This window comes from Coturnix japonica, chromosome 8, assembly GCF_054131305.1.
Source record: "Coturnix japonica strain WE chromosome 8, WE-NBRP24, whole genome shotgun sequence".
In the NCBI taxonomy this organism is placed as follows: Eukaryota; Metazoa; Chordata; class Aves; order Galliformes; family Phasianidae; genus Coturnix; species Coturnix japonica.
Genome location: NC_140670.1, coordinates 18,803,040 through 18,911,305, shown reverse-complemented (window position 1 = coordinate 18,911,305; position 108,266 = coordinate 18,803,040). Strand labels below are relative to the sequence as shown.

General features: G+C 40.6%; 2 protein-coding genes across 12 annotated transcripts; one reads left to right on the top strand and one right to left on the bottom strand.

Annotated features, from left to right (window-relative positions):
* Positions 1 to 1,581: 1,581 nt before the first annotated feature.
* Positions 1,582 to 8,806, bottom strand: ANKRD1 (ankyrin repeat domain 1). 2 transcript variants are annotated; one of them, XM_015866888.2, is made up of 9 exons: positions 8,716 to 8,806; positions 7,136 to 7,312; positions 5,869 to 6,003; positions 5,674 to 5,781; positions 4,917 to 5,015; positions 4,048 to 4,146; positions 3,601 to 3,699; positions 3,368 to 3,466; positions 1,582 to 2,477 (listed from the first exon to the last, which is right to left on the bottom strand). In XM_015866888.2, exons 1-9 carry the CDS (start codon positions 8,740 to 8,742, stop codon positions 2,367 to 2,369), a joined length of 954 nt encoding a protein of 317 aa, XP_015722374.2. In that variant the 5' UTR covers positions 8,743 to 8,806; the 3' UTR covers positions 1,582 to 2,366. The 2 variants fall into 2 exon arrangements, with proteins under 2 accessions (XP_015722374.2, XP_085411230.1); XM_085555104.1 differs by lacking the exon at positions 3,368 to 3,466.
* Positions 8,807 to 50,691: 41,885 nt separating this feature from the next.
* PCGF5 (polycomb group ring finger 5) lies at positions 50,692 to 107,651 on the top strand. Of its 10 annotated transcripts, XM_015866874.2 has the most exons (11): positions 53,177 to 53,225; positions 57,364 to 57,457; positions 78,538 to 78,847; positions 86,635 to 86,731; positions 90,937 to 90,992; positions 91,105 to 91,164; positions 92,300 to 92,448; positions 93,053 to 93,151; positions 94,395 to 94,484; positions 96,202 to 96,261; positions 106,438 to 107,651. In XM_015866874.2, the coding sequence occupies exons 3-11, from the start codon at positions 78,736 to 78,738 to the stop codon at positions 106,591 to 106,593; spliced, it is 879 nt and encodes a 292-aa protein (XP_015722360.1). In that variant the 5' UTR covers positions 53,177 to 53,225; positions 57,364 to 57,457; positions 78,538 to 78,735; the 3' UTR covers positions 106,594 to 107,651. The 10 variants fall into 10 exon arrangements, 9 of the variants coding, with proteins under 9 accessions (XP_085411224.1, XP_015722359.1, XP_085411226.1 ...); XM_015866873.2 differs by lacking the exon at positions 57,364 to 57,457 and having other exon boundaries at positions 53,122 to 53,225; XM_085555100.1 differs by lacking the exons at positions 57,364 to 57,457; positions 106,438 to 107,651 and adding an exon at positions 98,520 to 104,693 and having other exon boundaries at positions 53,122 to 53,225.
* The last annotated feature ends 615 nt before the right edge of the window (positions 107,652 to 108,266 follow it).

Here is a 108,266-nt window from a genome sequence, read left to right as displayed (position 1 = left end):
TGTAGATGTGGCGTGGTTAGTGGGCTTGCTGTTGAGGGGTAGATGGTTGGACCAGATGATCTTAGTGGTCTTTTCCAACCTTAATGATTCTGTGATTCTCTATTCTTATCTGACAACAAGCTGAGGGGCACAAGTTGTGACATGTAAAGTACTGCAGAAACCTTGCAGTGAGTTATCTCTGAGCTCTTAGTAGCTAACGAAGCTCTCAGTAGGCTCATGGTTTTATGAAATGCTGGTGTAAGTCACAACAGCTTTTGCATCATTCTACTAGCAATAAAGTAGTTTTTCCTTTGTTTTTATTTTGCTTGTCAATGTCATGATAAGAGTCTATTTTATTACTGGTGTTGAGATACAACATCAATATTATTGATGTTATATATAGTGGCTTCTCATTTATGGACTTGCCTCCAAATTAAGGTTCTAACCAAATAAAGAAGCACTGGAAATGTGCCTGCTCAATGTAACTTTTATGAGTTATGTACTATACCATGCCTTGGTGTGAGCGTGAGAAGAGTTTTGTAACTAGCGTGCAGAAGGAAGCTTTTGAATGCAAGTTATTCTACTTTCACTTGTTTGACCTCAACTAGGGAAATGTAACATCTGCATCTTTGCTCTTTAAGTAGATACAGCGTTTCAGGAACTTTGTGGGAAGTTTCTTTTTCTCCCAATTTCCAGGAGCACTGAACTGCTGCTCAGTTAAGATAGTCAAGATGAGTTAGACAGCACTGATGTAATTTCTGTTTCCTGGAAGATATGTTCCCAATGTCCAGATGATTGTGCAGAAGCAAGTACAGAAAATAGTAGCTTGCAGAGGGAGACAGCAAGCAGAGACATACCATAGTTCTTATGGGGGAAAAGTGTGTTTTCAGGTGACACAAATTACGGTGCTTGCTGTGTGAAAAGTCTCATCTGTCTAAATCTGTTGCTTCAGTGCAGGGTAGCTGCAGACAAAATAGGCATTTGTTCTGCCTGCTTCTCTGTGGGGTTTTTGTAAATTCATTTTCAAAATTGGCATTCTAGTAATAAATACTCATCACTGGCCATTCCTGACCTTGTTTTGTTGCCCAGGACTTTGTTTTGGCCACACTGTGAAGTCTGTTGGCTAGAAGCCAGCTGTACTGGCTGGTGAATCTTTGTGGGAGCCTGTGGCATATTTCACTGTGAGGCTGCTCTGTGGAACGTTCAGATTTTAACTGAACATGGCGTGTGATGTCCCAGTGAAACTGCACATCAATGTCTCTGCTTGCTTAAGATTGTTCTGCCTCTACTTGAAGCTGTGTGTTCCACGCTGCAAGCACCAACCGCTGAGAAACAGGGATTTATAATCAAACTTGGTGATAAAACTGTAGCTTTGTATCTTACTAGACACTTAAGTACCAGCTTTCTGCTTCCATATGTGTGTTTGTGTGTAATGGAAAGGCAGTATTTATCCAGCAGTGGCAGGAAGGTAGCTCAAGAGCTGGCTACTTTGGGCAGCTGAGACCTTTTTCTTTGAGTATTTATGAATTTTAGAGGCTAAGGTATGAACTTTAAGAGAACTGTCTGGTGCATGCTTACTGCTCCATAATACACTCTAGCAAGTACAAAGAACCACTCCGTTTATTTAATCTGAGATAAGTCAGTACAAAATGTACAGAAAAAGCAGTACAAATTTACAAATATACATAATCTGTTTTTACATTCTTCAATCATCAGGCTTTGTAGTAGTCTAGCTTTAAGAAATCCACATTCTCAATACTGTCTCCTCTCACCTTCATCACGTTGCATCTGAATCCTGCAGTTCATATGGCTATATGATGGAGCTCTGTCCATGAGCTCTTTATGAGCCACAGTTAACTATAGCATGTGTAAACCCCTTTACTTAACTGTTCCTTTAAATCCACTTAGGGTCTTTCATTACTCCTTCTTCCATTACTCTTGTCTCTTCCACGTATCACCACTCATGTAATATAGTTTTCTGATAGTGAGAATTTTGCAGAGGCATGGCAGCAATTTCAAATATTAGCTATTGAGAGCTGTGGGAAGGAAGGCATGATGGAAGTTGCTAGGGTTGGTAATAGTGCCATCAAGACAAAATGGCTCATGTTGCTGACAAAGATTGCATTGCAATTTAAAACTATAAAAAAATAATACTGACAATCATTAAAAATTACCTTTAAAATAAATAGGAATAAATAAAGCTATTTTATAACCAGTGGAAACTTAACACTCAATCTGTCTGGTTTGTGGTTTTCAGTGAAGGTATTTCAAATAATCTAGTACAATAAATATCTTCAATAAATATAGTATGTTCAGAGCTATTTTCCTACAGGTTCATATGAAGCATTTAAAAGCAGCAAAAGGAGAGCAGTCTGGCATTTGTCTCTTCAAAACTTGTTTAGAGGGGTGTTCTTATAGGAGTTGTTCTTCAGATTGTTGAACAGCTCTTTGGTGCCATTCTGCCACTGAAGAACGAGGTCCATAGGGGTTTTCCCATCCTGATTAACAGAGAAAGCAAGATCTAATTTCAGTTGGTGAATTTATTCCTTTATACTTCCCTAAATATTTGCACAGTGCATCTATGTGAGACCCTTCTACATGCACAGGGTCAGGTACTCTCATTGCTGAGATGAGTTCTTGTACCCTCCTATCTATTCCAAGGCTATTCAGCCTCCTGGCAAAATTTCTCTGTGTGTGAGGGCCTCCACTGTGTTAGCAAAGTGGGACTAGCACAGCATGCCACTGTTTCTTTGGATCCAGTCTAAACTGATTACAGATACGTTTAGGTGAAACCTCAGTAAGTTCTTCTGTTTGAGAATTTGGATAAGAGTATGTGCAGGTTCAGTTAGATTATGAACAACATCTAAATTAAACAGGAAAAACTTCACTGCACAGACAACGCCTGAGTGGGCACACTTTGTGCCTTTTAGGTTGTGATCTTCCTCATTTTCATACCCAGGTGAGGGGTAATGCAGGGAGTGGCCTTGCAAGTTGGGGCAAGGACTGATTTCTCCCGTGTTTCTTCCAGATGTAGTTGATTGCTAATCAAAAGCATTGATTGGTACTGGCTAAAGGAGATCTCTTAGGTTATGGGCTCCTATTGTGTTCTCAGGGGTGGTTGAAGCCCTGTGTGCATAGGTCTTTTTAATAGGTAATATGTGTAAGTAAAATAGGGTGTGGTGGTGGTTTAGATTGCAGCTGATAGATCGTGCTAAGTATAGGTATTGCTTTTTTTTCTCTGCTCCCTGATCTCCCCCAAGATGCGCTTCCCTGTGTCAGCTGTGCTTTAATTAACTCTGCAGTGATTTAATTAAGTCTGTTCACAGTAGTCTCTTCTAGCCTTAAAACCCATGAAGCTGCTCTGAAGGAAAACTTCTGAGTTACTTACGCCATTCTTAATGGTTAGATTTGCCCCATGGAGAATCAGAAGCCGGACTATTTTGTAGCGGTTCAGCCTGACAGCATCATGCATCGGCGTGTCACCTTCCTAAGGGGCAAGACATGGGTCAGCCTGCACCACAGATCAGGCTGCGCTGTGTCAGCAGGGGGTTTCATGGGGAAGTGGAGCCATGAAGACAGGCAGCAGCCCAGAGCTGAAGGTAAGGATTGGGTGGAACTTACTCTGTCTTTGGCGTTGAGGTCTGCTTCACAGGCAATGAGGTGCTCAGCACAGTCGTACTTCCCGGTTCTCACAGCTACGTGCAGAGGGGTGCTAAGCAGCTGAGTGGGAGAAACAAGAAATTTAGACTGGATATAAGGGAAAAGGTTTTACAGTAAGAGTGGTAAGGCACTGGTGCAAGTTCTGAGAGAGGTAGATGTCCCACCCCTGGAGATATCCAAACTTAGGCTGGGTGGGGTTCTGAGTGGACTGATGGAGCTGTAGGTGTCCCTGTTCGCTACAGGGAGTTGGACTAGATGGCATTTGGGGCTCCTTTCCAACTCAAATAATTCTACAAAAGCCATCAGTGCTGTTGAGCAAGAAAAGATGGTATCAGAACAACCACCAAAAATGATCTTCTTGGGGAGCTTGCTGCCTCTAAAAAGTGGTTGAGCTCCAGAGGAACATACCTTGTCTCTTGCATTTCTATTCATTCCTTTGTCCAGTAAGAATTTCACAATATCTAGGTTTCCTCCCCGGCATGCCCAGTGCAGGGCAGTAGATCCAAGCTATGGCATAAAAACACAAGTAATTTAATTCTGCACAATGCACAAGAAGAAGAAATTTAGCTAATTTGATCTAACTTCTAAATGAATTCAAAATCATTTTTCATGCATTTTAAGTTAAAGCACTTTTCCATGATTGTTGAGCCATTTAAATTAGCAGCCCATCATCTTTGCCCTCCACCTCTCCAACACCTATTTCCCCACAGCCAAGCTCTGCTGGAAGGGCTGCCTCTTACCTGTGGGTGTTGCTCTGCTTGCCATTCCTCTGATTTGACAGTACTGTGGGCATGGCTGGTTGAATGAGGGGGAGTAAGGCTGGCCAATGCCACCTATTTAGCAAACAAACTAAGAACTGGGAGAGGAGGAGTGAAAAAACAACTGCTAGTGTTCAGCAGTGTGGCTGTCTCCTGCGCACAGGGATCTCCTGGTGGAGTTTGCATACTGTGCACTGGGCCCTCAATGGGACCCTGCTACCTCCAGCACCTGCTCACAGCCCGACATGGTAATTTGACTTCAGCTGTCCTACCCTTCTCAGGGCTTTATGGTTTGTGGTGATCTATTGGTGAACATGCTCCTCTAATTCCTGTATTTTCCTTCAACAATTTTGGCCAAGCAAGACAGACACCCCCTCCTGAAACCTCTTCTCAGCAGCATTATTCTAATTATAAACTTGGAAGATACTGTAAAGTCTTTCTAGTGCTTTTCTTGTGTGTTTATTTTAGTAGTTACAAAACAATGAGCAATTTTTTTGAAGCACATGTTGATGGACATACCATATCTTTCAGTTCAAGCAGGGCTCCGGCTTCCACCAACTTCTTGACCACCTCTAGATGTCCTTCAGAGCATGCCCTGTGCAGTGCGGTACGCTTGTACTGTCAATTAAAACAGTGCCAAGTCAGATATCAAATATGGCACAGAAAGATCTTTTTAGATCTTTTATCTCTGCTTCCCTGGGATGATGGCAAATCTACGTGATATGCTGATTCATTTTTAAGAGCTAATGCTTTCGAGACCTGAAATCTCCTAAATTTTAATAGTATCTTAATTGCAGTGAGCTGCCTATCCAGCATTTCAAAGGGTGTGAGGAATATCTGCAGTGTGGCATTCAAATTTAAAATGTGATGCCTGTTGAGTTCCTCCATCCAACACGCTGTGCAATATTTTGCAAATGCAGCTTATGCACTATGGAATACAAGCAGCATTGCTTTTTTGTGTGTATTTCTGCAGACAGATTTCTTGTCTGTTCATCTGTAGCATTAGAAGTTCAACTGCTACAGAAAATCAGGGTCTCCTGGTCACTAATTTGAAACTTAAGGATTCCTTTGAAGTAATATTGTTTAGGAGGATCCCAGCAGCCCCTTTCTCAATGGAATACATAATACGTTAAAATTCCCGAATTTATCTCACCCCACTCCCAATTCTTTCCTCCTCAAAACTGTGCATACCATAAAACCTACTGGTGGAAGTTATTTTTGTTCTGTAATAAACCTTCTTGTGCAGCAGGCTGCAAAGTAGGAAAGAAGAGCATACCTCATCACAGACATTGGGATCCCCTTTGTCCAACAAGTATTTTTCAATTACTGGCAACTTATTTTCCAGTGCAGCTCTGAAGAACATGGCTATATCCACTGGCCCTGTCTAATGGAGAAAAATATACAGGAGATGAATACAAGTGGCACAAAAGCCCGTTGGTCCTTTCCCAAAGGAGCTCACAGCAAAACTTACAATGACTTCTGGTTCGGGTTCCTTTAAAAGGGGAGCTTTCACTTTCCTGCATTTCTTCTTCTTCTTCAGCTGAATAATTTTCTCAAGGTCCTCCAAGCTTTCGAGTTTTGATTTCTCCTGTAGTTTTTTCTTCAACTGAAACAAATGAGGAGAGGCAGCAGTTTGAGCTGAGATCGAACACTTCTTCCCTCCAGAGTGGCAGGACGGGGGTACTACCATTCAGTTGAATCCAGTCCAGACTGGCTTAATTTTGAAATAAGTTGCTGTTTTGTTTTGATTTGTACTAGGTCTATGGCTAATGGACCATTAGAATACATTGCGAAGTATATGAGAAATTCTGCATAGTTTACAGCTTGTTCATATGCCATTGTACTTCTTCCTAAACACTTTCTTCAGCCATATGTTGTGGGATATCATGAGATTTTCTTGCTTGTTGAAGGCCAGGAGTCCAAGCAGCCCTGCATTCCCTTCTGGACCAATATTTTAAGATATCTGCAGCTTATAAGGACTGAGAGGCCCCTGCAGGTTTAACTGGCTTCCACTAATCATTTTGCCTTCAACCACTTTCATGTGGTAGCCACTGATTTATTGTTACTTAATTCTCTTTGATTTATAAAAAAAAAACAAAAAACAAAAAAAAACCCAACTCCCTTAAATGAAGTATGTGATATGTGATTTACAACAATTTTAGCACTTCAATCAGTAAGTGCTGTATTCTGGTAAACTAGAAAGAATGCCACCAATGTCCTTGAAGAGACAGTTCAGTAAGTGTTTAAGTCTTCTTCAAGCCTCCTTGTTCAAATCATCCCTGCATGAAGTGAGTACAGGGCGCTGCTGGCATCAGTGACAAGTGTGTTGTCTTTGAAACATAAGATTTCAGGTACCATGAGGTGACCTTGGCTTTGGAAGAATGATTCAAAACAAAGAGTTACCTCACGACAAATTCTATCCCTTGGCATCTTTAAGTAATATATTGGTAAATAGGTTGGTGAGGTCCTGCCACATGGTATGGGTTTTTTTTCCAGATGAATTCTTGTTCATGGGTTCTGCTTTAGAGTTACTGCCTGCATGAGTTGGCTGCAGGAGTCAGCATGTCTCTGCGTTCAGTGGGCGTTAGACCAACTTTGTTTGGCAGCAATTCCTAGGGGCTTGTTTATCTAGCCCACCATGCATGTATTTCTAATTTAAAAAGAGGAGAAACTTCACAGAGTACTGAAAAAGTGTATGAAATATGATAAAAACCCAAGTATGAAATCCAAGAGCCTACCTCTGCCTCATGCTGCTTCTTCGCGTGACCCATATCTGCTTGGGTTGGTAGGTGATCAGAAGCTGTCTTTAGGTCATCTTGCTTCTCTAATTTTACTGCAGCTTCATACTCTCCAGTTTTGAAGTCCTCAGGCAGGAAGCTGCTGGTATCTTTATCATCGGTTTTCTTCCCAGTCACCTGTAAAGAAAACATGTTATGAGCATTAGTCTGATGACCGCAGCAGGCACCCCCTGGGAACATGGGTAAGCATGTGGCAGACTGACTGCAGGCCTTGTTCAGCCTGTGCCTGGTTAGGTGTGCTTGTGGGTAGCTGGGGCAAGCATGTTTGCAGGCAGGTCTTCTACATCCCCAGAGCAATCCCCTGCTGGCATCCTCAGGGTTTGAGTCAAGTCCATGAGGCCACCTCACTGTAACTCCCTGTGTGACTGGCACTGAGCTGCTGCTATGCTGACAAAAGCCATTGAGTTGTGAACATCCTTTTTGTTCAGAATTTTCTTGCATTTCCATTCACCAGCATTTGTCAGACCTATCAGAAAGCTGTGAAAGGCTATGCTGGAAGGAGCCACTCTGAGCAGGCACCAGCACCCCATGAGCAGGGGAACTGAGCTGCCAGAGTGGGAGGATATGCTTTCCCCATTGGGACCTTACAGTCTGACTGGAACACAGTGCAGTTAAATCGGGTTGCTGAGTAATTTCAAGGCTGATCTTACCTATTGCTGTCAGTACCAAAGTTCCCATTTATAGCACTTGGCAAATGAATGCGAGGTAGCTGCTGTGCTGAAGCTGCATGATGCTGTGCTGCAGCACAGCTCTTCATAGCTTTTGGAAATGTTTTGGATGTCTTGTTAAGTATGTTCAAAGAGATAACTTGTTAAATTTAGTGGATGTTATGATTAAGTTTAACACTAGAGTAATTGTTAGGGCCTTGCCAAAAGTTTAGGATAGTGCTGACTATTCATGTATGGGAGTTTCATCTTACCTGTGCCATCTGGGGGAAAAAGAAAATAAAGAGTCCCCCTATAATGCTCCAGTGCTTTACTGGATTACTCCTCTTTTCCCAGACTGTTGGTCATTATTAGTCTGAACTCTATTGCTTGTGATCTGGTTTAGATAGAGGCTTTCAAAACTTGTTGTATCATAAATAGCAGTGAGCATGAGAACTGTTAATAATGCCAGGTGTTGAATTAAAAGTGGAAAGAGAATAATTTGGTTCCCTGCATTGCTGTCTTTTCCCCAGTCTCTTATTGGATTGGGATTGTAAAGTTAGTAGCTCTAGACATATAAGTGTGTCAATCAAGATCAAGGGAAAACACACAGCTAAATTTTGGTTGTTATGTATTTCTTGGTGAGTTATGTTCTGATGTAAAATTCAAAGGACTGTGTAGTTATACCAGTGGCTAGCCCTCTTCCCTAGCAAAGGTTAGTGGAAATACAGTAGGATAAAGAATTATAGCATATGCAGGTTCTGAGCGCTCTGTGCAGGTAACCCGCTCTTTTACCTCAGTGATCCACAAAGACTGGTACATTGACAGTCCAGAAAAGAAAGTAATTACAAATAAATGAAAGAAGGTTGTACCTACCAGCTCTTCTACTTTCATCATCATCATGTTTGCTAGTGTTTGAAGGCTCTGCTCCCCTGTGGATGAATCTCCCAATGCTCAAGCTAGCTCTGCTGGGACCACCACACTAGCTTTGCTTATATATCATTGGGAGTGCTATGCTTGAATGAGATAATCTTCCAACCTTGGAATCCGAGTACGCCTGAAGACTTGCCAGCTGGAAGGTAGGCTCACACTCATTCCAGACATGTTAACTAGCCAGATCTAGTGTCGAGACCAGGCGGGGGGCGTCAGGAGGGTGAGGGCAGCCGAGTCCTGCAGTCTGACCGCACCGCGTATGTGCATCGGAATGAAATGTGAGCTCATCATGCCTTTGGCCATGACTGCATGGCTCAGCAATGCAAGTCATCCTGTGTCCCCAGTGCCCACTGGGACAGCTGTCTGTTGATGCAGCGCTATAGCTTCATCTTTTTTTATTTTTATTTTTTTTTAACTGACATTCAGATGACTGCAGGGTGCTGGGAAGGGTAAGTGGCTTATGTACAGTACTTGGAGTCATACCTTCCTGATAAGAGGATCATGACCCCTTAAGTCTTGGAGAGCCATTCTTTTCACTGCTATTTATTCTGGGATGGTAAACAGTTTTGGGGGAAAGGACTTTTCTTATCATGATGACAGTCTTCTATATTTGTTGGGAGAAATTTTCTGAAGGGATTACTAAACCAAAATGATGTCTCTGGTGCTAAAAGGGCCCATGACGTGAGAAGTTACAGTCAGTGTAACATGTTGCAACAGCAAATTTTGCATTTTTCTATGATGCTGGCAATGATTGTAAGCAAAATAATGAATGATGTAATAGGCAAAAAGGTAAAACTAATGCTGTTTTCTCAGGCCAAATTTTTTATTTGAATGCAAGAGAAGCTCAAAAGGGACTTGTTCAGCTTTGGTGGTTAAGATGGGTTACAGGAATAACTGTTGGATGTGTTTGGGGTACAAGGAGTTATGGAGTACTTTGGAAAAAGTAAACGGGCAGGCTTTTCTTGTGTCATAAATCAGAATATCCTGGAAGGAGGAGAAAGAACACCAGCAGAAAGCAATGTTACAACAGGAATAGGCACTAATCTTAGTATTAAAAGAATGTGGATAAATGCCAAGGAAATCAGTTCTGCAGTGCTCAGAGTCTCTGCCCAGTGGGGCACGAGCAGGACAAGTCACCTGGCTGAAATGAGTCCAGCTCAGGTGCTTCCGGTACAACATGTGCATTAGAGCTCCATGACATTAGGACCTAGCTATATTGGGTGTTGTTTATCTCATTAGCATCATTAGCATGCTGTGTTCATGACACTGACCTTTCAAGGTGTCTCTCCTCTGAACTATCTACCAGTAATGTGAGTACATCCAAACTAGTCTTCTAGTGCCCATCATACCTATGCCCTCCCTTTCCCTGAAATGAAGCTGGACATCAGGTGGTTCCCTTACTACTCAGAATATATATGACATTAGAGGATGAGCCCCAGAACTAAAATAGAGTATGTGGCAGCTCGAGAGCCTTTCGGAACATTTTTTTCCAAACCGAAGTGGAGTCAGGATACCATTCCCAGAGAGTGGTATGTCCTGAATCACTGCAGGGCCTTTTCTTGCAGCAGTGTTGTACTCCTGCTAGATGTGTCTGTGATCAGAGGCAGCTCTGCTTAGCTTTTTCTTATCTGCAAATGTGCAGTAACAGATTATCTTGCTCCTCTGTATTGTTCTGTAAATCTTATATGGGAGATTGTCTCGAAATCCACAGCCCTAGTAGGATGGCTGAAAAGATCACTCCTTGTTTAGTGCTAACAGAACACAGTATAGAACTGACAGCCCAGTATATAAAACTAGACCACCAAAGCCTATCCAAGACAATGCAAGTGGATGTAGATCTTTCTCTGCAAATGGTCAGTGAATCCAGAGCCCACATGAGCTTTACACCTCAGTGTTACAAAGGGAAATACAGATCCACTTCTCACATCATGCTGCCAAAAACCCAGCCACAGGCAACAATTAGAACATTCAGTCTCTGCTGACTACAGGGAACCAGGAATAAAAGTGAATCTTCCTTGATAATCCTGAGTTGCTGTGTTTAAAAATAAATAAATAAATAAACCACCACAAAACTGCTGTAACCAAAGTTACAATCTAAATTGACCAAATGGAACTCTTGTAAGCTGAATGTCATGTAAACCAGCGTAATTATTCTGAGATAGCTGATATGAACTCATGCATTTTTACTGACTCTCTAGCCTCGCTGTTTATTGCTGTTGCTTAATGTTGGAGGGCAAAGTAGCATAATGAACTTGCAGCCTTGTGCTGGGCTGTAACCACTTTAATCCCCTTTCAACAAGTGACTTCTTGCATCTCTGTTAAGGTGCTAATAGCAGATGGTCAGTGGGAGATGTGTAACAGGAATCTGGAAAACACTTGCTGGTCTGCTAACGGATCTGCAATGAGCTGCAAGGTGAAAGCAATTGATATTGCCACAAGAACTTTGCAGAGGAAAACACAAAAAGGCAGCATGCCCGTTCCCAGATATCAGAGGAGAAGTTGTCAGAGCAGTGAAAAGAATGCTTGTAAGTAATTTTTAAAGTTGTTAATAGTAGAAGGAAAGCTTTGTGTGTGATACAAACAATATTGCCACTTCCTGTCAAGTGTACCACCTTCATATTTTTGGTGTTGCCACTGCTATCCCAGCCCTCTGCCCTTGGCTCTGCCCTTGTACCCAAGGTGTTGCCCTGCATGGTGCCTGGCTGTCTCTGGTATCTCCTGCTGCCAGATAATCAAGGCAAGAAGGCAGCAGCGGCTGGGACATGCTTGTCCCAGGGCATGAATCTAGCAACCCATGTTCTTTTGAGTGTGCAGGCATGGGTAACGCATACCTAAAGGTACTCCTAAGGAACAGTAACCCACAGCTTTCTCCTTCAGTGTGCAATGGCTTGTTTCTTTCTATGGAGCACACATCCATAGGTTAAGTATAGTCATATACAGTGGAGCACTAAATCATAGTATATTGCAGTAACTGTTTTTCTCTTTTAACTGTTTGCTTTCCATAAAAGGCAGAAATTTATTTGTTTAGTGAATAAACTCTTTGATACTTATCGTTACCATGCAGGTTGGGTATGTGATGAAGTGAAAGTGTGATGAAATGCCCGCACATTTTCATCACTCTGGTATGCATGTATGTTTTATTTATTTAAATGGTCACGGAATTATATCAGCTGTTTAAATCAATTTTGAGACTTATGTGTGTGTTTGCGAGTAAAATGTTGAAGAGGAATAAACTGTCTCCTTGGGGAAACAAATAAAACCGATTTCACCAAGACATGCAAGGTTTGTATTAACTACAAAATTAAAGTATAAGAAATTAATAAATTAACAGTGGGATGTGATTATAATTCAGTTTGTTCATATTAGCTATTAAAGAAGCAAAGCAGTTGCAGTCTGGGAGGTTGCTGCTCTGGGCTGCACAGTTCTCTGGTGAAACCCAAACCAGCAGTGAGTCACTGATTGCATCACTTACTGTAGTGCTTAAAAAAACCCTCCCCAGATGACATTAGGGCTGGGATTTCCACACAATCTGAAAAAAAAAAATCAGTGATTTATATTTAAAAACAAGCTTATTGGAAACTATCTGAGGCCTTGAGCTCTATCACAATTGCACTTGTGCAGTACGTATGAATCTGGCTAGTTCACCAGAATGGCTCTCAGTTAAGCAGCAAAGTGCAGCTTAAGGCACCAGAACAGTTATCTGTCAGAGGGGTTATCTGCTGGCTGTGCACTCAGCCTTCATTCAGCAATGTTGGTCAAGTTCTGTGTATCCAGAACCTGTGCCAACATTATGTTCATGTAACATCTTACTACATTTTTACGTGCTCAGCTGTGGCAACAGGGTTTGTTTGTGCCAATATGGAGTTGTAAAAAAGGTTTCTGCCATTCATAAATACTGCAGAACAACTTCAGTTGGTCAGAAAAGGGAAAGCTAGAGGGCTACAGAACAAGTTTTCATCTATACTAAGAGTGAGTGCTTTAAAATCCTGGTATGGTGATAATCCAGCAAGTACCCAGGCTGGCAACCGCTCTGCAGTGAAGCACGTCTAGTGCTTTTAACTAGCAATGGAGAATTCTGCTTCACTCTAAAGTGACATTTTCTGCTTTTCCCTCTGTGTTTTATTTAGAATTTCACACTGTCTAAATTAGAGCCTCCTGTACTGAATCTTACTCTACATTTGCCTGAGAGCTTTTAAGTACCTCTGTACCAAGTATGATGCCTTTTTTCTTTGTAAGCATAAGGGGGGTCTCTCCAGGCAGGATCAACTAGGCTATAGTCATAACACACTATGGCGGGAAGGACCTTGAGATATCATCTAGCTCAAACTTCTGCTCCAAACAGGGCCAAAACGTAGTGTGGATAAGGTTGCTCAGGGTTTCATCCAGTCGGCTCCTGAAAACTACCAAGGGCAGAGATTTCATAACCTCTCTGGTCATCCTGCTCCAATGCCTGGGTATCCCAATAGCAATTTCTTATATACAGTTGAACTTCCCCCATTTCAACTTATGACCGTGGTCTCTCTCCTCTTGTAGCCATCTATAACAAGCCTGGCCCTCCCTTCTTCATAGCCTCTTCTTACAGTGCTACAATGTATCCTTGGACTTTCTCTTCTTCAGGCTGTGCAAGCCCAGTTCCTGCAGCCGTTTCTTCCACTGTAAGTGCTCCAGCTCCCAACCATCTTGGGACTGATTTTACACCATTGTTTGGACACGTGGTGAAAATACTAAACAATGTTGGGCCAGGAACTGATCCTTGTGGGAATCTGCTGGAAATAGTTCCACTCGTTTGCTCTCTCTGCACTGAGACTGACACGCTGCAAACTGTCAGGGAGCCAGCTTTTAGTTCTTCCAAAGTGCATCCTTTTAATTCCATATAATGCATGCTTTTAAATCATACCAACGTGTGCTATGAGTGAAATGCTTTGGCAAGTCTCTAATAAATGGCTGTAACACACATGCTGCTCTCAACCATACCTGTCATGGTGTGGAAAGAGACTTGCTTAGCAAGACCTGCTTTAGCACCTGACAACATAGGCTGGCATTCACTGTATTTGAAGGGGTCCAATTCTTTCTTGATTACCTTTTGGTTAATCTTTTCCCTGTTTTCCTGTCACCATCTTCATTTATTATTTTCAGCTATTTGGAAGAACTCGGGAACTAACAAAAAAAAAAAAAAAGAAAAGAAAAGAAATTGTCAGATGGTGGACCTGAAAAAAACCTTCTGCCCTCTGTGCCACATCAAATCATTAAAGGTGTCTGCTACAGCACTTTGGGATGGACTTCTGTATTCTGTTCATTTCAAGAGGAAATGTAGGGCATATGTGAAAGAGGAAGAAAGAGGAGCAACTGATCTAAATTAGTTTCTCTGGGCCTGGAAACTGCAATGCATTAATCTGCAGGCACTGTTTTTCATTTGTTGATTTTTTGAAAGAGAAAATACCAAATATTTCCCCACAGCCATTTTTTGTCAGCAGAGGCATCTTCACACCAGAGGCAGGTGGATAATGTGAATGTGCTGTAGGCCTTTATTCCCCAAAATTCACTAAAGTCTGTGTTAAAGAATGCAAAAAGTCACTTGCTACTGCCTAGCAAGCTCTTGCTGAGCCTGAGGTAGGCCCACACTCTGCGTGTATCGATCACACACCCCACTTACAAAACTTCTATCAACTTGGTTTTCGTGTGTCCCTTCAGACTTACCCACCTTGTCAGTTAACCAAGGGTTCTCACAAGGTGATTGCCAGTGATGTTCCCATCAGAACAGAAAGGTCACTGCATTCTCTGATGCTCTGATCCAGATCACAGCACTATCTCTTTATAATATAATATGATATAAAAGCACAGGATTACTCAGCAGGATTGAGTGGCCATTCACTTAACAAAGAGAGGAAAGGCCATCACTTCCCCAGTCTACAGAAGGAGTGGGTGAGCAGGTCTGGAGGAAATAAGAAATAGCCTAGCCCACTACCAAGAAACTGCAGCTTGTGCGTGTAAGCTCGGTTTTGATGAATTATTTTGTGCTTGGATTTTGTTTTTCTAATATCTTTCTGCATTTCTTTGCAGAGGCAGGAAATGGAAGAGAATTAGTGAAGCATTTCATGTCCTCTGGACTCCTGGCTTTCCTGTGTCCAGGAAGCTTAGTAAATCTCTCACTGATGACCAGCTTTGCCTGATTTACAGCCCAAATGGATCTAGGAAATTCTTTTCTCTCATTTTCAGTGTTCCTAAGCCTTATTTTCAAAAGCTCAAACTCATGGTCGCAGCCAAACTCATACACTTGCACATGCTTTACTGGCATGCCTAACAACTGAGGTTGTACCCCTGTACAGATGAATTTGTGATTGTCCTTACAGCTTCCTGTTAGGCTTTTCCTCTTTTGTGTTTGATCATAGAAGGCAGAGGAATTTTTCTTACCCCTTTTTAGATTTGGGGATAAAAGATTTTGTTTTAAAAAATAATTGATATTTGTCACCTCCTCTCAGAAGTCATCACTGGGTGACCCAAAGACCTGCACATACAGTAAGAATAGTTTTCTTGATGAAAGTTAGGCAATCAATCAGCAACTAGAGGAAAATGTTGCTGATTCGTTCTGAAAAGAGGCAAAACAAAAAGAGTCATGTGCTTTTGAAGCTCTATCCAGCAGTTAGAATGCTTCTGGTGTATGCTCCGTGCATTTCATTGCAATGGTCATTTCATTTTAGAGGTTCACTGCTGTATGCAGTCTCTGTCCCTGAAGCGCAAGCAGTGAATTTCAGGCACTAGCTCTAGTAAATCTAAAGAAATGGATCCTGAGAACATGCCTCTGCTCCCTCAGCTTAATGCCTCAGATTTCATGGAAAATTTTATAGCTTGATGCTAATGATTTTGGAAATGGTTTCACTGTGGTATTTTTTCACTAGGAGGAAGAGCACAACTGCATCAACCATAAAATGCTGATAGCAAAATGAAAACATCTTCTCATTCAAAATGAATGTCTGGTAAAATGAGCTCTCAGAGTGTTGCAAGTATCACTTACAGGAATACATATAGCTGAGAGGCAGACCTCCAGCCTGTTGAACCAAGTGAATTTAATACAAGTAAAATTTTAGAACTGTCACTGCCAGTTGATTAAGAAAAAAAGTCAACTATTAAACACACTCTGCAAGTGCAGTTAACTTTCTACTTATGATTTGTACAGCCAGGAACTAGTGGGAGTAAATAGTAGGTTTTACCTTAAGATGAGAAATGTATAGATGAAGCAGATAAAGGATGTGAATTCATAAGGCTGTAATGCAAGATCTGAGTTTTACTACCTGAGTGTATTTTTTCAGAAATGTGGAATAGTCATGTGAAGACAAATTTACCAAAGATAGAATTACTAAATGATGGCAGCATTAAAATGCTCAGATTTGGAGCAGTCTTTTCCTTCTGCATGAAGCACCTGCAAAAATTGCAGCACAGGAATCGCTGAAGAATGTGTTGGATTGCCCACTTTTCTGATGCTGAAAGGGAACAGTCAGGTTGCATATTCCCACACAAGATAGAAGTTAACATTTCAGATAAGATGATGGAAGGATATTCACCTTTGGTAGCAACTTCTGACTTTACTGCTTAATTTTCCACTGACCTTTCAAAAAACTGTCTTTTTTCTCTTTTTCTTTTTTTCTTTTTTTACTGAGCTGTAAACTGTAGAGTGCAGTGCATGTGTTCATTATATCCTAGGGCAAGAAAAGACTGTGGAAAATAGATGAAACCAAATCCAATTTTGCTTTTCTTTATTACAGAACTATTGGCGTATGCATAGAAATAATGATTGTGTGTTTATCTGGTGGCTGGTTTCTGGTAACAGAAGTAAGACACTGAAAAAGTTGTTTTTATTCCTGAATGGCCAGAAGTAACTCACAAATAATACTAGAAGAAAAACTTAGTATCTCAAGTAAGGGGTTAAAATGTGTTGTTGTTGTTGTTTTTAATTACAGTTGTACATATGAGAATGGCACTTGTTAATCTCTTATCAAAGCATTCTATTTTGCTTTGATCTAACTATAATTTATTGAGAGCAGTTGCCACAGGCATCTGTAATCCAGTATTAATCCCTGTATGCATTCCATTCTGTTCTGTGCTGGCCTTTTTCCATCCACTGTGGTGAATGTATTCTCCCTTTTGTCTGTATGTGCATCTCCCATTTGTCTCCATTGGAGACTCATGTACTCACATACACTAGAACAGTCCCCTTGAGAGCATGTTTTCTTTGTATTTTATTTCACGTGTTCATTAATTAATGTGATTCATTGCTACAGAGGGAGTTGTCAGTTGTACATATTAATGGAGCCTTCTGAAGTGAGGAAAAACACATTTTCTTGCTCGTTATTGTCTAAGAACCATGTGTAGGGACACATGGTAGCAGCTTTCCCAGAGTGATAATGTTTCATTGACAGCTGCAGGAGATTTTTATAAGAAAAGAGTAAAAAAAGAAAGTTTTGAACCTCGGATAGAGCAGGAAAATGGTATAACTTCTGCCACTTGTAAATGCCAAGGCAAGTAGGATGGGCAGTTGTGAAAAACTCCCATACTTGTCCTGTACTTGCAGGGAGGTACTGATCATTTTACATAGAAGAAGTTTGCATGAGATACTGCTCCAAAGCCATTGAATTGGCACAGAATTACTCCAGTGGAATGTACACTTCTGAAGACCACTTTTGATGCAGAGAGTAATGTACCCATTTGTTACTAAAAATGAAACCAAGCAGCCTTCAGAAACTTCAAGGAACTCAGGTGTCAGCTTGGAATCGGTTAATTTCTAGGTTCTCAGCGTGAGTCCTGTAAATGGCCTCCATGTTCATAACACAGTTACAGTTGTGTGGAATCAGACCATGTGCTGTCTCCAGAGATTTTAAGTGTAAGCCTACAGATACATAACTGAACAAATAGTCAAGAAATTTTATTACTAAGCTAAATTACTGCGCCATGTTAATAGAGTCATGATAGGCATAGCCATTCACACAACCCCCATGTTAGGCATACTGACATGTTGATCTAGAATCTGACCACTCCTGGCTCCTCAGCTCCCCATGGTGACTCACCATATAAAGATCTGCATGTTGGCTTGGCTTAAAGAAACATCTGATGCAGGAGATTTTCCCTATTTCACTTTTTCTTTTCTGGATTTAGAGGCCAAGTAGCATCCCATGTATTATGGATTATCAACCACATCTTGTTCTTTCAGTGCAGACAGTTTTCCAAGGAAGAAACAGGCCAATGGTGAGCACGGTGAGCAATGATGATCTTCCTAGTTATAGAAAAGATAGCAGAGCTTGAGAAAATAGAATGGTGTAGTGGATGGAACCATAAGAAATAATCTTTCATTGGAAAAAAAAGAAGGCAGCAACAATGAAGAGCTTAATGAGTACTTTCTCTTAAGCATGCATTTTCTTTGAAGTAGTTATGTCAGTGGACACAGAATTTCTTGACACAAAACTGGGGACTAATGCAAGCATATGCTATGCTCCATTGACTTTTGCTCTGAGGAAAACAAACAAACAAACAAACAAAACTGTTCAAAATTAAATGATCTTGTATTTATTTACAGGCTGAACTCAAATCTGGACTCATGTTCCCCCCAAGTTGCTGAAGAATGAAATCTATTTAGAGAGGTACCTGAGAGGTAATAGAAAGCCCACTCTGAACACAGGAATTGTTTAGTTTCTGCATTTATCAGGAATTTTCTGTCACACATCACAAGGTACATCCTCGTGCAGGAGCAAGTAGCAGCCTGACCGGTTTCTTTATGAGCTGATGTTTTCCACTGCCTGCTGACGGGCTTTGAAATACAGAGTGCTAATCAGTGTGTAAGGACATGCCAATTTCATCTTGACATAAAGAATAAATTGCATAAATTCAGTCTATATAGAGAGTTGATACACATAAGTAAATTAGTGGAGTATGGATTATTGAAGCATAAGGAGACTAATGAACTATTAGCCACAGACAGAAATCTTATTCCAGACAAAAAATAAACATTAGTATGCAATCAGTACTGAATGACCAATAGCTGCTAGTAGGGCCTATAATTCTTACCTGTCAGAGAAGTCAAAAACAGTTTGATAAACCAAAATGTTCAAACCCAGAATTTTATATTTTATTTATATTCTTGTATTTCCAGCATTCCATTCAAGCAAATAAGTCATTTTTATTATTTTTTTTTTTAAATAATGAACTGATAGTTTTACCTGTGGATTGTCTGTACCTCAGGTTATTCTCTGTATTTCTCTTTTGGGGTAGTAAACTCTCCAGTACAGAACTTTCGTGAGTTGAAGGCTATAGCTTAAGGAGTTATCAGCCCCTTGAGATGCCATAAGTGAATGTGAAGCCTCCCCCATAATCAGCTCTTGCCTCAAACTGGCTAAAAACCAACTGGCTGAGTTAGTATACCCAAAACAGATGTAGTGCTAACAGAAAAAGCCCATGAGTTATTCTGTTACTATATAGGAGCACCATCATTTAAAAGCAAATCTCCAAATCATCTGTCAGTCTCCACTGGTTTTTGACAGCCCAGTAACCACAAAATAGGGGCCACCTTCCCAGTAGGTTGTGCTGTATCTTTACTGGATTTGGCACAGGTTGCCCCAGTTCACCTAAGATGACAAGCAACCATTTTACCCTCTCCTTGGCCAGCACATAGCAAATTCATCTCACTTAGGTCCTGATGGCTGTGAGCTGCTCACCAGTGAGGTGGCTAGTGAAGAGACATTATACAAAGGAGAACATCCTGTAGAAGGCACTGCTAGGTGCATTAATGACCACAAATATCACCATTTTGAAGTACGCAGCCCATCTCTGCATCAAAAGTAGGCCAGTATTTGTCCAAAGCCGACTGAATACAAAAACAGCCATGAAACTTTGCTGACAGGAGCAAGCTACTAATATCAGTTCTGCTCAGGGGAGAGAGATGAGAACATCTGATCTGAAAAGTCCACCATGCTGCTTGTTCTGTGCATGGGTGAACTTCCTCGATCATCTCTTCCTGTCTTGCAAGGACAGCTAGCTTCTAGATTTTTGTGAGGATGAATGACTGTAATCTCATTGATCTTAGAACGCTTCCTACCCCATTAGGATGGCTTGAGCATGAGGGATGAAAGGGAATAACTGCTGACTGTGTCTTTAAAAAGGACACAAGTTTTTTGTTAGTCATAATAATCCCAAGGGAGAAAGAGGAATCAAGTAACTGTGAGAAGTACCAGTCAGAAATGGACAAACTTAGCTGCTGTGAGGTGCTGAACATGGAGCTGGGAACACCCATCCCCATCACAGTAAGGCAACACCACCTCCACAGCTGTACTCTCATGGGGCCACTAGGACCAGTCAAAATACATGGGGTCAGAAGCATGCAGGGTTTGGGCTGAGGACTATAACCTCAGCATTTGCTGGATCTCCCTTCTCTCTGTACATACAAGGAATGCAAACCCTTCACACCACAAACTATTCACAGCTGCAGCTGCTAGGTATTCATAACAAATGTCTGATTGCTAAAATTGTGTGCTGTGAGCAGTGTCATCTTTCGTGTCGCGCAGGGACAACTGTGTATTCTCCTCTGTGGCTGGGATACTGAGCTGTCACTCTGGAGTCATCCAGGCTCCTGGGCTGGGAGCTGCCGTTACCAAGCAGGAAGGCTGGGCCCCTGCTGATGCCTCTTTTTACCAAGGGGCTGGCTTCTAATGTTAGAGGCATTACTAGACCTTATAGATTATGGATAGCTCCCAGAGCTAGGTATCTGCCGCTGGTGCCTCACTGCATCACAGCCATTTGCATCCAGAACTGCAAACCACCCAAAAAACCACCAGAGTGTACAGGGGTCAGAGTGCAGGGCAGTTAAAAAGCAATGCCTTCTTTGCTTCAGGCCTGGTACATTCACATGTGCTGCTCCCTGCACTGCATGGGTCCCAGAGCCCTTGGGACACTTCACTCCAGGCACAAGTGGGTGGTGGCACAGTTGTTCTGACCATGTGTCATGTTCAGGCACGTCCTGGATGTCCTGGACTTAATAAAACATTTGGAACCATGTTGCTGCATGTGACAACTTGGCTGTGATTTCCTGGTGCTCATCAGCCAAATAACTGGGAGGTTTCCTCCCAGATCAGTAATCCGGCACACACGGTAACCCAATTTGATTGCCTGTCTTTCATCTTTCTCAAGTTCCATACCAAGGTTTGATGGTATGTTTTGAACTCAGAACCAAAGGGCTCCCTCAGATGAGAAGGAAGCATCACTTGGGTTCTCTGCTTCGTGGCATAAAAAACACTGGAGCCCAACTCTACTTCTCTGAATGGATGGACACACTGCATTACACAGCATCTAACTTTAAAAATTTCTGGGATAACTTCTAATATGAAGAGAACTCCCACAAGATTTCCTTCTTGGTTACAGGACAAACACACTCACAAAACAAATCCAGCAGCAAAGGGGAATGGTGGGGGAAGTTGAGCAACACTCATCCTTGGTTTCACTAGCAGTGTCATTGGATGAAAATACCCCTAGTGTAACTGTATCTCACAGTGTGCTGTTGTTAAGCAGTACTCTGCACTGACTGTGGTCTATGTGTTGATGGCCAGATGGACCAGAGCAAGTTCATGCTGTAGGATCAGTGTTAAGTGCATTGCAAGGTCAGTTATGGGAGGGAATGCCCTCCTCCTGAAATGGAGTTTAAGTGAGACATGTAGAGGATTTGAGGTTTGGTTTTCATGCACATGGGAAGGATCCTTCCCCATTGATGATGGTACTGAATTTGCATTTATGAAAGTCCTGAACAGATTGTGTTAGGTTAGAATGAAATCCATTCACAATTACATTTCAGAAATTGACACTCACAACATGATTCAGCACTAACACTGTTATACTAAAAATAAAAGAAACTGTGGTTATGGAAACCATGCATTACTCTTAACTATTCCTCTACTATTCCTTTGCTATGTTTCTCTTACAGCCTTTCTAACAAGACAGTGAAAGGGAGCTTCTAATCCATACCCTCTAATCCATGATACCATGTTCTACATACTACACCCTTCTAACAGAGCCTTTTCATTCCATATGTCATTTATGTTCTCCATCTCCCACCCACACATTCAGAACCATTTGAGGCATAGTAAATGTGTTCATTCCACAACACAAAGGATATATATCCACAGGGCTGCAGCCTGTGGATAATTTTGATATTAATTTACCTAAGTATGTAAGTCACAGTGTTCTCCTTTATGACACTATGATTTAATGTAATCTATTAACATTCATACCATAGCTTCTTAAGTATTTGGAAACGCCTCTACTTCTGGATTGCTTTCACAGAATGATGTAGCAGTTTATTAGAATTCTGAGATGCTATTGACCATTGAAATACAGCATAAAAATGTTCATCACAGATATTTAGACTTGTAACAAACTTTACAAGGCACCACTAACTGTGTCCTTTGGCTTTAAATCCCTGGCACACCCACACACTGTTAGCTGTCTGTGCTGAACCCACAGGTGTTCCTGCTTAGGATGCTTACCTGCTGCTCTTCTGGCAGGCAGTGAAAAGTGGAGGGCAGGGGATAGGTGAGTTGTATGGGAAGTAGCTGTAGGTTACAGTAGTAACCATCTTACATCTGAGCTGAAGTAAGTGCTGTCTTTATTTTGGGTTCTGTTTGAGGGAGGTCTGCTTGGGTTGTTTACCATAATGTGCTGTAGGTTGTTTGATCTGTTCTGTGTCTAATGGTCATGTACAATGGTGCCTCAAAGGAGATGTGCTTTGAGGTTATTTCTTGTGTGAGCTGAGATGTTGAGTGTTTGGATTTTTGTTCTTCAACTTGTTGCCTTTCCTTAAGGTGATGGACAAAACAGTTACATAAAAACTTCACCAGATTTTGTGAGTCTATAACTTTAAACCACTTGCTGTGCTTTTCCCTGAAGTCTCTAATGAGATTAAATAATAAGAGAGGATGAGTGTGACACTTACTGCTCTGGTGGCAGGAGTGAGAAAAGGGGTGAGATGTGACTTTAGATTCTGGGACAGACCGCTTACTAATCCTCTGCAGGAGCAATTCTTTAAGTGGGATGGAAGAAAAGAATCCCACATACACTTTTTGATAGATCTGCCTTTCTCTGCTACAGCCTTCTGTAAAAGGTGTGCATAGAGTGTGCTGTCAGCTGTGGATGATTTGAGGACCACAAACCCTCAATCAGAGATGTACTTGAGTGGGGTGCAGAGGGGCTTTGCAGCTGGCTAGGTAGGCTGTTCTCTGTCTCTCCAGTTCTGCTGGAGGAAAGAGGTTACTGAGTGCTGGCAGCAGTAGGTTCCTCTGCTACATTATAGGAGGACAGAGGCTGTTACTGAAAAGCAGCTGCCAATGTTAAGCTGTGCTTTGGCTGGGAGTACTCTGGTGTTCACCCTGGTATTTAGCCTTAGGTCTCAAGGAATATGAAGCATGTGTACTTGAAACTGCTTCCAGGTGTGGTGGGTGTGAAGAAGCCTGACTTCTTCAGGTGTTTTCTCGTTTTGATCCTCTACTGGATTCAGAATTCTCTCCCAAAACCTCTGCTTCTCCTGTAGCTAACAGCAAGTCCAGATCAAAAGTTTAATTTTATTATTGAGATTTAAGTGGAAACAGATCTACAGACAGGGTAGGATACAGTCTGCCTTGAATCTGACATAGTAGTACTTTGTGACTTTCTCCTCCCTCTCAAATGTACGTCTCACAGCATTTCTAGCCTTAACATCTCCTGCGCCTGGATCCTGTCCTTTGTGTTACCTGCAGTAGGTGAGCTAGGACATCAAAACATGCTGGGCTAGAGTTTTCATCCAGTCTTCCTGTGGCTTTGTGGCCTTGTTTGTATCTTATGAGCAACCTCTTGTATGCCCTGCTCCTGGTGCAAGCACTTGTCCTTCTTCCCTTCTTCTCCCTCAGCAGTAGAGATGCTGCAGAAGAATAATACAAACAAATCACTTGACTCATGCACACCTTTATCCTCTGCATTCAGCAGTAAGACCTGCATTTGCACACTGGCTTAAAGAGAAATGATTTCCATAGCAACAGTGAGGATATGTGGGACTGTATGAATGCTGCCTCAGATAGCACATAAAGCACCTTCTTATGAAATAACTGCACATGCACTGGAAAAATACTCACAATTGGCTATGTGGAAGAAGTGTTGTGTAATGGTAATATTTGAAGCAGAAATATATGTATATATTTCTGTTTTGTTTCAGGGATTACTTAAAGAAAAAAATCTTTGCTATAGGGGATGAAGGAGTTCTGGTTTGTTTCTGTCAACTGTTAGTGGATGCAGCTGGTATAAGATCTGATGTAATCCCTTCAGCAGCACAGTGGTGCTCTTCATGAAGATCCAAAGGAATTACCTGAGGCGGGCATTGAGGGGAAGAAGTGACAGCTCTGTTAGAGAAGCAGGCTGGACTGGTAGCCTTTAAATGGGAGGCTGCATTGTTATAGCTGATGGGCAGATGGGGAAGCAATGTTCTAGTGCATGGGGGTGGAGAGAAACAAGATAGAAAGTACATAAAGGAAAACGTAATTGGGTTGTTGTTTACGTGCACGTGTCTTTTTCATTTGTTGGGGTTGTCCTCCTGATGTTTTCTGGGGTTTTTTTGGGGAGGGGTTTTGTTTGTTTTGCTCTATCACTGTTCTTTGCATAGCCCCGTGTTCACAAAGCAGCCTGGTGGCTGGAAACCTTTGTCATGCTTCTGAGGGGAAGAAGTGAGAAGAGCTCTGTGCTCTACAGATCCAAGGGTGGTAGAACCTCAGCAGGGTAGGTCCTGCCTGCTCCTCATGGAGCTCCAGCAGCTGTGTCCCTGGGCAGGCAGTGTGCCAGCAGTGGTTTCCTGGATACATGGCTGTGTCTTCTGGAGTGGGAGGAATTGCTGCAGCTTGTTATAGGGAGGATGAATAAGAGGAACTGTGCTGATTTCATTGTTTCCTTAGTGAGAAGGCACCTAATTAAGTCTGTTCTGTACTGCAGCACAAGTACCTTCAAAGTAAGCAATCTGGGATGGGAAAACTGCATGTTTCAGATACTTGGCTTAACATTTTGACTGTCCCAAATGCTAATAAATGTAACTGCTAGAAATCGTGAATCCTATGCTGGAGCCAGATGATACAGGAAGTCTTTCTGCATGGGCTGTGGAATTTCTGTACTTTCCACAAGCACATCTGGGTAGGCTTGGACAGCCCATCTTTCTAGATCTTCTTCTAATTTTATTAATCGATTGCTGTTCCTGACAGAACTTATTCACTTAAACACCTAACCAACATCCTCTCTTGATGCCTGCCCGAAGGCTGAGTTCTGTCACGTCCATGTGTGCATGCCAAGTTGACAGCAACAGTGAGATTTAGGACCATCTTGCTTGAGGAGGCAAGGGGTGACATGCTCATTTCTATCTGTTTTGTTCTTGAATAGTGAAGGCATGTATGGGGATAGCCATAGCTGGCTGTGGGCTCTGTTTGCAGAGGTCTGCCTGCAAAGCAGCAGCTGAAGAACAACCTGGGCACTCTGTTTGCAGCCCCACTTTGGGAATGTGTGTTTTCTAGCCCTGGCCCTCTTGCTGGAGAGAGATCCTAAAACTATGTCTTCACTTGGGAGCAAAAGCAGGTGTGGGATTTCTTGATGCAGTGTTACTGAGGAAGTCAAGCAGTGAGTACTGAGATCAGTGATGGTGGGCAATCCCACTTCAGCTGCTGCCATTGGGTTTATATCTTGGGAGCAAAGGAGCTTTTTTCTTTTAATGGATAAAATGTACTCCCAGCTTATGCTTTAATAAGATAAAGCAATCTCAGCATGACCTTGGCAGGTTTGCACATGCCCTTGGGCAGGAGAGTCTAGAGTTCATATCTGCCCTGAATATCTTCATACATATCTACATACCCTGAATGCTGGCATGTAAGCAGCACAGCTCTGGGGGCACCTTAGTAAGTGTGATATGGTTGAATCGCTTCTCAGTAATGCAGGGTGTCTTTGTCTGGAATCAGGTCATTGTCTTGTAAGCATGAGTTTGTGTGACTTGAAGTAAAAAGGCAAAAGATTACCCAGAATATTACATGTGCTTGTGCAAGCATTGCCCTTAGGAAGGCATCTCTCCAAGAAAGCTCCAGAGCTACTCCTGTTTTATCTGTAGGCCATACCTGGCAGTAGGTACAAACCCAGAGTCACCACAAACCTATGACCAGGAAGGCTAGAGACCAGTTGCCAAGACAAACAGACCATATGCCTCCACACTCTCTTCTGCTTATAGGTGTAGGGATGCACTCAGAAGAGTTTATCTGAAGTTGTGGATGGGGGTCTTCTCAAGCTGGTGCCTCTGAAATCAGTTCTGTCTGAGCTCCAACTGAAATCACTAACTTCAGAAAAACAGTTCTGGAAGCTGATTTGTTTTATTCCACGCATCCTCCTCTTCACGGAAATTCAATATGTCTGTATCCAGATCATAAAATAATTTTCCAGAAACAAAATAACTAATTGTGAATTTATAATGTCTGATGGCGTTGCCAGCATGTATGTTAAACAGAGGGTGGAGGAAAACAACAACAGATTGTGGTGAAATCTCTTCACTTGGGGCAGTAAACAGCCATGTGACATGTCACCTATACTTCAAGGTAGCAGTGAAGGTGATTCTGCTTGAAAGTACTGGTAACAGGTGGTAGATGCTTTGGAATTTATTTATTTTTTTTAAAGGGGGAACGATGTAAATTAAGTACAGTTTTGGACTGATTAGGTTTTGGCTCCCAAAATAAGTGTTGAAAGGCTCATGCTAAATATGCCCTAGGGGAGGTGGGGGGGAGCCATCCTATACAGCTATCAGCACCTCTCTGCCAACTTTCTGGGGAAGCAGGTAAATTGGAGGTGAATAAGTTAATTAGAAAGCTGTCTCTTAAGAGGCAACAGGGTGAGACTAATGGGGAGGGCTACATCTTCTGCAGAGGAGTTATGGGGAAGAAGTGGGTGTGATAAGCAACAGATGTACTGACTTGTCTAGTCAGAGTTCACTGTGAATAGTATCTTAAAAATCTGATGCTTGGTGGTTGCCTTCCCACGTTCCCCTAGGGGAAACTGGACTCTTCAGGAACATGATGAATCCATCCTCAGCTTTGAGGAACTTTAGCTTTCCTTTCCGATAGGGTTTATCCAACTTTGGCTGCAGGCCAGGGAACGTGCAGGCCAATACTTGAACCCAAGCAGTATTGCCTGGTTCTGCAGATAGCTGTTTGGATCCAGTCACATGCAGGAAAATGCCTTAAAGAGTATCTTTGAAGAGCTAAGCTGGTACCCTGTGGTGCTACTATGTGAAGTGAAAGAATTGCACCAATGGCTTTGGGGGGAAGTTCAACTTGAAAACACTTGGCAAGCAAGAACTGTATTATTAGCTCAGTGAGTGGAGCAGATGCCAAAGGCTGAGGAATTGAGGGAATTTCTAGCAGCATGCTTAGGTCTCCCAGCAGCGGGGAGCAGGCTGGGCTTGCTGGTGTTGACAACCTAGGAGCACAGCTTGAAGCCCTATTCCTGCTGGACTGAGGACACCATGTCTCAGCCAGCAGAGAAGAGGGAAAGGAGATCTTTAACAGCCTCTGGAGAACTGCTCAGGCTTTCCCAAGGCTCTGCTGCACTGCTTGGTTAGCAGCCTTGGGGATGAGAAGTAGTTCAGCCTTGCAACTTGTTAAAGCAACAGCCCTCTTGTGAACAGAGCCTCAAGTACATGCGTAGCAAGTGAGGCCTCTCCAACAGCAGTTCTGCAAGGATGGGAGTGATCTTCTCCCTGCACCACACTTAATGCTTCTGCAGCACCTCACTACTTAAAGGCACAAAACCCCATTTGTTTCAGGCGTTGGGGGGGTGTGGTATTACTTCCAATAAGAGTAGATGCTGAAACTATGTTTTGTTCTCAAGGAGTATGATTTTTTTTGTAACGGTGTGAAGTCCAACACCTCGTGTGCAGCTGGCACTGCCGTGCACTTTACAAGGGGCAGCTCTGTGCAGTACAGCCATTCCCCAGCTCCAAAATGTGCTGGGCTGTTATCAGGGCTGCAAGCAGCATGCTGGTCTGTTTGGGCACTGCCATGCATGGATGTGCTTCTGTTTTAGTGCACACCCATGCTCTGTTCTATGGTGCTGGAGATACCAGCACTGCCCTATCTTTGCCATAGAGCAGTTGTGTTTGTAGCCAGCACAGAACTGGGATTTGTCTGTTTCTTACTGTTAAACTATCTCTACAAGTCCCCCATGGTCAGTAGGTGCACTTCAATGAGCAGATTTGTGAAGGAGGTTAATTTTTCCTGGGACTATCTCCAAGGTGTTGAAACAATTCTTCCACAAGCTAGAGAACAATGCAACTTTTGTCAAAACAGATCTCAAGAATGAGGCATGGTAATATACGTGTTCTGAGGGTGGGAAAAATCTACCAAAACAAAGCATTCTCTTGAACAAGGAGATGAGAACACTTAGCATATGTCAAACCTTAAACGTGCTTTCTGATGCTGGACTGGAAGGCACTCAGCTGATAAGCTGAGTGTAGGAACCTAGTCAGAATAGAGCTGAAGGGATTTCCATGGATCAATGTGCTTTGGTTATCAGAGCATTAAGCAGTCTGTTTCAGTCCTCTTAGATATTCAGTAAAAAGAGAACATAACAGTTGGTCCAGCTCTGAAATTCTCAGCAGTTAAATGAGGTTCCTTAGGAGCGTCTTGATCTTCTTGGATGGATGTGGAGAGTTTCTTTATCAAGGGCATTAGCTGTAAAAAGCACAGCTCCAAACATTACATTGGGGTGAGCAGAATTTTTGAGTTTCTTGAAAGAAAGCACTTATTCATGTTTTTGTTTGTTTGTTTTAGTATGGTGAAACTGGAGAAGCTGAAAGTTTGTGGGAAAACTGTGGTGAATAAGTGTCTAAAAGGAGGGTGAGAAGAGACTCATGCTACTCATGATGCAAGGCAGGGAGGAATTTAGGTTCCCCCTAGTTTGTTTCAAGACCTGGTGGTTCATCATCTTGTTTATCAAACAGTGAAAAATTGGCTATAAAATGATAGAAAAACTGGAAAATACTTACTTTAGTCTTCATACTTGACCTGAAACAGTTGATCAAATTCTTGCTTCTGTTCTCTGATTTCATTATTTTACAGGGTTTTGGTAACCTAGAATAGTTCAAAGATAATGGGTAGAGGAAACACAGGTATGTCTTAGCTGTACTGCCTGAATGGGAAAGAAATGATAAAGACTTGAACTTGTGCAGTCCATCTCACAAAATATCAGTGGAGAAATGATGAATTTTTAGAGGGACTATTAAAATTAATTTGATAAAACCATAAGCAACGGCTTTCTGTGCTGATGTCTGTCCTGGAACAGACATTTTTCTAGATATGGGCTTTTAGGGCTTAGAGATTATTGTGATTTGTGGTGTGGAAGACATTGTTGACTTATTTCAAAGCACTTAGTCCAGAATTTCTTGCACCAGATGTCTCATAACAAAATAAACTTACACATTTATAGTGGACTCTTCCTAGGAATTCAGTGAAGCTTTGTTGCTAAATGTATAGCAGCCATCATCAGGCTTCAACTGTGAGACACTAGGGGGATTATCACCCCCTTCTGACTACAGCAGTAATTGTTGGTGGCTTTGTAATAAGGCTCCCTCACTAATATCATGTGAGTAAGGTATGGTATTAAAATTCTGTCAGTGATAATGAAAACAACTTGTAGCTCTTGTCCCCAGCTGCTGGCCACTGAGTAAGACAGGATAAAATTTCTTGCTGTTGACCTTTACAAGGTGCTTCAGGGTCAATCCCAGTATTGCCAACTGCAGTAAAAGCCATTACTGTTTGTTTTCAGGTCAGGCAGAAAGTCCATTTTATGGTAATGATATGAAGATACCAAAGTACCTAATTCAAGGTAGACAGGTACTTGGCAGCTGCTTTTAATCCTTGATGGAGTCCTATCAGGTCATGGAACTCACAGAAATACGGCTGTTGGTTGCTCTTATCCTGTTTTGATCATCTTTTTTGTTTTAAGATGATTTTGTCATTCACATAAACAACTAAGTCTTACTTCTTGGCTTTTCCTACTACTTCCTTTGCTTGTTTATTTCTTTCATATTAGAAAGAAGGTGCTGGAATTTCCCTTTTTCTATTCCAAATATTTTGTACTTTCTACTCTCATGTTGAAAGAATCTTGAGGCTAAGCCTTCCCTCAAGGCTCTAGTTCTTAAATTTCCAATAACTCTAAGGTCCCCCAGTGTAAGCTTATTCTCTTCTTTGTCTCCATTACTCACAATTTTGGGTCTGCTATTGCACAGGTGGCCATTTCCCTTTGTTCACTTTCCACCTTCCCCTTTGCCTACAGTGCAAATACTTTCATATAGCACCCAGCCAGTTCTTCATCCCTCTTTGATTACTGCTAAATCTCAGAGTCTTAATGTTACTATCTTTCCACCTCCATTTACCTCAGAAGCTTAAATCCAAATCACAACCTCACCTAACCTAACCTCTAATTGCCTAAAAAACAGAGAGCTGTATACTTTTCCCTTCCAGCAGCCCTTCAGACCTTAAATATTTACTTGAGTTGTACTTCTCTCCACGTTACTCTCTTGTTTTCATGCTGTTCTGAGTTTTTCCAAAATTGCTCCTGTTGCTGTGCAGGACCCCAAAGCCATTCAGGTGCACCCCTGCAGGAGCTGCTGCAAGATGCCTCCTGTATGCCTTGACCTGATTTCCCATGGAAAAAAATAGTGAAATAAATTTCATCTCTTTATGGACAATTGTTCTTCTGTTGCTTGCTTAAATACAGAAACAGAGCAGCAAGATTATAACATTTTTTTTCCTGTTCAAAAGAAACAAATTTATAGCTCTTGTATGAACAGGATGTGGTGAACATCTTATGTTATGTGGTGTCCCAATTGAGCTCTTGAGTCTCAGATTATTCTGGGATATAAATTTTATGTCCATATATCGAGAAGTTTCCTCTGTTCCTCCAGTCTTCAGAGCTTTATATAACAAAATACTTTTTCCTATAAAACTCTATTAACCTTATTCTGATTTTCTATTTCTGAATTGCATATCTGATTTGTCATGTGCGGAGGCTTGCTCAGGGAGCTCTTGGTTGGCACTTGTTAAATATGTTTGCAGATTAAATCCTAAATCCTGTTTTATAAGAGCATATTCATGTAGCCAGGGGCCATATGGATACCTAGATAAATGCTCATGAGGATAAATAACTTCTAATAGCTTTGTCTTTCTGTGCAAACAACAGTTGCCTTTCTGCCAAGGGAAAGTGTTGCAATAAACATAAAAAACTAAAATATCAACAATTGGAAGTACTTCTGTCACCTAAAATTAGCTCTGTAGATGTGAGACAAAAATGTGAAGCATTTTAATGTCATTTACATATGATGCTTGGCATCCGTTCTTTAGAAGTTGATATGAGAACCTGGCAAGTTCAGAAGTGCAGGAAGTAGTTTTATCCACTGAGCCATGCTTCCTTATCTGCTGTAGTGGTGCATTCAGTGATCTCTCCTTAGGGAAGGAACAGAGTTGATCCCAACTGAGGACATTATGTACTCAGCCCTGAATCTGAAAGGGGGCTCTGTTTTGTCCTGAGAATACAGGAAGAGGTCCATGGGCTCTGTGTGTTCTAAAGTGATTGGGAAATAAGACAATTTCAGCAGTGGTTTCTTTGGCTTTCTCTAAGATTTGCAAGCATTTTTCCCCATTTTTCCAAAACCAAATTTCTTCCATGCAGTCAAGTACTTGAAGCACAAGTAAATATGTTATGAGTGATACAAGTAGAAACAGAAGAGGTAGCCATTGAAAGGCTTTGGTTTCTTTGCCTGAAAGCTGTCATGTAGACACTGCACTTAGATGTTGGGCGAATAGCCAAAGGTATGCTTTTCTTCCATGCTAACCAGTACCTCTGTTTACTGCTTGCTCAAAGAACATGAAGCAAGAATACTTGAAAAATACAGAAGCAGCAATAAAACTACCAATCCAACAGGTGTCTCACCTATGTAGAATAATTGAGTTTTCTTCAAATCCTTGCTAGATCTGCAAATTGAGGTGAGAAAAGCATCTGAATTGCCAGTCAAAAGTCTCTTCATTGTTTTTCAAAGTCAATAATTCCCACAAATCCCTCTTTAATTTACTTTTAAATATCCTGAGTAATGTGTGATAGTAACACCACCACTTATTCTCAGTGACTGAGACTGTCTGGGTCTCCAACTTTGTTTTCAATGTCAGACAGCTTTTCCCTTTCCAAAATCCCATTTTAATAAAATTCTTGTCTTCACACTTGAACAAGTGCATGGCTTTTACAAACAGACTTCATTAAGTTGAGAAGGTAAAAATTCAGACAGAACAGCAACTTCAGGAAAAATTAATTTAGCATCTTAGTTCTGAAGGAATGGTCTTCTAATGAAATGGGATTTCATAAAATTCCTTGATGAGTTTTATTTCTGCCAGTAAAACTGGGTTGTGAAGAAAAGATATCCACCAATTACAGAGAAACTACGTGTTTGAGCAGTGTCAGCTCTACTTGGAAAGCTGTCCTGTTCTTGATAAACAATTAGCCAAACATATTTACTCTTTTATTCAGTTATACTTATGTTAATAGCAACAAGGGAATGCTTGGACTTGGGAAGATCCCTGTAGCTGATATGTTTTGCACCTTGGATAACTGAAATTTACATTCTTAAACTGCACATTGAGTATTTTCCCATGAGTTGGTGCTATTTCTCCTATAAACGAGCCTATGAGCTATTCTAGGAGTCTAGAAATAAGCCAATGGAGTAGGTTGCAATTAGAGCTGCCTAAATAAGTTTGGATTCTTAGCTTAAAAATAAATAAATAAAATTAAAAAATTGTGTTGACTCTAAGTGAAATTCTCTTGATTTTCAGATTCTCAGTTAAAAATAATAATAATGATTTACTTGTAACTTAGCAACTCCCAAAACAAATGGCAGCTAAATGTCAAAATATTTACTTTCCAATTTTTTTTTTTTTCCTTCTTAGCCACCGTTATACCCCATTACGGATCAAGAGATATTTTCATCCAGTGGCAAAGCCTCAGTCCCCAGTTTGCATCTTGTGACCCTGTAATGGTCTCAGCCTCCTCTGTAAAGCACTCTTCTCACAGGCATTTTAGGACAACAGAAATGTAAATGTAGATTTTTGTGGTGGAAATGGTTGTTTGCTTTAATCAGAGCTGTCTTTTATTTGAAAGAAAGGCTTTGTGTGTTCATTGGTGTTGCTGCCAAAGTTGTAAAATGAATGATTCAATAATTTTTCTTCTTGTATTCTGATAATGACTGTGAAACAAGATAATGTATGAAAACTACAGGCTTCTTTCCACACTTAATTGTGCATGTGGAGTATTTGACTTAATGAATTCATTAAAATATTTAATCTTTAGCTTTGCCCATTAGAAATAGAGTTAAAATTAGAGAACTTAGGTTAGGAATTCTACAAGTTATCACATCAGAATACTTTAGTACTTATGAAAATATTGCTAAAGCAGAAAGAGAACTCCTTGAATGGATTTTTTTGGTATGAATCCCCAATGGAGAAGAGCTTCTTGTTGGTTTCCTGTTTAGATTTTTCTCGAAGTCTTACTATGCATTTCATATTTCATGGAATCCCCTTCAGCAGCTTACCATTGGTGTTAGGGAGGATGAATTCTAGGTTCCCTAAAGAACAGCTGCAAAGAATCCCAGATATCTCAAAGTAATCCTTAACTTCATTGCTCTGGTAACTTAAACCCTGATGTGTCATCAGGTTGTAGCTTATTGCTATCAATACATCCAGTTGCACACTGAGATGCTATCTCCTATCCTCTTGCTTGCCAGCCAAGCTACTTTCCTTCCTGCTTAACGGTGGAAAACCAGGGAATTTCAAGGCTGAAGGTGGCACGAAATGCATTCCCTGCTCCAGGCAGCTGAAACAAAACCTGTTTTTAAACTACTAAGTTGACCTCAAATTAAAATGAGGCATCATGAAAGTATTATCTATAAGGGTAAGGGGAGGGTGGTTTTCTGTTTGTCTGTAATTACAGGGAAGAAAAACCTGGCAGTTAACTACTGTACTGAACTACTTCAGAAAAGGATGCAAGAGCTATAGTCGGAGGTTAGTGAGATACTATCAGCTTCTCCTTGTGATCCTAACAGGAGCATACACCCTTCACAGGCAGGGCACTGTCATGAAGATCAACCTGATGTATCACCATTCTTTATCACTAAGGAGTGACACAAGAAAGTTCTTTTGGATTTGTAATAACATCCTGCAAGGCATGAGGTCTGGACACTCACTGTCCTGCTCAGCAGACAGGTACTGTTCTCATGCCTCTGGCTGTGGAATAAAGAGCAGAAATCCCAAAGGGACCTGTAGAGCATGTCCTCCCCAACTTAACCATTAATGTACTAACACTAAACGGAGACAAATTAATGTTGCCAACCAACCACATCAGGATTTATTTAATTTGTGGCCTAGGTATGGTAACATAATTAAAATGCACTATCCTTGTTAGAAGAAAGGAAAGGTTTGATGTACAAAAGACTAATTAGATTATTTATACCTTCAATGTCAAGAGCTTTTGAAATCAAACCAATAACTATGTATAATTCATGAAAGCTTGTTTTCCTTCAACATGTAATTACTAATCCAGAAAACAGCCACAAAATGGGTTGCAATGTACCTTTGAGGAGCCTGTAGCTCCTCTTTTGTGGATTGAAGAAATTAAGTGGACCTCATTGACTAAAAAAGCAGAGAGAGAAAAAATCACAGGGAAGAATCTAAACTATTTTTTCCGCAAAATAGGAGAAATATATTCTTTCATTCCTATAAGCCTGATTGATGATATGCTTATTGGTACTTGTACCTTGCTGCTCTTCTTGAAAAACTGTGACTGCAAATCCCATGTGGTCTCTACAAATTCTGTTGCACATTTTTATTAAGGTGATCATTTCTGTACCCTTGTTCTGTCAATTGCCATTTCTTCTGGGATATGAGATGCACAAACCCTCTGCTATCTAGCATATTCCTACCACAGTGATCAAACACAGCCTTGATGTTTCTGCCAGCACTCTGAACAGTATGGACTTATTTAGCAAAGAATAATAAGAATTAAGAAAAACACATAGTCGATATATATCATAAGAAAAAAACACTGAAGCTATTGCCTTAGATGGTTTCATATTGAGAAAGTGCAAGATTTCTAACCTGATTTTAATTTAATAATTCAAATTTGACTCTGCTATTGAGTTTTATTGCAGCTCAAACTGACAAGGTAAACAGAGAGACAGTATTCAGTGATCAAAGACATAAATCAGATGGAAGATGCCTATTCGGTCATGTAACTCCATAGCAGTTCTGCCTTCTGGGACTGAAGCGAATGAGTCCAAGCGATGCCAAAAGTAACTAGTGATATATTATCTGATGACCAAAAGAAGACAGAAGCAGCTCTGGGCCAGATCTAGTGCTTTAAGGCAATTGATTTATGTCAGCCTATGTTAGGGTATTTAATCCTTTATATTTGGATGACATCACATTGTAAAAGCATTTCCAGATGAAAACTTTTCATTTCTTCCTCACCCTCCCTTAAACTGTCAAGAAAGAAGGGAACAGCAATGTTACATAGCGAGCTTTTTATGGTTCTATTTTTATTTTTTTTAATTTTTTTAGAACTCTTCAGAATTCAAGGTATGTACAAACTGTGTTTTCACTGGCCCCAAGATGTGCAGATCTGGCACGTGCCAAGTCTTTGGTTTGGCTGGAGAACATGCTTCTGCTGACATACCCCTGCTCGGCTCCTTCTGGCTAGTGGTGTAAAAATCACTGCTTGGGATTGTTCTGCTCTTTGGTTTTGGGGGCTTCTTAAATCAGAAGCAAAAACAAGACAATGAAACATTAACCTTATCAGATGCATGCAGTATGCTTTGTAGCTTCCCAAATCTGACCATCTCTGAACATCTGTGTGGAGTCCTATGGGTGCTGGGTTCAGGTCTGACCCATTGCACAGAGCAGCAGACCTAGGCTGTGCATCCTGTATGGTGACTGACAGGATTTTCTCAGGGGCAAGAAAAGAAAAACTACTGTGGAGAAGAGATGCCTGGGAATTATTAGAAATGCAGTTAGTGAATGGTTAAGTGCAAAGTGGCTCCCTTGTTGCCCTGAACTGTAAGGAGGAGAAGCTCTCCCTTGTTGATTTGCTCAGTGTATATCCTAGTTATGTATATAGTGTGCTAGGGTTGGGATTTGAGCCAGCATTTGGCAGCTCCAGAAATCGAGGACTTAACACTTTGACTCATTTGCAAGTACCTTATAATGAGCTTTGAGAATTTCTCTTTAGTCTGATATGCTCTCACGAGGAGTTCTGTAGACCACACATATAAGGGCAGCGTAAATGACAGATGAGCCAAAAGAAAAGCCTCATTCTTTTAAAAAGTCTATTCTTTTAAATCTGGAGTAGCACAGTCTGATTTGACTGCCTGTGCTCTCCCAAAATTAATTACAGCTTTACTTCCACTACAAGTCTGAGTGAAAGTTTGTTTTCTACTCAACACAGCAATGATGAAAATCTTTTTAAGCAATACTGTTCAGTGAGTTCAGCACTTTCTAGGTTCTATCAGAAAAGTCAGGGAAGAGAATGTGGTTTCTCCCTCTTCTGTTTACGTTTTTGAGGAAGGTAACTATGATCCTGAAGTTGGCAGAAAGTGTGGTCAAGCTGGTGTTTGGTCTAGTGAAGATGAGAGATGTGGTCTGAAAGCAACAGAAGCAAACAGATCACAGCTGGAGTGTGCTTCTGGTCACTCTGTGTGCCCCTTCAAACTGTGTGGACTAGACTGAGATATGGTATTTTCCACAATGTCCCTATTTTGAAGCCCTTTTTAAAATATTAATATACATTTCAGGCACTTTTTTTTTCGAAAAGCATTTGATACTGGCCTTACTCCTGATGTAGTCAGCAGGAGTTTCAAGTCACGGAGAGACCACCAACCAAACTCACCTCACTGTACCACCAGCTGCAGTGAGGAAGAGCAGTCATACTGGGGAGTGAGGTGGTGGTGCCAACACTGCATCTCTCCAGTGCTTCAGTTATCTCTGCTCAAGAGAGGGTATATCCTTCCAAGCAGAAAATGATCTGAGATACCCAGAAAGTAAATGGCCTTATGAAAACTGACTCTTGTGACTAATACCCTTCTCCTTGGTGCAGTGGTGCCTAAGACCTGTATCTTCTGGTATTACCTCAAAATCAGGGCCAAAAACAACAGACTTAAAACTATGGAAGCAATGGTGTGACTGTCAGACTTACTATCTTAGTCAGAAGCAATGTTGTGTCTGCGTGTGTACTTAGGGGGAAGTCTGGGCTCGGGAGCTTACTCACACCTTGATGTTCCTGTGGATGGCAGTGGTACATGTTCTGGACGTAGGGCACCTCCAAAAGCTCTTTTTGCCTTCCAATAAATTCTGGTTATAGCTTTTGCTGAAGTAAGAAGTATTTCCTTGAACTGTGCTTTAGGAATGGCAGCAGATGGTGTGAGTGTTTACCTCATGCCAGCCACCAGCCAAAAGTGGCCTTTCCTGAAGTTCCCTCTCAGAGGACAAGAGAGGACAAATGGAAACTCTGACATTGTCATAAAAGGTGGTGAGGACACAACCTTTATACAGTATTTATTTTTCAGTTGTTTTAGTGTTACATGTGTAATTGTGTATGTATAATTTCTGAGGCCACTTTTGGACATCAGTTTGGACAGAACTTACTTATGTTCCCTGCAGACCTTCCCAAGCAGAGCCAGCCACACTGTTAATTGAAGTTTGTCAGCCCTGCCTGACAGTCCCAGCCTTTTGTTGAGAGCAGCAGGAATTAACATGGCCATGTCACCTGCTGCAACTCAACAATTTAAAAGAAATTATTGTTTGAAACACTGTAGGTTTTGCCATCCCAAAATAGTTATATACCTGACAAGAAAATGACTTAGAATGAAAAACAAGGACCCACTGTTCAAACACATCAGAACACTGATTTTTGCAGCAATCTTTGTGCATGGTGGTAGTCTCTTGCCTTTCATCCTCCTAGCCCCGTTACAATAAGCAGTCTAAACCACCTCCACATACCCTTTGAAATGCCTTGTCATGAAGGCAGAATTGAGAAGAACACTTGATGTAGGTTATTTATACTGTGAGCTCTGATGCTGTATAATGAAAGAGAACACTGGGAAATGAAGGATTTGAATCCTGACTTCTTATAGTTAAATAGAAACAAGAACAGTGTGGGGGAAAACCGTTCCAGAGTGGGATGTTTAGCTAGAAGCAAGCTATTTGCACTAAGAAGTGTTCCAATTAATGGATAAATGAAAGAGATTTTTCTATTTTTAAAAGGTGTATGAACTTGTATCCTCTCATTTCAAAGGAGATCTAAATGTCAAATCCGAATGTTTCATTGTAGAATAATGATAGAAAACTATTTGTATTTGAACTTGAGATAAAATCATAAGGGAGTGGGCTGGGGAGATAGGGAATGAGGCAAACCTCTCTGAAGTATACTCTTCTCTAGCAAGAAATCAAGATGAATCCTGAGTAGAAAGATTAAATGCCTTGCATGTAGTAAGATGGCAAATTCCAATGAGTGCTCATCTGAATAACCAAAGCTGCACATAACAAAGATCTCTAGTCTATTAAGATTTCATCAAAATCTTTTAACTTCCCACCAGAAAAAATGTGATTCCAGTCATCAGCAGCCTCGATTAAATTCTGTTTTTGTGCTATCATATTTGTCATATTGTGAACTGCTGCTCTGTGCAAAAATAGAAATATTAATGCAAGCTGATGCTTGTATTGGAGCAAGCATACAAAGGAGCAGTTCAAGAGATAGAGGCGTCTGGCAGACTGCCATTTGGAGATGAGAGAATAATAATTCAAATGTGGTAAGAAAGTTACAGGCAGCCTGTGTGAGAGCAGCGGGATTCTTGTCTGCATTAATACCTGGCTTTTTCAGAGTTTCTGCAAGTCCAGCGTGTGTATCTTGAAAAATGTCTGTGCTCCATTGAATGAGAAAGTTTGTTTATAAGCCATCGTGTAATTGCCACTGACTCATAGAGCTCTTTGCTGTGGGGATGGACTGAAATATTTTCATCTGTTCTGCTCAGGTTTCAGCCTTGTCTGATTACTTTCTGGCTTCCATGTAACTGATGTCACAGTTCAAAACATAGAAAATAGATGGGATAGGGGCAAGGAGGGTAAAGGTTATTATTAGATAGTTCCTGGATGCACATTTTTTTCTGCTCTCAGCAATTATAGCAGTTGCTGCTCCTTGCTGGGGATTCAGTTTCCCCAGGAGAAGAGAGGCCATCAAAAAACAAACCCATGGCAGCTGGTACAGCCTGCCTGCTGGAAACACAAAGCAGAATTGTGGTCACAGTGCTGGTACCTTGACAGTGAGCATCCCCTTATGTCACTCCCAGAACTTGGAGCTTTGCTAACCCCACTCTGAATGCAAAAACTTCCCAGCTGGCTATTTCTGCATACCTGGGTGGTTCTTGGGAAGCTGTGACATCATCCTCAGGGAAAGAAAACAAAAGTATGTTTATTGGAGGAGGTCTGTATCACTTGTAAGGTGAAGTGCTCCATAAACAGGAAAACACTGAATTCTTGGCTCTAACTTAACCAGCGTGTATTGCAAATATTGAGAGAAATAAATATTAGCGCTAAGCAGCAAATTCAGAGGAAAGGAATAGAGAGAGAAGAATACAGAAATTCACTCCTTTGACTGGCATTGCATATTGCTTACCTTTGTTTAATAATCTCTTCTCCCAGTAGCAAATCTAATCTGCCTACCAGTGTAAGTATTCACCAGTGCACTGCTTCCTTTATGCAGCTGCAGAAGCACAGCTTCTCTGGCTGAGCCCCTCCAGCTGTGCTGCAACTCTCTGAGCTCAGACCCTGCTGCATAGTGCTGCAGTGTCCATGCAGGGTGAAGGACATCCCCCTCAGTGTTGGCTGGGAAGTAGGGGATAATAAGGTGGTATGAATTGGGTCATAAGAGCTGCAGCTAGGTGGAAAGGCAACATAAAGGATGGGGAGGGGAAAAGAAAACTGAGAAGGGGCTGCAAGTTCTGTTGTTATGTCATAATTAGCATTACCCATCTAATTTAGGGCAGACATGCCTTACTTGCGTCATACAACCCTGTCTTCTATTCGTTTGAGTATGAATGTTCCTAAAACTAAATTAAGTTTTCCTGTGGATGAGGTCTCTGTTTACAGTATTCAAGAACAATATGTATTTGCTTAGAAATATGAACAAGTTAATAAAAAAGCAAGCTGCATCAGCATACAGCTTACATCAGTACAGCCTGGATGCTGCTATTCTTACATCATTGGTATAGCAAAGCTACCAGAGAGAACATCATCTCTGACTTGCCTGGGCTTCATTGCTGAGCTCTCCAGGATCACCAACTCATTATGACCCTGAAACACTGCCAGCAGCTCATGGGGAGGGGAAAGAAAGGACAATGAAAGGAAAAAAAATCTTTCCAAAGCAGAACTCTTCCCTAAAGCAAAAAACGGAGTCTGAGAAAAAGCTGAAGCTAAGGTAGGATAGAAGTATGAGTAGCCTCTGGAAGGGAGAGGAAAAATGTTGAGTCTGAAGAAATACATTCATATAGAGATCTTTTAATAACAAGTACATCAGTAAGAGTATCATAAAGTCATAAGCCATCTGTGAGTCTTGACAGTTACTGGTGTTTGTCAACTGTGTTCAGAACAATGTGTGTCATGTTACATTATGCCTAAAATTCCAAGTTTGTGTAGTAAGCCAACTGGTTCATGTGTAAAACCAACTGGAAGAAGTTCTGGTTTGAAAAAACACAACAGTGATGATTAGATAAATCTCATATGTGCTGATACTCTTCACCTGAGCCATTAACATGGAAGACCTGCTCTAGCTGTTGTGTCTGGTGGGATTTCTTTACCAAAGGTCTGTTGTTAGCTCAGGTCCATTTGGTAAGTTTGCTCTTGGGCCAGAATTGCATTCTCATCACACGGCCTGCAGCTTTGTTGAAATAGGCAATCGCATCTGTGTGAACTGAAGGGAGTCTGTGTCCTACAGTCATGCATATTCAGATCAGAGCTTCAATAGAACCACAGGCATGCTTTTGGAAAGTCTGCCTTGGTCCTGTTTTTAATGAATAATACAGTGTAAAATCAAACCCAAGTCTCTGAAGAGACTGAATACTCATTCTATTATTTATCTCAATGGAAATACTTCTACCTGACTTCGTTTTGTTTTTGGTTTTTTTTTTTTTTGGTTTTTTTTTGCGAGAGAGAGAACTAAGATGGGCAACAACTGATGTCTTTCTGATTCTAGAGTGAGAAATGTCATCCACTGGATAACATCTTTTAATGTGTTCTGTTACCTTATTGATATGATGGTGATAAAGCATGTCCTCTGGAAGCTCATTCCGCTGGCAGTGTCTTATGAAAAAGTGAAACTGTTGTGGTAGATGAGTCATTAAGATGTTTTTAATCTGTGAACAATATTTGCCTTGAGAACTTAATGTGTGTGGATTTGCTTGCTGTGGATAGGGGTAGGCAGTGGGTTATAACTGTTGTCAGTACACTGCATAAACTGCTCTTTTCTTTCCCTGGAGTTTCCTTTAGTTGGTCTGGGAATTTTTGTTTTGGTTTTCTAAGAGAACAAGGCCTATGCAATCCTGTGGTCATGTACTCATCTGTCCTGCTGTGGCAGCTTATTAACTCAGTGCCAATGCTAACTGAGCTTGAGAGCAGCAGAAGTTTCCAAAAATATTTATATTCCTACGAATCCATGAAACTCAAGAGGCAGTTACAGGAGAGAGAGTGGCCCTAACTAGGGAAAGCCTCTTCTCAGCCTTCATCAGACACACCAGTTTCTACACAAGGAGCTATGCTACATGTAGTCTGTATCCAAGTACAACTTGTGGTTCATGCCCAGCCTGCTAGCAGTGAGCTCATCTCCCAGACAGCATCCAAACAAAACAGGCTCCCTTCTTCACAACTGTTTGTGTATGTGACCTTGGTCAAGGGGAAGCTAAATCCAAATGCTGTGTGAGCGGTGCTAATACGCTGTGTATTTTGAAATATCTGGATTAGATGCAAAGAAATAATCATAAAAATGCTGCATTTCATGATTCATTAAGCTTTCAGCTGACACTATGATATAACAAATACAAGTGCACAAAAAGCACTTCTGGAGACCTCACTAATTGCTCCATTTCTGGGAAATCTGTTTGGAAAGCAGCCTGCAAGCTCCTCTGTTCCTCTTTCCTTGTGGTGGCACACAGCTTTTTCACCTCTCCTGGAGTTCAATCAACAACAACGAAGTTGTGGGCGTTCTAGGTCATGGCCCAGTGGTGACTCAAACACTAAGCGAGGGTTTTTGACAGACCGCAATGCACTCAAAAACATCCCCCTGTGCTTCCTAGATGAACAAAGGTAAAAACACAGACTCCCTTCCTGCCCTCTGTGCATTGGCTCTCTCTTGACAGGGGTAATTTTCTGCTTTATTTTTGCATAAATGAAACTGAATGAAATCATCATCTTGGCACTTTGTTGTTGCTGGAATCATCATTCAGCTGGCCAGTGTTCTGATAGCTCTGAAGGAGGCTGACTGAGGGGACCCACTGTTTGTTTCATGTTGAGCTACCGAGCTTTATTTTCCTGAGATGACAAATGTAATTTCATGTCACAATCAAAGATGAAACAACAGTTCTTAAAACACTGTTTAATGACTGACAGCAGTATAGAGCTGATAATTGTGAAGAATAGCACTAACTGGCACTCAGCTGTCCTCACAGCTTACCTTCCCCTGACAGTGCTGCCAGGGTGCCACAGGTAAAGGGAAGAAATCTGCACCAGTGAGAAGCTTCTCAGCAGTGCACCATTAGCTTTTCTAGCAGCTGCAGGTGGCAGCCAGCACCCAGTAACAAGCTGCAGTATGACAGCTTCTTGCCTGTATTGCAGTAGGATTGCTTCACTGCTGTTGCATCACTTTCATTCTTCTCCAAGAGGACAGCTTTCTATTTTTTGGTAATAAGGAAATCATACTGCCTGAAAAGATATTTGCATCACAATGACATGTGTCATTGAGAATTAGTTTGCATCTTGTTGATTTATTCTTAGAAGACTGAGGCCTGACCAGATACACAAGTTGTCTTCAGATGTCGTTTATGTGCAATTGGAAAAGGAATATCCTACAAAGAGTTGTCTACAAAGCTGCTTAAAACCTTCCACAGATGTTAAATACAAGCAGAGAATGGTGCTGGACCCACCGGATGCTCATATTAAATTGAGGACTATGTGTAAGAGGATACTGGTGGTTCCTGCAGCCTGTTGCCTTCTGCTTTGTTAACAGAGTGTTTCTTGGCTGGCTTGGCAAGGAGCTGCCTCGCAATGTGAATATAATTGCAGTAGGAGAGGGAACAGTGGGAAGTCCTAGAGTGTTCTCCCTGGCCCTGGGATGCTCTCAGCAGGAGAGCCGTTTGGTTCTGCAGCCTTCCTGCAGCAGGCGAAAATCCATGAAGGCATTCTAAGTGCACGGAATAGGAACAGGTTTGCACTGCCATCTTCAGCCCCAAGAAAAAAATGGAACTCTCACACAGTGGGCAGAGTGTGTAGCTTCACAGGGTATCCCACAGGCAGGAATGGAGCTCCTGCTGCTCTTGGCATCGGTCATGCAGGAAGAGACAGATTTCCTGGAGGGTGAGTGTGTAAGGTCTCCAAGGTGCTGCAGGACAGAGACGTAGGCAGTAAATAACCAGTGGTAAAACAAGGGCCTGGGGGAGGGAAATCTGAAGAAAAAATGGAGCAACTGGGTGTCCTGGAAGAGAAAATAAACAGAGCAGTAGCACACTTCGGGAAATGGGTACAATGTATCACCAAGTCTGCATGAGTTTTGAAGGCTTCTCTCTTTCTAATACAAATAGCTCTTTCCTTAACACAGAAGCACAGCTTTGCTGGTAGTCAGCCATCTGGTAGTGAAGTGTCTAAACATCATTTAAGATTTGTTGTTGCACAGAAATACACGGTCACCGGAGAAATGTGTCACTGTCAATTTACATTGCTGTGGTTTTTCATCTTCGAAAATGCTTGACTTCTTGGAGAGGCCATGGTGTGCAAGGGGTTCTGCCAAAGTTAGTGGGGTACTTGTACTATTAACATCTCCTGTTGCAATACATGGAAGAAATTTCAGGAGCTTACAAAGGGCTCTGTACCGGAATTCCTGAAGTATCTGAACAGTGCAGTGATGCTGCTTTACACACAGAGCCACACGTCTCTGGAAATCAAGCTGCAGAATGAACCGTCTCATTACTGTAAAGCTGAATAACTTTAAATACAAAATGCTGAATTTTCAAAAGCTTCTATCAGTAGCCTTTTTGTTTTCTGGACTACTAAACTGGTGTGCAACAGGCTGGCACTGAGCATTTGTTCCATGTTCTGCTGAATGGAGAACAGAGTATGAGGCAGCTAAGGCACCTTCCTTGTAGACAGTAAAGATGACAAAACTGGGAGCTGCTGCAAGAAATGAAAAGGAGAAGTGTAGGCTACAGGTGGTGTGTGCTGCACTGAAGCTTATTTAGGAATTGAGGGATAAGGAAGTAAGATGCTGGAGCTTACTGAAAGAAACTGTCTAGAGCTAATATACTAAAAGTTTTCAAGCTTTTAGCTACATGGAGTGTACTGCTAACAGAAAAACAACAACAACAAACCATAACAACAAAACAAAGTATCAGAGAGAAAAAAAGATCCCCATTTGGTTTCTCTTTGGCAGCTGGGAAACGTTTAGTAGTGGACTGACAGTCTCAGAACAAACGTCCTTAGTTATCAGCAGCCGCCATCAGCTTGCAGACTGGCTAAGTGCTACACAGATATGAGCTGCATCACCCAGTCTCCTCTGGCCAAGAAGCTGCTCTTGTAGCTGGAGAGTGAGCGGGATCACTGTGGATCCTGCTGGGTATTGAGTCTGAGCCTATCATTTATTTATTTATTTATTTATTGTGGGAACAACAGGACCGTGAAAATTAGTATCCAGATAGGAAATAAAATGAGTAGGGAACCAGATATTTTTTTTTCAGTTCATATACATGAGGACTTTTAAAATGTTTCAGAGTTATGAAACTACTTCCCTTCTACTTTGGGAAAATAGATAGAATGATTTTAAAGGAAGAAACACTTCATAATGTGAGAACCTGTGGATTTGCACTTAAATGGTGCACTTTCTCCTTGTCTTTCCAAAATGTCTCTGATTTACAGCCTTGCAAGAGGGGTATGAGACTGATGTTGAGGTGAACAACTTCTCTGCTTCTCACTGTGCAATTCAGTGTATAATTTGTGTGCCCATGTTTATGTTTAGTCTCCCATTAATGTCTCTAAAAGATTATGAAATCTTCTCTTTTCCTCTGGTTGGTCTTCACAGTTCTTTGTAATGGTTCTCCATGATCTCTGTCTAAAGTAAATGACTCCAACCAGTAATTAAGTACATATGGAGCTGAAGTGACTGTAGCAAAAAAAAAAAAAAAAAAAGAAAATCCCCAACAAACTAAACGTAGAGGGAGGAAGAAGGAAGCGGCAATAATTGCACAATCATCCAGCCTGGAGAGACATTCAGCATTACTGGCAGCTTTCATTCACATGGTCTTGCAGGCAATCAGGTGGAAAAAGTGCCATTTGTGTATTCATTTACTTGACTTCCCTCTTCAGAGCTTGTGAATGAAATCCCCTAAGAGCATAGAAGACCCTCCCACTGCCCACAGCTACCAGGGCAGGCAGTGCTGCCAGTGCTGCTGTGACCTCTGCCTACACCAGCACCTGACATTCTTCTTTCTCCAGTTTTTCCTCAAGCTCTGCTGTTCTTTGTCATTTCATCTCTTCCTTATTTCATCTTTTCTCCAACTATGAATATCTTTATCAAACATGCTATAAGACAGTGAAAAAGTAACACGTTAAATTCAAAATTCAAATCAACATCAGAGCAGCGCATATGGATCCTGAATTTGGCAGGGGTTTACATGAGATCTTGAAATTTCCATTACATAAAATTTGGGGGTGTAAAGGTTTTCAGTTTCATCAGCTTATCTCCAGGATTCTGCCTATTTACAGTGTTGTCTGTGTGAAAATAGACTCAATGTTAAGTTTAGATGTCCACCTGCTTCCACTGATTTGTCACTAAAGACATCTGTAAATTTGATTGCTTACAGCTCACATTCAAAACTTCAAATTTAAATAGAAGACTCACTACAACTATGATAAGTGTACTGAAAATGTAGCTTGAGACTTAAACCTGGCATAATAGCAAACAGTTTGGTTATCTTTAGGAGACCTTCTGATGGCTGATTCTAACTGGAGTTCTGCTAGGTTTCTGGAGGAAACATCCATATTCTGGCTTCTCTCTCCTAACAACGTTTGAATTTGGTGACAATTCCAGCTAGATCTGATGTTGGAAGTTACCTGACGACAGGTTACCTAGCAGCCCTACTTAAGTGAGTTTTCTATATAGAAAGTTGAAAATTAATTAAAGGACAGCATATTTAATTTTGTGAAGAATTCAGTATAGCAGCCCAAGGTGTTGTCTTGCCTGCACTGAACAAATAAAAGCCACCTGTGATTACTCTCATTGCTTGCCATGGAGCTGGGGCCCAGCTGCTGAGATAGGGATCCTGAGCACAGTGAGCTCAGGAGAAATAATCACTGGTCATGTGGCATTTTCAGTTTGCTATAAATTCATCTGTAAATAGCAGAACCTGATAGTAATGAGACTAGGCATCTCATTAAATAAAATGAGATAACAATAAATAATGTTCAATGTACCATTATGGAACTGCAGCACCTGTTTTGAATATGACAGATCAAATTATGGAAACGCTATGGTTTTTCTGCATGGATTTGCAGCTATAGACTCGTCATGTCTTAATGTGTGAAAATTTTCACATAGTGGGAGAATTTTTATGCATCTCATAAAGCAAAATACCCTGGTAACCACCCTGATTAGAAGTATAAGGAGCAGTCTGTCAAGTCCTTCATCCTTATCTTGTGGGTGAAAGTCTTTTCTGTGTTTGCCATGAAAATACACCAGTACACTACTGCCTGATAAGCAAATCTTTCACTGACTCATTTTCAAAATACATAAATTGTCTAATAACAATCCAAGCTTTCAACAGTAACGGTTTGGAAAGCTCAGATATACTTTCATAACGGCTTTGAGAATCATTCAGGATTAAAACCATTGGTTTTATGCTGTCTGGATTGAAGCTTTTGAGGAATGTTCCTGCATCCAAGTGATGGTGCCATTGGATACGTGTAATATGTGCATGTAAAGTATGTTCACGACATGGGTCAGAACAAAATGCCGTTTTGTCACATTTTAATATGTGTTAAGAAATGGTTTTTTCCTGCAACATCATGTATGCTGTGTCATCCTAAGTATTTGCTAGGGAACATGTTGATCCTTAATGATTAGAAAAGCTGCTTCTCACAGAACTTTTCAATCCATCTGTGCTCTATCCTGTGGGAAGAATTCTTAGCAGTTGCTTCTTTTTAAAGAGATTCAAGGAGGAGATTTTATTTGTGGGCTTCAGTTGCCATACAATTCCTCCTTGTACTGCTGATCCTGTCATAAAGTAAACCCACAGTATACGCAGCTCTAGTCAGCCACATGGATACCTCCACTGTCCCATCCTAAATATATAACCCCCTTACAACATGTTTGTTTTCAGCAAGGTCCTTGGGCTAAATGGAATATAAATACTGCACAAGCACAATTGTTTTCTTTACCTTTTAAAAATCGTTATTCCTACATTCTAGGTGACATATAAATAAAACTTTTAAAGGCATTTGTCCTTTTATTACTGTGTGATCAGATGCCCCAGTGAGGGTCATGGCAAAACATAGCAGAGGAAACACTTGTGACTTTAAGGATTTTTGAATTCTAATTTAAAATTTGGTGTAATACAGGAACTTGAGTGGATGCAATTTATCTTATTGCTCATGTTGTCAGCAAGGGCCTCTGCAGCTGTTTTAGTAGAAACTCTAGAAATAAGACCAAACTGATTTCTAGGGATTGTAACAATAAAAAAATCCAACCTTCCTTTCCTCTGTTAAATCAATATAATAAAACAAACAAACAAACAAAGGGCTTGATTCAGGAAATACCCAACACATTTGGTATTATCCTACAGAACTGTATGTATGCAGTCCAAATCCAGCTTAGGTGTGTTAACAGCCACTACTAACTACTGCTTCTCTCAGTATACTTGGGAGTTGTTTTGTAAACAATGGACTACCAGGGGAGATTGGCTGTGTTCTCATTGGTAAACAAAAAGTATTCTTGGAGACCTTGCTCTGCCATCCTCCTTTCCTTTCAGCAACATAATAGTGTCTGCCTGGCCTGTTCTCTGCCCTGAATCTCTTCAGAACAGTAGCATCACTGACAGGGGAAAACAACTTGGAAATAGCTGCTGTGATTATTGAGCACAGGAATCAGTCTTGTCCAATCTGTTTCTCTGTTGAAGCCCTGCCAACCCTCTCAAAGAGAATGTTAACAGTTCCATCTATTAAAATCTGCTGTAGTAATTCTCTATGAGCTTTACTTCCCAGCATAAAACAAAATGCCTTGCTATTAGGACACAACCAGTCTGTACCTTTCTCAGTGCTGAAGGAAGATTGCCCACAGTCATTCACAGGTACTTTATTTCTTCTACAAAATGACATGCAGTAATAATCTCTTATGCAATTATACCTTGGTTCGTGCATAAAATGATGAAATTCAAATTACTGCCAGGAAACACCTTTCCCTGACTTTAATACCAAAATGTTTCACAATAATACTGAGCTGTGGAGCATGGTTCAGTAATTTAAAACAAAACAAAAAAGTGAAATGGAAGGACATGGAGAAAGCTTCTGGAAGAGGTGACTGGAGGTGGATTGTCTCAAGGAAGCACAGTAGGCCAGTGCAGGCGGCTGCCCTCCTGTGCTGGTTTGGGCTCTGGCCCTGGTGTTGCTGCAGCTGTGCTTACGCTGTGCTCCAGCACTGGAGATGTTTGTAGTGCCAGATGGTGACTGGCACCTAAAAGATGTTTGTCATTCATTTACACGTTTACAATGCACTGATAAATAGCATTAAACAGGCTGTTTATCCGCGGTTCTCTATGGCTCTGTCCTGAGGAGAAAGTAAGCTCCTACATTTTCCTGTGGTACGCTCTGTACCAACTTTGTAATTAGGCAGCTACCTCAGCTGACAGAGCAGAGAGATCATCTGGCAGCTCCTCCTGCCAGATGTTTGGAGTGGTGTTGATCTGGTTTTGAACAGAAGTGGTCACGAGTGCCCTGGTACTCAGCTGAACAAGTGGGCTCAGTAGTCACACACTCAGGGTAAAAGGAGAGAGGACTCATCAGTCACTCTGGCAAGGAGTCCTGGCTCATGAGAAGGCTGTGTAATTAATGCTAGGTATTTTAAAGCCATGAGTTGCAGATTCTGTATAAGCTTTGGAAATGGAAAAATGGGTCCTGGCATTGTTCCCGAGGAGGCAGGGAGGGCATTTGATGATATTTATGTAGATGAAGCCTGAAACTGACTGCCAGGGACCTGAAAGATAAACATATACCTAAAGGTTATGGCTTGACCTTCAGTCGAAATTATGTGCGCTCCTTGGGCAGGCAGAATCTGCCAGTGGCTTGTAAGTTATCACACAACTCTAAATGTAGCAGCAAGAGAACCAAGTTGAATGCTTTGATTTTTCCTTGGTTTGGTTTTAAAAGTAATTCTCATTCACAGTCTTGCAGGTGAAAACCACACTTGTAGTAGTTCTCCAAAGGTGTGTCAGAAGAGATGGGACTGAGTTCTGAACACACTCAAATGATAGCCCACAGAAGTCATTGCTTTGAGGAAGCACCTATGGATCACGCACAGAACCCCACAGGGTAGTTTAAGGCTCCACACTCTGCTAGAAAAAAAATCAGCAGAAGTGAAAGAAATATAATTAGAAAACTGAGTCTTGAACCAGATAAAACCTCTTCTGCCATATGCAAAGTTTACTGGGAAAGTTTATTACACTAAAACTTCAGTATCATCTAAAACATACAATAGAACTGGTACCTGTAGTTGAGGTTTTCACAGCTGCTTGGCCAGTTTAGACCCTGCATTACAACAAACAGAGTGAGAGGTGCCAGCTCATGAGTTTTGCCTATTGGTCTGCTGCCCTTTGGTGTTTCCAAGGAACAAGGCAAATATGTGAAAAAACAAGCATTCATATACATTTACAATTATATCATTTATGTGTACAAGAGCTGCTCCAAAAGTAAATCCTGCTGTTTTATTATATTATCCCATGATGTCAGAGGCAGATGTTGGTGGTATGGTAGCAGAGGTTGAACCTGCCCACCCTTATTCCATTACATTTTATTGTTGCGTGACTGATGGCAGCAGAGGGGCAGTCTGACACCAAAGTGCGTATGAAGTAAAGATGTGTCATTGAGTTCCTTCGTATGGAAAACAAAAAATGACACTGACATTCACTGATACTTTCTGAATACTTATGGAGCCCAAACAGTGGATGTGAGCACAGTGAAGCAGCGCATGGTAAGTTTCAGCAGTGGCAACAGTGGGTCACCTCTGCTGGTACAGATGTTCATGAGCAGGCTCTTGTTCATGGCTGGCAAAAATGCATAGCTAACGGTGGCGATCATTTTGACAAATACCTTTTTGTAGCTGAGAATTTGCTCCATGAAGTAGTGTTATTGTGTTCTTTGTATTAGTTATAGCTTCCATTGAAGTAAATAGGAGGTATTACTTCAGAGGTATTACATACATGTACTTATGTTTAAATCTGTGGTCCTCATGGTTGTGAAGAAGCTCATAACCATCATTTAGGTAGACAGAATATTCAGAGAGATGAACTTTAATTCTGAATTATTTTGTATTGATTTTATTGCATGCCCTCTTTGCTGTCTTATTACAGATATCAGATATTATCTGAGCTATGTCCTGCCATGTCCAGACCGACACCAGTAGGTACAACTTCAGCTCTGACAATAGCTTGGATGGCTGTATCTATTGGTAGGGTTTCTTCCAGGACTCCAGTATAGGCCTGTAGTTGTTACTGTTTGGTGCTGCCATAGAATCATAGAATATCCTGAGTTGGAAGGGACCTATAAGGATCTTTGAGTTTGACACTTGGCTTCACAAAGGATCACCTAAAAATCAGACCATATAACTGAGATCAGTTTTGGCCTACATCTTGAAGTCCAGCACCTTGGGGCTGTGACCTCTGCTCTGGAGTGGCTGACCAGTGAAGAACCTGTGAAGAACCTTTCCTTGTTATCCAATCAGAACCTCCCCTGGCACAGCTTCCAGAAACAGGGATCTCAGGTGTTTTAATGAAGTATTAATTTTCCAGTAAAATTACTGTGAGAGCTCGAGGGTCTTCAAATACAGGACTGGGAAGGCTTTTGTTCTTTGTCTTTTTTTTCACATAAACAGCTGCAGTGAGAAGTGCTGTATCTCTATGGAACTGTTCTTTCATACTTCAAGACTTAATTCTAGATGACCTTTAAAGGTCCCTTCCAATTCAAATGTTTCTGTGATTCTCTTTTGCAAGTTAAAGCTTATAGTTGGAAGAAACAAAACAACAACAACAAAATGAAAACTTTAAGGGTAAAGGTACCCAGGTAAAGCAACTCAGAGCTGTCTCCGTTTTCCGTGTACCTGATGTAATTGCTTAAAGTATGAACATCTCAGTTTATCTTCAGTGAAGTTTCTCTTCATTCTCTAAAAACCCTGTGCGCTGTGTGACACCGAGTACAGACTCAAAGGAACTGAATGCACAGTTCTGATAAAAATCTGGCTGATTATCACAAATCCAATTATAACCAACAGCTGACCTGACAGTCAAGATGAACACTGGTCTGGCCAACAAATCCTTAAAATACCCAGTTCCTGACAGTGCACATTGGTGTCTAAATAAATGTGTTGTTGTGACCCAGTCAGATGACACTAAAGCATCTTAAATGGAGACAACCTGGACAGTGCTTCCAGGCCTGAATCTTTGAGATGGAAGGGACCATAAAAGGCCATCTAGTCCAACTCCCCTGCAATGAATGGGGACACCTACAGCAAGATCGTGTTGCTTAGAGCCCCCTCCAGCCTGACCTTAGATGTCTCCAGGGATGGGGCATCCACCGCCTTTTTGAACAAACTGTTCCAGCAACTCACCACCCTTAGCGTAAACAAATCCTTCTGCGTATCTGACCTAAATCCCCCCTTTCAGTTTGAAACTATTTCCCCTTGTCCTGTCACAACAAACCCGCTAAATAATCTGTTCCTTCCCTTCTTACAGCCCCCTGTTAGATACTGAAAGTTTGCTCTCAGGTCGCCACGGATCCTTCTCTTTCCCAGGCTGCACAGCCCCAGCTCTCTCAGTACAAGGGAATCCTTGCAGGAGAGGTGTTCCATCATTTGGAAACACTAGTAAGCAGGCTGAAGAGAACAGCAGAGCCTTCAGAGCTGATTAGGAGCACAAGTCAGACCTGCAGGCAGGAGGTGCCTTGCAGACACTGACCATCCACAGTGCGACTGTTCCGTATCACTACATTTCATAGGAAGCTGACGGAGGTTACTCGCTTACGGATGAGTCAGGGGCACTCCTGCAGTGCATGGTGGGGATTCCTCTCTCACGGCAGATATTTGGTGTTTTGGTATTTTGTTGATTGTTACTGACGACTGCGGGATGTAACGGTGACGAGCTGCTGAATTAGAATCAATGAGCGCGAGTGATGTCACAGAGTTCTTACATACACTGCCTTAAAACAAGCATTTCACCGCAAATTACCGCGGATACAACGAGTTACAGCCCATCCAGCGGAAAGAACCAGCCGAGCAGATCACAGAGCAGCTCCCACCTCCACCCGCACACAGCCGGCCGCTCACACAGCGCCGGCAGCACGACCCGCCGCTCGCAGCCATGCGCGGCCGCAGGGGCGCATGCGCCGCCGGAGCCCCCTCCAGAGCGGCACGCGTGCGCAGAGCCGCGCCGGGCGGCGTTGGGGGCGGTGTTGGCGGCCCTGGCTGTGGTCGCCGTGCCCGTTCCCGTTCCCGTTCCCGTTCCCGTTCCCGTTCCCGTACCATGGCCCGGCGGGAGCTGCCCGCGCCGTGGCGCGCCCCAGTTAGTGTCCAATCAGAGAACGCTGTGCGTGCACCGAGCGGGGCGGCGATGCGTAAACAAGCCCGGGAAACTCCTCCGCCCCCCGCCTGCTCCCCGCGCCGCCCCGCAGCCTCCCCCGCCGCCCGGCAGCTCCGCCGAGCCGCGCGCTCCCGCCGCCCAACAGCCACGAGCGCCCTCCCCGCCCCCGCCCTCGCTCCCTCCCTCCCTCCCTCCGCCGTCGCCGCCCGCCCCGCTCCCCGCTCCCCGCTCCGCACGCACCCGCGGTGCCGCGCAGGGGAAGGTAAGGGCCCGGCGGGCGGGGCGGGTGCGGCGGGATCCCGCGTCGTAACTATAGTTGTGGGACGTGACGCCGAGTAACTTTGTCGGGGCTGCCGAGGGGACGGCGGTGCCGCCGGGCTGGTTGCGGAGCGCGGGGATCGGAGCGCACGGCGTGCGGGGCGCCGGGTGTCGTGCGGCTTTGGCGCGGCGCTCCGCGTTATGTAACATGTCAGCGCCGAGCGAGCGGAGCCGCCGTGACCCGCAGGTACCGGGCCCGGCCCGGCCCTCCAACCTCACCCCACGTGCGGCGGCGCCCGGCGGGCTCCGTGGTTCCTCCAGCTCCGGTGTAAAAGAAATAAACGTCGGAGCGTCGCAAAGTTTAAGAACTTGGTTTTTACCATCCGTGCTGTGAGCGTGCGGTGCGTTAGCGCGATCCGGAGCCGGCTGAATGAATCATCGCTTCCATGGAATAAACGCGGGTGAATCATGTCGTGCACACACACACACACACACACACGCGGTCGTTGCGGATGGGGGCGCGGAGTCCCCGGAGCCGGGCGGGAGCCGCGGGGCTGTGCCGCGATCCGGGGATGCTGAGCAACCCGCCTTCTGCACCGAGTCCGCCCAGGGGCTTTGAGCAACTGCTCTGATCGAAGCGGATGAAGTTCAGTTCGGGTTTAAACAAACACACCAATGCCCACCGCCACCAATACAAACACCTGGAAACACCTGCACCGTGTCCGTAGCCTAAAGCCAGAGACAGAAGCCAGATCCTTTCAGTCTGGGATTTGTTTCGTTTAGTTTTGTTAAGCAAAAGTACTTAGTCTGCATTAGTGTAAATACATAAATAGGTATTTGGAAAACAAATGAAAGCCGTTTGTTTAACAAATACGTTGGATTTGCACCTAGATGGAGTCCTGTTCCCTATCTTCCTGCCTGTTGCTGTTCAAATGGGATTAAGGCTGGCTCTATATAGTTTTTCTTTCAACCCTGACTTGATTCCGGAGTTGAATTTCCATTTCCCGCTTTCTTTGACACGTTTATCTCTCCGTGCACAGATGCAGTGCTTGGGTTTGCTGAGATTCACTCCTCTTTGCTCTCTTGGTATAACTGCCCAGGTGCAGAAGTGAAGACACTGGTTGCAGAGAGGAGGAGGAGCTTCACAGACAGGTGGTTTCAAAGTATAAAAGCATGTGAGGATCATTGAGCATCTTGCTGCTAGGCCTGTCTGTTGCCTTTACCTAGCTGTGTATTCTGTACCATCAGCCATAATCCGAACAGGGAAGTGAATCAGCCATGGATTGGGTTGGTATTTGTTGCTGTTGGGAGAAAGGGCATGTTGCTGGTTTGGTTTGATCTGGGTGCATTGGCCCTTGACAAACAGTGTTGTAGCATTTGTTCATTCCAGAGTTGGAGCAGCTGAGTGTAGCGGAACTGTTTCTTCAGCACTCGTGGTGTGGTTCACAGCTCCCTGCAGCCAGGAGGCTCTGTGCTCACCCACATTAAGGCTGTGTGCAGCCAGAATCACTGCTGGTCTGTGGGGTAGCCAAGCACTGAAAGGCTGATGCTGCAGCACTTTCATGGGCTCTCCTTCCAGCTCTCTTGGCTGGAGATGAATGATTAATGCCCCAGTGCAAAATAAATAAATAAAGTAATTTAAAAATAAAAATAAAATAATAATAAAAAATTTAAATGTATTGGGTGCTTTACTCTCAGCAGTTTTCTCTGGATAGATACAGCTTCTCACACAAAGTTTTGAACTACAGTGTAGGACATGATGGTGTATGATGGTGTATGGTGTAAGAAAAGGTTTTAAACTGCAAGAGGGTAGATTTAGATTGGATGTTAGAAAGAAATTCCTTACTGTGAGGATGGTGAGACACTGGAACAGGTTGCCCTGTGAATGGCCCTCACTGGAAGCATCCAAGGCCAGGCTGGATGGGGCTATGAGCAACCTGGCCTAGATGGAGGTGTCCCTGCCTACAGCAGCGGCTTGAAATGAGATGATTTGAAAGGTCCCCTCCAACCCAAACCATTCTATGAGACTGTGATTCTGTGACATACTGCTGGTGTTGAAAAATAGAATATTTTCTTCAACTTCCTAGTGCAAACCTAGTACACATCCGCCTGGGGGTGCTTTGCTATTCAAATCCTCAATTTGAAACGTTTGTTGCAGTTGAAGAGGTTTAATTTCTATTACTAAGTTCAAGTAGGGTTTTAAAATAACAAGAAAATTACTGAGTTGAGAAAAAGTTGACCCTCCAACAAGGCTGTATCTCTGTTTCACTTCGTTACTGGAGTTGTATCTTCTCTGTTCTTGCATGATGAATGATAGTGCCTTGGTTATTTCCTACAGTGGAGCTTATTTCTCTGATTACTGTGTTTTTCTCATGGTTTTTCTTTCCCAGTAAGTGTAGTGCCATGAGAAGTACAGCTTGACAGAAGCTGAGGCTGGCAGTGAGCAGAGCAGGTACGGCACAGGCAGTGACTGGGCTGCATGAAAGCCGCATCAGTGCGTGTGGGAAACAGCACTGATACCCACTCCATCTTAATTGTTGTTTATAAAATAAAAATTGTCCTCTGCCTAATGTGGGGCACTTCTGGAATGAAGGATACGTTCTGTTACTTGACCACTCTGGTCTCAACAGCTGCCACTGTTAGTTCTTGCATGTGAAATGCATAAATCTGGCTGGTTACCTAAAACTGAAACCATTTGTCCCATATTAATAGCTGAATTCATCTATGTCTCAGCAAATTTCCTAACATCTGGCCAAACTGGTCATTTGCTACTGCTCATCAGTCATTTATTTCCTGTTGGGGAAGAATTTTCTTCCTCTGTTTGTCATTATTTTGTATGTTTTTAGGTTTGGCTGAAATTAAAACCCAGCCTGCCAGTTTGCTGTTAGTGTTAGTAACTGTCTTATTTTCATAAAAGACCTAATGAAAATAAGCTTTTCTGTCTGAAAGCAATTTAAAGATGAGAGGAAAAGGTATTGGGAGGATCTTCTGTTGTAAAGGGTATGTTATGAGGGCACTGAGCAGGGCTACTGAAGGCCTCAGTTCTTCATGTGTGTGTTTCTACACTATCCAACGCTGCAAATGGGGTGTTCTTGGTGACCCTCAATGTGTCAGTGCTGGCTTTTCTAGGATGAGGAGAGCTACATCACTGTCATAGCATTTCTACTAAAAGCAAATTCTTATCAATAAGAACTCTTTCTGCGCAGTAAGTCACTATTGTAGATGCACAGAGAGACAGTGGTGGGACTTAAGTGGTGAAACTGTGTTTTTATCCTGATTCATTGGTATGATTCATTCTATGCATATTATTGATGGCAGCTTTACAAAATTATTTTCTGACAAAGATGCATTGTTTCTGGCAACTTTCTGGCAATTACCTACTTCTCGGAAAAATCTGTGGCTCAGTATGGATAGCAGACAGCTGAATCAGAGAGTAAAATCTGATACCAGCAGGGAGGGTCAGAGTATGTAATTGCCATAGAATTGCTTGCATCCTTTTTCTCACTCCCGTCTTCCCAACTCTGCCCTGCACATTTGTTTGGTTCACCTGTTGCAGCTCAGTTTTTGTGCTGTAACTTTGGGGAACGCTTTGTCATTCCTGCTGTGTTGGTAAAAATTTCAGCACTTTGGTGTCCTGGTTGATTTGGCTTCCAGTCTTGATGGAAATAACAAGAATACCGTCTGCTTTAGATGCTTTTGCCTGAATCTCTATTGCATTTCTTTCTCAGTGTGCAGGAAAAAATGAACAAACCAACGGTTTTTAAGAAGTTTTAAGTTTTCATAGATCATTTGTCCAATGACCACCACTGTGGGTAAAATAAGACTGAGTAGACAACAGTACAAATGAAAGAGAATAACAAATCTAAACTCACATTTTTGTGACTATTGTGAAGTTCATGTGAAGGAGCCCATGAATGCCACTAAAAGCAAAAACAAGTTCTAGGAGAAATAAATCTTTAGTATTGTTTTAACATAGTTCAGCAGGAAAAATCTCATAGGAATTCTTAAATGTGATGGGAATGAAAAGAGTCCTAATGATGACCTTCTGTAAGGCACAGATTGGTTGTAGTTTATTTACACAATCTTTTTATATTATCTTCCAGACCTTCCTTAAAAATAAAAAACGTGATTTTCCTTTGTAGCCAAAACACCCCACAATGCCACAAGTAGAAGCTGGTCCAGCTGTGGATTTGGAATCACACAGTTCTTTACACACCTGAGCTTCCCTTTGCAAAGGTGAGGAACTGGAGTTATTTGTGCTGAACATACAGATAGGTGAGTTTGCTACAGCTGACTTCTTCCATGATGTACCAAGTAATATGGTTATAAGTAGATGACAGAGGGCCAAATTACCTTCATCTTGTTATTACAAGGGTGATTTCACATTGGCACTGCATCAGGGTATAGGGAATATATGGGTTTACAGTGTAGGGTTAACTCATGCATTTACATTCATTTTTCTTAATGGTGATCTTCAGAAGCATGACTGTCCATTGAATACATTTTCTGAACTAGTGTCATTGCTCTGCAGCAGTCTCAGCCAGGACCGATGAATTCCATATTACCAAACTAAACAAAAAAAATACCCAGGTCCATTTGCAACAGCTATGACCTCATTGTTGTAGGATCACTGATGATTTTTTGACTTTTTATCAGACAGTGGCTGCAGCTGACAAACTGATTTGCGGAAGCAGAATATCCAAGATTTCTTTTTAGAATTATAAAGCAGAACATTTTCATATGCATTAAGATTTGCATTTTTTAAAGTTTTGCCATCATATAAGAAATCCATGCATTTCAGTATGTACTCATAGAGATAAGATAAATATAGGAAGGCATGGTTGCATTAATTTTTATGTTTCCGTCTGTCTACAGAGATTTCATTTTTGTTTTCAGTCACATAAAAGTGAGAATAAATCATGGAAGTAAAATAATTGCAAGTCAGGAACGTAGGCTGCAGTGTGTATTGTTCCCCAGTAGTTTTGCAGTTCCCATTGAGTGTCCTAACCCACGAAAAAGATGCTGTTATGCAGTAGTCTCAGTTTCCAGTTTTGGCTTTCTTCTAATCACTGCATTTTTTCACAGTTTCTGAATTTGTGATGCATAAAGGAGGTACCTGCAGATTGAAAGTGTTTGTAAGGTCATAATTTCTCTCGTAGCTTTGTTATTAAAATGATAGCACTTGCTGGCCTTGATCAATAGCAAGGCTTGAGTCATAAAAGAAGCTCTCCGAATGTTAACACTCAGTCTCCTTACCAGTTGCTGACATAATAATTACGTGACCTAAAACAAGGTGTTAATTTCCTGAATCTGAAGCTGTATGTAAAGCCGTGTGTAGAGACACTGGATTTCCTTTCAGTAGCAGAAGACTTCCCATTGTGCTTCCTAGTTCTGGTTCCTCTTTTTAACAGCACTGGTAAAATATCATTGCCTGATTAATTTGCTTTGGATTGGATGGCTTGTTTATTAGATTATTACAGTCCATGTTCAGAGAAACTATCACTTTCCCTTGGGAAGTGAAATGTGTTTGAATTATCTGTTTAAGTTTCTCATGTGCAATTTTCAGATGACTTTTTGCCTTGTGTTGTATCTGTTGGAATCTTTGTGCACTAACAAAGCACATTACAGTAACAGAATCCAAACATTAAATATTCTGAAGACAGATTTGAATACTAGTTGCTACTGATTAGATCTGACAGACAGATAAATCCTCTCTGCCATAAAAAAAAGCAGTTGATCTCAAGATAAGAGGAGAAAAGTCTTAATGACTTGAATCATTCTTAGAGAAATACCACCACTAATTAAAGGAAGTGTGACTATGTTTGTCTCCTCCCTCTAGAAGAAGAATGAAGCATGTAGGGAACCAGGCTTTTGATTATTTTCATAATAAAAACAGTTCCTTTTGTGGAAGATCAGCTCTTAATAGCCAATGTGTGGATTGAATGAATTTAAAGATTTTTCTTTCACAGTTTTATAAAATTGTTATTTACTTCTTTGAAGAATCATCAGTGGTTGCTGCAGAGACAAAAGAGCCTTTATGTGATATAAATGGTATTTTGACTAAGTACTCTTGGTTGATTCTGGCTGTAGAATTTCCCTGCTTACAAAGTGATTTTGAAGGGCTGCTTAATCAAACCAGTGTTTTTCAGCTTTCAATCAAAAGGCTTTTGATATATTACTGTACAGAAACTGTTGAGTCATGGCCTGAACCATTGATGGAACACCTGGGGAAAGGACCCGTCTGGGAGCACAGGTGAAAGGGGGAGGAAAGGACTCAAACCTGGGAGCACAGGTGAAGGCAATTCAGCTGTATGATCAGAAGGGCTGCACCTCATTTAGACCTCATTTAAGGGGTGACTGCCTGTGAAAATAGAGCAGTGTTTGATCAAAGTATGAGCCTTTGGAAAAAAAACCAAAAACTGAGTTTGTGTATGTTTTGGGAAAAGTTTGGCAGCTGTATGTTCCAAATGTGCCTACAGGCAAGCAGGAGTGGAGCTTTCCTCATCACTGTTCATCCTCAAATCTCAATGTGCGCTTTGATACAGATATTGAAAAGGAAGAAATCAGCTGTGTGCTGAGGTACAGCTATCGTGAAGGAGGAAGAGGTAACAGCTCTGCAGTGGGGTGAAAAATGCAAGTGGTATATGTTTGCAAATATCAGAGGGTAGAGGAAGGTGGTAACTACCAGGGGATCTGGGAACAGGGAAATGTGAAGATGGAGGTTGAGTAAATAGATGGGGTTGTAATTGGGGAGGGTTGGGATCTAAGGCAAAGAGGGAGCGAACTTCTTAAGCCTCATTTTATCCTTTGGTGTCAAATAGGCAAATAGGTGAAGAACATCTCTTCCCTTGAAGCCTTATTGTTTTGAGTTGGTCTTCTTTATTTGCACATGTGATGTGCGTTTGGTGGGTGTGGAAGTCAAGCTGCTGCTAACCAACAGTGAGGAGCTGTACTAACTGCAGTGGAATTTCTGTGTTTTGAGCATAGCAGGCTGCCAAATGTAAAAACTGGGCAGTTCTAATGTACCTATTTTAAGACTGAAGGACTAAAATTAGGATGCTTCATAGTTTAGGCTATTGACCGTAGTTTATCTGTTACAGTACTTGTAAATTCTGTTCTCTGCAAGTTATTTTCACAGCACCCTCTTGTTCGTGGTACCGGCATTAAGTGTTTATGAAATGAATTGGAGACTTATCAGTTGGATTTGTTTGCAGAAGAATACAGAACACGTTCAGACTAAGGCAGGAAGATGAAGAATTATATCCTGCTTAGGAAATCTAAATGCAACTTAGATCACTAGTTTCTGCCCATCTTGCATGCTCAACGACTATTTGTTGGAACAGATTTTACTTTGGAACTCTGGAGTCTGCATTTTTTTTGCTGAAGTTATATCAATCTCATAAGGCTCCACCTAGCCATGGGACTCAGCTTTCATGGAGACATGTAAGAAATTACTTTGCCCAAAGATTGTCAATTTAGACAAAGGCATGTCATAGACAAATAAGTTCATGGAGGGGTGCTAGTCATGCAGGTACTTTTTTTTTTTTTTTTTTTTTTTTTTCCCCCATAAAGTATTTGGGAATACTGTTTGGATGTACAAAGTTTCTGTATTATTCCTCAGAATAAATCTATGTTAAGGTACATCTGTGGGATTTTAGTGGCTGAGAGCTCCCGTTACCTGAGCTTTGAGGAGAAGGGAGATCCATCCCTGCCTGTGGCCAGGAGCATCAAGGTAGTGCTAGCTGTGGCTCAGTGCCATGGTAACACCATGGCAGTTTCCAGCCGGCTTACAAAACAGACAGATCTCACTATGCCGAGACTCAGCACTCAGCCTTTCTTGTCCCTCAAACAAACAAGAGTCAATAAAATACTTTATTAGAGAAACAAGCTGTAACTTGGAGAGTGATGACAGTGATCTCATGGATGAGGTCTGAACGTGGTATCTGTGGGAAGAAACGGGCAGAATGTAGGAAAGAACTAATGTAACTGTGTGCTGAAAACCCACAGTGCTTAAAGCTGGACACTGCAGAGCCTTTCCTCTATACCTTACTGAGTGGAATGGCACTGGTAGTGCTTATTGAAGGGAGTGAGATTTACTGCGTTCACAGAGATAATCCTAATCACTCCCCAGAAGTAGCAACTGACAGATAAATGTTGATTCCGATGCTTTCCTACCACTAAGAATAGCATAAGCATAGCTGAGCATCGTGCACTGGAAGATGTGTTGGGAGCCTGTACTGATGGAGCTTTCTGTAACTGGGGGAAGTCGGGCAGCTCAGTGCTGCACTGCTTTAGAAGTGAGTGGTAATATTTTGGCATCCGTGATTGTGACTATTCAGACTAGTATTTGAGAAGAGTGTAACAGAGTCTTCCTGTATGCTAATTTAGCTGCTAAACAGTAGCAACTTTTCTTTTAATTGATCACTTCTATCTATGTATTCTGCAGGCTGCACATTTTAAGCAGTGGCTAAAAAGTCTAGTACTCCATCAGTGCTCGTTTTACGGTGTTAATGTGGGCAGCACTCACTTGGAAGTCAACAGCTCTGCATGCATTAATCCCTGGTGCTATATGGATGCAGTGGTTCTGTGCAAGCTATAGAGCTAAACAGTGCAGAGATATCTAACTACTGTCTGCAAAGTTTCTGTTCTTTATCACCATGTACCAGGAGCAATCAGTCTAGTATACCCAGAACCAGTGCAGAGCCGAAGCCCCAAAACCCTTTCAAGTGCTGCTAAAAAGGAGTGAGATCTGTATTATGGAATAGTTGCTTTAGCACCTTGTACTCTTCTCTGGATCATGCACAGATGCAGGAGGAGATGGATAAACTGTTTTCCTTCTCTAGAGGAAAGGCAGTAGATCAGGTGTTTGCATGATACCAACCCAAAGGATTAGTATAGATAGAAGATTCTTGCAGAAGTGAACTGCATCGCAGTGTATGCTGCTTAATTGCCTGTCCCAGGGACTACTGGGCTTAATGACTTAAGTGTCTTCATCGACAGTGTTTTCCTCTAAGCAAGTAGGTGCTAAATATTTTCAGGAAGGGGGGAAGGGCAGGGGCTGAGATTGCTGTTAGTATAAACGTTTGCAATCTTTTGGATTTGATGGCTTAACCTGGTACTTTTCTCTGTAACACCTATGTTTCCGAGTTGGCAGGGTTTTGTATCCAGCATTTAGTCTGTTTGTTTGTTTGTTTTATTGTGCTTGTCCTTGCTCATCTCACAAGTACAAGGAACAAACCAGAACTCAAGGTAGAAGATAGACTTCAGAGTAAGAAGAAATTTGAGTAGACTAAAAAGAAGTCACAGGAGGACTGTGGAGCGGTGTATGGAGTACAAGTTCTGGTATGAAGTTCTAAATATTTTCCTTGGAATTCAGATCACTTCCCTGGAAGACAAACCTCACTTAATATGGAGCATGTAAAATAGTTCCACTGAGCTAGTGCTGGCCAGGCAAGAATTACTTCTTACTAGAAAAGCTAAGTTTAAATGGTTTCAGACTAGTATCGTTCTTACTCTGTTGTACAAGATATCCAGTGTGATATTTTTCATGCTAAATCTAAAAGTTGAAGTATCCTATAGGTAAGAAGAAAATATATCGATGAAAACTTAGTATTAGGTTGTTGTTTTCGGGCACTGAATCCTAGGGAAATGGCTTTGTTATTCTGTATCTTATGCAGGTGGGCTTAGTGCTACAGTTTCCAAAACTTTCTCTCTGCAACAGAGTTGACTGGAAGGTGGCAAAATATGCCTTCTAGCCCGTATCTTAGCTGCAGTTGCATAAAAACACCCATTTTTGAGCTGAAATTCAAGTTATGTTCTTAGTATTGCTCAGTTCTGATTTCAGCTGGTTTCAGATGCTGGAGCTAGAGGTTTGTTACTTCTGTGTGCAGGGTAACCGGAATGATGGACAGAGAGCAAAGAGAGGATAAACTCAGTGGTTTAACGAGTGACATAACGCATTCAATAAGACACATGCATCAGGATAAGTGGAAATATACCTTAAAAATATTGTCATGTTATAGTACTTGCGATTCCTCTACAATATTTTACTCAAATGCTAGAGTACAACTTAACTGTGAATCAAAGCTTCATAAAGGAGGTGGAAGCAAGAGAATGCATATAGGAGGTAGACCCTGATAACTTACCAAAATAGAAATAATTATGTGGTGTCTGGATGTCATGAGGGAGGCAACGGGGGGGGTGGGGGGGGGGGAAACACAATAAACTTGGAGATTATTTTAAAATCAATATAATCTATATAAATATAATTAAGTATTCTGTTAGAGGAATTTAAATAGAAGTCTAACAGATACCCATGTGTATGTTCAAGATCTCTTGAAAGTTCTAAAATAATAAAATAGAGGAATAGGAAAAGAGCAAAAGAGAAATCGTATATGAATAAAATATTTGTGGGTTCTACTTGCAGAGTGCCTTATTCTTTTTGCACAAAGCACAGACTTCTGAAAGAGTTTTGAAGAGTCACTATATGTTAATCCACCAATGTCAAGGAGTGACAAAAGAACAAAGGTAGTCATGGATTAATGGGCAGAGGGAATATCAAGGAGTTGCTCACTTACAGTGCTTCTGTGGTTCTAAGTGGTGTGATCATTGCTCAGATACTGAACTTGGTTCTGGCAATTCAGCTTTGAGGAAAATGCTGAAAACTTGAGAAGAATCTATGGAAGACTTAAAAGAATGATATGGGGCTCAGGACACATGTTTTATCACATAAGACTGTGCACACAATCAGTTCAGCTTAGCAAATCTAAGGTGGCACTTCTAAGCACTAAGCAAATTATCCTTTTGTATTTTTGTTTTGTTTACTAAATGAAAACATTTGAGAGAAAGTAGCTGATATTAAAAAACAGTTCAATCCTGAAGTATGAACAGTCAAATGACTGTATCCCAGTGAGTGAGGTAGTAAGAGACACAATTAAGGGCTGGTTTATTTCTACTATTTGAAACTAGTAATTATTGTGGTGGATTTCTCAGTGCTGATAATCATGGAAATGGAGAATGATGATATAACCCAAGGGGTCTGTTGAACTTCACATGGAGATGGGTACATCAAAGTCCAATGTTGATTTCTTTGTGCATTTGTTTGTTCGCATCTCAAATTAGATGCTCTTGGGGGTCTTTTTGACTCGGTATGTGTTACAGTAAAGGTTGCACAGTCAGTCTTTACTGCAGCATTTGGTTGTTAAACTGTACACAACCCTAACAGAGAACATTCTGAATATGGTTACTTGAACACTCCTTAGGATTCAAATTGCTATTTCAGTAAAAGCAGAATCCAGTAACAGGTACATTGAGAAGGTCGTAGGGTGTCATTAAACAGATGAGACATATTTCAGAAATAGCATATCTAGTTTAATTTGTCATCAATTTATAAGGGTGTGACATGGCCCTTTGAATTAATTGCTCATTGAAATTTTAAATGAGTTTTTGTATCCTTTTATGGTTGATAGTAATCAAAAAGTGTATGGAAAGTAAAGCAACAGATACTCCTGAAGCCCTATAAGATTTCCTTTGGATACATGGAGGAGCTATGCGTCGCATTTATATAACATATTTGTCTCAGTGTAGGTTAGATACGTGCTTGGCTGTCTGGTTTTGTGTAAAAATACTGTTCCCCATTTGTTCTATATTAAATCCTTCTCTGTTTATATTTTATACTCTTAGAAAATAAACATATAAAAAAACGTGTTGTTTTAACTGCTGATAAAAGCAAACTAGCTAGGGTGCAGAATGGGCCAAGATCAGCTTTCCATGAGTTTCTTTCTTAAAGAAGAAAGTCCGACTTAAGTGAGTGTCTTTTATTTATTTTGCATAGAATCATAGAATCATAGAATCACAGAATAGTTTGGATTGGAAGGGACTTAAAAACCATCTGGTTCCAACTCCTTCAGTGGGCAGGATCACCTCACCCTGTGTCAGGGCCCAGGACCCCATCCAACCTGGACTTGGATGCTTACAGGTATGTGCGCATTGCTCAATAACTGCGAAAGTATTTATGTTTATATTTATGTTCATATTTATGAGTATGCTCAACTTTTTCCAAACAGATTGAGTTTTTCTGTGCAGGAGTCTTGCAGATGTTCTGCTTCTACCTCCTGATGTCTAACATAATGTATTTCTTTCATTAAGAAATGGGATCTGAAAAATCATGTTTGGCAATTGTATCAAGTGAAACTGGGTTGGTTGTTTTTCTGGGGGGGCTGGAATCTCCTAAGAGTTGGGTAGGTTTACCAACAGTGCTCAGTTGGGAATAGAGCAAACAGGTGCCTGTTATTTTTGTTGACATGGAATCTGTAGGATTGTAAGCAATCCAGCATTCCTCATTTAAGCATTTTTCCTTCCAGAACAATGTCTGAATCTTGTGTGAAAACCTTATTCTTATACCTGCTCTCACATGTTGTAAGTGAAATGGGGCAATGTGAACTGGAGTTCACTTGGGTGCTTATGAAGTATTGAGGTATTGTAGAAGGCAAGGAAGGAGACACTTAGCATGTAAATATCCTGATATTGGAAGGTGTAGGGTAGAATCTAGAAAAAGGGATGGAAATGTGGTGTATTCAAATGGGCATTTTTCCATATGCAGTGTTCGTCACAACCTAACTATACGTGACAGCTGCAGGATTCAAATGCAATCTCTATGGCTTCCGAACTAATAGCTGTAATAGAGCAGAGGATCAACTCAGTTCTTAACTGTGCCACATGCTTCCAGAACAGTTTTTATTAGTTAATGTAGTGTAGGAAATCTTACAGGACTTAAAAGGAACAATCCTTGTCTGCTCATTTAGAAATGCACTGTGGATGGTGGTGTCTTGTGTGTCACATCTTCCCTCCTAGAAGTTGGTAGGTTGTGGTAGTTCTAGAATAAGATTAGGCATCTCCAGACTGTAAGTACACTTCTAGCAATGCTGCACAGAGTGCAGTGATGAAAATGTTATCTATAACCTAGCTGCAGAGTATAATATGTGTGTTTGCTTGAATCTGTAATAGCATTCTTTTATTTGGCACCAGAAGTATTTTCAGTTAATTACAAATATACAGCGAGGCAGTATTCCTTTTCCTGCTACTGTTTAACTGCTGCTTTGGAAATGAGCCTAACCGTGCATTTTTATTTCCTTTTTAATAATGAATTTGTAGCTGTAAAGCAGTCTATCAATACTAGATGTATATTGCCCAATGACTTCTTCATCACAACGCTGGTAGAAGTACATTTAATTACATCATAGAGACATAAAAATAACTTGTTCCAGGAAGTCGTTTCAGCACTGTGTGGGATTGGGCTGTGTAAATAGCAATATTCACATTCATTCATCGGTTGTTTGTTAATAAGAAAAAGAAAGATGAGTTGAAGGGACTGATGCTTTGTCATCTTAAGTGGTCATTAATTCTGCCTTAAACTGAAAGCAAAAATTTAATTAAAGCAATGTTCTGTTTCATTACCATTTTGCAGGTGTATAAAATTATATATATAATATATATATATAATTATAATAATATATATATATAATAATAATAATATATATATAAATTATATATATACACACAACCTGGATAAGGTATTGGATGACGCACGAAATTCTGCCCAATCCAGCTTTTATCTTTCAACTATTTTTTTTTTGTAAAATGTTTCACATGCCCTCCACATTTAGAAGATTGGGGACTTACCTTTCAATTCCTTACTGATCCTGTTTTTAAAAGTAACTGCTGATAACTTGATTAATCGTTTTCAGGATCTAGTAGCAACAGCAGTATGAGAAGATGTGTAGGTTTAGTGCTCAGTATAACTACTTTATGCAAAATAAAATCCCTCACCTCAGAGATTAGGTGCCTGGATTAAATCCACGTCATGAACTTTCAGATGAAGAATAATGTTGTGATTAACACAATGTATTGAAACTTGAAAGTTGGAAGTTTAATTCCTAGGCAGTCATATCTGTCTCTGTGCTTGGAGTCAGCAGTTTCTTAGGAAAGTGACAAGAATATTTTACTCTTTCTGTAAAGCAGGCTCAGTAATGTATTCTTTTCTTCATGCAGCTAGACTGCAGGCTCTTTAGAACAGGTGGACTCTCAAAGGGAATGTTTCCACTGCAGCTGAAGGTGTGCTTGCTGTATCTGCTGAATGGATATATTTGTACTGAGTGTATCAAGCCACGTTTGTTAAATAACAATAAAAACAGTATCAGGTATTACAGTAAATGGTACCCAGCTTGCTCTGAACCCTTGTGTGACTAGGTTGTGCTGATAGACGTTCTTTGTGTTTGCTTCCATAGTTGCTGAAGCTACAGAGATCAAAAAAGTAGATCTGCTCTTTCTCAGATTTGTTTTATTTTGATCAGCTTTCGGATCAGGACTGTGTACTTTTACACAGTAGTCTAGGAAGTTTACTCTAATGATAAATGTGTCCTTAAATTATTTAGCATATACAGCAGCTGCTTAATAATTTAAGTTTTTAGACATATTATGGAGCAAATGGAAACAGATTCAGAGCTGAGGAGTGATAGAATCCTACTGGTCTGTGATGATTTTTAGGAAAACCCGGTGGTGCTTTTCTATTTTACCTTGTGGTGCTAACCAGAACAGATCCCAGGGGTCCAGTAGTTGACACGAAGGTCAAGGTTACAGAGATAGTGCATGCTTGAGTGTATCCCCATAAAGCACTTTGGTACAACAGGGACACACACTCGTATTGTAGCTTGGCACAGGCCCAATTAGCCCTAGGCTGGAGGTAAAATTAAGTTGATAAGAAAAAACTCAAGTGCAGGGACACATAGAATCATAAACACAGGGCTTTTAGTCTTCCCTACATAATTTATTCTTATGCAACTTCACATGTAGTAAGCTCCCTGTATGAAATATGACTTCATATGATGAATCTGTGCTTTTTTAAAATTTTATTTTATTATTATTTTAAGAAATTTCTTTCACTTTGATAAACAGTATGCTTACAGATTATTTGATCACTATGGCTGTATTTTTCCCAGGTTGATATCAGTAATTCCAGATGAGACTGTGTTGTGTCAGAGGTATGTACCGTGATGAATGCTGAGCTCTTGTCTCATGGCCATGATATTAGTCCCTCATGAAAGTACAGCATGGGAGGATAGAAAGATACGTACTGAGAAGGGGTGGAGATATGGCAGGCATTTATACATCAGCCTTTTGAGATTGGCAGCTCTACCATGTTTCAGTCCACCTTTTTCTTTATCTAGTTCATACAGTTGGTGCTGAAAAGTCTATTAAAGCCAAGATGATGTCCCTTTATCCACCAAGCTAGTCATCTCCTCATAGAAGGCTCTTGGTCTGATCAAGTCATTTTACCATTAACAAACCTGTGCTGGCTAATCCGTTACTCTTTTTTCCTTCCTGTCTAGGACTATTTGCATTCTTATCTTACCCTGCGATTGAGGTGAGACTGACCAGTCTGTGTTCTCAGGATCTTCTTTCTTGCCCTTCAAGGATGGATGACATTTGCTTTCTTTGAGTCCCCAGGATCAGTTTCAGATACCTATTATCTTTAATAGATAATGTTGCCTTGAGCAGCATCACATCCCCTAGCTCCCTCAGTGCTTGTGAATGCGTCCTATCAGGACACATGGATTTGACTAGGATCATCTAACCTGTATAAATGCTTTGACTGTGCTTTTACTGCCTTACTCCCACCTCTCACAATCTCAGCTTCACCATTTAAGTATGGCTGCAGGTAAAGCTGTCCCGAACATTCACAGCCCCACACAGTTCTTCTCTGTAAGAATCAGGTCCAGCAAAGCATCTCTTCATTATTTTTGTCAGAAGGAATTGTTACTGCTCTGTGGAAGCCTTCTGCGCTGCTTGTGCCCCCAGCTGCAGTGCTCTCTGAGCAGATGCTGGTTTGGTCACAGTCCTGCATGAGGAGCAGTGCATGCAAACATGATTTCTTCCAGTTATCTGAAGAGGATCTCATCTACTCTTTTCTTTCTCATCAAGTAGTCTGTAGCATACATTCACCACCTACAAGCTTAGTGTCTTTGCTCTGCTTTAGTGTAGAAGGCAGGTACTGAGAGGTCGGGGGCTCTGAATTGTGCTGGGCCCACTAATGGTAACAGGGCTGCTCCTAGCTACTTGTTCTCAGTTATTACTTCACAGGGAGCAGCCAGTGTTTCTAAATGCTTTTTAAGTGTCTCTGGTCCTGGATTACAGTAAGTAGCCTATAATGAGTATATGACTATTGCTAAACTATTGCTAAACTCATGCCTCAGGTGATCTTGTTTACAGATATGCTGATAGAGCATTCCTGCCCTTAGTGAAGTTACTGTTTTCTTTAAATTTGGAGCTTAGAATAAACTACTGTGTTTAGAATGGTTGATTTATGATATAATTGCAACATCTATTATAGTGTGTTTTACTTTAAATGAATTGTTTGGGACTTTTAGCCTCAATTGTTTTAATTTTTATCTGCAAATTGTTTCAAATGTTTGTCAGGATGAGTAGGACACAGCTATGGTTTGTCTGTTGAATACTAATACCTTGGCTTTGCCCTTCATGAGTGTCATCAAGGTATAGGTGTATAAAATTCTCTTGTGCAATCTGCAAATGTCAGTTTATTATTGTGCATTTTCAGAATGGATTGTCTAGTGAAATGATATCCTCACAGCCCAATGTAAGACATCAGGAGGAGCATCTAGATGTAGATGTAGACATAATTTTTCTGTTAACTGTGGAAGCCAAGAATGCCTGCAGCTTTTGTTTGTGGGGAATCAAGGAAGTTTTATATTCAGAATTTTATATTCAGTATTTTGTCCTCAGAATATCTGAAAATTCTCCCAAAAATGTAAGTACAATTTTCAGAAGTGCAGAGAAGTAGAATAAGCTTCAAGATTTGTGGTGGATACTAAGAAACACATCTTTAAATGTAAGTTGTTCTAAAATCTCAAGGCCAGGATACCTCACAGAATCAGAGACAGGCTTGGAAGGGAAGTTGGGTGGCAGTTCAAGAGGCTGTCCATCCCAGCACCTCTGTTCATAGCACATCAGCTAGAGCTGACTGCTCAGGGCCTTGTCAGTAGTGTTTGAAACCTTCAAGGATGGAAATTCCAGAGCCTCACTGGGCAAACAATTCCAGTGTTTGTTCACCTTTACAGTAGAAAAAAGAACAAAACAGTTTTGTATAAATAGGATTTCCCTGTTTCAATTTGTGTCCGCTGCCTCTTGTCCTGTCATTGGTCAATATGAAGAAGTCTCTTATTTCATCTTATTTACTTCTCCCCTCAGGTATTTACACACATTAATAAGTTCAGCCCTGAGGTAAGGCTGAAGAATCTCAGGTTCCTCAGCCCCTCCTCATTTAACAGATGTTCCAATCCTTTAATCATCTTACTGGTTCTTCAAGCACTTTGTAGGATGAAAGCCATAAACAGGAGAAAATGATGTGGTAGAACAGCAAAATGAAGAAAACTGCAGAACAGATTTAAAATATGCTGGATACAAGTGTAAATTGGCAGTCTCTGTTTGAAGGTACCTCTTTGTGATGTCTTTTGTAACAATGGTTTCTCTTGTGATTTGGGTAAGTTGCTGCTTAGTAGAAGACGTAGCCTCAACATACATATTTTATTTCCTGACTGGCAGAGGGTTATGATGGCACAGGCATTTCTGACAAGTTTAAAAGACACAAGGGTAATGCGCTAGACAGCATTCCAGATTTCTCAGTGGGAAAATGTAAATCTCCTTAATTTTATTCCTACTGAGCAGTGGCAACTAAGGTCTTGTATTTAAATATGAATTATTAAATAGACAGCATGATGATGATAGGAGCAAGATGTGTTATATGTATCAACAAGTTCTCATAAGTCTGATACCTTGTCAAAAATTCATATTCCCATCTATGCATTTGTGATAAAGGCAAATCATTTTAAGAGTATTATGCCTTTTATTCTTAAAAGCCTACCAAGGATTTAAGATTAGGGAATGGAGTGAGATTTGCCATGTAAATTGATAGATGAAAACTCCTAGCTTTAGGCCTCTAGAAGCTTAACTTAACACAACACTGAACAATCACATCTGAAAAACTGAGCAAAGTGTTAACAGGTTGTAGTAATGTATTCAGATGTTATATGATATCTTCTGCATTAGAAAACTTTTATGAAATGCATTTAATAGGCAAGTCAAAACATTACTAATTGTGGAAAATCCTGAAAATAAGGATTTCACTTTTTTTTTTAATGAATGGGTACAGTTAAATAATACAAAAGCTGTTAGCAACCTGAAGATGAAGCATTATGTCTGAGATCAATCTCAGCTCTTAGAATCCAGAGTGTTTGTCAGTGACTACAGGAACTGTAGCAGTTCAGATTAGAAACAGCACTGAGGCAAAAAACATCAGTAAAGAATGGTGTGTGCTCTGTTCATTTTATACACCTTTGAAAAATATGAGAAGATGAGCACTGTGTATGTGTATGTACACTGCTGCATGGACTTTGGTGCTAAGGTCAATGCATATGAATAATCACCTGTTTGTGAATGAGCTGGATTGCAGTCTTGTGCGGACCACAGGCACACATGGTAAATCATGAGGTAGTGTTTGTAGAATCAGGGCCTGAATATGAAATATAGACATAATTGACTTTCTGTTCAAGTACAGTACTTCTGCAGCAGAAGGAGTGAGGCTTTTTGCACACACAATACTGAACAATAGCTTTTTGAAGAGGAGATGAAGGTCTCATATAATCTCCTGAAGTATTACCTACATTTCTTAGCATATTTTTTTTTTCCCTACAGAAGTAGTTCATGATCCTGCCTAGTTGATGAGATTGGGTGAGTTACCAGGTTTAGAATGAGCTCCTGAAGGCAATTCAGCTTTTTTTAAAGCAGAATTATATATATTTTTTGTATTCTGGGAGGGAATCAGTCCTCTTCTGTCCAGAGCCTAAAAAAAGTCTAAACTGTACTAACTTATGCAGCTAAAAGCCACTTAGTCTCACTAGCACCATGCTGAGCCCAGACTTCTAACCACCGCAGAGAGAAAGCTCAAAATACAGGGACGTAAACTGAAAGTTGGAAATGATGTTTATTTGATGCTCAGTCTGATCAAATGTACATCAACACGGAATATGCAGTTTGAATGCAAACTGAATCTGGAGGCTGTGATTTTGTAATCACACAAAAAACCCCACCACCCTAAACATTTTGCATATTTGAGAACTGTTTTATAAGTGATTTCTGTAGAAAATTCAAAAGATGATACTGTCAAACGATGGCACTGCTTATGCAAACTTTTCTGATTTATTGCAGTCATGGGAATAAAGTTGTGAAACCAGCACTGTCAACTTCCTAAGCTAATACGACTTCAGAACTGGCATATGGTGCCAAGTTATGGGCTAAGGAGTGATTGTTCACTTGAGAATAGCTTCTGGCTAGAATCCTCAGCTTATCTCACCCTAAAACTGGTACATACATGGTACATACAGAGGAATCAATTAAAACTATCAGTTTTGCTTAATCTTTTCCCATCAGCGTATTGATAATGGTTATTAACATTGAGACAGTACTTTCAGAAGAACGTTATCTGGAGCGACTCTTGCTTGTAAAAGTTAATGCTAACAAACATCCAAAGTACATGGAGATTTTATATTTTTGATTAAAGGCAGGAAAATATGGAACTAATGCCTTTTATTTAACTCAGTAGGCCAAGTTCATCTGTGTCCATAGCCATATGATTGGATAGACATGTGGAAAATGTTGCTGCACAGTGTATATCCAGTGTATATACTAAAGAGCTGTTAAAAAAATATAGTGTGAGGATATGAAGCTGAGGCTGAAGCCTCTTATTTTTACTTAATTTACTTGAATCATAGAATCACAAGGTTGGAAAGGACCTGTAAGATCATCTAGTCCAACCAACTAGTCCAACTTGGGGACAATCATTATTTATTTTAGTAAGTAACAATGAAATTCACAAGTATCTGTATTAGGTTTCCTTCAGTGAAGTCTATTGTTTTAATTGGTAACAAAATGATGATTCCCATGAATGCGAGAGTCTTCCCATGCAGTGCAAATGAAATGTAGTCCATCCAATAACACGTTATTGAGTTAAAGGTTTTATTCTTGTAAGGACTGGAAACAGAACTCCTGTCGAAATCAATTGAAATAGGATGCTTCACTTACTTAACGAACCCTGAGACATCTTGAATATCATTCATTTGTTTTGTAAATCATGAAGAAATTTGGTTGTTCCTTCTCTATTGCTTTTGGGTCTTTATTTGCTGGTTCTGCCATTATAACCAGCATGAGGAGCTTTCTCAAGGATTTCTTTTGCTGAGCTTATTGGAGTTTTAAATTTGTTTTGACTTAAGATCTAGTAGCAAGTCTTGTTTTTAATTTGCAGTGCAAGTTGATTGCATAATTGTGAAGCTGTTTGACATGTGTGATACAATTTGATTTGCATTCCTGCCAGCTTTCAACTGTAAGAAACAAAATCTGTTAGTAACAATTTTAGCGGGAGCCATTGGAGGGTTTTTACAGTTTGTTTGCCATCTCTCAGAGACTGAAAGATGAGACTCTTTTAAAGGCATTTGAACATTTTATGTGATTGCTTAGTTGAGCTGTGGAATATGATGGTGTGAGTGGCTTTGATAGATTCAGGGAACAAATACTGAAAACAGTATAATATATGTATGATAGCAAATGTACAATGCAGTATAGAGTGGAAGAAATGTAATGCTGGCTGAAAAATGGATTAATAGTCAAAATATAGCGAATAGCCATTAGGAAGCATTGTGGGAAAGAACTGATCAGAAAACTTAAAATGAACAATTATACTGAAAGAGAGCTACTTTGTGCCTCGAAGGATATGTATATGGAGAATGACCAACATATCCTGGACGTTTACAGAGGACACACAGTCCTGCTTGTGCAAACAGCAGCCATGTTCAGACTGCCCTATGCATGTTACATTGCTTCAGTTTTCCTGATAAAGTCACTGATTTTCATGGACCGATACTGTTGTCTCTTTTCACTGTTGTGCAGTAGTAGGGAGACTTGAGGTAGGATTAATTCCTGAGCTGCTTTTCTCTGGAAAAGATGCAGAATAAACATTTGATTCTCTTGTAGAGAGCAGAGTAGAAGGAAACTGAATGGGAAGAAGCATATAGTCAGACAGCAGTGTAGGCAAAGAAGTATTTGAGAGTATACAGTAGTAGTAGCAATGGCAATACATATAGTTAATGCCATGAGTTCAGAGGAAGATTAGCAAACAGTGGAAATGAAATAGCTGGCCATCAGAAACCAGAAGAGTAATTATTTGTCGTGCACGGAGAGCAACTGATTTACAGCTGATGTGGGTCATTTCAAATTATGTCTTGAAGCTGTTATCAAAATGGGTGACTTTTACTTGCTTCAACTTTACACAGAATGGCTGTGAGTTATATGAAACATAGGATTATAAAGGACTACTTTGGTCATTCTGTGGTTTCCCACAATCACAGACAACTGTGAAATAATGCCTCCTCCATTTCACTCTACAGAGCATACCACAAGCCACAAAACATTTTTTCAGTATCCTGTAGGAAACTAAAGATGATGTATAGGAGATCAAAGTCCACTGAAACTGTAGTCTGCCATAAGACAAAACCGGGAGAGATTAAGGATACTATCAGTATTTCAGTTGCTAACAGTTTCTAACCCCATCTCAGATCACTGCTTTGAAACGGGGTGCCTAAGCAAATGGATGCACATCTAGTGTCCTTTCTGCTGTTGCAGTCTCCAGTGGTTCAAAGCAAACTCCCCTCTGCCTTTTGTCACCAAAACTCAGTTATGTGTGGAAAAAATACTGTTTTGTATTATGGAAGACTCTAAACTAGATGGAAGAACTGCTTTGGAAATAATGCCAGTATGTTAGATCTCGTTTTCATACCTAAGTAAATATATGGTGATTTCACTTAAGCTGCCAGCAAGTCAAGAAAGGTGATCCTTTCTTCTCAGCATCTGTGAGAGCATATCTGGAGCAGTGTGTCCAGGCCCAGGCCCTTCAGTACAATGAAGATATGGGAAGAGTCCAGCACAAGGCCACAAAAACTTTTGTATGAAGAGAGGCTGAGAGCACTGGGCCTGCACCCCCTGGTGAAGGAAGAGAAGGTTCTGGGATACCTTAACAATGGTATAAACATTGGAGGGAATGAAGATGAGCAAGTCAAACTGTTCTTTGTTGCCTTCACTGATAGGGCACCTGAAATTCCATCTGAACACAATAGAATGCTTTTCTAAGAGAGTGGTCGGTTATCGGAGTAGGTCACCCCGAGTGACTGTGGAGTTTCTGCCTGTGGGGAAACTCTAAACCTGACTGGATGCAGCCCTGAACAGCTGTCTGTAGCTGGCCCTGCTTGCCCTACATCTCTTCCAAGCTGAGCAATTCTGTGATGCTTTCAAGTTTTGAAAGTCTTAAAACTCCCATCAACTGTGGAGATAATTCTCGAAAATGTCAGAGTTGCATTAATGAGTAGAAATAATGAAGTGCCCAGAGTTTTCAAGTTCTTGTGTGTTCTTTTAAATATGCACTTTATTCATATCAAATGTAAAGAATTACTTTGTTTTGCATTGGGATGATTCAGCAGTTGTTCGAGGCTTTCAATAAACCACTCTTCTTCAATAATGCTTAGACATAAACCTTGTGTGTGTGTGTAAAGAAGGGCTTAATAGATTTATGTATATAAATACTGTGTTAGAGGACAGTGAGTACAAGTCAGTCAACAGTGAAGTCAGGTTTAAGACGCACAGAGAAACGAGAGCTGTGTTTTCATCACTGTGTTGAGGGCTGTAGTGCGCTCTGTAGCATATTTGCTGCTGTAAATATACAATACATACTAACCAGAACTAGCTCCATTTATTTTGTTTCCCTCTTAACCTGAGACCACTTTGATTCAAACACTGCACCATTACCTTCTAACTGTGCTAAGTAAATCCAGGTGCTCACATCAGTTCCATGGCTCAGTGCTTTTACTGCACCTAGTAGATGCAATGCTGGGAGTTAACTACTTTTGAAATAACAATAAATTCATAAGCATTTATTAACGTGTTTTCTTTCCTCCCAATGTAAAGTAAGAACAAGTATCTAAAGATTTTTGTTGCACTACTTTCCTCACATAATGAAATAAGAGCTTCTTTCACAGTGCTTCTCATTTCTGCTTTATGCTGCGGTCTTGAAAGGTGCTAAGTGCCTCAGCCTTGTTTTCAGAGTTAAAAGCACTCAGCACCTCGTAAATACAGCCTGGTACCAGCAGGGCCGACCTCTTAAATTTTAGGGAGATGGAGCAAGAGTGTGTCATTTGCCCTCTGCCTGGGATGTGACTGGTGTGGTTTTGGAATGGTGTGTGGGAATCCATGCCAATGGGGCACATCTCCCAGCACCTCGACTGCTGCACAGTTATTGCTGTATAGGCTGCATGACAGATTAGAGACAGGACTGTGTTTTTAGTGTGCCTGGTTAGAACATTGTGTATCCGTTATTGTGTAAACATGAGCCTTGCTGATAAATTTGTTTAGAAAAGTCTTTTGTCTTTTTTTTTTTTTTTTTCCAATAGTGAGATTTGATAAAAACACGTTTTGAAATCTTTAACTTAGAATCCAGTTTATTTTTAAAGCAAGTCCTATCGGCCACAGTCATGTTGAAACAGTCAGGAGAACACTGGCAGATGTTTGTTATAAATGTGCATGTCGTCCAAGCTGGGTTGCTCGTGCTCATTCTGAAATTGTCAACTTCTGCTAAACTGCCAGAATGCAACTGCTGACTAAAATATTCCCTTTTGCTAAGTAAAATGTTTACATGAAGAAGAATTTATATTCTCTCCTAGTAACATGCTTCACAAGCTGTGCTTTCAAAGGAGCAGTGTTCCCTTAACAATGATCTTGCCACCTTTAGGACAGCGCTTTGCACAGTTTCGGCTTTCAAGCAGGAATACCCTCGATGTCCTCATTTCATGTCAGTGCCGCCCGCTTTGTCGCGCATTCACCGTGGCACTGAAACATTAATGACAACACCTCCCTGGCCTCAGCCCGGCCTGGCAGGTGGGCGCTGGAGGGCACGGCCCGGGGCAGGAACCGAGGGGAGGGGACCCGAACGGAGCATCCCGCTGCAGAATGGACCAAGCGCGGTGTCAGGCAGGGCGAGGGCGTCTGAGCTAACAGAGGCAATGCCTCCATGTATTGTTGTCTTTAGCGTTAGAACGAGCGTTAACATTTTCTAGAGCTACCGCAATAGAAAAAGACCTTTAAGGCCACTTTGGTTTTTGAAGAATTCCCTGGTGCCGGAGCGCTGCTAGGAGCAGGGGTCAGAAAGCGGACGGCTTTGAGCACGGACACAGCTCCCACGCGTGCTTAGCGTTTCCCCGGCTGGTTGGTGGCGGGGGCACACGTCTATCCGCTTTTGGGCGGCGGGCCTAACTTGGTCCGGCGCTTCACTGTTTTTCCGTGAAAGTTCGAGAGAAGGAAGGCGAGGGGCAGGGAAAGGGTCCGAAGCGTCACTTTCCCACGGGCAGAAGCTGAGGTTGCCTTTAAGGACCTTTAAGAACGCGATAGCCGGAGCAGGGCAGCCAGGTGCCGCCGAGTCGACAGCCCCGCTGCGGCTCTTACCTATGGAGCCCTATGGAGCCGCTGCCCGCGGGGCCGTTCGGGGCTGCAGGCGGCTCCCGGCGCGGCGCTGCGGGCGGTGGCGCAGCAGGGCTCGGCCGAGGAGCAGCGCCTGCGCGCCCGTCCCGCCCGCCCTGGGACCGGCCGCGGCAGCCGGCGGGGAGGGAAGGAGGGAGGGAGCGCTCGGAGGGGGCGGGTGGCGCACGCCGTTTCCCTTTCTCTTTCGCTGGGCGGCCGTCCGCCCGAGGCCGCGGGGCTCCGCCAGGTACGGCGGGGGTCGGGGGGGGGGACGCCGCGGGCGGGACGGGACGAGAGTTCGGGCTGAGCGAGGAGAGACCGCCCGCAGCCGGGGCGCCCCGTCCGGAGAGCGGCGGGGAGGAGGGGGGGTATTAAGGGGGGGGCAGGAAGGGCACGGCTCCTCCCCGCGGGGGCCCGGCGAGGCCTGCGGAGCGCGTCGTGCCTCCTCGGGGCCGGGCGGGCGGCGAGACGGCCGGGAGCTCCGGCGGGGCGGGAGGGAGCTGCACCTGTCACCCCGCGGCGGCCGGAGCCCCGGGAGGGCGGCGGGGCCGGGCCGGGACTCGGCTGGGAGAGCGACCGCCGCGGTTACATAAACGGCGACCCGCGCACCCGGCAGGCCGATGGCGACGCGTGTCAGCGGGCGTCGGCCCGCACTGCCGGCTCACGCGGCTCTGCCTCCACGTGTGCTGTAGGTCCCGACATGGCTCGCCTGACGCCGCGGCGGGAGGTACGAGCCACGGCCCCCTGAGAGCTCCCGCACCGCCAGCAAATGCCTGGAAAAGTCCCGCAGCGCAGAGCGGCACCGCAGCGCTCCTGAACGGCCGGCAACATCACCTCGCCGATCCGCTCCCTGAACCCCCGGCACTCCGACAGCCTGTCCTGCCCCACGAATGGCTGCTCAGAGGAAGCACTTGGTGAAAGATTTCAATCCTCATATCACCTGTTACATCTGCAAAGGTTATCTCATCAAGCCCACCACGGTCACGGAGTGCCTCCACACCTGTAAGTACCTTGCAATACATCCGTCCTTTGTAAGTGGCACCCCTGCAAGTTTCAGCTGATGTCTCCTTGGACCTCCATGCAGCGCTTTGTCTGCTGGTGGTGCACTGCATGGATTGCTCTGTTATTGCTGTTAGGTTGTACCTCTCTGCCACTTGGGTACCGCTGTGGATGCTCTCCTCAGCATCTCATAGGGTGAAGATGCCCCTTTCCTCCCCCCTGAGCAGGGCGGTGGTGCTGGGTACGGCACACACGTGTGTCACCGCAGCCTGCTCAGAACCAGACTACTGATGGGGTGTGGTACTCTGACGATGGAGCTGCACCGCTTTGAAACTGAAGCAGTGCAGCTGTTGGTGTACCACAGTGCACGCAGCAACTTGGGTTGGGCCTAACTCACCTAACTCTGTAGTGCTCTCCATGGCACAGTGAGTAGAAGTAGTTGCAAGTTGGCAGAATGCTTACTTAGGGAGTAGACCTCTCTGAAACTGACTCAGAAGAGATTGTTCAGGTTGTCTTCTGCTCCAAATGTTTCTAAAACATTTGTGTATGAATGATGCTGGATGTATCAGTGGTCCTTTCAGGCCCAGTGGAATTGCTTGCACACTTAAGTTTTTTAAATGTATTCTTGAATATAAAATAGCTTGCTTGGACCTCCTTGACAGTTTGGAGTATTTCCAAATAAAAATTGGAATTCTCCAGAAAAGAGTTAGAGGAACTGTGTGTTTTCTGGTAATCTTCCCCTTTTGAAACCTATAGTAAAGACCGGTTCAAAGCCATGCCCTAGCATTTCCCCATCTTTTACTTTTGATGCAGTGCTGTTTTTAAGCCAAAGCCCTGTATGTTCTGGTCACCAGGATATCAAAAACTTAAATAATTAAAACCTGTCATTCCTATGTGTTGTTCATAGTGCAGAGACATCATTGTTTACCACTACAGTGTTCTTATTATTAGCTTACTTTCTGAGGAAAACTGATTTTGAACAGATTTTTCCCAAGTGTAGTATCAGCTAAATGTTATACAGCTCTTCTGGTTTGGGTTGTTTGGTGAACAACTGAACTGCAGGAGGAAAAAAGTTAAGAAGAGCATCCTGATAGCATTTTGAAATGAAATTGGAGAGAGCTATATTAGCTGTTACTGTTAATCTTTCCCTTTAAAGAAAATGGAAAACTTCCAGCATTAGGTAATCTTTTATTGTTAGCATTTTTAATGGCTGAAGTTTAATGAACAGTTGTAACTTTTAAAAAGTTGGGATGAAGCAAAAGTGTTGTATCTGAAATCGTCTCAGACTCCAAACATAAAAAACAACAAAAAAACACCTTGTTATTATTACGGAATCTTTCTGTTCAGACAATATATTTGTTTATTTACTTTCATTCCCATTACAAAACAATAATGGCAGAAGGAGTGTTTTCTTCCAGCAGCATCTGCTGCTTTTATTCACTCTGTTCACTGAGACAGCTCTGTTAGTGCCTGCTCCCAGTTCTGCAGCCGGTTAGTGCGAGTGAAGCTCTCTGAGCTTCCAGGTAGATCCACAGGTCTCCTCTTTCAGAAGGTGTCCTGTGTTTGGATCACTAAGTAGACATGCAAGAAAGAAGGTGTTGAGTTTTGGTAATGGTTAGTTACCAATATATGATGCTTACAGTGTTGGGAAAGAATTAAAAAAGCTTCAAATGTTGATAGAAAAGCCTTATGCCTGTAGAGGAAGAGGTGATACGTATGTTGCAGAATCCCAGAGCGTACTGTGAGGAATTAATTCACACTTCAGTCTTTTAGAATCTTTATTTATTTATTTGACACATAGGTAGGATTTTTCAGCCACAGCCAAATAGTTACCACAGATTCTAATAGCTTTAACTCTCCTTTGGTGCTTGTCTTGTGCTGCTCGTTGCTGTAGTTTGAAACTGTACAAGTGATTCAAAACTGCAGATATGAACAGTTTAAGAAGCAAATTAAACTCCTGAGATGTTGGGAATGTGGTTTAAATAAACCCATTCCATATCCCATTCCACTATGGGAAAGATGGCAAGTGTATATTGACATAGATGTGCTCTAGCAATCATAGTAACTAATGTGATGAACAGTAATCAGATCAGTTAGTGGTTAATTAACATCTGTGTTTACTGAAAAATGTTAAGCAGTGAAGTTCTGTGTTGAGAAATGTGTGCCTTTTTAAAAGTAGTGTTTCTGATGAAATTTTTGTGGATGTTGGACAGGCAACTGAGCTCCACTGTTTCACTATTTACTGGAAAGATTAAATACAACATAGGCATCAGTGGTATGAATTTTCCTGCATTTGTTGGGAAGGAAATGCTTACAACACTGGAAGAATAAGGCATTATTCTACAAACTCACCTCTTCATTCCTTTTGATAAATCTGTGTTGACTACTCCTAGTTGCCTTTTTGTTCCTCTAATAGTAGGACATTGATTCCAAGGGACATGACATGTTCTGTTGTCTTTCCTGGGAGTTAGGGGAGGCTATTTAGCTGTAGTTGCCCCAGCCATCCTTCTTGTCCTTCTTAAAGCTGAGCATAACACACTGCCCTTTTCCAGTCAGGCAGACATCCGCTGTAACCACTGTAATTAGAAAGGTAGCTTTCAGCGTAATGAATCCTACCTACTCCATGGATTTGAATGCATCCAGTTTTTGTAAGTAGGCCCTGCCCTGCTGCTTCCTGGCTTTCGGTCATCCCTTTCCTTCCTAAATCATTCTGGTGCACTTGGACATCTGATTTCAGCCTCTGCCTCTGAAGGCAAAAAAGACATTGAGGACTTCAGACCTTTTGATGTTACCTATTCCTGAATTGTCTTCTTCATTCATTGGCTGGCCCATGTTTTCTATGAGCTTCATACAGCCACTGGCCTACTTGCAGAGTCCCCTCTAAGTCTCTCATTAGCTTTAGCTCTGGCCGTGCATTGGCCTTCCTGATTTGATCCCTAAGTGCCCAAGCAGTGATTTTATGTTCATTTGTTTCCCATCCCTAAGTCCATTTCTAATAAGTTCTCTTTTTGCATATTAATTATGAAGCTTATACACTAAGCAGTTCTTGTGTCCCAGGAAGTTCTGACAAAATTCCCTATACAGTAGGCTGCTTAGCTCTTGACATCTAAATTAATTTCATTTAAAAAACAGCCAGCCCTCCTGGGTACTTCTCTTTCTAATGATAGCCTCCTTGGGAATTCAGACTGGAAGGTGCTCAAACATTTCCTGAGGTTCATAATCCTAGCTGCTGTTTAACTTCGCAGCCTTCCTCAGAATCAGTTGTCTTGTCACTGCAAGGCAGGCTGCCACACATGGCTGCATTCCTCGCCAGGTTTTCATTGTTTATGAGGAGATGAAGTGATGCGTTACTCCTACCTGGCCTCTCTAGCATTTGAGTTGAGAAATTGTCAACCAGTACAATCTAGGAACTGTGGAAATGCTCTTCAATCTGGAAAACACCCAGAGATAAAAATTTCAGTATAAATTTTAGTGCTTTTCAAGTGTTGCTGTATGCTCCAAAAAACCTAGTGCTCTCACAAGGAGATCCCAAATGAACTTTACTGCAGCAAAGCTTCCCACCCTCAGACAAGCAAGCTGAGCTACTTCTGTGCTCCTTGTCCTGCAGCAGCTCCTGTAAATGGCATGGAGCAGCTTTGCAGGTCTGTCTTACCTTGAAAGAGATTTCAAATGTTCTCTGCTTTCTAGCAGAAGGAAACCCACCTGACTATGTTTGATAACTGTAATTAATAGCACAGTAGTCTCATGTGTCTTATTTTCTGAGAAGGGCAGTTAAGTATATTAAAGGATTTTGTCCCGGTTTTGTGCAGAGACTTTGCTCAAAGTAAGTGCTTTTAATGCATTTTTAAGGTAGCTAATTAAGTACTTGTTACGTGTCCGTGCCATCACTGGGATGAGTTTGATATTCCACTAGCTGTGTGTATACTGCATTCTTCCTTTCCTCCCTGGCTGAAGGAGTGCTTAAATTTGAGAAAGGACATTCTTGGAAGAACTCAAACAATTCTAACAAAGAATTTATCCCATATTTAACTAATAAAACTTTTTCTTGTGGGATATCTAGAAGAAAAATGCAGTATATAACTTTTATTTGGGTTCCTTGGTGATCAATATTTTAAAGATACCCTCTTCTCAGTAAACAGTATCCATGGGTGCACCAGGCGTTGCCCCTTTGTTGTGTAAGATGACATACAGTACAGTCCTGACACTTGTATGTGTATTTTACAGCTGGGTACAAAGATCTAAAAGAATGTGTAAACCAGATAGCTCTGTACTGGGAAATGCAGCATTGTGTAGTATGTTATAGTCGCCAGTCAATTAGCATATGTCACACAAATACTTTATATCAGATGTAATGAATAACCTTTTTTGAGTTTAGGTTTTATTATGGCTCATCTGAACTGTCATAGTATAGTCAGGAAATACAGGTCCTCGTTTCACTGCACGAACCTCAAAATTCTTCAGACTGTGCAGATGTTGGTTAAACTGCTTTCTTCTGCCTATTCACCATCACTGTAACCTACCAAAAAGCATGTGGAAACCACGTCATTGATTTACAGTTTCAGTGTCGTGGTTTTTTTGTGGTACAAAATGACCTCATGATTTGTGTTGACTGCGCAAATACTTGGTCCAGCTCTTTATCTTTGTTTGGGGTAGGGAATACATCCATGTAGGTTTGGCTTACAATTCATAGTTCTCTATGATGTTTCAGTGTGTGTTCTACTCCAAGACCTCTCACACTGAGCTTTTATTGTTTATTAGTGTCTTCCTTGGACCCATGTGGCTTTCAAGGCTGTTATATTCTCTCAGAAAGTGTTTGACGAGGAATAGCAGAACAGAAATTTTCTCACTTGCTGTTCTCCATTGAAACAGTTATCTCTAGCTCAGTTTCTGTGAAATCAAGTCAGAAAAGGTCTAGAATAAACCAAACCCTCATGTTGCTTACCACAGTGACTTTCGGTTGAATTTCCATGCGGCCATTATTTATGACTGTGTTAGGCTTAATGATTTCATCATCATACCAGCTTCTCAGCTTTTAAATAATGTTTAAATTGAAATTCACCAATTAATGGGATTTCTGGGATAGCAGAAGATTCTTAACCTTGTAGTTCTTATCAGAATTGTCATCTCCTGCCAATAGCTGGTACATCTGCTCCTGTCCAAGGCAGAATATAACCTCCATCTTCAACACAGTATAGGTGCCATGATTGAGATACCACGTGCTGCATTTGAAGAGCTCCGCTGACAATAGCATTCAGATTCCCTGTGAAAACTGGGCAAAGTAAGGGTATTTAGATTCTCATTCAAATCATCTGGGAAATGCTTATCCTGGGACTTTTGTTTCAGACTTTTTATTATCTTTGATTTGTGGCTTAATGGGCTCATCTTTTTTAGACCTTTGACTTACTTCATCCCTAGACCTGTTATCTACATGTATTTGCTTTGGTGTTGTTTGCTTCACTAATTATGTAAGAATTATGCACTCAAAATCTCCTGATTTTTGTATTATTATTATTAGGAAGAAGGCACCTCCTTTGTTAGCAAGCAGGAAAGTTCTAGTTTTCAGCAATGTTTATTATTGCAGTTCTGGCAATATTTCATTTTCTAGTCTATCTTCTCTAAAAACTCTTGCATAATATAAATGTCTCCACATGGTCCTGTGTTTGAAATATTTCTCACTTTTCTATAGGGAGTACAGCGCACATTACTATTAATTAATTAGCCTTCTCCATTAAGTTTTATGCCGCATTGTGTACTCTTTCTCTTTTCCCATCAGTTGTTCAGAACAGGCCTTTTTAGTGCTAGGCTTGTTTCTGCTTGCTGAAGACTAGCAAGATGAAATAATGACTTTGTGCTGGAAGTCCCTGTTTCAGAAAGACAAGCTCATTTCATCCTACCTTTCTCCTGAACAATATATCAGAATTTGTATTCTTCAACATTATTGGGTGTTGCTTATTTTTTGTTTCTTTTTCCAATTCAAATGACTTTCCATGTTCTGGAGCCGTTTCTGGGGGGACAATCTTTAGTACTACACAATGTATCAAAAAAGTAAAATTATAGTAACCCACATTTGAAGGTGGGCAAGAAGGTTTTTGGAGGGTATTGGGTTATGTTGTTTGGCCATGAAAATCTGTCTGTGTCCATTATACAGACTCAAATGGCGTCGGCTATTTGCAAGTAATTCAGGTCTGGACACTTGGGCTTCTATTTGCGCCCCAGTGTATGTTTTTGCAGTGCATTATGTCTTGTTCAAAAAGCGTGACTTAGGAAAAGTGATGCTGCTTCGTCAGTGCCTATGATTGCTACCTGTGTCACTTGGTTGACCTCAGGGGATCAAGCACCCTGCTATCCAGCTACAGGTGAGAGGCAATGTGGTGTGTTTTTTCAGGCTATTAGATACAAAAAGTATATAGAAAAAGTAAAGAAATCTTGTTGGTGCAGAACATCACACTCAGCGTTCTGTAATGGATTTCTTGCCCTTTGGAGGTGTTAGGCAACATATGTGCAAAAATCAATTAGGTGCAGTAATTTAACAAATTACAAAAATTCTGTGACATAAGGAGAGTTCTGTGGTTACAAGTTCCTTCATCTGTATGCCAGTGCTAAATACTTCACACTTTTGGTTTAAGAAGAAATGCACTCATGTCTTAAGGGCTGAACTGTGCTCTTGTACATCTCTGTTTGGAGGTCCCTATCTGCACAGGGCTGTGCAGTGCCTCAGTCACTAGACTTGGTTGGCAGCACATAGGAGCTTTCTAGACTCCTTTTAACCAGATCATCAGTGATCTACCCTGTATGCAGCTCTGCTGGAGATATTTCACTTGGGGAGAGTGCCAGGAGCCAGGCTGAGCTGTGCAACCAAGGCTATGAAGTTCATGCCTTTCAGTCAGTATTTGAAACCACTTTGGAAAAACCTGCGCCTACACAGACTCAGCTGACATGTAATATCATTGCATTATCAGGGTCAGCTGATGTATAATAACTCTTCTGGGCATTCTAAGGCAGATAAGTACAGACTGAGCACATTAGGTGACATTTGCTTTAAACAAACAAATACCAAAACCCAACAAGATTGTCCTTAAAGACTGTCATATAATTAGAGCTTACCAGTTTGCTTTAGTGGTGATGTTGGTTCTTTAGGTAACTGATTAAAGAAATCAGTGTTTCAGCAGAAAACATATTGCAGTTGCAGCAGTCCATTTATTTTTTTTAGTCCATTTGCTGATGAGTTCGGAGCTCTCATTTCACTTTAAGTGATAATAAACAGAATATAGAGATTATCTCCATCCTGAGTGTTATAACGCATTAATAATAGTAGATGCATTTGTTCTCATCAGCTCCAGTTACATTTTCTTAATAATGGCAGCAAAATCTACAGACTGCAATTAATCATATGAAAGCAGAAGTAGTGCAGCACCTTCTTTAGTTTGATTTCATTTTGTTGGATTTTAAATTAAGGTTGTTGCTCTGAGTTTTTCGTGGCTGTGACTTTTTTTTTTTTTTCATGATAACATTCAAGTATTAAGTATTTTCTGTAATTTCTGTCCAAAGGCAAACATTGCTGCTTTGAACTGGTGCAGAGTTTCTGTGAACTTTTCTCTTACAAAGAGCTTGCAGAGCTGGCTACGGCTTTGAGAAAAATAAGTGTAAAGCAATTAGTGCTTTAAAATAATACTCCTTCATCTGTGATACGTGAAGTGGTTAGCTTAGTTAGCTGGCATCGTTAGATTGTGTTCAAGGAATACAACTTAGATCTTGGCCTAAGTTCTTTTTCTTTCTTTTTTGTCCCTCAGTTTGTAAGACTTGCATTGTTCAGCACTTCGAAGACAGCAATGACTGTCCCAGGTGTGGCAACCAAGTGCATGAGACCAACCCACTAGAAATGTTAAGGTAAGATGACATTGCACAACAGTGCTGACGTGAAAGGGCACAAAAATTAAAACAACCAAACAAAAAACTCTAAATATCATTGTTTTGAAATGGAATTGATTTTTTTTGCCTGTTTGTAAAATGAGTCAACTGTGTTTGACCAGAGATTCTGTCAGTTTTTCATCTTGTAGCAGACTGGAATTTTATAAATATATAAATATAAGGAGGAAAGACAGAGAAAAATCGCAGCAAAACTCAGGTACAAATTAAAATATGTTAAAGCCTCTATTAAACAAAGAAATGAAGCAGAAACCTTTTATGCTCTACATGATTAGGAACTTTATAAATAGTCTTTTTTTCCTTTCTTCCCCTTCTCAACAATTTAGAGGATTTCAAACTGCATGCAACCTTTTTGTTCTGCCAGCATTGCATAAAAAGGGTCATGCAAACAACTGAATGTTTTCCAAGGGTTATACTTGCCAATCTTCATTGTGATCTGCTGGTCAGTCTGGGGAAGCATCCAAGATGGTTTTGACACTGAGAATGACCATTCTTGAAAGTTTGTTTCAATATAACATCACCAAAAGAGAATGCAGAATTTCAAGAAAAATAATTGTTAGGACAATTTGTGTAGGTTATTATGATATATAGAAATGCAAAGTGGTAGCAATCCTAGAGAAATCAAGAAACGTCATTACAAGTAAAATTTCATATTTTCCTAAAGTGATGAAGCCACCAGCCTTGTCTCACCTCATTCCAGCTCACTTCCTGCTTTTCCCAGGTTTACTTTCTTACCTGCTTTCCACAGTGTCTGTGCAGGAAGTCCACACATGTGAAGCTAGAGTTTAACATATGAGGAAGTCTTGCAAGAGCAATGATGGGATATCAGTACAGGGCTGTGAAGGCAGACTGACAGATTCTGAAGTAATAAAAGTAGTTTTTGGGTGTACATCAAAGCCACATTGGATGGGGCTATGGGCAGCCTCCATTAGATATGGAGGTTGGAGGCCCTGCCTGCTGCCGTGGGGCTGGAGCTTGATGATCTTTGGGTGCCTTCCAACCCAAGTCACTGCCTATTCATCAGGGAACATATTAAGTCAAACAACCCATGAATAAGTATTTACTAATTGTATAAAAGGAGCTGTTTTCACTCTCTTGATCTGTTTTGGACTCTAATTCTCGGAATACCTTTATAGGTTCAATTTTTGTACATGTTAATCTTTGTTTCTGTCATATACGTTAGTGTCACTCAATATGATCCAACAGGTTTTAGGAGAGATGTTCTTCAGTTGATCTTTCACATGATTTTTTTTGGAGGCCTGGAATTTGGATTATTCAAATAACAAACTTAACTGGCCAGACACTGGGAGAGTCAGAGAAAGTGACAGCATGATCATGCTTGTGAGATCTGATACTTTATTTATTTTTCATGGAATCTCTTGGAGATTTATTTTTTTTTAGCTGAAAAAAGAATTGAATGAGCTAGATCTTCAGAGGACCCCAGAGAAACCAAAGCAGTAAAAAGTAGACTGGCTGTTTCCTGGTCAATGAAATGACTGCAATGAAAACGAGTAAAATTAATCACTGTATGCTTGGTCAAGGCTATCTTGTGTGTCTCATTCCAGTGCTTAAAATAATAATTTGATATTACTGATTGGTCCTAAGGAAGCATTGCCTCCTTCTCACAGCTGCCTTTTGTACAATTTAAAAACAAACAAAAAAACCACCACCAACAACAAAACATTCAGAGGGCACAGTTTTTCTTTGAGATTTATGTAGTTTGTAACACTGTTGTGAACTCAGGAAGAAGTACTGTTGTGTCAGTGCTAAAATAAATATTTACACCTGGAGTTTGCTAGAGGTGGTATTATTTCCTAATTTACTGGTGTGAGCTAGAATTTTCTGTATTTTGCTTTGATTTTTATGACGGATGCCTGTGTACACATTCTCAAGAGATGTGTGTGTTTCAGATAGATACCAAGACAGTAGGTGAGAAAGAATAAATCCAAGAAACTCTAAGTGGTGCCATTAGCTGAAGTCTTTGTCAACCAAATGTTTTTGGAGAGGTAGGGCTAAAAGGGTTTCTGTAGATGTTTACCGTGAGTATTTTTCTAATTTTCAAATCTCCTATCAGCATCAGGAGCACTTTGCAGTAACAGGAGATGCTGTACAGAGTTTATAAGGCTGCTAATACACTGGAAACAGAAATGTTCTAGGAGTACATCTTTTATTCTGACAGGACTATTACAGGTGAGATGAAAAGATATTTTAGAAAATATCTAGTAGGTGTTTAGTCTCATGCTTTAAACAGGAAGGGCTAGAAGGGTAAGATAAGTTAAGCTCATAAGCCAGAAATGAGGGAAGACCTATTTTCTTTGCAATTATTTCCTGAAACTGCTAGAGTAACTGGATCCATTTGCCAGCAAACTGCATGTAACTCTTGTTTGCTGGTAGCCTTTTATGAAACAGGTCTAAGCATCTGATAAACTAGTAATTGGAAGAGCACATGAGTAGGGTGATGACGTTATCTTCTTCGGATGATGCCTGTGTAACTTTATACACACGTTATACTTTGACTTACAGACCAGCCCCATCATTGCTAAGGAATGCAGCAAGTTTCTGAGAAATGACTCTGAATACCCTAGTAGTATTTTTATCTGAGATCTCTGAGATATACTTTATAAACTCTTTTATAAACTCAATTTTGAATAACTTCATAGCTGTCTGAGTTATTTAGATGTATCTTTCAGTTGACAGTACTGAAACACTGTTGAAACTAAAAGGCTGAGTCTGAAATTCAACGTTGAACTCCAAACTGAAAATACAGGAAGAGTATTAATTTCTGGGATTCACCTTGCAAATTTAAAAGAATTCTGTGTTATTGATGTTCAGTAGTGTTTGGGCTGGTTGTACTATAAAGGCATGCTTTCTTAGCAAATTTTCCTGACTGATGCCTTCATTTGCTTCACTTCAGATAATTAACAGTTATCAGAGAGTAACTTTGTTCATAAAACTTATTCAGTATTATAGAAGGTGGGAGAGACGGGAACTATTCAAAGCTAGCATAAATGCTTGATTCTTCTTGCCAGACAGCCTGTTTTGATGGTTGGAAGTTGTGGGGGTGCGAAGAGGCGTCTAAAACATAAACAGTTCTCAGTTTGGCCTCAGCAGGAAGTATCATACTAAATGACTGAGCAACTTCTGAGTTAGGTCAAGTAATTTCATTTTGGAAATCTCTTTTTGACTCCTCATAGGCTTGGAAGATAGGAACACGGTTGGATGCTCCTGAAATTGAGAATATTTTTATAATTTCCTAGGTTTATTCCAATCATTTATGGTTAGTTTCAATTGCAAATGCAAATAATGCAAAGAAGAGAAGCTGGAACGCTAGTGTATTTATTCTAAGAAGTGAATTGCTATCTACTAAAATGCTTCTTAGTGATCCTCAGCTGTAAAACCTTCAGGTCATCTTCTTTCTTTGCCACTTTAGCAGACAGGAGGTGGAGAATTGTCATGTGCTTCACAGCAGATCTAGAGCGTATTATTAATGATATGTACACATACGTGTATGTACATACATGAATATAAGAATATAGAGAGAGAGGTACAGATATATATTGTTACTGAGAAGACAAATCAGGGCAATTAAAAATGTACCAAATGAAGTTACTGTACTGTGGTTTCTAGCCAGAACAGAGTGGATGCTGTGTGGGCTTCTTTATCCTGCTCAGATTGGTTTGTATGTGTTATCGTGAGTAGGGAATATGTTCAACTTTCATTAAATATATTACAAGGAATGTCTATTATTATTATTATTATCAATACGATAATGGGGCCTATAGTTTCCATGCTTGTTATGCATTACTCGGTCTTTAAGATTTGGTACTACTTTTCCAATTTTTTTCTCTTTGACAGCATAATTGGTTCAGTGTAACACAAAAACAACAAAAACTTGCTGGCATGTTTTTCCCCTTTCCTTTACTTTTATCTGTTAGAAAGTGAATTTCTTGGTAATTTCTAGAAGAAATCCATTTGAGCAGTAATTGAGTTAATCTTTAATGCATGTTTTCCTCTCAAGCTAAAATCAGCTGTTTTTCCATGATATATTATTTACCAGAAATATGCAATTCATTTTTCTGTTAAAAATGTATTTATTGTTTAAAGGCTAAAAATATTTTAAATGCAAGTTTCTACTTAAAGTGAAATATATTTTCTCCCCTTGAAAGGCTGGATAACACCTTAGAGGAAATTATATTTAAGCTGGTGCCTGGACTTCGAGAGCGTAAGTTTCTGATTCGGTTTTGGGTACTTGCTTGGGTTGGCGGAGGGAATCTGACTGTTTCTAATGCTGTGTCTGTAGTTCTGATTTACAAATTCATATTACTGTTTTCTAGAGGAGCTGCAGCGAGAGATTGAGTTTTGGAAGAAAAATAAACCTCAAGAAAATGGGCAAGGTGATGACTTATTTTGTATTTTTTTCCCTCCCTCACATGTATGTTTGGTGATGTCCCAGCTCCTCATTAAGCCCTGATTCAAATGTTTGTGCATGTGCTTAATTGTTATAAATTCAAAGATAACATGCAAATTCTTAAAAATCTTTCTAAGTGTCATCTGGACTTTCCTTTACTTCTGCTCACCTTTTAACCAGTTGATTTACAGCACTAGCTCTTCTACCATTATTTTTGTTTGATTTTTCCCTAAGCATTCACAGACATCATTCATGTAATTTTCCACTTGAATTCTTAATTTTCTTCATATTACAGAGAGTAAAACATAGAACTGCTTGAGCCTTTTTCACAGAATATTTTATGTTACTGAGTTTGACCAGCTGTTAAGTAGGAGGTTGTCAAGAATTAGTTACGACAAGTAGTAAAACAATTTTCTCACATTCTAAACAATGGTTTTATGTAGATTCCAAAATGCTTTTTCTTTTTTTGTTCTTTTTAATTTTTTTTTGGTAGTTCACCCGTGAACTTTGAGCACTTATTGAGCTGACAAGCAAGGAGGACATTTAACTGTTTTTGAAGCCCCTTTGATTTTACTTCAGGGTTTTGATACTGTAGCCTACATGATGTGGGCTGTTAAAATATCTTTTGAGAGGCTTCCTTGCTTTACTTCACAGTAACGTTTCAGGAACTTGTCTCTGCTGTTATTACAGCAGACAGTTAATATGTGTTAATTATGCACGTTGCAGGTGCTGAGATTAGTTGTTCCACGGTACATTTACAAGCAGTGTTTTCTAGGTGAACTGCCACACCATACAGTGGGTTTGCATTTGATACGTTCACGGTTGCAGCTTTTAAAAATCAGTGGACGCAAACAACAGTACACAGGTTTAACTTTTGGGGCGCAGCATTTCCTGTCACATAGGAATCTGTTGTGCATTTTACTTCAAAATATTAGTAGTTAAACTTCGTTTTCATAGGTTGTAATTGATCAACTTAAGAATACACAAAATTAAAACTGCAGAGTTAAATTGAAGGAAAGTATGCTCTTGAATATTAAGTATTACTTCAAATAAGTGTTTGTTGGTACTGTGACTTTTAATTGTTTAACACTTCATGTGAAACAATTCTTCATGTTCTACAGAAGAAAGCCCCCAAACTGACAAACCCAAAGTTGATGAGGAGTGCGATGAAAATGAAGAGGATAAAGACTATCACAGGAGTGACCCGCAGATTGCTATCTGCCTCGACTGTTTACGTAACAATGGGCAGTCAGGAGACAATGTAGTAAAAGTGAGTAGTAATGGTAATCTGTGGTGTTATTGTTGTTGGAGCTAAATCATTCTATAGCAATGCATTTTAGTGGGACAACACTGACCTGTTTTAATTCCATCCTTTAGTTAGTCTCTTTCGTTTGAGGCATTTCAGTGCATCTTGGAATTTTAAAAGGATTTCATAGCATTATCTATTGGCTATTGTGGATTTTATTTAATTCTATTTTATTTTTTTTTAGCTCTGATATCTTCCATCCTCAGTGGTATGTAACCACTTTATAGAGCACATTATGGCATAACAGGGAGTTGCTTTAAAAGTTAGTTGTGAGAGAGATGTTTCACACTTTCCGGATAGTTGTCTTAACATGTCATCATGAAACTACTTCTCATGTATGTTGTGTGCTGAATGGCTGGAATCCAAATCTTGTAAAGAAGTGAACAGGAATGAAGTTACAGTGCTAGTATGAGTTAGAAGAGAGAGTAGTAAAAATGGTTACTGATTGCAAAGAAGATTTCTTACAGCTGTCCTTGGACTGGAAAATGCTTACATGCTTTTTAATGAAAAATGAGAAGGCATGGTTCTGTAATTTCTAACATGTTTTTCTCTTCTGTTGTCACTTTAGGGTTTAATGAAGAAATTTATCCGCTGCTCTACTCGAGTGACCGTGGGAACTATCAAAAAGTTTCTCAGCTTAAAATTAAAGCTTCCAAGTTCTTATGAGGTACGTTTGGAAGAGCATTGCTTTTGCTTTTATCTCATTGCAAAGTGGTATTTTTTTGAAACTGAGCCATATGTACCCATGAGTTTACACTAAGTGTTCTTCAATATTCTAAGGTGTATTTTCTGCCATTAAGTGCGGAGTCCTTTTTTATCATAATGACTAGAAATTGCTAATGGTGCATCTCATACAGTTGTAATAAGAATTCAGTCCTTAGGAAGAAGTGACAAAATAGTATTTGAATTTTTTGAAAGGAAGATGCTTTTTTTATTTTTTATTAATATACCATTTCTAGAATTTAATAGAGGAAGAGATGTGTCTTTTCTCTGTGAGTGATTTGATTTTGGCCAGAACTGTTTTCTGGGGGGACTTCCTGATGTGGTAGAAGTTGTGATGTAGAGTTGAGACAGGGAGCCTGAAACTCCTGCAGCAGCTTTCCTTCTTCTCAGGGATACAGGAGTTTTGACTTCAGCCAATTCTCATACAGAACTCAGTGCTTCCACACATTAGGCTTCCTTTAATGAATAGCAGCATCCCAGCTTCGGTCAGGGGTAGGGATGAGTAAGATCAGGTGCACAGGTTATTGCAGAGGTGTATTATCGTGTTCCAGCCAGCCACTTTGTTTTACATTGATTTAATCAATCTCTGACATCTTAAGGTCATGCATTATGTGGTGCCTGCTTACTTACAAGTTTTTGATGTTTTTCTCTTCTTGGAAGTAGGAAAGCATTATGGCTATTGTAATGAAAGAATAGAAATAGATTTTCAGTGGATACTGTAATACCTTTCACAGTAAGAGAAGTACTTGTTTTTTCTTATGCCTCTAGTCCTTCCAGATAATAAAGAAACATGTCTGTATACGTGCATCTTCCTTGTAATTAGAGTTATTTTTCAACTAAATCATTTAAAGTTAATTCATAATTTATTTTTAAAGCTGAGAATTTCAACTTGTTTACAGAAACATCGTGTAGTGTTGGTAAATATGGACAAGTTTTGTCTACTGATAATTTCCTACTTAGTTTAGTACGTTTTCTTCCTGACCAAAACTTCACTGAAAAACAAAGAAGCAAAAAAATAAATTGACACACTACTATATGAAATAGCCCATTGTCAATATGTTCTATTTATTAAACTATTTATAATAAGAGAAGTTCCAGAGTTAGTTCTCAGAGATGCTCTTAAGAGTTCATTTAGTTATTAATTTTTACATCAGTCTGTCTTACCATTTGTTCTTTTGTATTTTAAGCTGGATGTACTATGCAACGGAGAAATCATGGGAAAGGATCACACTATGGAATTCATCTATATGACAAGATGGAGACTAAGAGGCGAAAATGTAAATGCTGTTCTATTATTACTGAGTGATGTTTGGGGATATTTATTATATGCTTTCACAGATTTGTACAAGATAGCTTTTGTGACCCTTCAAAAAGACGCGTCCTTAAAATGTGTTTTGCATGTTTTTTGGATTTCTTAAGTGAAAAAGAATCTAATGAGTGGAAACCCTGCAGCAAGTGTATTGTGTAGATTCTGAGGCTTAAAGCTGAAAGGCATACAAAGTTTGCATGAAAGGTCTGCTCAGAATTTTAAGTAAGCTGTCTGAAAACCTGCACACTTCACTCATTTGCTGCAAGTTTCCTTTTAGTGACATTTTACATCACAATATTTATGAACCTGCATCCAGCAGTTCTTTATTTAGAATCTGTTTCATTCAGTCAGTAATAAACTGTAACTCTGGCAAGTTATTGAAGCAATCTGATTGGCTTATGGTTGTTTCAGTGAGTACTACACCATGTTTTTTAGCTGTGCTATATAACAAGGACTAACAACCAGGTAATCCAGCTACATGGCTTTTCCTTATTGTGTGCAAACATTTTAGAACTGCAGTATTTCACTTACTTGAAGACTTTTCTTTCAGGTATGCTTTTGTTTAATTTCGTAGCCCTTATGTTGTCATGTATATCTAGTAGTTTTTGTTAGGACTCATATCTCTGTTTCTTCTCTTGTTTTCTAAATGTATCCATTTGTTTACATCTGCCTGTCGTTTGCTCTTTGCTTCTTATTGCTTGATGCTATGAGCAAGTTTGTTGCCTGCCACTACCAGTGAAGGTTATATTAGAGGAGTGATAAGTTTAAGCAGCTAACAGAATTTATTAATTCATTAATAAAATGCAGTGGGAAATGGACAGAGAAGACAGGATTAAGCACAGGATTAAGTTAAATTTGACAGTAGTATCACACTGGAATTTGATGGTTACTGAAACCTCGTGTTGCACCAGTGAGTACCTTGAAAGCAGCAGTGTCTGTTTGCCATGCCATTTTATCTTTATTAGCATTGGCTCTACTTGTAGGAAATTTTGAGGCAACAACTTGAGTGATAAAGGAATTCTTTTCATAAAATTTAATCCTGCAACCCCTGCCTACAAATGGACCTTTGGTCCTTACGGTGGTTTGTAAGCAGCAGTAACTGTCATCTTGACAAAAGGGACACTGGTTAAAAGTTTTTTAAAATCTCAGAGTTATCATTTTAACCTTGAATGAGTAGAAGAGTTGACAGCTCTTGCTTAGATTTGTAAGTTCTGTGTATACACATGGTACAGTCAGCTATGTGTTCATCTTTTCTTTTCTGTAGCTTTTGAGTAGTTCTCCTGAAGTCAGAGATGACAGACTAAAACTTGCAGAAATTGTATTGTGTTGGTGATAAATCCACTAACATCTGGGCTTCTCTAATTTTGTTTTCTGTCACTGTTTTGGATCTTTTAAAAAACATTAGTTGCAGTGCAAATTAATTCTCTTCCTTTGGATTAAGATCAAGTAAATCCTTTATTTTTGTCTTTGGTACTATTCGCCACCAGCCTTTACTGGCACATCTGTGGACCTTACAAGAGGTAGAGTAGTGAAGTGGAACATCCATTTATTCATTAGAGAAGTCTTTCTTGTTTTAAACAAGTAAATTTTAAACTTTACAACGGAGTTTTTAAAAAAGGAAAGATAAATGTCTATGTCCAGCTGTGGATGCCTCTTATCTGATCAGTAAATCGTCTCCTTCGCAGTTTCGGTGTCAGAACTGCTCATCTTCGCAAGTCTACTCACAGGATGGCACTTTTTATCAGGTAAGAGGCACTCACGACTGTACATATTGCAGTCGGTAAGGTCCTGTAAACACTGCAGTTATAATCCAAACTGGTATTTTTACCTCACTACAAAGTGCAAAAATACCACGAGCAAGACTTGAGTATTTTCATTCATTCAGAGAAAGCTTAAATAAATTAATAGAACCTTTTCAGATTACAGGTTTTGTAGGTGTAAAATATAAGACTTCTTTCATTTTCAGCTAGGCCAGTTATCTTGTTTCATTCTTTAGGCTGATATCTGCATCAGTCTGGAAAGGTTATCTACCTTCCTATCTCATCTTTCTAATAAGTAGTGTTGGGCAACCACTGACAAAAGACCAAAACTGAAGGGAGTGAAACAGAAGAGGCTGTATTGGTGGTTTTGTATATTTATTACAGTTTGTGTTTTATTTTTAAACAAGAAGAGAAATTGCAAATTGAAGCTGATTCCTAAATGTCATTCATCAGTTTGGGAATCTTTTTCAGTATATATCAAAAAATCATTAAGGTTGGAAAAGACCTCTAGTCCAACAAGCCCACTAAACCATGTCCCTCAGTACCACATCTGCGCATTTCTTTAGCACCTCTAGGGACAGTGAACAGTATTTTGGTTTGCTCATTGATAATTTTCAATTGAGCTTCCTTCTAAAAATTACTTTGAAAGTCTGAAGTAATATTTTTTCTTCAGCAAAAAAATTAATGATTGAGGGTTGCTCTCACTAGGGATGGGAGTGATCTGATTTACAGTCATTACTTGAGTAATTAGAATCACTCCAACCTATTTCATTTTTGTCTGTACAGTTGGTTTGTAGTTGTTCAAAGTAGCATTCAGTCTTGCAAAAACATGTAGCCATTCTGGTTTGTATGGTGCATTCTTCAGTGAGGCAACTGCTTTGTCTCTGCCTGTATGGACTTCCAGATAGAACTGAGTGCTTTTAGATAACAATTTATAGAATCAAAATATTTGTTCTGAAAAAGGAACAAGTGAAATAGTATTTAAATGATATAGTCTTGTCCTGTGTGGAAAAAATCAGGGACCAAGTCATGTGGTCTCCAAATACATTTGTTAATTGCTCAAGCAGACTACACATGGTGCTCCCTTTCTTCTCTTCCTAAATGCTCTTGCTGCTGTCAAATACCTCTGTTTTTATGTTTTGATTTGTCTGCACTCCAGTTTGTAAATCACCAGTAGCTATGGTCACTTTTAGTTCTGCTGATCATTTCTACCCTAACACAAAAATTCTGTTAAGCTGTGAAGGTCTCTGCAGTGATCTCTTTCTTTCTTGGCACCTGAAGTTCATCTGTCTAGCATTTGAAAGATGCACTTTTTTATTGATTTTTTTCCAAATTGGGAATAATCAAGGCTTAAATTAGCCATGCTCTGTGGTGGAGGCCCATCCAGTTTCCATGAGATGTTATTCAATGAGATGTTATCAGAACTTCTGGTAACAGGAGCTCAGATATTCCACAGTACGTTCTGGAAACCCTCTGTTACCTTCCATACCATAACAGCTGTGGCCAATTCAGGGATTCCATTAGATTATTTGCTTTTTTTTTTTTTTAATTTCCCACCCCCCCCCCCCCCCCCCCCCGACTCCCTCCCCCCCAAAATAACAAAAACAAAAACAAAAAAAAAACTATTGAATATTTATCAATAATTATGAAGTTGAGGAGTTTGGATTTTAGGGAGGGGAAAACATTAGCCTTCATTTTTCAGTACGTTAGTTGACAGCAGTTTTATCTGATTCTTTCTTTCTTTATTATTTAATACTGAAGGAACCTAACTCCCATTTAACTAGTTCTAACTACTGCCACACCTATGGGAATCTCTGCACGTTTAAAAATCAAACTACATCATCTGTAAATGGACCTTATTTTACATAGCATAAAAGTTAAAAATTGCTTATTCTCAGTCATAGCAACACCAATAAAAGTTGTTTGAGTAATCCAACATGTTTGTCATAAAACATAAAAGTCACTAAATATGTAAGTCAGATATAAGAATTTGATGTTCGTAACAAATAATTATAGCTGACTTAGAAATAAGATACAGCTTTGAAGTATAGCAGTGGAATTGTTGAACTGTGTGTTGCAATCATTTTATTTATATTTTAAATAGTTCTATGTATGTGTTTGAGGACTAAGCTCTTATTGCTCTTAAGGTAAACTTTAATAGCATTTCCTTTGTATTTTTAATGAATCATATCTTCATGTTATTCTTGTCTTTGTTGTTGTTTTTCTCTTGCTTTTGTTTATAGTCTTACCCTATGGTACTTCAGTATCGACCTAGAATTGACTTCGGTTAGACCAAAGGGCCAAATCCCATTGTGATGAACCCTGCACTATTTGTTTACCCATCGACAGATTGCACAATGAATGGATGTGCCTGGATTAGGGGGACACAACCAGATTTTCAGCATGCAAATAAGGACATTGTCTTTCTTAAAATTGTTGACTGCATCTTTGTTGTTTCTATTAGAGTAAGCCAAGTGCCATTCTGCTACTGAAATGTGCATAAGATATTTGTGAATTTTACAAGTGTGCTGCAAGTCATAACCAAAATCATGAAGTGTACAGACAAGATTCAAAAACTCTGGAATATTTTTGCTTGCGTGTTAAAAAATTCTTCTGGTCCTCGTACTGATCACACTAGCAAAATGGCAGAGCTCTCATTCCATGTGGTGTTGCAGTTTCACACGCTTACTATTTTACTGAATATTGTTGTTTAAATCATAGAGTACTGTACAAATAGCTAAGGATTATACCTTGAAAATATTTTGTATAGAAAATATATTTAGAGAAGTGGTGGTTGGGCCACTACCTTTTTCTTGATAAGCTTCTTATGGGTCCAGGTATAGCTCACTCATGAGTGTGCAATGGCCCTTTTGCAGTGTACCCTTAACAAGAGTGTTGAACGTGATAATTCAAAAAAGGAATTTTAAATTGTCTAAATAGATTCTACCAGTATTGCTTAAAAGCATTGCAGCCTTTGTGATTGCACTTTTTTTTTTATGGCTACCCTAAAGGTTGGAATTTGGGATATGGCTTTTCTTTGGAAAATGGCTTCTAGTCAGATAACATTTCTTCTAATAAAACTTTTATAGAAATGAAGTTAAAATAATCTGTCTGTGAGATAAATTTCATTGTGAGGTTACAGTCAATGCAGAATCTACGTGTAGTTACTGCATTTTGTGGTAAGCACTTACTTTTAAGATTTGGTAAAGGTATATAATAAGCTTAAAAAAATAACATATAGCTTTAGTTATGCTATACATCTCTCTTGAGAGTATCTGGAGTGTAGAATTCATGGTGGAAATGTTTCACTAGTTGAAGCCTCATCATACAATTATATCCATAAAATTAGAGGCAATGCAATACTGAAGATAAGCAGTCTGACCAAAATAGTTCTTTGGGTCATTTTGTTTTTTTTCCCTGAGACCTGGTAGTGCTGGATAAAAGAGTGATTGTTGCCTTAGGTACTGCAAGCGTCATGGTTCTTGTATAGAATGTTTATTGAGGTTTCTGGTAGTGTTGCAGGGAGCATAGTAATGCGCATGTTTTCTGTAGTCTTCCGTTGTCTTGCTCTGCTTACAAGTCAAATGAGTTTTTTACTTCAAAAGCTGTGGAGATAACTGTAGTTCAGTACCGTCACATAATTATTTTCAGTGCACACCCTCTAGTATTGTAGATAGCTATTTGTGTCCTTAGACCTTCTGCATACATCAGAAAGGAACCAAACTTGCGTTTCAGAAACTACTCTAATCGAACTTGGGTAGGACAAAGTGAAAATTCCGTCTTGACTACCATGGGATCAAGTATAAAAGGTGGAAACAAGGCTGTAACTTCTTTGTAAATGTGTATTTGCATACATTATGTTTCTGTAGGAGAAACACGCATGTTGTGTATTAAATCTGGCCCCTTTAATACTTGCAGGACTTCTAACATTGATGACTTGAAGAATCCTTATATTGCTGGGTTAAGTCCCACCAATGCACTCCGAAGCCCGTACAACATGATGAAATAGCAATGCTGTCAGTAGCAGTCTGTTTAGGAAACCTGCCATTGCAGGTCAAGGTTGCACATATTGTGCAGATGCCAGTGAGCCTGGGGAAGCAAAATGTTAAGGAAGCTGCTGCTCCGTTCTACAGGCATAACGTGCCGACTGGCATAGGCTTTCTTTTGCCCATGCTGTAATGGGAACAGGTGCACCTGCGGGCTGCAGGAAGCAGTCATCTTTTTGCCCACCTGAGCTGTGACGTGCTGCTTTGCCAAAACAGCCCCACACTCCATGTTGGGAGGGCCCTGCTCATCTGTGTGCGTGGAGCAGCTTATCAGATCAGAGCATTCATTCTAAGTGCAAGTCATTGCTATCTTTGTTATATACAATTGTTTTGTATGGTAGAAATAATTTGTAAATATTGACATGCACATGCAAATGACACCTTAGAATTTTTATATATTTCATGTGTTTTTATACCAGAATTTTCACTGTAGATTCACTTAACATAAAATGTTTCATTTCATCACAAAGCTAGCAGTAGGACTCTTATGCATAACTTCTGCTTGATTTGGGGGACCCCTTTTTTCTCAGCTTTTGCTGGTTTGATGAATTTGAACAGATTTGGGGGGAATTAGGCACATTAATTTTTATCCAATATTGGTTACCTTACACAGAAGTTTGCATCCAGCTAACGGGACCCTTGAAATTTAAGGCTACTTCATTGTGGCTTTCAAATGACACCCCAACAGAAGATTTGACAGTCTGATGACTTTCTGTAGTCACAGTTCAGAGGGCTGTGAGGTTGTGTTGATTGGAATTAGATACTGGTGATTCGTGGTATTTTTTGGATGAAACTTCAAGCTAGGTTACAGAAGGCAAATCTTCATTTTAAGCATGGAAATTACAGACATACCTGATCATACCTGATTCAATGTTCCCAGCTGAGAATTATGCCTTTAAATGCTTTTAAATGTGTATAATCTAGGCAGCTACCTACAATTAATGCATTTCTGAGTTGATGGCAAAGCTCCTGAGTGCTGCTCTAGTTTAATAGTTTTCGTAGCAGCAAAGTACCAGTAAATACATATCTTAACTGGACAGCTTGTATAACACAGGATTTGCCTTTCTTACAGGAATTTTTTCTCTTCTCTATAGTATGTGTGCCATGTATCTACATCTAGGCATATTTGATTCCTTTGTGCCAATTAAAGATAACTGAACAGCGTAGGTCCACAAGATTGCACATACAGATTCCTATGTGCCAATGATGGAGTAAGTGGAATAAGTATGAAGCATTCCATTAAAACTAAACCATATTCCATCACTGAGCAGATTAATTTATACAGTCACACTTGCTGAAAATAAGTAAATAAATAAAAATCCACACTACTGCATAACCTTGCTATCTCATACTTAGCACATTTGGTGCTTTATTTTCCTGAAAGTGAAAAATTTTATCTCCTTTCACTCTGGGAAAACTTATTAATGACAGTTTTAAGCAAATTTTCATTGGACATTGATGTATGCTGAGTTTGTCCAGCAACAAACTGCAAGCTAGAATTTACAGGTGAGGTCCTATAAAATCTCCAACAGTAGGGAGTTCAGTAATCAAGAAATGCATCTTCCATCATGTATTACTACATTGCATGTACTTGAGAGCCTAGTGCTATAAAAGACATTTGTTTGGATGAAATGCCAAGTAAGATCGCTATAATATTCTTAAGTGACTCATCACTACAGTAGTTAACTGCTTACAAGTGCTTCTGGGATTTGGGTCCTAGCAGTATGCAATGAGTGTTGTGCATATTTAGCTGGCTTGCAGCTATTATGCAAAGTTGAGTTCTAAAGTGATATTTTGACTTTACTGAAAATATTATATAAAGTGCCTGATTATTAACGCAGAATATCTTTTAAACCCAATATTTGTATTTGGCAGGGTAATCTTTGCTTCTCTATCTTATCAATGATCTTAATATCTTCATCAAAAATATTTCATGACCGCTCTGTATTGAGAAATCTTCCCTCACGTGAAAAAAGCAGAAAAATACATGCTATTTTTTTTTTCCATTTCTGATTGTCTATCTCAGTAGAAACTATGTGAAAAGAATACTTTCATATTGAAATTACTTCATTTTCTCTATGAGGTGACCTTGATTTCTGAACCTTTTTTTTCTCCTAGGCTCCCAAGATTTGATTCTACTTTTCTCTTCTGCAGTTATCAAAAGCATTTCCAGTATATCTATAGGTGGAAAGAGAATGAACTCATTCCCTTTAGGTGTAAGCTAGACTCTTCTCCACTGAAGACAGAGCAATGGTCCAGAGTTTTCATCTCTTCCCTTCTGTGTGCAATTGTTAGGCATGACTTTGTTAGAGAAGAAAAGAATTTTTCCTTCTCTGCTGCTTTCTGAAATAACAAAATGTACCAGTGTTTATAGTCTTTTCACTGAACCAGTCTCTGAATTGTGTTGTTCCTTTTGTTTGCAGCAGAAGGAATAGCCTCCAGCTCTGCCAGGTACTATGTCTGGTAGAAATTTTGCAGAGCAGGTAATTGTTCAAAACCAGTCTTACATAGCAAAACAAGCAGGCTGAGGGGCTACATCAGTTACCGGTCAAATACATACTATAATCATTCTTGTCTATATTTGCTTAGAAGAGGTAAGAATTAAATATGTTCCAGGAAGTGAATAGTTGCAGAAGAATAATATGGTAATTCATCTGTCCTTGCAGAGGGACATTCATGTAGGTACAGCCCCTAATGAAGAACATGTGGAATGTCCTTTCACAGTTGCATTCTGCAAGTCTTTTGGTCTTCCCGTGTAAGAATCCTTTAATAGATAAGACTGAACAGGATAGAGATTTTCATATAAACCTGGGACTTTCTTGTGAAAGAGTTTGCAGTTGAAAGCAAAGCAAAACAATCCTAGACTGTGTGACAGAGTCTTCCTTTTGCAGTACAGGTACCAAGCTGCTGACTGCTAGGACAGCAAGTTTATGGCCATGCTTTAGTCAAGTCCAGAAATGCTCCAGAGCATCTGTTTCCTAGCTCTGAGAAGCAGTAGGTGACACTGCACTTCTTAGAACAAGGTAGAATCAGGTGCCACCGTGACATTAGAAAGCTAGTGCTTAATGCCAAAGAAATTCATGTTTTCTTTTGGGATTAAGTTAGTGTCTGCTGGATTTCAGTGAGGTTTTCACAGTTCTGCATTTTGAGCCCTTCTTAGCCAGTCTGAATAAAGTAATGCTTCCATGTGGTGTACAACTAGAGATACCCGTTTGAGGAAGGATTGCCATCTACTGGAGCATGTTCCAGGATGGATTCCTAGACACGAGCTTTGATCCACACTAAAGGAAAAGTGAAAAGCTTCCACCTTCTCGCTTACCACCACTTTTATGGCACATGGGAAATCTGGTCTTCAGACCTCAGTTGAAACATCCTTTTGTAGGAGTGTTCCCGAATGATTATCTTATAATGGTAGCATTTTTTCTTCATGAGCAGATCTACCTGTTGAGGTTTTTCTTCCCACTACTATGCTGCCTGTGGATCAGGTAAGAACAACAGGTTCCAGAACAGGCAATTTAGTAAGGGATTTCTAATGGAGATCCTTCTACCCCAGGTATGTGCCATAAATCTTCTGAATTCAGGTGGCTTGCTAATGCAGCTGCGTAAGGGTGTTGTTCCATTCTCTGGTAAGAGATGTAGATCTGTGCAGTGGTGGGATGTGGCAGTGGAATGGAACAGCCTTGTAGGCTGATGGGATGGTCCTGGCTACCTGTTGTACTTGTAGGGAACCAGAACCTGCTTTTCTAGGCTCAGGATGGATGAGATATTCTGGAATTAAATACATCTGAAAGTGTAATCTTTTGCAGTTACATTAATTTTAACCAAAGAGAAGCACTGGTTGGAATTTGCATGTTCATCTAAACTATTACGCATACTTTTCTTTGCAGTGAATTTTACATGTATTTTTATCAAATACTTCTGACAGGGTTACTAATGTGACAGTTAACAGGGTGAGATGGACAGGAGCAGTTACTGTGCATTCTTTATAAGAGTGAGTGGAAGGTGATTGCTATATGATAAAGTGCTGCAACAGTGACTCATTTTTGCTGCTAGTTGACATACTGAGATGTGTGCTACAAATGAAGTTGTAATAAAGATGTTTATTATCAAAGTGCAAGGCACGTATTTTCTGATGGTATTCTACTCCTCAAATTACGTTTTGTATTATAGCATATTGAGTAAATAGGCATTCTTGCTGTTGTCTCATGAATTTTGATGCAGTAAAGTGAAACGTGCTCCCTTCCTTCTGAAAAATATAATGTACTGATTGATTCAAAATTATTCTTTGCCTTCAGATACTTAGTTTGTTCATTAAAAAAAAAAAAAATAAAAAAAAAAAAAAAAGGAGAAATAAACTATTTTTATGGATAATCCAATTGCCTAGTAGTTTCAAGGGACTTAACACCAAAGGTAAGCCACCCAGATACTGGTATGATTGAGGCAGTGCCATGTTCCTGCAGTGCAGTGCTGAGGGTTAGCCCTGGGTCTAGCAGAGCGGAGCTCCCTGCCTGGGGATGTCCCACACCACAGGCCCAGCAGACTCAGAACAGCACAAAGCAGCCAACACAAGCAGGGTTAGCGCACAGGTTGAGCTGGCACAGCATGAGCAGCTCTGTGGGTGTAGCTAGCATTGGAAAAGAGAAGCGCGAAGGCTTGTGTTACTGATGTGTCAGCTATACCTGGCCTGTGAACTGACAAAATACTTCAGTGTGCTGTCTGTCCCGTGAACCTTCCAAAGCACAAAATATTCACCAGGCTACTTTGGGATTTTCTGGCTGTAGTGCAGTGGTGTTTTGGAGGGTGGAAAGGACAGACATGGAGGATGATGAGAAGATACTAAGGTTGTTTTACAGATTTTTATACATATTTTTTTAGCAAACAGCATTGCTGTACTCGGTGTGAGACCTTTGGTTAGCCAAGAAGTCAGTTATTTTATTTGTGCAGAGCAAGACAGAATAAAGTAATCTGAATATCTTCATTTTCTTTTCCAGGATAGCGATTAGCTAAACTGGAAAGTAACAGAGCAATTTAATTATTTAGCTGGCTCTAAAACATTCTGATCTAAAAACGTACTGATAGTTGTTTTTCCTCAAAGACAAACTTATTAGAGTAAGCATGAAGCAGCATCTCATTTTTTCCTCTTACTGCAGACCTAACTGTTGAGAGGAAAAAAACTTCCCCCCCCCCCCCCTTTTTCCTCATTTTTAATTAATGCAGAGCCGGAATGGTTGGATGTTCCAGGCTGCTGAGTCGCATTGGTCTGAATGGAATTATTTTGGGATGGGGGACTAAGTGTCCTTATATAAGCTGTGATCCAAGTTATGATAAGAAAGGAGCCTATGGTGAGCAGTAGTAATGTTCTAATGCTTCCTTGCATTTGATCAGTAGCTATCAGTTTTTAATGTTACAGCCCTCACAGCACTTAGGAGCTCATAGAACATATTGTGATGTTATGTTGCTAATTTGTTTTAAAATATAAAATGTTCAAAGCTTTTTGTCAAAAGTGGTAACATCATATTACAAATAAACCTTTTTGTGGTTGTAAAACTTAGCTTATAAATCATTCAAATTGAAGTGAAAAAAACACAGGTCATTGTTAATGACAGTCTATCCTACTATTAAAAATATATGTATTTTTGTAAAGGAAAAGCACTTGTAGATATTGAATCGGTCCGATATCTGTCTATGTTAATGTTTTGAAGAAAAAAAAAATACAAAATGCTGCTTAGAGAATCACTTATGTATGTTTTATTTTTTGTGCTCAGATGCATTTTCTGTTGATTTATGGAATGTTTATCCTGTGTGAAGCTGTATAGTTAGTACAGCTGGGCTAAATGCATTTCTTACCTTAATGGAATGCAGCATGTCTGACTATGCCTTTACATTTTCTCTCCAATCAGAAACCCGACTGCAAAACTTAGGTTGGTGGTGCTGTTCATCTTTGATATTAGCTTCATTCTGCCGTACATCATTACTACTTCATAATGATTGTAAAAATGCTAACAATTTTTTGTGGTGTTTGTGTTTAATGGATGTTTTTAGGGCGTATTTGGATTTCATTTGCATTTTAGGAAAACCTACAAAGTTTTATATGTAAATATGTTTGCATTTACAGATGGCATTTGAAGTACAGTTCCTCCAGACAATAAAACAGACCAGATTAGTCATGTTTAGTAACTTTCCTCTGGAGGAAGCTAAGCCAGGTACACACATGGAGTATGACTGCATCACTGAAGTATCTGAGCACTTGTACAAATGGTATTTTTCTTGAATTCAGAATAATTAATGTCTTGTAATGTTGTAAGGACCATTGAAACTTCATCCTTATCTATTTAAATTCTGTGTGGCCCAGAGGTCCCTCTTCCTCACTGAGTTTCCTTTCATTGGTGTCTTGTTTGACATCTAATACTGTAGATCTAATAGCCTGCACTAGCGGTAGATACAGTGTTATAAACTCAGTTGAGTAAATACTTGCCAATTCTGAAATAAGCAGAGAATTTCACTCAGACAACAAACATTGGCCGTGCCACCATCTCGTTAACATGCATGTTTCTCAATGACCTGTCAGTGATTAGCTTCTAATGTTTTTTAACATTTGGATATTGTTTTATCATTTTTATTAAGCTATATATGAATTCACTGGGGGTCAGCATCTCAGGTGAATCACCAAATGAATATTCTTTATGTCTGCACTAAAATCATTAGAAGCTGGGTGGTTGTCATGGGGGAAAAAGAGAAGGCTGTGAGTGAGTTAGCAGTAGTGAGCAGTTCTGCACTGTGGTAAAGGGAGTGTTGGTGCTAAGTTCTATCTTGGCAGGGAGCCGCAGTTCCACCTCTTGGTGCAGAGTGACGTGTGCCTGTTAGAAAACGCATCTCCACGTGTGTTAACAAGGTGCATTTCAGAGCAGTAGCTTGTGCAAACTGTGTAAATGGACCTTTTGGAATCTTGTGTATTAAATATAATTTATCTGTAATATTTCTAGTGATCTACCTACCAATAAGGTTCAGTACCAGCGATGTTAAATTGAGTGCTTCATGCTAATGTCAAGAATGTTCACAGCACCTTTATAACTGCTGACCACAAATTACAGTTCGGTATGGCGTGTGTGCTGCAAGATGCCTCTAGCCCAGTTGGATTAATTTTATGAAAAATCTAGATGAGCAAGAAGTATAACTAATCTGCTTACTAGCACTGAATCGCTCCTTTCTCAAAGCAATAAATATATCCATGTTGTGACATCTGTTGTGCAGCCTACAATAAGAGTTGTTTTGTTGCATTGTTTCTATATAATTTATTTTGTGCAATAAAAGATCTCTGGTTTTATCTGACTTTTCTCTAATTTTCTTATTATTTCAATTTGAACTTTTGCTGACTTTATATCTTCCTCATGGAAGTGTGCTATCAACTCACAGAAGTGCAGAGCAGAAAATGGAATGCAGGAGTATTTCACCTCGTAGGAGAAACCAGAGTACGCTTACACGGCCTGATTTTGTTCACATTAATGTCATAGAGAGTGTCACCATTAATCTTAGTGGGTACAAAGTCTGCCAAACATCAAAGTTGACCGAGTTGTTGCTCCCATCAGTAAAATACACAAACATGCTGAGTTACTAAGATGGAAATTAAAGGAAGAAATATTATTCAAGAGAAGTTGTATTCCTTTACCTGAGTGAAAGCTATGCTGTCATCCCTTGAGATCTGTTTCAGATTAGGAAATGAAAGAATGGGTTGTTGGTTAACGTGACCTGAGACAATGAGCATTTGGCACCCTCTTGTAAAATTCAGATAACAACAGAGAAAAGGTAGCAGCTGCTTGGGAACAGTGTGAAGGCATACATGGTGAGTTGCAATGCATACATATGATTAAATGCAGCACACTTCCCAGGGCTGCTTTGGGTTTGTCAGCAGCACAAGAGCAGTTGTGCAGTCGTATTTGTTGCTGT

What these genes read in the sequence shown, in the direction of transcription:
- ANKRD1 (XM_015866888.2), bottom strand. Translation starts at nt 8,742, where the DNA reads ATGATGATGATGAAAGTAGAAGAGCTG. An exon ending in TGCTTGAACTGAAAGATATG is followed by an intron (nt 4,147 to 4,916) that starts GTATGTCCATCA and finishes TTTATGCCATAG; the next exon opens with CTTGGATCTACTGCCCTGCA. An exon ending in ATAGAAATGCAAGAGACAAG is followed by an intron (nt 3,700 to 4,047) that starts GTATGTTCCTCT and finishes TCTCCCACTCAG; the next exon opens with CTGCTTAGCACCCCTCTGCA.
- PCGF5 (XM_015866873.2), top strand. Translation starts at nt 78,736, where the DNA reads ATGGCTGCTCAGAGGAAGCACTTGGTGAAAGATTTCAATCCTCATATC. An exon ending in GGTGCCTGGACTTCGAGAGC is followed by an intron (nt 90,993 to 91,104) that starts GTAAGTTTCTGA and finishes ACTGTTTTCTAG; the next exon opens with AGGAGCTGCAGCGAGAGATT. An exon ending in GGAGACTAAGAGGCGAAAAT is followed by an intron (nt 94,485 to 96,201) that starts GTAAATGCTGTT and finishes TCTCCTTCGCAG; the next exon opens with TTTCGGTGTCAGAACTGCTC.